This window comes from Sarcophilus harrisii, chromosome 2 (genome assembly GCF_902635505.1).
Source record: "Sarcophilus harrisii chromosome 2, mSarHar1.11, whole genome shotgun sequence".
Taxonomy (NCBI): Eukaryota; Metazoa; Chordata; class Mammalia; order Dasyuromorphia; family Dasyuridae; genus Sarcophilus; species Sarcophilus harrisii.
The window spans coordinates 409,881,120-410,023,453 of record NC_045427.1 but is presented as its reverse complement, the minus strand read 5'-3'; the positions used below and the strand labels follow the sequence as shown (position 1 = coordinate 410,023,453).

The 142,334-nt window shown below is 33.8% G+C and overlaps 1 protein-coding gene across 7 annotated transcripts; it reads right to left on the bottom strand.

Moving 5' to 3' along the window:
• Nucleotides 1-29,729: 29,729 nt before the first annotated feature.
• Nucleotides 29,730-102,167, bottom strand: CPEB4 (cytoplasmic polyadenylation element binding protein 4). 7 transcript variants are annotated; one of them, XM_023506343.2, is made up of 11 exons: nt 101,936-102,167; nt 99,574-101,799; nt 79,928-80,009; nt 61,754-61,804; nt 47,639-47,662; nt 44,880-45,053; nt 40,350-40,439; nt 39,529-39,647; nt 37,062-37,176; nt 36,215-36,396; nt 29,730-34,228 (listed from the first exon to the last, which is right to left on the bottom strand). In XM_023506343.2, exons 2-11 carry the CDS (start codon nt 100,702-100,704, stop codon nt 34,001-34,003), a joined length of 2,196 nt encoding a protein of 731 aa, XP_023362111.1. In that variant the 5' UTR covers nt 100,705-101,799; nt 101,936-102,167; the 3' UTR covers nt 29,730-34,000. The 7 variants fall into 7 exon arrangements, with proteins under 7 accessions (XP_023362111.1, XP_012407976.1, XP_031809535.1 ...); XM_012552522.2 differs by lacking the exon at nt 47,639-47,662; XM_031953675.1 differs by lacking the exon at nt 61,754-61,804.
• Between the last annotated feature and the right edge of the window lie 40,167 nt (nt 102,168-142,334).

Here is a 142,334-nt window from a genome sequence, read left to right as displayed (position 1 = left end):
GAAAGGCCCCTGTTCAGTAGAAACTAAGGCCCAATAAGAAGTGAATTACTGCTTTTGAAATGATAGTGAGTAGCTACTTTGGGCAACTTGCAGCTTTAGAAGCTCAATCAACGCCTTGCCTTATTATACGGGTTCCACTCAGCTGTGTTTTTAAGAACAGAAACCTTCAACAAACAAGGGCCTTCTAGAATCATGGCAGCCCAAAGGAAAAGACTACTAGGCAGCCTACTTTAAATCATCCAGGATTATAAACCTGTTCTGAGCCCCACTTGGAAGAGACAAACTTGCATGTGACAGTGAATAGGGATCATCAGAATACCTAACTGAGGAATATGGGTTCCCCAAAACCTATAGAGTTCAATAAATCTCTTGAGTTTCCTGCTTAGAATATGAGGAAATTATTATCATTATTTTATTCTACATTGTACCTAGAATTCTCTTGATTTCTCCCAATTACTGTATTCTTCAAATTTGACTGAGCAGGCTGGAATTTATATTTTCTTAGGATTAATTTCCTATCCCTTATTCCCAGTATAAACCACCATCTTATAATTTAGGATCTTTGCTATTCAGACTTTATCTGGTCTTGTCCACATTATGTTTTCAATATAATGGTATCCATCAATGCCCTCAGGAATGGAGGTAACTTTAAGGTCTCTGCCCACCATAATATGGTAGTATGAGGGGGATATTCAGATATCCCTGTGGAAGGAGAGTGAAAGTACACTAGATTTCTTCCCCAGTGAAAGCAAAATATCCCTGATTAGTCTCAACCACAGGAATAAAGGAGGATAAAAAGAGTCAAGATCAATAACCCCACACCACTCACACTAGGACTGGGCTACAATGTCAGGAACAAGTCTAGCCATAACTTTATTCAGCTTCCTATTGTCCAATGTTCAATACTAGGTACCAACTCTCCTTCCGATTGGCAATTCAGAATTACTAATATAACAAAGTATTAAATTATCCTTCAACTCCATCACTAAAGAAGAAACATATTTCATCTTCCACAAACCTGATAATATTTAATGTTCACTATGTGAAAACATCTAGGCAACTTTAAGGGTCTTCATTTGAGCCTATCCACAATAAGCTGCTTAGAGATTCTGAAAAGGCCTTGTAAATACTCCCAAGAACCCATAATAACCCTTTCCCTCCATTGTCTGCACTCCATAGATGTCCTTAGTAGATATACTATACCCAGGTGGGACTGAATTTCCTTATAAATCTTTACTAACACCCCCAAGTTCTAACTATCAATTGTTTTCTTATCAACCTGGGGTGTTTCAGGAGCTACAATAAAAACTCACTCTGGGAGAAAGTGTCATCTTTGGCTACTCACCTAAAAAAATGATGGCCTCTGTGACATTTCCTCCCCATTCCTGGAGCATTTATTGATACTGACAGTATTTTCCCAGCCTCAGTGGTCCCAAAACTCCTCAAATTTCATTAATTAATAAGCCCATACTTTCACAGCTGTGTTTTGAGAGATTTAAAAATAAAGTTTATGTGACTCTACACAGAAGACAGGATTTAATTGCCTCCACAACAAGTTGGTCATGAGACATAGAAGGGTGAATTGTACATTACTCCAGTCTATCAGACATTTGCTTTAGGAACTCTTTCTCTTTCCCTTGCAGATCCCCATAGAGAAGCAGCTGCAATAGGAATTCATCTTTATGGGGTCAGAAGTGAATAACTCCCCATCTTAGCCACCTAAGAAAAGGACAAAGGGCAATCCTTGTCTGGAGAATCTAACTGGTTTAGCTGACAGTAGCAGTAAATCCCCAGAAAACTCCCCAAGCCCATGGAACTGAGTTGTTGAAAGTGTCAACATTAAATACATTAAACTACTCCTTCAGGAGTTATTGTTCCAGTGATTCAGCAGATTTCTTTTTGAAGTGTTCATGCAACCTCCCCAGTTCCTTATAAGTGAGACTCTGCCCACCCTTTATTCCCTATCACTCTCCTCCTGAGAGCAATAATAAGTTACATCTGAGGCTTTTATGCCACCAGTGGGAGTTCCCCAGTTTCTTCCTCACCATCAGTCTCATTCTCCATCTAAAGGCTCCAACTCAGCAGGATTTAGCCCAAACTCAAAGTGGAAGACTGTATAGTGGATTCTGGTTATGGTCTCTTGGTCACTACCCCTGTCAGGAGAGAATTTCTTCACTTGCACTGTTACCAGCTCCATCATCCGCCCCTTGGCCATCATTTCTTGATACTTAAAAGCTAAGGGCCTGGTTTCTAGCTGTTGAATATGCAGAACAAGTTCACTTTCAGTGAAATCATGCAATCAGTCCAACTTCTGCCTGACAGATAAACACAACCAGCAATGCTGGCACTTTCTTTATTCTTCCTGGCAGCTCACTCCATGCAAGTGAAAGCCTGTCCTTATCTACGGAGAAGACTCCCCATATATAATCAGAAGGACTCTGGCCACTAGGTTCTACTGGTTGTGTCATCATATATATCTTATAATGATCTGTCTTTGTAACACTCTTCCTACACTTCAATCTTGAAGTGAACCATATGCTAAGGATGGGCCTGGCACCAACTTTCTATTAGTCTAAGTTTGACATTGAGATGAAATAAGGCACTCATATGACATTGAAAAGTTAGCAAAAGTTTTATTTAATCTAACATAGGAAGGATATGCAACAAGGATACAACAATGTGCCCCTACCCCCTTCTCTTTATGGAAATGAATTAATTTAGTATTAACTCCATATAGATGGGACTTATTACACCCCCAGGTGACTAGGCAGCCACACTAATATAGTCAGAGACCATCGGGAATCTTTGTTAAAGAAGGCACAGCTTTAGTTTTTTCCCATATCTAGGCTAATCAAAGCTTAGATTAGAAGGCACATGGTAAATAACAATCCTTTTATAGAAATGAAAGGTAATTGATAGTGGTATGCTTTTTTCCCCCCTAAAGCCAGTCCTACCATATCAAAACAAAACTATAGATAGATAGATAGATAGATAGATAGATAGATGATAGATAGATAGATAATACCAAGGACAGAAAGAACTTGAGAGGTTTGGTACTGAATACTTATCTTAATATTCAGAGTAGGATCATATGCCTTTTGTAGTGCTGGTGAGGTAACAAGGGCCACAGAACCTCAGACCATCCTGCTAAACAGGAATCATCATGTTTAGTCTTTTAGCCCTCATTGTTTCTCTTCTATATCCTCCAAAAATCCCACTTCTGAATTTGAGTTTTCATATCCTTTATCAGAGAAGACCTGACAATTTCTACTTTCTTTTGCCATGTGGATATAAAAAATGCCTACAACTTCTCTTCTCAGGAGTCTTCCTTCCATTACCCTTAGTTCTTGCCCCAGGGGTCAAGCAGAAAAAGTCTAAGTCCCCTTTTGAATGACAACATTTGATGACACCTATCATATCCCTCCTAAGAATTCTCTTCTGCTTCCTAAAATACAGTTTTTAGAACCAAACAATATTATAGATATAGTTTCATGGAACAGGGCACTAACTAACATTTTCCTAATACAAGACATTATTTCTCTCTTAATGTAACTTTATATTGATGTGGTTTTTTTCAAATTAAATTCAAATTGGCATACATTTTTAGGTGCCTACTATGTGCCAAGTGGTGACTAGCTACTGAGGATAGGAATAGGGACTAGACTTGTGATTTTCACTTATATGGAAACCTCCTTCTACTCCCACAGATCTTCACCTTCTCTGCATTTTCAGTCTTGGTTACACAGAACAGGGCTTCTTAAACTTTCCCACTTGAGACTCCTATTCATCCAATAAATTTTTACATAACCCTGGATATATACATGTATATAAAATAGGTACACAAATCAAATATTTATTGATAATAAATCACAAATTCATGACCCCCACAGTCACTTATGTAACTCCATATGGGAATGACATACAGTTTAACATTTTTTGACCTAGAACAATGAAGTATTCAGGGTCACATACCCAGTGTATGTCAGAAGTGGTACTTGAATCCAATCCTGGTTCTAAGGTCAGATCTCTTTCTATTATCCTTTGCGGCCTCTGAGAATACAAACATAAAATTCACAGCAGTGCTTGTCCTCAGGTAACCTACTTTCTACTTGGAAAAAACTATACCCAAATAAGTAAATGCAATATATTTACAAAAAAGCCATTTGGGGGTGAGGGTATCATAGCTAGGAGACCAATCAAAAGACTTATTATAGACCTTTTTGCTTTCCCACTTGACTTACTAAAATACAATTTAATAAAATCTACAAATATTTCTCATATGACCTGTTGTCTAGCAACAGCTCCCAGTATATTTTTGTGAAATTATATGAAAGCAAATAGAGAACTTTACAATGCTTCCTGTTAAAATGCATCATATTTGCTTTGGTCCATCTCTCTAGTCTGTTAAGATTTTAAAATTCCAGCATTCATGTATTAAACTCCTAGGTATCAAATCTAATGATGTTCTTTCAAAGTGACATCAGCCCATTAATGTCTATTTCTTAGGCTCCGTCATTCAATCAATTCCAAATGCTAATTGTATCATCACTTCACTCTTCATTTCATCCAGAAGGATAGCATAAGAGGCTTGTCAAAAATGCTTTGTTAAAATCAAAGTAAAGTATCCCTACCAAAAAAAGTAATTAGATTAGGTTATCAAGACATATTTTCGATAAGACCATGCTTTTAAGTGATAACTATTTCAATTCAAGATCACACTTTAATAGACCCTAGAATTTTGCCAGGAATTGGCATCAAGTTCACAGGCCTATAATTTTAACATTCTACCTTCTTCCCTTAGTACTATAACAATACTTCCCTAACCATCAGTTTTTCTAAATCAGCATTTTTCAAAAATATTTATTAGCAATAGTGCAATCACATATTATTTAACTAAAATGTAATATATTTCATCTGTTCTTGATGGGTTGAACTCATTGAGAGGATTTGGGTCTTTTATTTTCATCTTCTCCTTTATATTGGATTTCAATTTCTTGTTAACCATTTTTGTTCATCCTTCCCAATCCACATATAATTTTCCTTAAGAGAGCAAATGAAAAAACCCACAAGAATTGATTAGTTTTGCTTTCTCTCTGTTGTCTTCGTAGATCAAAAGCCTGTAAATGTAGGGTCCCAAAAGCTACCTCAAATTCAAGGAATTTGGGTCAACATCTAGTCAAACCCTCAATTTAGTACACACAATCAGTGTTTCTTTTTTAGTAGACCAACAAGAAGACATTAGTTTAAAGCAAAATGCATTTAACTGGCATAGCAAGCTAAATAAGGGAACTATCCTTGTATATATGGAGGTACTCCCCTTGTATTCCTACATCTCCATTGAGTCAGGAAACACAGAGTGAATATGCATGATCAGGAAACAATGGGCTTCATGCTAGCTGGAACCCCTTTCTATTCCTGCTGTAGCTACCTGGTACTTTCTCTACTTGGCTGTAAATGATGGTATCATCTTATAGTCATTTTTTTTTTATAACTATGCTGCTATTTTCTGATTCTCCTCTTTTTGACTCTCTGGTGGTTTTCCAATACGTTGAAGCTACATATTTTACAGATGAGACAAACAGAGGTAAAGTGTCACACAAGCATCTGAGGCCACATTTGAACTCAAGTCTTCCTGACTCCAGGCCTGGGCTCCATCTACTGCACCACTTAGCTGCCATTATATTACTGCAATAATGAAAATAAGGCACTAAATGGCAGAACTCATTAAATGTAAAAAAGAAATCTTGGTATTAGAGATGATATAATGCACTACATTTTTCTTCTCTTGGTAGAAAAGTGAAGGACTATGGAAGCAGAGCATTGTATAAACTGTCATTTTTATCAAATGCTTAATTATTATCCTTTATTACAATGAATAGTTTGATATGGTAGGAAAGGAAAAGGGTATATCTAGAAATGTCTCTATTGTGAAAAACATAAAAGTATCAATAACACCTTAACGAAATTTAAAAGAATTTAGTACTAAGAATTTTAGCAGGGAGAAACAACTTTAGTAGCTACTTATATCAGTTAAAAAGTGCTTCATTCCCCAGTTGATAAATGATCAAAAGATATGTGCAATTTTGAGGTAAAGTAATAAAAAATATTTATAGCCATTTGAAAAAAAATACTCTAATTCATAACTGATTGAAGAAATGCAAATTGAAACAATTCTGAGTACTAAGCCAGAAAAGGACAATGACAATGTTAGGGTGAATGTGGGGGAAAATGAGACATTAATGCACTGTTGGTGTAATTGTGAACTGATTCAATCATTCTGTAGAGCAATTTGGAACTATGCCCAAAGGGCTATAAAATCATTCATATTTTTGACCTAATAATACATTACTATACATGTATCCCAAAAGATAATTTTTTTAAAAGGAAAATGACTCATATGTATAAAGTAATTATAATAGTTCTTTTCTCATGAAAAGAATTGGAAATTGAGGGGATACATATCATTTGGGGAATGACTGAATAAAATGTAGAATTGTACTTATGATGGAATACTACTATAAGAAGTGATAAGTAGGATGCTTTCAAAAAAAATCTGGAAAATCCCCCATGAGCTCATGAAAAATAAAATTAATTGTGTACAAACTAATAGCAATGTTGTGGGTTGATCAGTTATGAATGACTTTGCTATTCTCAGCAATACAATGATGGAAGACTAATGAAAAATGCTAAACATACCCAGAGAAAGAACTCATCTGAAAATAGACAGTATACTTTTTAAAAAAACTTTATTTTTAAGGGGTTTTTTGGGGGAGTAGAGATCTATATTTTCTTTCACACCATGACTTTAATGGAAATCTTTTGCATAACTTCACATGTGCCTTCTCAAATATTTGTGAGGGGAGGAAGAGAGAAAGTCTGGAACTCAAAATTTTAAAAATAAATATCTAAAATTGTTTTACATGTAACTGGAAAAAAAATATTAAATTAAATTTTTTAAAAAGAAGCTGGGCTCTGGGTCACTAGTTATCACCCATTCTCTATACCTTTGTATGTAGATTTATGAGCATTGGTTTTTTTTCTAGTTACTGATTCCTCTGAAACTTGTTTTCTCTTTACTTGCTATTCTTTGTAGTACTTAGCATGGCAATCATGTTGTACACCTCTCCTCTCCTACTTCATTTTTTCATTAAACCTTAATTAAGATTTCAAAAGTCAATGAATATATATATATATACATATATAGTGTGTATATATATTTGTTTATATAAACATATATATACACAATGCATACAATTACATATATATGCACACACACATTTGCTAGACTTCATTAGATACACTCTATTCTTGGTAAGGACCAATCATTTCTATAATTTAAGCTGTAGTCTGGAAAATCTCATTTTCAGATATCTCCTTAAACTAACTTTTTAAAAATCAATAAGCATATATCAAGTATTTCCTATGTGCCAGTTATCAGTTGATAGGGATGGTAGTGTCTGCTCTTTCTCAAAACCAAAGTGAAACAAAGGATGTAAAGATAAACATAAAACAGCCCCTGTCTTCAGGAAGTTTGCATTCTAATAGGAAAGACAACATATATACATATAATTACGGACAAAATGAAAATTTAGCCCTAGAGACTAGGTGGAATCAAGAAGGGCTTCAGGTAAATAGTGGTTATTGAGATTAATTTTGAAGGAAACAGGGATTCTAAGATGTAGAGAGATGGAAGGAGGATATTGTACAAGTAGGGCACAGGAGGTTCTGGGAGAAAATGAAAAGGGAAGATAGGGGGTCATTTATAAGACAACAACTATTTGGCTTACTACAAAGTATATGGAGGCAGGTAATTAATGAGATTGGCTGGGAACAGGTTGTAAAAGTTTTTAAGAGCAAAACAACAGTGTTCCTATTTGATCATAAAGGTAATAAAGTATACTAAGTAAAGAAGTAGTATGTGCTTCACCTTTGTAATGGTGTGGAGGATAAACAGGAAAGGAGAGAAACTTGAGAAAGGAAGACAAATTAGGAGACTATTACAGAAAATATGAAAGAGGTAACAAAGGCTGGAACTTCATTGTTGCCCATGTAAGTAGAGAGAGATTATTGTGATGTTGGAAGCTAGAAATGACCAACTTTGGAAACCAAATGGACATATGAGATGAGAAACTATAAATTCAGAATATAGCAAGGTTACAAATCTGAGTGACTGAAAGCATAATGATTGACTCTTTCAAGAGAGAAGTTTGGTAGAGGGTGGATTTTTCGAGAAAAAATAATGAGTTCTATTTTGGACATGATGAATTGAGATGTCTGTGGGCCTCTAGTTTGAAACGTCCAATAGGAAGTTGGTAGTATAAGACTGATCACAAGAGAGAACAGGGCTGGATAAATAAATCTGCTAGCTTTTTGCTTGAAAATGTTAATTAAACCCACAGAAGTCAATGAGGTCACCAAATTTAAAAATATAGGCAGAAGAGAACTCAGGAAAATTGGCAGCAGTGATAAAAAACATCATCTGGATCCCTAAGTTATTTATTTTCTTGCCTAAAATTTCATAATCCCTCTTAAGGTTATGCAAGTTGCTCCTGGCAGAATTATTTATCCTTATATGAATCTTCAAATATACTGTATCCAGGTAGCAGTCATTAGATTTGACAAACCTCGGGAGGATCTCTGTCATATCCTCACTCAGATGCCTTGGAAAGACAGTAGTATCCTCTATCTTTAGAGTCAGATCAATAAGTAGCCACTGTGGTAGCACTCAGCATGGAGCAATCAACCACATCTTTTCATTTTTTCTTCAGCTGATTCTTCCTGGATGAGCTCTCTTAGTATAAGTTTCTGATCCAAATTTTAATTCCTTAAAACATAAAAATCTGTTTACCTCCTCCACAAAGAGAGGTATGCTTCTGTGTGAAAAGCATCCTATCTATGTTTTCAAATATCCAATTTACTTCTATATTGCATCCTTCTATTTTTCACTGATATACAAGTAATTAGTATTATAATGAATTATGTGCACAACTTCCATTCTAGTATACTGTAAGCTCTCTGGGAAATGGTTGTCTGATATTTGATCTTTGTATCTGGGGCCCTTGCTAACCACAATTCAATAAATGTATAGTTCTGATAACTTAGCAATAAAAAGGAGTGTTGTTAATGCTTTTCTGCTATGGTCCACCAGATGGCGGTCAAACCCCTCACATAAATTGGTATTTAAAATTTGAAAGAAAAAATACTATTATTAATACAAAACAATGCATGTACCTCCTTAATATTTTAAATTTTGGCAAATAAGCTATTTACAGAAGCACAATATGAGGCAACTAAATAGCAAAAAATAGCTCAGTGTAAAAGAAAAAGAACAACAGTCCTTTGTGTCAGGAGACTTTGGTGTCCCAAAGCTCTGAATTTAGAGCTTTGTGATCTCAAAATACTCACTTCCTCTCTTTGAGCCTATATTTCTTCCTCTGTAAAAATGAGGATAGCTAATCTCTAAAAGCCCTTTCATCTCCAACTATTCATGAGTCAATGAGCTCTAAAATAATTTAGAGAAGTTGCTGCATAGCATGAGGAAAAATACAGACAAGATATGCGTATGCTGTAATATATAATATTCAAATGAATATAAATCATTGGAGATGCCATTGAAGACTGTAAAGGGGAGCTTCTTTTTCTCTGAACCCCTACAGCTGCAAGAAATGATAAGGCAAAAACTTAAGGCTGAATATTTCTGGTCATGAATTCCATTTGGCACCCAGCAGGCAGTGTGGAACATATGGCTCCCTGAATATGTATATATGGATGGCAGTCATAAAAGGCAGTCCAAACCCTTGCTACCATAAGCATCTGTGCTCCTAATGCTGTTCTTTCACCCTCCACTGGTTCCATCACCCACTTTCTCTGCCATTGGCTCATCTCCTTCTGCCTACTTAACTACTGCCCATGTTATTTGTAAGGTTGGGAAAATGAAACTGATCTCAGTGAGGAACTGGCAAATTTCTGGTTCCTGAGGCACAAGAGCTTGAAAGAAGCTGACCCAGCTCCCAGTTCCATTTTTTTGTACTACTTCCATGAGAAAGAGGAAGTGACAATTTCCTTCATAAGGATGGACAGAGTACTGCCAAATGAAACTGTTCATTACTACCCAGAATTCTCATATTTCAGGGTGTAATGTAGTGGAAATACCCTGGACTAGAAATCGGAATACCTGCATTATAGTAGGTCCCCAGTCATTAATTGAATTTCTTACCTTGAGTACATCACTTAAGTTATTTGGGCTTCAGTTTCCCCAATCTATAAAATGAGGAGGTTGGACAAGATGATCTCATCTGTCTCTTACAATTCTAAATATAATGTCTTGTGATCTCTAAGTTTCCTTCAGGATCCAGATTCTTAAATTTAAATTCGATTGACTAATGAAAAATGAGGGAGCTGGGCTGAGTTCCAGGGTCCCTTCACATTCTAATGGTCTGTGACTCTGCTTCTCATTTACCAACTTGTGTTGGGTAGTATAAAATCTAGCTTTGCAGTTCTCCCTTCTTCCTTCCTTTTTCTGTACTTCCCTATCCCCATGTCCATTGCTGACCTTGATCCCCTGAGTTTAATTACTTATGTCATCATTCCACACCTCTTCTTAACCTACCTTCATCAAAGTAATATTTTATTAGAATGAAAGCCTTGTTCAATGAACCTAAGTATCATTTATTACTTGTTCATCCAGGATCTTCTGCCATTTCAAACTAAAAGGGAATTGCAATGAAAGGCTAAAAATGAGGATAAGGGAATTTGCGCAAATGGACCCTCCAATGCCCCAGATTGCCTTCTCTAGCCACTTTAATTGGAATGCACCATATCAATGCAGGATTATAAATGACAAAGAATTAGAAATGACATGCCCTGGGGTAGGTACAATTTTTGACCATATCAGTAACTTCTAACAAAAGGATAGAAGGGCATCATGGGAAAGAATACATGGTGAATTACATAAGAAGTGGAGCTCAATATCCTGAGTTCAAGTCCTGACTCTGACACATTAGCTATGTGGTTCTAGGCAAGCCCTTTGAGTCTTGGTGCTCCCAAACAATTCCTTAAAACTATTACATTTCAGAAAAATTGCTCATCTGTACTTTAAATTTTAGAATAGTTGCTGGTCTGCACTAGAAGAATTCATCAAATTTCATCAAGGAAATCACAGATCTTCTAAAGTATTGAATTGTGGGTTCTGTTCCTTCTAAATTTAGTGACACACACCTCTAATCTTTATTGAGCTGTACTTTGCACAATTGCTATTGGTGATTATGTGTTCCAAGTCACTATCAAAATGAGGCAGCTATCCTGGCTCAGACACAGTTTAATCCTGGGCAAGTCACTTAATCTCTGTTTGTTTCTGTTTCCTCAGCTATAAAATGGGGATAATAATAACACGTCCTTCACAGGGTTGTTCTGAAAATTAAATGAAATAACATTTGTAAACTGTATGACACAGTACCCAGAACAAAGCAGTTTGTATATAAATGCTAGCTATTATTAATAAATCTTGATTCATCTCATCTTTCTTAAAAAGAGGCAGGACAGATTATTCATGTACCTAAAATAAAATCCAAGAACAGAAGATATGAGCCCTTCAATCCCACCAGACCTATCCTTCTACTTCCTTAGCTATTGGTGTCATATCTACTTTTGTTCCTCCTCATCTACCCACACTTCTCCCCTAAGAATTAAAAATGAATTATTGACTTCTTGCTTGGACAGGATATAGACCAGAAGATTTAGAATTGGAAAAAGATCCCAATGATCTTCTAAGCCAACCTCCTGATTTATTAGATGGATATTCTGCACACAACTTGGCCCTTCTATTCCACTTCCACTATCAATGAAATTATGCCAGGGTTGTATAACTTGTCTTAGTTATTGTGACCTTTGGACATTCCAGTGTTCACATTTCATACACAGTCTGCAAGTGGTTGTCCCTAAGAACCTGTCATAGTCCAATTTTAGGCTGCTCTCATATACGGCAGAGGATTTTTTAAATAGAAAGTTTTGAGACAGCAGGTAGGTTTTAGCAAAGGCCATTATAATTTACATAATGCCTGTGTATATTGCTCTCCTCCCACCTCAGTCAGTAGTTGGTAGTGTTCCAAAGTCCTTTTCTCAGTCCTCATCCTTCTTAATCTCTCTGTAGCACTTGACACTGCTGTTGATTAGGGATTATCTCTTCCTGGATATGCTCTCCTTTCTAGGTTTTCATAACACTACTCTTTGCTGATTCTTCTTTTCTGACTGTTCCTTGTCCTTTGCTCAACCCTTCATCTATATGCCTCCTAACCCTATGGGTATATGCCAAAGTTCTGTCCTGGACTCTCTCCTTTTCCTCTTTTTCCTGGTGATCTTTTCAGCTTGATACATTCAATTATGATTTCTATTCAGAGGATTCCCTTATCTCTATATGCAGACCTATTTTCTACTGATCATTGCTTCCAAATCACCAAATCACCGCCTATTGAATATTTCCCACTGGATACGCCCCATGTGTCTCAAACTTAACTTATTCAAAATAGACTTCACTATCATCAGATCATGGATTTAAAGCTGGAAGGGACCTTAGAAATAAAAGTCAAATATCTTATTTTGCAAATGAGGAAATTAAAATCCAGAGAAGTGAAAAGCTCATTTAACCTATTTGCCCAAGTCAGCAGTAAGTGACAGAACTGTCATTTGAACTCAGATCCAATGACTCAAAAAATCAAATGAGTTTTTTTTTTTTCCTCACTCTATTGTGTTGCTTTTTTTTTTCCCCACAAAGATATCTGCCTTCATAACTTTCCTATTTCTTCTGAGAGCACTTTGGTTCTTTTAACCATCCAGTTTCACAAACTCAAAGTCATCCTTCTCTCTTTATTCCCTCCAATTAAATCCCAGTTTTATCAATTCTATCTTCACATCATCTCTCACATCCATCCTTTAGTTCTCACACTTCCATCCTCTCATCCCCACATGGAACCTTTTGCCTAGATTATTACAGTAGCCTTCTAATTTGCCTCTCACTGGCCCATCTCTCTCCTTTCTGTTTTGTTCTCTATGCAATCTGTCAGTGCAAAAAATTCTAGCAATTCCTTGTTGCTTCTAGATCAAAATATAAATTCCTTTTTTTGACATTTAAGACTTTCTTGTATTTATACATTCTCTAAATATTTTTGAACCATTTCTTTGCCCAGTCTTCATTACAAATATGCTATAGCAAACTTGTGCCCATCATGTATCTCTCCATTGTTCTTTGTGTTAACTATGCCTTTGAATTTTCTGAGATAGATTGTATTTTGAAATTCATAACTAAGTGCATTACCAAGAAAACACATATGTATAAATGTGGGGTTTTGAGATAGTACAAAGTACTACATAATTTCTCAAATGCAGCCAAACCTATTTTCTTATTCAGTTCTGGCCCCACTTACTATCTTTAGTTCTCAGCTCAGCAATATGTATTAATGTACTAACTCAATAGACCTACTATGGAACCACACATGATCATCTAAACAATAGACATTTTTTCATCCATTTAGTTTTTCCAGTGTGGATTGTTAGACAAATCTATTTTGAATAAACATTATATCATAGAGGCCCTATTTTATCCTAAGGTTTATCCCAATATTGATGTAGATTCACAATGGCATTCACAAATCAGAGCATCTATAAAAAATCCTTTTTCCATTTGTGCTTCACACAGAAATGAATGCTCATGAAAGTAGCAGCAAATCTCTTCCCCATTTTATACTTTAGTTGGCAGTAATAATCAGAGATATGTTGAATAGAGTCATTAATATGATTACATTTATCAAGGATTATCATATGTTATTTGGTATTCTACTAATATGCTACTTGTGCCATGAGGATAACCCTGACATGAATAATACTTCTGCTCTCACTAGTAAAACTTTGAGTGCAGAATCAGGGACAGACTGTATATCTGTATGGTTTTACATGACATGAGACATGAGAGGCTTGTGGGGAACAAAGCTTTTAAAATTATATTTTTTTCTATTGATTATAAAAAAAATTGACTCAATAATCACAGCAAGAGTTTGTATTTACTGCATCTCTTAGTGTTTATAACGTAGATATAAAAATGTATTCTAATGCAGAAAATCATTTGCAAAAATTTGCCTAATCCTTTCTCATATTTTGATGAAGTATACTGTCAATATGTAAGTAGATCATTCTCATAAAGATAATACATAATAAAAATGACATAATACAAAGAACATTACATAATTTATGTCATTAGGCACATACATGTAAACAATGTTATCATCACAATCTAATAATGTGGTAATTATACAAGCAATGTAAAATATATTACATGTAATATATACACATACATATATGCATATTGTATATGTGTGTGAAAAGATAGGCATTTTGGTCAATGATTAGTGATATTATCTCTCCCCATTATTTGGAAATAATGGGGAGAAATATTTGCCCCCAAATATCTTATAAAGTAATTTCTGTGTATTTCCAAGATTGTTGCCTACATCATTAATGTCTTTGATTATGTACCAGGTCTTGTCTGCCTGTTCTTTGTGATTTCATCTTCTTAAGTGGTGTTTCTGCTTTCTCATGTAGCACATTGGAGCCTGAGGTATTAGGATCTAAATGTGATATTTCCATTATAATTGATGGTGAAAAGAGATCATTATAGAAATGTTGACAAAGTTGTCCCATTTTCTGTGTATTTTCTGTCTTTCTGCCAATTCCATTTTGAATGCTCTTGGGATAATGCCACTCAGCTGGGTCTTATGCCAAGCTTTCTGTCAACTTGCATTTGCTTCTACTACCTTTTTTTTTTCTTATATATGTAGCTAAAAGGATCAATAATATTCCACTGAAGACAGCATGGTATGAACAGAGAGCCAACTTTGAAGTCAGATGACCTGAGTTCAAATCCTGTTTCTTACACATCTTGGCTGTATGATCCTGGCAAATGACTTTATATCTCAAGACATCCAAACAATTCTCTAAGACTAAGATATGTTCTAGACTCTTTCATTCTTGTTGTAGCAGCTACTTTTCATTGGTTAAATTTTTCAGGAAGAGATAAGAATCTGTCAATAACTTTGTCCTTTTTCCCATTAACCATTTTTTGGCATTGTTGACTTATTGTAATAGGTTGGGATGAAGTTGTATGAGGATCATTTTTCTCATCTGTATCCTTTCTTCTAATTTGATCTTAATTTTGGTTGTTACTCTAACTAGTTGCTGCTCTGACTTCAGAAACTACTGATTCTGACATGACTCATGTCAGGAACTCTCATTTCTTGTGTATTAATATTTAATTTATCTTAGAAATTTTTGTGATGTTATTTGGTACTCTACTAATATTCTACTTGTGCCATGAGGATAACCCTGACATGAATAATACTTCTGCTCTCACTAGCAAAACTTTGAGTGCAGAATCAGTGATGGACTATATATCTGCTTCTTAAAGAGTAGCCCAGCTATATTTGGTTCATAAGAAAGATTGTTATTTGACTAAAGTAAATACTGTTTCCATTTACAGCAATGAAACTACTACCCAAACCAATGAAATTATTGATGAAGTTCAATGTTTATCATATCTAGAACATTTTAATCTTTTCAGAAAGCCAGTCTTTGTAACATATAGTCTATATTCCTTGGCCCAATATGCTTTTCATTCCTGTGCTTATCTTTGTACTGAAGTTACAAAGTATATATTGATTTGGTTTAGAGGATTTTATTAAGTTCTTTATAGAATTTCTCTAATCCCATTCCACAGATATTGCTACATAAGCTGCAATTATCTTTATGATCATTTTTTGTATGTGTTTATCATAAGTACCGAAAATCAAGGTGATCAAATATCCTATGAAATTATATTTCTTGATGGCTTTGGACACATGTTACTTTTCCCATGTGCCTTTCTTCCATTTGGCTTCAACTTTCTATTGTTTTCTAGTCCATTTATCAGGAAAAAAAATCAATATTGAAGTCATTCAGTTCTTCTAGTAGTGAATCTATTGAACAAAGATTTCACATATGGTGTACTAACAGTTAATTTAGTGCTATACCCTGAGATTCTTAGCCTTCTCCACTCCTTATTCCAATACTTTTTCAATGTGGAAACATATCCCTCACGGGATAAAGAGCTATTTATTAATTTCTTTGTTTACTAGATTGTCATAGTTGAATAATTATCTAATTACCTAGGATTAACTAACTCATAATAATCCTTTTCTATACTTATCTAGATTAGTTTCCAGACAGCAAAGTGTCATCAGAATCACCTTGAAACCTTTTAAGGTTATACTCAAACGGTATGATCTTTAAAGCTCTGTGATCACTTCTATTATCAGGATGATGCTTTGAAGTAGGACTTTCTGGCAAAGCTGGTTTCATTGCAAGCTGAAAGTCAATAAGAAATCCCATTTTATGGGATGCTTAGTCATTCATCTCTGCTTGCAGGACTCGTGATAAACACAGTAAAGATAAATGCAGCTTATGTTCAATTACTAGGACCATCTGAAATTATCTCCAATTTGCCCTGTAAATATCTTGTATATAGACTATGATTCGCATATTGCCTTCCCCATTAAACTATGAGTTCCTCTTGCTTTTCTTTGTATCTACAGGGAGAAGCACAGTTCCTGACACATAGTAAACATTTAATGTCTGTTGTTACTGTTGTTTTAATATTATTTAAAGAAAAAAGTAACACACCAAAGTATTTATGGCCAGTAAGGGCAGGAAAACCAAGGTGAATAAAAATCTTGAAAATCTACCCTCCATGACATATGGCCTACCATGGAACAGCAAACTGTCTACTAAAGTATTCATTGGTATAACAGAGGCCAGATTTAGAGACTGGGACTCCTACTCCTACACTCAGAACATATAAATATAAGCTACTGTACTTATTATAATCACTATGGTCACTATCATTCTGATGTTTGTATAAGGTTAAGCTTATAGGTCACAGGCTCTCTTTCCTATGCAGTTTACAGATGGATGGAACATATTTATCAGAAAGACAGGATTTTTTTAATGGTATAACTGTATTGCACTCAGCACTAAGAAGTGTGCTCTGTTCTCTGCGTGGCCATGGCAACAGTTGTAGGAGGTAGGAAGAAGAGGAAACTAATGGAATGGAAGTACACAAAACCAAGGATAGAATTGTGGAATCTGAGAGCTGGAAGGGCCTTGGGGATCAAGTCCAACCCCGTTCTCTGACAGATTAGTCAACTGAGACTCAGAGAGGGGAAGCCACTTTGACCAAAGTCACAGTAGGGCAGGGGTTTTATCCTGGGTCTCCTGATTCTTTATCCAATTCTCTTTTCACCACATATTCTGCCTCCACAGAATCAAATTTGTCCAAATTAGAGATTTTTAATGTGAGGTCTATGAATTTGTTTTATTTCTTTAAAAACTATGAGGTTTTGAGGTCTATGAATTTGTTTTTAAAGAAATAATTTTTATAATTATATTTTTATTTCAACTATAACAATATTGTTGCTATTATTAAGTCATTGCAATCATTTGTCAAAGAGTGGCTTGCTATTTCCTTCTCAAGCTCATTTTCAGAGGTGAAAACTGAGATAAACAAGGTCAAATGACTTGCCCAGGTTCACACAGTTAGGAAATATCTGAATCCAGATGAGTTTTCTATATAACTATAAAGATGAGTTTTCCGATTCCAGGCCTAACATTCTATCTACATAGTGTAATATAGCTTCTTATTTCCTTTCCAATCTCTTATAATTTGTGCATTTACAAAAATGATTCTGAGAATGGGTCCAAAATCTTCATCAGATTGTGAATGGTCCATGACAAAAGAAAAGTTCAGAACTCCCTTCTTCAGGTGGAGAAATATAGAAGCTTCAGAGCTTGTGTCTGCAGTCTGTTTATTTACTCATGAGTTTTCTAAAGAGGGAACTTTTTAAAAAATGGTAAATCACAGAGGTATCTATGAAGCTATTGGTTTTTGTTCTGGAAAGCTTAGTAGATTGGAGGGAGGAGAACAGGGTACCAATTATATCTCTGACATTTACTTGCTGCTTAGCCATAAGCAAATTGCTTCATATTTTTGATCCTCAGTTTCCCCATTAACAAAAGAAAGAATTATTTCTCACCCTGCCTTTCATATATGGCTTTCATGAAGAAATTATTTTGTAAACTTTAGAATGTAGTAAAAAGGTATTCATAATCATTATTCATAATCCCTAATTTATGCTTTTAAAGTGCCTAAAATATATCACCCAGGTCACATATGACTGGAAAAGGAGGTGAGTCGGTAATAGAGCGAGATAAAAGAGATAAGAGAGATACCAGCATTGTGCTGGTATTTGCAAAATATTAAAAAGCCCAGATACATTGGGTATGGAAAATTGAGTCAGCGAACATAATACAAAAAAAAGTATGGATCAACGGCAATCTGCCCTAGTAGAGATAATAGCCACATCCATGAGACCAAGCATCTATAGAAATAAAACACCCAAATCTCAGCATTATAAATTAAGAGTTGGAAGGGATGTTAAAAGGACATCTAGTCCAATCGCCTCATTTTATAGATTTTATTTTTATTATAGTGTCAATATAGTGACCCCTGACAGAAATTTGTTTCAATGTAGTGGTGGAGATTAACATTTGATGGTAAAGGTTTGAGGGAAGGTTTGAAGACATCAGGTAACTTTTAAAAGAAATTTGGCAGTCAAAGAAATGACATGGGGTGATATTTGGATGGGAAAAAAATTACAAAATAAAATCAGGGTTCTTTTAGATTCGGAGAGATTTGTACATATTTGTAAGTAGGGAGAAAACAATTACTGAGGAAGGAAAAATAGAAATTTACTAATACTAAATAGTAATTTACCAAAAAGAATTTATATCATTTATGTTATATATAACAAATTATAGATTGTTAGATAACTTACCCAAGATCACACAGTAGCAAATAATAGAATCATTTGAACCCAGATTTTGTGACCTTAAATTTAGCCTGCCTTTATCCCCCTGTTCAAAATCACCTCTTTTCCAGATATTTCATATTCGAAAGGCGTTTTGTGAGATTTCCACAAATCTCATAAAAAGCCTTTGCTTTTTGAGAAGCCTTATGCAAGATTGCTCATTATGGTGGGGGCACATCTAAAAAGGTTCCAGACCCAGAACAAAGCTTACTAACATTTTTATGGGGCTGGAATCTGGTTAAAAATAAACCTTAAGGGCAGGGTGGGGAGAAGATGGGGATGAGGAAGGCAGGATTGTGCCAGTGCTGTGTTGCCTTAGTGATGGATGAAGGGAAGAAGAGAGCAGGATTGTACATACTGACACTAATTGTATTTGCTAATTGTATTCTACGGTATGTGTGAAGCCTCTTCTGATTCCCCTTTGCTTTTCTAAATCACTAGGCCATTCTAACTACCTAGTTCTCATGAGGGATTAGCGGGGAGAGCCTCCAATTTGCCACACCCTAGGGATAGATGACATTTGGATAGTTTAAGTGTGGTCTGGTAAGGGGATAGATTAGATTATTGTTCAGTGTACTTTAACCTTATCATTTCTGTTAGTTATTTTTAATGTTAAAATTCTTTTATCTTAAAAAAAAAAAAAAGATAAAAAAAACAAATGAAAATGCTGACTACTGTTCTGGGCTCCTGAATTAACTAATCTTAGTCAAAAAACTCCATCCTTCTGAAAACCTACATTCAAACATTCATCCTCGCTATTTATCAAAGAACTAAGTTATTTCTGCCAGCCTATACAGAATAACATCTGTTCAAGAACAGCTGGTCAGGCTGCGGCAAAGATCTGAGCTGTTTGCCAAAGCTTATGATCCTCTAAGGCTCTAAAAACGGCATGACTGTAGCTTTTTTTAAATGTCAGAATCTAAACTCGAACTCACATTAGGGATACAAATTTGCTCTAGAAATCTATTTTAATTCCTCAAACGTACTGTTCTAATCTAGAAGTAAAATGTTCAAGTGCTGTTTTAGGCCTTATCCAAAAAATAGCAGTAAATAAGAAACCCCTTTCTTCTTCCAGTTAAAAGGCCTATTTTGGTGAATAGAAGACCAAAATTGCACAACATAACAGATGATGAGGAGTTATAAGAGAGAAGGTGAAGTCCAGCAGAGTTATCTATATATTCAAAAGGTAATAGAGCCCGCAAATAAATGTCTTTCAATTACTGCTTTACAGAAATCATTCTCCTCTGTGAGGTTTTCCACAAGCCCTGTATTTCCACGGCTTTTTTATATGCATGAGAATCTCATCTCACAGGGGAAATTCAGGGATTTTGCAGGACATGCATCACTGAAGTAACTTGGGCATATCAATGAAAGGTCCCTAGTCTACAAATAGCAGGGATGAATAGCACACAGTAGTTTAAGGTACCATTTAGAGTGAAGAATACAAGGAGAAAGTCTTGAAAAAAGATTCATGAAATGTTAAAACAGGAAGGAGTCTGCTTTAACTAGAGGCCATCAAGTCCAACCTTCTCTTTTGACATTTAAGAAAGATAGTCTGTAAAAGCAGAGTGTAATTGGATACATAGCCTTCAGATGCAGCACTCACAATGCAAGAAAAAGATTTTTTAAGAGAAAACACATTCTTACAAATATATCCTCAGATACATACATACACACATACACATTCCCACATAATGCATATACTCCACACTCACATACTCCTCTATATTCTCACATATAAATACTCACAAATAACATCCACTCCCCAAATACACACTCACCCACATACAAACACATACAAATAATACCCGTACCCCATATCCAACATATACACATAATATCTGCAGCAAGTGTCCTTACCTTACCCTGGTAGCTTCAGACAGAGATCTAAGAAAAGTTTCACTTGCCATTTATCTCTCTGTATCAGCAGGCTTTTTTTATCTTTTTTTTATTTTTTGGTCTGAACTTGAAATTTCATAAGTATAAGACTCTCCCAACGTGAAAACTTTCTCCAACAATACAAATCAGCAACTGGCTGCTGAGACTTGCCAGGAGAGGGTGGCCTAAGGTCTTTAGAAGTTAAGAGACTTGCCCACGATCAGGTCACACTTGTCAGAACTTCAATCAGGTACTCCTGACTCCAAGGTTAGCCTTTTATTCTAAAAATAGAATAAAAGGTCGCCTTTCTTGCAAGAGGAATACTTTATTATGTCATGGAAAATAGGAACTGAAATTATTCCTAACTAACTAAATAAGGCTATACCTACCTGGTACCATGGACTTTGTTTTAGGGATAGAAGTAAGATTACCTAAATTACCTAAAGAGACAGAGAGAAACAGACACAGAGAGACAGAGAGGAGAGAGAGAGAGACAGACACAGAGACACAGAGACAGAGACAGAGATGGGAAAAGGAGCAAGAGCAGGAAGGGGAAGGAGGAAAGCAAGCTATAATCTTCACAAAGGAATAACTCCTCACATTACAACTTAAAAATTAGTGCCAGGCCTTGACTCCTTCTTTGGAAAAGTGGGAGACTATCAGTGTAGGATTTTAATAGGACTATCCATGAAATGTTAGACTTTTAAAATACTTTGGTTAATACAGATAGACTAGTTTTATGTAGTTTAAAAAAAATTCTTTGTTTTGAGGCATGGTAGGGGAGAAGAAAGTGAAATAATTAAGAAATACGGGTATTGTAAAAACTAATGATAGTAACAATTTTTAAAGGGTAAAAAAAGAACAGTACTACTCCCTGGATTCCTACAATATTCTAATTGAGAAGAGGCCTTAGAGGGCATCTGAGCCATCTTATCCTGGGTTCCATGAACTTACATTTTTAATAACTATTTTGATATAATTTATTTCTTTTGTAATCCTTTATATTTGATTTTATAGACTTAAATATATAATTCTGAGGAGTTTATAAGGGTTCCCTAAACTGCCATAAGAGTCCATGGCACATAAAAGTTTAAGAATTGTTGATCTAGTCGCACAGGAACTAGAGTACCAGGCCTGGAGTCAAGATGATCTAAGTTCATATCCAGCCTCAGACTAATAGCTATGTGACCCTATACAAGTCACTTAATCCTTATTTGCTTCAGTTCTGATCTGTAAAATGGAAAATGTGCAGAAGAAAATGGCAAACCACTCTGGTATCTTTGCTAAGACAAAGTTCATGGTGTCACATAGTTAGATAAAATTGAATGACTAAATAACAGCAACAATAATTTGAACCATAACATGTTTAATGGATGAGAAAACTGAAGTTCAAAGAAGGGAAACTAATTTGCTAAGACCATATAAGCCGTAACTACCAGGAACATAATTGAAACAGGTATTTTCATTAAAAATTCAATAGTGCACTTTCCATTACAGAACACTATCTTCTCCAAACTAGAAGAACCAAATACTTATGGAAAGGGGGAATCAAAAGGAAAGAAAGTCAAAGACAGGCACAGCAGGAAAAGGAAGGAAAGAGGGAATTCAATTCAATTTAACAAGTGTTTACAAATATTTACTATGTACCAAGTACTAGGGCTAATCTATAGACATACAAAAACAAAAATGAAATAACCCTTATTCTCAAGGAGTTTATATGGGAGTGGGTGGAGTAGACAACATACAAATAGAAAATTTAGCACAAAATATATCCACAATAATTTTTAGAGGTAGAACACTAAGCATTGATAATAAGAAACTGGAGTTCAAAAGAAAAAAATGGTGCTGATTAGAGCTGGAAATTTTCTACAATGAGTTGATAGTGGGGGCTGATGAGATATCTGAGAAAGCATGATGAGAAAAGAGAAAAACATTCAGGGATAGAGCCTTAAGATACATCCATGAATATGGGATGAGACAAGGATAATGTAAGGATGACAAGTCTATTGTGGAGGAGATTGAGAAGAACCTAGATATCTAGGAGAAGAACCAAGAGAGATTAGTGTCAGAAAAACCCAGGAAATGAAATATGTGTGGAATATGGTGGCCAGTGGTGTCAAATGTTCCAGACAAGGGATTGAGAAATAAAGAATGATTTGTGAAAATAGTAAAGATGTGATCAGGTAACAAAAGAACAAAGATTGATAAAAGGCCACCAGATTTGGCAATTAAGAGATTATTGTAAAATTTGGGGAGAATAATTTTACTTAAGAATGTTGTTGGAAATTACACTGCAAGAGGTAGAAAAGGGATTGAAAGGTTTAAAAAAAAAAAAAGGAGACAAGTAGTATATAGACAGCTTGAGCCAGGTTCTGTTTAAAGACTTTCTTTTTTGTTTGCTTGTTTTTTATAAGACAATTGAGGTTAAGTGATTTGCCCAACTTTAAGTGTTTGAGGCTGGATTTGAATGCAGGACCTTTTGATTCCAAGCCCCATCCTCTATCTACTGTACTATCTAGCTGCCTTATATTTGAAGACTTCCAATGAGAGGGAATTCATCCTCTGAATGTAGCCCATTCCACCTTGATGCGTTGTTGATCAGGCCTGTGCATGGAGATTTCTTGTCAAAAATACTGGAAGTATTTGCCATGTTTTCTCTGATGGGTCCCCATTTTACAGATAAGGAACTGAGGCAAATAGAGGAATAACTTGCCCCAGATCACACAGCCAGTAAATGTCTAGGTTGGATTCAAGCTTCAATCTTCCTGACTGCAGGCCTAATGCTCTATCCACTGTGCTACCTAGAAGCCACTTTGAAAATATGCAGGATTTGGAATAAGTTTATATCATTTATATTCCTGTGATTTTTTTAGGATACCCCATATTCTTCTCAACCATACACTCAATGATCCAGTCAGACTGTACAATTCTTTGCTAATCTCAAGCATGCAATATATTTTTGTTTCCATAGCTTTATTTGGTTGTTCCCTATATTAGAAATGCCCTTCTTCCTTCCATTTTCATGGATGGAACGCTTATTCATTTTTTAAAGGCACATGACATCTTCTCCAAGAAGCATTCCTTGATATCTTGACTTTCCTTCTTGGATCTCATCCCTCCTTCCCACTTCTTCACACACACACACACACACACACACACACAGACATTTTTAAGATTTTCATATTTCTCTGATTCCAGTAAGTTGGATTCATGTTTCCCCATAATATAAGATACAAAGGAAGCTAAGAACTTAACTTACTACTATTCCCTATAAGTGGAATGTTAAAGTTCTATTTAGCTATAATTAGTCCAGAGTCATACGGCTAGTAAGTGACAGAAGCTGGATTTGAATTTGTCTTCCTACTCCAGCTTCTGTCACTTACTAACTGTATGACTCTGGATGAGTCACTTTAACCCTGTTTGCCTCAGTTTTCTCAACAGTAAAACAGATAATAGCACTTATCTGGAAGATTTGTTAAGAGGATCAAATGAGAGAAAATTCCCTTTGTCTAGTTTCTAGTGTCTAGTTTCACTCAAAGCTCAGCTTGAATGCCACCTCCTACATGAAGGACTTTGCTGATTCCTAGATGTTAGTGTCTCTCCCAACCCACTCAAAATTACCTTGTATTCATTTTGTATTTATTCACATGTGTATATCTTTTCTCTCTCACCTCCCTATCATCAACAAAATGTAAAGTCCTTAAAAGTAGGGAATATTTCATTCTTTGTTTTTTGTGTCCTTAATATCCTTTATGTCCACAATGCCTGACACAGAGTAGAAGTTAATAAATAATTGATTAGCTTCAGAATGGTGCTTTACAAATGAGATACTCTGTTCACTGAGCTCTTCTGTAGTTATAAGAAAAAACTCTGACTCTGAGGTAAAGTCTGCTGAAAGTCTGCAGATAAATTCCTACCTTGCAAATGGTTTCAGATACCAGGATTGCTCTCCAAAAATGTCCCATCAGAATACTATATACACAAGAAGTTTTTTAAAGGCTAGAGACAGGATGGTTTTAAGCAGGACAGTTCTATGAAATCTCTGACCATAATGTATGGCCTGTTACTAATAAAAGTCACATAATAAATGAGTCCATAAAAGTGTAGCTCTCGCTTTTGGAAGTAGGGAATATAAGATTCTATTACCTACAAATTCTTGCATTCAAGATCCTTCATAATCTGCCTCCAACCTGCCTTCCCAGCCTTATCTTATACCACTCCCTTTTTGCTCTGTCTACATTCCAGCTATGCCTAATTTCAACCTACTGTCTCTGTGTTTGCACAAGCTGCTCCCTCCCCACTATCTCCTCATATACACACACACCCAATTTCAGTTTCCACAGTCCTTAAGTGAGTAGATCCTACTTCCTCATCTCTGTGAATTGAAATCATTCTGTTCCTTAGAAGCCAGCTCAGGTGCCATCCCTGAATGATTCCTTTTTGTTCAAATTTTTCATAGCACTTTATTAGGCCTACTCTTTTGCCCTTTTCCTATTCTGCCATGAAATTGTTTCTTCTATAAACACGTTTATCTTATCTCCTCTATCAGACTGATCTTGAGGACAGAGCCCAAGAGAACTTTTTCAAATGTATTCCTAATATAGAACATACTGCTTGGCTCATAGAAAGTAATAATAAACGTTTGATAAATTGATTTGTTCAACTATTTCATCTTTTCATATCTATATTTTAGACTTCAAGATATGTGGCATTTATATCATGATTGGAAGCAGGGCAAGGAGGGAAACTAAATTTGTTTGAAAAACAGAACAAAAATGTTTTTCACTCAGATCATCACTTTCTAACATAGGATTTCTTACTTTACTCCACAAACCTGAAGTGCCCATTTACAAAGTCTTAAGTAACTTCCCATTCAAGGGTACAAAAAAGAGAAAATGATACTGTCTCTAACCTTAGGAATTTTAAGATACATGGGGCTCTCTAATTGAACTCTTATTTACAGGTAGGGAAACATTAGTGCTGTGAAGTAAAATAACTACATTGAGATCACGTGTAGAACCAGCAGCAAAGTCTAACCTCTATTAAGGAATGGCTAAACTTCTTTCATTTAGTAAACAATTATATCTATTTTCAGGCTTTGTTAAAACAGATATTTGTCTTGATCTGGCTGGCCTCTTTCTGCCACTGAGAAATCAATTAGGATTGTTATTCCATCATGTGCTTGTCTCCTAAACTAATCTCTTCCACCTTGAAGAGGACCCTTTAGGGGAGAAAGATTCCATTTTTTCCTGCTCTCTCCATCTCTCTCTTGCCTGGACTGCCTGCAGGGGTAGGAGAATTGCCTAATACCCTGAGAGGACACTGGCCAGAGGGTAAATCCCTGGTAATATTAGTTACCATCTTGAGTTCATTTTGCAATAATTAACAAACCACCATCAAATCTGCCTTTTCATCTCAGTGCTGATGAACTCCCCAGAAGTCTTTAAACCTCTTTCTCTACCTCTCATTGCTCACTTCATTATTCCCCATTCTTCTCAAATCAATCCCCAAATACCACACTTGAAAACTACCTGGCCCTTCAACCTTATCCTCTAGAATGCATGCTCTCTAGGTAAAAACTTAATTTCATCTTATATATTTCATTTTCTTGCTCTTTTTATTTTCTGGCTTTAACTGAAACCTAGCTCCCTCCTCATGATACAACTTCTCTTCCTTTCATCACTGGTCACATTTTCACTCACTACCTGACAGGATGGTAAATGTTGAGTTCAATATCTTCTCTTCTTTTGAGATTCATTCTATCCATAAATACTACCCAATCAAAATTCTGATCAGTATAACCTATAGAATTTTCCTCCTTTCCTCAGTGAGCTTATTATCTGGCTTACAGTCTCTCTCTAGTCTTTCCCACTCCTTCCCTCATTACAGGGGAATTCACCATACACATTGATACTCTCATGGATGTCTCCCAAATGTCCTAGGCCTTTTCTCTTTTTATACTGTTTTAGTTATTAGTTCCTATGGATTCAAGGATTCTCAAATCTACTTATCCAGCCTTCTCTACAGACATTTAAACTCATCTCCAGCTGCTCATTAGGTGTGTCAAACTGGACAGATATCCAAAGGTATCTCAAACTCAAAATGAACCCAAAACTATCTTTCCTCCCAAACCTTACCTTTATCCTAACTTATCCTTATGCATATCACTAGCCTCAGTCACCAAGGCTCAGAAATTGTACGTCATCCTTGGCTCCTCACTACCTCACCCCCCACACTAATTGCTACATCAGTTTTACCTTAGCAATCTGTCTCATGTAGGCCTTCTCTCCTCTGACACTAGCATCAGCTTGTTGGAGGCTCTCATATCCATATTGCAATGGCCTGAGGGTTGGCTTCCCTGCCACAAATCTTTCCCATTCTAGTGCATCCTTCCTAACAGATCTAATCTGGTTACCTCCTTCCCCTACTCCATACTCTAGTGGCGCTCTGAACCCTCCAGAATCAAATATAAAATCTGCCTGTGTTCAGTGCCCTTCAAAGCCTGCTAACACTCACCACCACCTCTTCCTCATCTTTTTTACACCCAATACCACCTTATCCTTTGTGATTCAGTGACACTGGTCTCTTTTGCCCAAACAAGACATCCCATCATCCAACTCCATACATTTTCACTGGCTATCTTCCCCTGCCAAGAATTCTCTTATCCTTAATCTCTGCCTCCTAGCTTCTCCGTCTTCCTTAAAGTCTCACTTTCTTTAAGTCTTCCTAATTCCCCTTATCTCCAATTTATTTTTCATGGATCTTGTTTGTATATAGTGTGTAGTAATTTGCACGTTGTCTCCCCAATTAGACAGAAAGCTCCTTGAGAACAGGGAATGTCTTTTTTCTTTGTTAAGGCTAGTGTTTGTTGACTAATGTAGGGGGAAGAAGTTTAAGTAAAGTCAATCTGTCCCCAAGGAACTTAGTCCTTACCAAGTCTTCCCTGACATCCACAAAGTCAAAGTGGTTTTTTATTCCTTAAATTTCTCAATGCATTTTGTGTGCCTTTAGTTCACCTTCATATTTACATCATTCTCCTTTGTTCCACAGCAATTTTTGTACACGTCCTCTCATTGGAGAGGTAGGCTCCCTGTGAATATGCTGTCATATCAGCACAGTTTTCCAGAGAATATTAGATTAGTGGCAGTTGGATTAAATTAAATGAAGATTAAGAATGGATAGTTATATTTTTTGGTTTAATTTAGAAGCAGACCTATTCACAAATTAAAAAAAAAAAACTTGCTTCAGAACTTAGCATAATTATTTTCTGGACCAATATTCCAGAATATTTAAATAGATATTGCATTAATGGATTCTAGTATGAGTATTTCACACTTCATATCCCTGTGATTTTAAAAGGTGGCAATTTCCAAAGTCAGTGAATTCTAAATCTACAGTGCTTTCTAAACCAAAGTTAACATATGCTAGGTATGAAAACCAGGAAGAGATAAGTTTCTATTATTTCCTCAGGTAGCTTATAGCTAACCATAACTTAGAGATTCAGAGCTGAAAATGGAAGTGACTCCTAGTCCAAATCTCTCATTTTACACTTGAGAAAATGAGGCCTCACAGAGATGCAGTGACTTGCTCAGAGTTACCCAGGAATTAGAAAAGTCGGTACTTGAATCCAGATCACCATATTCCAAAGTTATCATTGTTTCCATTATATCATACTGCTGAAGGGAGATGGCAAATGACTTGAACCTTTACTGGCTTTACAATGGCTTCACAATCAATCACAGCAGAGATGTGGCCAGGACCAAATAGCTGGATATCTCTTCCTATCAGAAAGTCATAAGTACTGCATTAAAGGGGAGAAAATGGCAGGGCTTATACTTTTGTATTAGAGTTGTTCAGGTAGACCTAAACATCCTCATGTTTACACCTATACTGTGGACAACCTTCCTTCCCTCTGAAGCAATATGACTCTTAAGGAAAATTGTTCAGATCCAAGTGCAACGAAAGAAAGCGCTGTCCTCTTACCCCACAGGCTATACTATACATTTTGGAAGAGGAAGAATTTTTTTCAATTTTAATCTTTGAGATCAAATTATTGTTAGAAATCTTATTAAGTAACATTCTGAGAGAGTATGCTTTATTATAAAGTTTTGGATGAAATGCCTAACACTCTTGGTTATAACAGAAACTATTGTTATATATAGGATTTAGAACTAAAAATGCCTCAAAAGTATTGAATGTGACACTCTTGGTTTACAGATGAGGAAACTGCAGTCATCTTACTTGCGTAAGACCAAACGTAGTATACTAGATTATATACAGTCCGGAATAGAAAGGTAACAACTTTAAGAAGGTGCTGAAGAGGCCAAATCTCTCTTTAGATCTGATTGATAGCAATATTGTTTTAAGGCAGGGACTTGGGAATATGGAAGCATAATTTCTAATAGAATCAAGGCAAACAGTAATGGCTCTTTAGTGATAGCATACCAAAGCAACTTCTGAGACACTCAGTTCATTCCAGTAACTTTCACTTTAAAATAACACCATACCTCCGATTTTCTGTTTAGCTAACAGAAGCAGGCTGGGCTGCTATACTTAATCTGACTTAAACATTAATGGCCTCTCAAGTAAAAATGATTGCTAGTATGACAAATGTAAATTTGGAGAAAAGGAGGAGATAAGAGGTTCAATCCAAAATCGTGATTTTTTAAAGTCATCAAAAAATAGTTTAATTTTCTTGTATATCAAATTGATACAACATCCTTTGACTATAACACTCATGTACTGTGTGTCTGATGACCATTTGTAATAAGGTGAAAAGTTCCTTTGTGTCAGTGAGGTGATGACAAGTCCACATGGAACCTTTCTAATATCCTACTCTAAAGCCACACTCAGTTTCTACAGGAGTACAATATATTCATGTGTGCAAAATAAACAAGTGTCTAAAAAGACATTTGAGTTAAAAGTTTTATTCATTCAACATCTCACATTACAAATATTTAAAAATTATATGCATACTGGTATAAATAGTCATTTGCAAACTATTTAATAACATTAATTTCCACTAGCACTTCAACAAATGAACTCTTTAAAAAAAGGAACTGTGTTATATAACTTAGAGTAGAACATACAAAAATATGAACTTAACGTGAAAATGACTTTAATAAAAAATGAATTACCCTTATTTAAAATGCTATAATAAATACTACAACCTCCCCATACACAGTAAAAACTATATGGAAATTCAGCCAAGTAGTACAATTAACTGACATACTTAAATAACTTTTCCTTCTGATAATATGAGCAATACATTGGAAAAAAAACATCAGGGATTAGTAAAAACTAGACACCCACTTGCTAAAAGTTTCACTTCCAAAAAATATAACAAAAATCTGATGAAAATTATAAAAACTAATTATACTTTAAAATTTAAAAATATAAAAAATAAAACAGTTGAATACAATATTGTCCCAATTCTTACAATGCTATCAATCACAGTAGCTTGAAAATAAGATAATAAAATAAAGCAAATGACCAAAACCTCTTTTATTCCATTTTTTAAAAATAATCTCAAATTTACATTAGTAGAAAGATTGATTTCTGATTCTTTTCTTTAGAAACACCAGCAAGAAAGAGGATTACTATAACAGTAGAAAATGACATTTTTAAATGTCTGCAATTAAAAACAAAGAAGTACACTGCAAAGATCTTTCAAAAGTCTGAAATAAGTATTGCACATAACAACTTGAAGTTAACTTGCCACAATTCATCACATTCAAGTTTTAAATCACCTTTTAACAGAAGGTTCAACTCTTCAAAACAAAAGGGGTGAATTATCAAGTCTTTCCAACAGCACTCTTATAAAATGCTAAATTCATTCACTGCAAGTTTTATTTTGCATTCTGCAGAGGTCTGTGTATGGAGAAGTATATATACTATACCAAAGCATGGGGCCAGAGGGACAGGGAGAGGGTTCCTTTACATAGAAAATAATCAGAAACACTTTATTTTACATTGCAAAAATAACCATGTAATTACTCTGTAACTACATTGTAAATACATGGCTGGTGCCATGCTAGTGCGCTAGAACTACATGCTTGGGAAATTGAAGTGATACCCTAAGATCTGTAAACTAATTACATGTTAATTACGTTTTGAGTTACATGGTAACTCCCAACTACAATCCCATGTAATCCGAAGGACATGTCACCGCTAAAGTCCAGAGTAATAGATATAATTGTTTATGCCCTGTAAATTGAAGTGTAACCAAATAATCTGCAAACACGCTTGTCACACAATCACCACAAGTGGATATTAGTAGAATAACAATTTCTTACATTAGTCATGCATACTAACATTACATACCTACCACATGGCAGGCTCAGTTTTTCTTAAATATAATTTAAAAGAGCAGACATCTTTGAATCAAACACCGAACATCAATTTGTTAATATTAAAAATGGCTAAACATTCACCAAAAACGTCTGCATTGTGTATAATTTAAAAAACTTAGTAAGAAGCTGTAGACAATTTCGATGTTACTTTAAATTTCTACCCTACACTTATGCATTTAATTTTTGAGGAACTACAGTGTTATCTGTCACTTTCATGCTTTTTTTTTCCTTTAATTCATAACTTTACATATACTATTTCTTAAATTATATGTACACCAAATAGCTGGTGCTGGGCTAGGATGTTTAAGCAACATGCTTTCTCTTCTCTGCAGATTCTAAAATAGCATTGCCAGTGCACAACATCCATAATTCCAAATGTATGCAGAGCACTGAAATGTATAAAAAGCAGAATATAAGAAAATAAAATTTATTAAAATTATTTATATTAAAAAATGAAGTATATGAAGATCTCTCAGTAATAAAAGTACAAAAAGCTACTCTTTGCAATATGAAAAATTGAGGTATTGCATAAAGAGATATCCCGTCAGTGAAAAGTGTGCCTAAAAATGCTCACTGTTGGAAAAACAAGATATACAAAAGTAGTGCATAACAAATATACATTATGTGCATGACAAAATAAGTTAGCTACAAAAACACTGTACCGAAATTCAGCAGGTCATGTACAAAGGGAAAATTATTATTCAAAGCTAGTTCTCAAACAGTGTTATCTCTTGTAATGTTAACTCATCACACCTGTTTACTGAGTAGGAACAGCACAGTAGCACACCCCAAGCCACCTACAAGCATTAAGGAAAAGAAAGAAAAAAAAAAAAAAAAAAGGTAAATGACCAACCTATAATTATGTAGTTCAGGAGAAAAGGAAAAGTCCCTGACAATCTACAACAAGAGCACCCTCTATTTGCATTACAGCTGTCCATATTTTCAGGGATTTCACTAAAAGCAGCTCCCTTTCTATACTTCACTACTTAAGACAGCAAATGTCTCCATTTTGACCTTTGGAAATTAACAGGTATAGTTCATTAAAGCCTGTATTGAAAAAAAAGAAAAAAGAAAAAAAAAAAAAAAAAAAAAAAAAGAAACGACTGCTTCTCAGAAAGATAATTGGGTGAGGTTGGGGGAAGGGCGGGAGGGGGGGGGGGGTCACAGACCAGGTGTTTCCACAGCAGTGCTGAAGCAAGTCTTTGGTTTTAAATGTCTAAGATGGTACTTTTAGGTAGCACAGCTAGCAAGATTGCCGTCCAATTTTTTCTATGTATCACACACTGCTGAATGATCCTTTTAATGATGAACAGGGCATTAGTAAGAGAATGTCAATTCAAATAAAAATTAATCTCACTACCAGAGCTTCAAGAGACTATTTTAAGCATACCTCTTAAAGCATACTGTTCAACATGTTATAATGCCTTTCCAAGCTAGAATTTATTTATAATAAAGCATGCATTACTCAATGAAGTTGGCACTTCAAACATTGTGACTATGTCTCATGCTAAGTTCTGAAATTTTACTGTTATTTATTCTATAGGAAGAGTAAAGATAGACATATGTACCTTTGCACAGATTTACACAGCTATTGTTGAGCTCAACAGTGCAAAACACTTTGCAACTACTTAGCTTTTTCATATTCATCTTCTATGTCACAACTACATTACAGGATATTCAAAGTGACTTTACATCTAAGAGTAAGCCAATCAGCAGCCAATTTTTATGGTGGTTGGTTGGTTTGTCTTTTTTTTTTTTCCTGAGTTTCTGCTATTCAGTGTAATCACTGTAACAGAAAATCAGATTGATATCCTTGAGGTATCTCTAGGTTTTATTTTTTTTTCTTCATGTCAAAATGGAGATCAAAGGCTGGCACCTGATGCATGTTAGTAAATTAGGATATAGAGTTATATATAACATCAAAAATAAAATCTATACATTTGTTCGTCGGGAGAGGAAATGCTAGTCTTTCCACTAGTTGTCCGTGATTCTAGCTTTGGTAGGATTCCTGGGGCTGTAACCAGATAATTTAGCTTAAAAATAAATAAGTGCACTCCCCCCTCAGTAGTAACTTGACCCAATTTTTTTTTTTTTTACATTCGAAGCTTTTTAAAGTGTTTAGATGGAAATATATCTAGCTCTGCCTACTTTACTAATTTTTTTTGTGATGTCGTAGTAACTCAGAGGCAAAACAAAATTATATTCAGCCTCCAAACCCTTAAAACATTAATTATAATGCTGCTTCAACCTTGCTCATGCATTGTATCACTTTACCATGCTCTTTCCTGTTAAAAGGTAATTTTTACCTTCTTCCGTTGCTGTTAAGATTTTTTAAAAAATAAAAGGGGAAAAAAGCATAAAAGGAAAAGGCAAAAAGCACTTCCCTGGGGAAAAAGTGTCAGAATAGACTGATAGTGTTATTGTTGCATGGTTATTTTAATAAAAGTATTCTTATATGTTATATTATTAACAATAATTTAATTAAAAAACCAAAATACTCTATTGTTTCATTTCTCTTTTTAATATTTCTCTCTCTCCTCTAAGAAAATGTTGCACAAGGTTTGGATCCTCTTGGTTTGGCAAAAACAAGAGAACAAAACTTTCGTGCAACATGATATCGATACGAAAAGGAGTTCAATACAGTTTTCAATGACACAAGAATCTACAAAATACCTATATTATAGGTCATTCTTTTTCATTATACTATTGTTAAGTTACAGCCTACTACAAAAGGACATGCTATTTTGAAGGGGAAGGGAAAGGGGTCTGGATCAACAGAAGAGTGCACTTATTTTGAGGCCTGCAAATAAGTACTGCAGTAATCATTTAGTTCCAGCGGAATGAAATATGTCTAGGACGATCTCCCCCTTCCTTTACCAGGGGTTTGTGGAATTCCCTGCCAGCGCGAGAATGGATAGCAGCCCAGCAATATTCACAGTAATACTGTAGACAGGTAACATTAGCACAGAAAAATGGAGCAAATTTCCCCCCACAACGGGCCCCCTGACATTCATCACACAGCTGATCATCCAAGACATATGGCTTAACTTCCACCTGCAATTTAAAAAAAAAAAAAGTTTATTTTTCAGCAGCAGCATAATGCAATAGTTTACCAAACATAACAATTTTTATCACTTGTTCAAAAGAATTTGTCTCAAGATGACTACACACAAAAGGTCAAAGTTCTATCTCCCAAAATAGAGAATGTTGCTGTTCAGTTGTTTCAGGACCCCATCTGGTGTTTTCTTGGCAAACAAAGATACTAGAATGGTTTTGTCATTTCCTTCTCCAGCTCATTTTACAGATGAAGAAACTAAGGCAAATAGGATTAGATGACTTGTCCAAGCCACACAGTTATTAAGTGTGAGGCCAGGTTTCAAATTCAAGAAAATGAGTCTTCTTAATGGCAACCCATCACCTCCATCTCTTTAAGAGCAGCTAGATGGTTCAAGGGAAATTATAATGGACTTGGAATCGCTTAACCCTATTTTTACCTCAGTTCCTTGTCTATAAAATGAGCTAGAGAAGGAAATAACAAACTATTCTAATACTCTGGCCAAGAAAATTCTAAAAGCAGTAGTAGAGCTGGACAGGACTGAAACAACCCAATAACAACAATAAAGTAGAAAATGACAAGCTCCAAAAAACTTTAAAGACTTCTAGATCCATCATGATCACATTTCTCTTGTAAATTATTAAATATTTGTAAAACATGGCATGATTTCATCAGGAATCATAGAGCAAAGTTAGATGTTAAATCAGAAAAATGTCATTAAACCTATTTGAGATAGGTTTGTAAAAAAATAAACATTTGAAACAATACAATGCACTTGGATTTTCATTGTGACTTTTGAAACCACCAAGGAAATAAAATATTATCAGTGGTTTGTGTTTTGTATAAACATTTGGTGAGTAAATCATGAAAAGTATAAGTTTAAAAGAATTTCAGCAAAAGTTTTACTACTTATTTGTTATAAAGTTCAATTCATCTTAATTACATTCGAAAACCCCCCAAAAAGGCATAAAAATGTCCACATAAGTATGAATCAACTTTCCCCATGGACTAACATCTGAGCATAATGATTTTTAGCTCCTACAAGGAATGTCTTTTAGCTTTGAGTCTAAAAGTGAAATGTGGATGACTGAAACGAGGCCCAATACACTTTGCATAGGCCAAATCCATTACCTAAATGTCTCAAGGTTTAGCAATTACTTTATAATTAGAGCTGCCAGAGATATAAAGTTATCTCTAATGGTTAGAAAGGGAAAGAACGAGAGGTGAAAAAGAAGAAAGAATAGAAAAGGGAAGTTGTAGTAAATAGTACATTAAATGCTAATGAGACTCAACAAACATGATATAAGGAGAATCATCAGGAGAAGGGTTCATGTAAAAGGGGGAAAAAATTTATATGTCACATGTGTGACATTAAATTATTATTTCTCCTTTAATTAGAAAACAATATTTATCAAAAAATATAAAAATAAAAAAATGCAATAATGTATGGGTTTCCAAAGATTTCAGTACTGTGAAGTTGAAAGTATGTTACAAAGAAGCTAATGCTTTGTCTCAAGTGAATCAGAAAAGTAGGATTTATTCATTGGAAGAAACCTAACTGCCCTTTCTAATGAAGTTGATGGTCTGATACTTATTTAATAAACAATAGTCACAATCCTAAACCCAACCAGACGTTCACCTTTGTTATAAAAATGACCTTGAAAATGACATACCAAACACATTTAAGTGCTATACATCAGTTAGGATACAAATAGAAAAGAAAATGCCTTTTAAAATATCTTAGAAAAGCATAGCTTGGCTCTTCAGTTAATTTTAATTAGGCCTGGTTAGGCTGCTTGGGAAAGATGGAGGATTAAACATTTTGAGAAATATATAGGACATTCCATGAAATATTAACTATTGAGGAACATGTGTATATATGTATGACACCAATGACAATTTATTAGGATCAAATCTCTACAGTGATGCATTTAAAGAGAACACATTTTTATTACATACAATTCAAAGTGTGCTTTAGATCTTACCCGTTTATCAATCTCCCCATGCTGCAGCTGGACAAAGCGTGCACTGATAGCAGCTATGTAACTCTGTTGATTTGAAAATGCAACCCGCCCAGCTCCTTTTGGATACTTCAGCTCAGGATCAGTGTCAATACCAGCATAGCACACACCTCCATAAAGTCGATCCATTATCATTGCAAGCTCCACTAAATCAGAAAACAGCATAAAGTCATTTAAGAAAACATGTCTCTATCTCACAAAGCCTACTTTGGCCCAAGTAATGTCTTGAAAAATATTTTATATATTTATTTGTATGCTAGCATCTCTTCATTTGTATCAGTATCAGGTACTACCACCATTAAATAAATTTTCTTTAATACTATGGCATAAATCGGGACCAGAGGAGTCTTAAAACAACCCATCAATGATGGAAAACACAAAGACATTCATTGGTTAAAATCCTGTTCGGTATTCCTATAAAGTGAAAGATTTTATGGCTACATTTATTTACCTTGAATACAGCACTATTTTCTAAATTTGCAATACATGTCAGATTAAAAACAATGTACTTTTTCTTCAATTGTATTTTATGATTTTGTATTCAGAATCCTATCTTTATATGCTTCTCTATTAAATTCTAAGGCTCCTGAAAGCAATTTTGCTTATGCTCTAATTAGTAATCCATAAGTCTGGAACACAGCTCTGAACCCTGTCATTCAGAATTCAGTAAAGTAGCTATTGTTTTGATTGGTGAAATGAAGACAAATACTACATATTAAATACAATCTGCTTCATCTTGAAAAAAAATTTTTTTAAATAATTATTTTGTGTTACTGATATCTTCTAAAACATGTTATTCTTCTAAACATACCAGCTCGTAATGGTCGAGGAACACCACCAACAAAAATGGTCTTTCGTGGGTCAAGAGGCTGAGAACCATCCATCACAAAGTCACTATCACTGAGATTCCAAGGCCGTATCTGTACCTGTAGGTTGCCAAAATAAGAATTTATCATATCTAACATAGATCTTTTGACAAGAATTGTATTTTTAAAATTATAAACATCTCATATCTAAAATAGTACCTAATTTGCAAATCTGAAGATTTTTTTTTTTTAAATGGCTATTTATTTGATATGTGCATGAACCAATAATGCCCAGACTCCTCTGGAGAACTTATGATTAGGAATTCATCAGAAGATACTCCAGGGTAGTTTTGAGTTAATGGACAGAATGCAGGACTTGGAATCAGGAAGACATAAGTTTGACTCCTACCTTAGATATTTATTTTTTGTATGAGCTCAACTAAGTCATTATGCTCTCTTAGCCTCAATTACTTTGTAAAATGAGGATAATAATTGTACTTCTTCTTACTGGCTTGTTATGAGGCTCAAAATAGATAAATAAGCATAAAGTACATTAACATTCATAAAAATGTTAGCTCATATTTTATTATCTTTGTGACTGACCTCCTAGCAAATCACTTACCTCCCTCATCAGTAGAATAGAGGAATAGAGTCTAGAATAGACTAGATGGCTTCTGAAGTCCTATCCAGCTCTAGATTGATGATTTATTCATTTATCATTCATGAAATAAACATCTAGAGACATGTAAGCTGAGGGTTAAATGATAATCCTCCCAACTCAGTAGAGGTGGTCAAAATTTAATCACAGATAAAGAGGTTTTTAACATGATAACAAGGTATTTAACTGTAAAATTGTACCCATACCTGATAAACCCTTTATAGACTTTGAAGTTAGTTTTTTGATGAAATCAAAAAGAATCACCTCATTGGAAGAGCAAAAATTGGACATGCCTTTATAAGACTTTAAATACCTAAGCTATGGAGAGCTCAAAAGTGCAAGTAAGAGGCTACCATGGAGTAAATCCCCTGCAAGGAGTTGGAGACAAGGACATTCTCTCTTCTTTTCCCTTAGTCTTGTAACTAATTTGTTTGCTCAGCCAATCAAACTGTTCTCATCTCTGATCTAATCACAGAAATGTTTCCATCTCATAAACATAACAGCAGGTGTTCAGGTATTAACACCTTGTTTAATCCTCATTACTTCTAGCATTCAGGGACTTCTGGAGTTAGGAGAATAGAAATCACAACTTGCTCATCCATAATATTTTTTAATCAAATATGGATTGGAATCACCTGATTTGTCACCGATGAACCAATATATATATACACCCAGGAAATGCAAATTAATTTCAATATTTATCTAAGTAAAAGCAGTAGCAGTGTACACTTATACAAAATCAAATATAAATATCACTTTCATTATCTAATTTTTGGTGATGACTTGACTTGGTAATAAAAAGGACACAGTGGTAGATAATAGATACAAATATCTATTAAGATTTTCCCTTGAATATATCATGACAGGTCAGTGAGATATGTCAGTGTAAACATAGTGATGTCACAGGTTGGGAGAGTATGCATACTCTAGCCAAGATTGTGAAGAACTCTTGAGTTATTAGGCTCCAGAACAACCTTGGATATTGGGAGGATTCTTAGGCTAAGTATTTTCCAGTTACCAGGGCAACCCTCAAAGATTCCAAATCAATACAGGAGATATACAGAGCAATAGATTTAAAACTAACCCTGGGTTCTAATCCCTACTATACCACTCACTTGATGGTGTGACCATAGAGACAAAACTATATCAAAGCCTAAAACAGAGAAGATGGGGAAGAGAAAAATGAATGGAAATTGCATATGGATAGAGAAGAAAAGGTTCTTGGAGCCATTCACAATAAAGGAATATTTTGAAGTCATGGAAGTTGTTTGTAAAAAAGAACTTCTTAAAAAAATTTACTAAAAAGCAGAGCCAGGAAAATAATCCACACACTGGTTACAATAAAGTAAAGGGAAAAGGACAATAGCCACAAAATAATTAGAAAATAGATGTTATGAAATTGTTTAATTTAAAAAAGTTTTGCCCCAAAGAAGAAATAAGACACTTTTGCCTGAGGAGAAGAAGAATACATGGTCATATAATGTCATTTTCCTCCCCACTGGTTTTGATAGATTTTTACAGAATTTTTTTCTCTCTTCTTTTTCTTCCCTAAATTCTTTCTAATAAAAGATAGCTATCTGAGAGGAATAAAAATAGAATTCTAAATACTATAAAAATAAAACAGATCAATGAAATGTATTTTAAAATGTACTGGGATCTACTATGATTTTTGATTTGAGTTCTATCTGAAAATACATCAATCACAGAAGTTATATCAGATTGAATAAAACTTTTCAAAGTTGGCAAATATACAACAAAGAAAGTTTATAACTACTTGGAGCCAGATTCTATAGTTTCAGTAGAATCTGACTTACTGGCTTATCCTTGATAGTAGGACTGGATACACAAAGGTAGAGTTTCCCATCTTCTTCAATACAAGCATCAATCAAAGCCTGAACAGAGCTTTCATCTTGGAATAACAAAAATGCATATCCTGAGGGGGGGGGGGAAAGAAATATTAGAATCATTTTCTTAGGATTCAAATTTATAATACATATTATCAAATCATATCTGTGTGATCAGTGAAAATGAGAATGGCATTTAATCTCTCTGATTGTTTCCTCTTATGTAAAAAGGGAGTATTACTTGTACTACATTCCTTACATAGAGTTGTTGTCAGAAAAGTTCCTTGAAAAATTTTAAACACTATAGAAATACCATCATTAATTTACATTTTTTTAAGAGATTAGGGCTTGAGCATGGGAAGGGAGAGGATAATCCAAAAAGAAACTTAAAATAATATACAAGTTTTTTCAACTGGAAATCAGTTAATACTATGGAACACACTACATTTCCTAATGAATCTTTCTCCAACCCTGCCATAATAAAACACTTAAAAAAGTTATGTTCAAAATCTAAGAGAAAATTTTTTAGGAGACATTTGTAAAAACTGAAGTCTAATCATGAAACATGTAACATTAGGGAAGCAGCAAATATAGTATGGTAAAAAGAGCAATAAATTTAAATCTGGAAAATCTGGGTTCTAGCCTCTGATCTACCACTTGGTTACTAGCATAAGTCTAGGCAAATCACAATCTCTTTGAATTTCAGATTCCTCATCTGTAAAATGAGGCTAAATTAAAAGTTAATTCTTTTAAAAACTAAAAAACAAAAATTTCAAAACTTGGAATAATACCTTTAGGAGGAAAGTAGGATTTGCTTTCTGCTTTATGAGGCCAGTCCACAATCAAAGGGCCAAAACGACGAAAACTGGCTGTGATTTCATCTGAACAAAAGTAAAACAAGAAAATATGAGAAATTTTAAAACTCCTAAAAGAGTTTTCAAATCATTTTTGACAAACATTTTGAGTGGTACATGTTTATACTATGTTATCCATTTGAAGAGCCAGTAAGTTCATGGAAGAACTTCCATGATAAGTCCAGAAAGAATAGGTAGATATATAGAAGAGAAAAAAAGAGTATTTGTGGGGGATAAAAAGGGAGGGGTGCCTAGAAAATGAAGAGATAATATATTCAAAATATAAAGCTTGTGGTTTTATCCCTTTCAAAAGTTAATAAAATAGATTTTTGCTTACTAGATTTCAGAACATTACCTACAGTATGTCTCTATTCTATTTTAAGTGATTCTTTCATTTGTCACAGATTGATAACGAATTGTCAATACACTGAGAAGGCAAAAGATAAAATATCATAATACTCATTTAAGCTTAATTCAAACTCCTACTCTTGTTCATATTATCCAAGCTTGACCCTTATACAAATGTGAAAGCAACAATAAGATTATCTACTTAAGTTCTATAGGGTATAGAACACACAAGTTTAAACAAAACATTATTTAACTCTGAAATCTACTAAAAATTTGCAGTAAATTTTTGAAGACTTCTAATTTTGAAGATGTACTACTTGTTTCACTTCCATTTAAAATTTGCAAAATCAAACCCAAACAACACAATACACATGTCTGACTATGGTATTCCCATTTTCAAAAACCTCCAGTAACTACACACTTGTTATACAATAAATGAAAAACTTTCCACATTTGGATCCAATTTTCCTTTCTTCTATATTTCAACCACACGGAATTATTAGCTTTTCCCTGATTTTGTATGAGACATTCTAACCTCTGTATATTTGCATAGGTTACCATTCCTGGAATGTATTCTTTCCACACAGAAAGTCTTTCAGGTCCCTTCCAGTTCTAGATTTATGATCCTATTATCTCTTTATTGAAGTCCTCTTCTTTCAAGGTTATATGCCATTCTTCTCTATGAAGTCTTCCCAGATTCTCTCAGTTGAAAGTAATTGCTTCTTCCTCCCATTTCACAGAGTAGATAAAATGTTTGCTGACTGATTTAGATTCATATTCATATTCTAGTAGTTATTTATGCATACTTTATGCCCCTATTAAACTTTAAAATACTTAAAGGCAGCAACAGTCATTTTTCATGTTATATATCCTCATGATACAGTGTCTTCCTTGCACAAAGTAGGCTTGTAATAGAGCTTTATTAAATTAAAAAGAATCATGGAAGAAATATGATATCCCATTGAATAAAGTTATGATTAAGAGAGAAGTTTGGAGCAGTGGCCTTTGATGTCTTTCAAATCTAAAGGCTCTTTGATTCTCAGAGGTAAGGCATAATAAATATCCAGTACTCTGTTCCCAGCCATCTCCTTAGCATAGTCAGAATCCTAGTCATCCTCCTCTTCTTCCCCCAAGCATAACCTTGGATTCCATCCACAACTCATCCAGCTGTAAATGGTGAGCTTTTGCCTTATCTTGTCTGGTACCAGATCTTTATGCCACTTTTGAACCATTTTATTACCATTCCATTGTATATTATGTTGTCTTCTCTCATTTGAATGTAAACTCATTTAGAAGAACAATTATTTTGCTCACTAATTATTTTATTCCCAGTACTCAGCATTGTATTTTGGCACACTGTAAATGCTTAACAAATGCTTTAAGATTTTCTAAGTCTAACCTAAATCTAAAGATTTCTTATTTTAAAATTTATTAATTATTCTATTTCAATTTGAAAATTTGAAAACCAACCCTAAATAATAAAGTAAGCTCAATTCAACTAAGACGTTTTCATGCTCAAAAATCTTCAGCAGGTTCACTCTTTCCTTTTTGGACTTAGATTTTCAACTGTTTTAAGATAAAGTACTAAAAACTAGCAGTAAGAAAAAAAAAGATGTAAAACAATCAAATTCAAGGAGCTAACAAAGTTAACCAGGGGAAAAGGAGATATATATGAAAGGAGAACAGTAGTGGAGAGGAAATTTTAAGTGCCAAACAAAGTGGTCTAAGTTTTTTTTTTTTTTTTTTTTTTTTTTTTTGGGGGGGGGGGAGAGGGAAAAGGTGGTGAACCATCTCTATAGTTTGGATTGTCAGGGGAAATTTCAGGAACAGGTAAAATTTCTGTTAGGCTGTCATGAAAAGAGAGAATTTACGTAAACAAAGAAGAGAGAGTAGAACATTATTAGTCAGAGGGAGAATAGCATAAGAAAAATCATAAGGTAAGAATGCTTATGTTGTAAAAAGCCAATTTGATTGTAGCTGAGGATTCACCTAGAAAGTACGTAAAATAAGGCTGGAGAGGTAGATAGTCTGAGTTTATATTTCATCCACCTATATTCCTATCTTCTTCAAAGATAGGAATTTAGGGACATCTTTTCTCTCAGTGACAATGGCAAAGTTCCCTATATTGTTTCTTTAATTTTGTTGCATTTGAGGTAGTCAGTCCGCTGTAACATTGAACAATGGCAAGAAGAAAAGAGGGAAGACAAAAATTCCATGATTAGAAGTACAAAAAAGATAAACGTTGCTTGAGTTGATTTGAAACCTTGGAAAATGTTACCTACTAGGCTTCACTCTTTTCCTTAGAGCAATGCCCCATTTTAGCCAGCACCCATCATCCTGCTCCCAATCATTGTCTGAACTAACCATATAGCATAGGTGTTTCCTTATCAAAATGGAAATGGAAAAGTCACAGGCCAGGAGCTAGGGCTGAGTGCTCAACATAGTCTCATGATCCAAGAAACACAAAAAGGTTAAACTTAGAATCTACAGGTAGACAAAGACTAAGGCCCATATGGAGCAGTCCAATTTAATAAGACCCTTCTTTAATTAACCACTGAGTGTTCCCTCATGTTCATCCACATCAGCCCCATCAATCCTTTTATCCCTTCTCCATTCTACCCTCCTTTTCCATTCTGCCTTCTGGAAGTCCTATTCTATTGTTAACAAAGCTATTGATCCTATGCCCCCCTTTATCCTGTTTCTTTCACAAAAACCTTTGCACCCACCGGCTCCCTCCCCAGCAAAGACTGTATCCCTCTCATACCAGATAGACCTTCTCATACTAACATATGGGAGCAGAAGAAGGCATGTTTTTTATTCTTCACTCATACTAGCTAATTTTTTTTTACTACCATCACCGAGCAAACTTCTTCTATAGTTCAGTCGAATCACATGTTCTCACCCTACAAAATCCTGATGATTATAACTGTTAGTCTCTGAGTAGTGTCTCTTCTCTTTAAAAAAAAGAAAAGAGTATATACAATTGTTGCCTCACAAGATCTGGCTCTCTCTCAACCTCAAATCCTGCTCTTTTATTTAAGGCCTTAAATTTACATGCTGATGTTCAAATATCTTTGCTTCCCAGTTCTATCAAACTCTTTAGTTCCCATGATATACCTAACTTCCTCCTCAGCCATAGAGACCTTTATACACTAAACCTTATGGTCTCAAGTGTTCCGTCTTCACAATTTTTAACTCTGAAATTCCTTTGTTCAGTCTTCTATCATCCCATTTTTCTCTATGCTTCACAATACTAGGCTGATTTTTCAACCTTACTTCAATGTCCAGTTATAGTCTCTCCTATGCTTTTCCAAGGCCATCACTTCTATTATGGTCTTACTTCTCACTTTTCCCCAAACATCTTGATTCCCTAATTAACCAGTTAAAACATCTTCCTTCTGGTTTCCCTGACCCTCTTCAAGTTTCAACTAAAATCTCACCTGCTATCAGAAGACTTTCCCAATCTTTCTTAAAGCTAGTGCTTTTTAGAGGCAGGTAGGTGGAACAATGGATGGAGTGGTAGGTTTGGAGTTAAGGAAGTCTTGAGCTGAAATATGGTCTCAGACACTAACTGTGTGACTCTATAAAACAAGTCACTTACCCTGTCTCAGTTTCTTCAATTGTAAAAGGAGAAGATGATCACCTACCTGGCAGGATTGTTGTAAGGATCAAATGGGATAGTATTTGCAAAAACCCTTAGTATTAGGCACTATATAAAATGCTTATTCCCTTTCTTTTCCCTATATTGATTACTTTCTATATCCTCTACATAGCTTATTTGTATATAATAACTGCATGTTGCTTCATGCATTAGAATGTGAGCTTTGCCAATTCAGGAACTGTCTTTTGCTTTTCTTTGTATTTCTAGCACTTAGTACAGTGCCTGGTACATAGTAGACAATGTTTATTGACTATCTTTTAAAATCTTTTAAAAGCTCTTAATGTAAACGATATCTGTTATATTCCATTTTGAAGGGCATATACACATCTACCAACAATGAGGTAGACCAAAAATAATTTGAAGAGCCACAACTTTTTTATGTGCTAATTTAATATAAAAACAATTATAGGTACTAATTTGGGCAGACCTATGCTAGTGACCACCATTTCTAAACATACCTTCATCAATGTCAGGAGGCAATCCACCCACAAAAACCTTGCGGGAATATCGTTCCACTCTTTCCCCATTTTGATGAGTGAAGCAGTGAGGTGACCCTAAGCCACTATGTAGGGGCTGATCCCCACGTCCATCATCCAAAAACCCATCTTCCATTGGAAACAGTGAAGATTGGCCTGGAAGAGAGAACATGAAAGATGCTAACAGAAAAAGTATCCAGGGCCCCACATATAAACCATATGAAAAGCCCTAATTTGATAAAACTACTGTTCTTAGATTTCTTGAATAGAAAATAAATTTGTTTAAATGTGCTTTTAAATTTCCATCACCTTACATTCCTAATTCTTTGAGACAGGAAATGCAGTTATATAGAAGACTACTCAAATATTCCACTGGAATTTAGAAACTCCAGCTGGATTAAAGCAAAGTAAGAAGGGCACCTTTTTGTGACTGGCTGGCACTAAATGGCTAGTTATTTTGCCAGAACTCCACAGATATTGCCAACACAGATGTTCCTCTGGAATCTATTACTGGACAATTGGAACCTTGATCAGATGACGTTTTTCCAAAGACCCAAGATCACCAAAAAAACCCACCTTCATTATAAAATTATGTTTAAAATAAATAGCAATTCAATTATTTGGATAAGTGAACATTTTTTTTTAAATTTACCTTAATGGGATATAAGCAGAACACTTTGAGAAGGAGCTGCATGTGACTTGGCCTTGCCTCGTCTCATAAAATTAAGATTCTCTATATAACACCAAAGATTTTTCAACTGAATTATTTAACTGTTTTCTTAGTAGGAAATTTAATTCTAAAATGTGAACATTAAATTTATTATCTGAAAATTATTCAGAAGATATATGTAAAATGGCCAAAGAAATGTCTAACATTTGAATATTTGTTCGAAAGCCAAACAAAACATGTTTGAAACCACAAATAAAAATACTAAAATAGAAAAAAACAAACAAGATGCATTACAAGTAGATGTAGGCAAGTTTTGTTTTTGCCACTAGTAACCATGATAGTTTACTGTTAGAGGTCATGTAGTAAAATTTATTAATGGATTGAATTCCTAAGAGTACCATTAAAAGTATATTTTCTTTGTTGAAATAACCCAATGTCCTTTTGCTATAAATGTCTTCCTTTTAATTTTTTCTGTGTAAATTTGTATTCTAACAATCTATCCCATAATATCTGCTTTCTGGCGTTATTTATATGTGTAAAATAACTACACATTTATTTTTAGTTATTCTCATTATCTTTTGATTTTTTTTACATTAGCATAACTAAATAATTATTTAATACTCTATTAAAATTGTAAAACTAGAGATAAATAATATCAAAGTCATTTAAAGTCTTCCAGAAAAAAAAAAAAAAAAAACCTTCAAATATGCTCATTGATTGATATTTCTGGATATTTTTTCTAGTGTTTAATTAGCTGCATTCAAATCTGAGATCTACTCCATAGGATGAGAATAATTTGTTCAGCTCTTAATCTGGAAAACACTGAAAAATTATTTTAAAAAATAAGTAGTTTAAAAATAAGCAGTTAGATGGCACAGTGGATAGAGCACCAACCCTGAAGTCAGGAGGATCTGAGTTCAAATCCGACCTCAGACGTTTAATTCCTCCTAGCTGTGGGACCCTGGGCAAGTCACTTATTCTCAATTGCCTCAGAAAAAAAAAAGTAGTTGGACTAGGTATGGGAATATACACCTTTAATTCCAGCTACCACTTAAAGTAAGGATGGTAGATCACTCTGGTGATGCTCAGGAATTGTGAGCTACAATGAAGTAAAGCTGACTGAGGCATCTCTACCAATCCTGGCACAAAGTCCCCAGAAGAAAGAGGCCATCAGGCTACATAAGAAATAGCTTTAGATCAGAAATGGGTCAAAGGTCCCATACCAATCAGTAGTGGAATGAAGTAAGCATTGGCAGCACTTATGCTAAACAGGGAGACTAAATCTCAAGAAATAAAAATACACAAAGACATACACACACTCACACACACAGAGTTATGAAATTGCATACTGAATCAACTATAAAAGTATTGAATCAACCATAAAGGTACTTTAAGAACCCATTTTTATATATCTCAGATATTGTGACAAGAATGACATTTACATACATTTTATAATTTGCAGATCAACATGGGCACAGGGATAGAGGAAGAGACAGGATTGTACCTTAATTCAGAGCGTGGCCAATAGGGCTGCTTCAAAAGCCTACTGCTAAATTTTCAATGTGAGCATTTTTACACTTTGGAAATAGATAAACATATTACAAATGAGGGCTTAATTTGGTTTTGTTGAATTCTAGACTTGAGAAAGTAATGGGAAAATTTAATAATGTAGAATAAATTTAAATGTGATACACATACAAATTCATATTTTGGAAAGCTGACAGTATTATTGAATATAATTATTTTCTTTGTGAAAATAAATAATTTTGCAGAGTTAAAATGTACTATTATGGAAAAAATTTCTTTTCTCTTAAAATTGCTTTTGAAAATAAAGTAGAAATAAATTAGTAAATATAAGGATGATTAATTATCTTTAAAATTAATAACTTGCCATTCTGTTTTATACAATTAATTTAACTTACAAAAATTTCTCTCTCACATATTGCAGTACACAAACTAAGCTAAAATCAAAGTGAAATTTCCTCTTTTTTATAAGGTTACTAGGAACTAAGCAAATTTAGTGATGTCAGGATACAATTTATACATAAAAAGTTAAAAATAGTAATGTTACCTCGCCTTCTCCCATATGTCCTTGCTGCATGTCAAATGAGAGAAAAAAAACAATCTTTCAAACATTGTTATAAGTATCAAGTGTGCTTTCATCTCATGACTTGTGAAATTGCCATGACATGTTTGACCATATTTCTCACTCCTTAGCTGTAGTATCTCAAAATAATTTTGAACATTATGATTCAAATATGGGCATTAGTTTTAAAAAACACATTTTTGAAAAACAATTTTATATATCCCTCTAACCCACATACCTTAGGTTAAAAAAAATCATTAAGTCCTCATCAGCCATCTCTGCTTAATATAATCAAACATTCACATTAGAATTAAAAGTGTTCTTAATACTGCTCTTACTTTCCAACTTTTTTCACAGTTCCAAGCCCATTAAAAATTCAAGTGATATTACAGTACTTTATTCATATTTTCTGTCATGCAAGGTATCAGCAGTTTTCATTATAACCATAACTAATTCTAAATTGAATAATGAGAAAATACTGATAACTCCGAGGCTCAAATCACCCACCAAAATGTATTTTGTTCAATATTCTGAAATTCTTTGCTCCATCCACCCTACAACTATAATAGATAATAATAAAGTTCTAAATTACAGGGATTTATCTCAAAAAGGCTAATAATCAAGAAAGAAGCAAAGCAAGTTACTGAAAGTGATTAAGCAGCTCCCAAATATTTGAACTGAATGTACCTAACTAAGAGCCATTTATCCTTTTCTTAAAGACCTTAAAAGTGATGGGAGTGGTGAGAATAACCTCTCAAAGCAGCCTATTCCACCACAGGACAGCTCAATTTGATGGGGGAGAAGGGAGAAGGGGAAGTATTGCTTCTCTCTGAGATATCTTATTCTGAACATTGGAAACCATTGGCAAATACCACTACAATTTAATCTATTCCCAACAACCACCAAGAAATTGCAATCCTTTTAATTTATCCACAGAGCACGAGGCAACTTTTACCACTTTTAAAAGCAGCACCTTCAACTCACTTAGGCAACATAGGAAGTTTGGGACTTAGCAGGATTACAGAAGAATGTTTATTAACTACATTCTTAGAGTTTGACTATCCATATAAGCAACAGACAGGCATTTGTTTCCATTTATCTACTGAATAATATCAAATAAAATATATTAAATTGCACTAGGAGGTATTACGTTAAGGCTATTAAAGATTTTTAAAAATCACTTATAATAAAATACATTTTCCTCCATGGATAGATGATGCTGGGTTTTGTTAATAGGGAGGAAGAGAGGAAAATTAGAGAGAGAGGGAAGAAGGAAGGGTGGGAGAGACAAAGACAGAGGGACAGAGGGGAATGGAAGAGAAAAGAAAAAGAAAAAGAGGGGGGTGAGACAGAAAGGAGGGAGAGAGAGAAAGGGAGACAGAGAGAGGGGGGGAGAAAAGGAAGGAGGGAGGGAGAGAATATGAATTGAGCAAATTAAAACAAAATGAAGCTTACTGGTCAATTTTTAAGTCTGAAAATCGTTAACATATTTAATTACATCTTAAATTTAAGGGGAAAACAATTTTCTTTATTCCTCCCCTTTTTTTCTGTCAGGGAAACATAGTTGGAAAGATTTAAAACTCAAAGTATAAGCTAATCCATTCATATTCTAGTTTCAAACTCCAGAGAGTTTATTTAAAGCCAAATCAACTATGAAGTACTTGGATTCACAAATTTTAATTACTTAATCAAATTTTTAAGGGCTATGGAAGCAAACAGAAAGCCTGAATAAAAATAAGCTTTTCTAAACTATTTTACTATTAAGAATTCTTTCAATTTTCAATTATTTTAAAGATAAATACAGACCAGTAAAAGCATTTCCATCAAGAATAAAGACTAAACTAGAAAAATCTCAAAGTTCTGAACTACATAAAATAAAAACAATAAGCAAAATGACATAAAAATCCAGTGCTTAGTATTGTGCCTATTTTGCCTGTTTCAATTTATATTTAACACTAAAAAGTTAAGATATGCTTGTGATGTATTGGTCAACCTGTCATCTGGGGGAGAAGGAGAGGGGAAGGAGGTTAAAAATTGGAACAAAAGGTTGGCAACTGTCAATGCTGTAAAATTACCCATGCATATAACTTGTAAATAAAAAGCTATAATAAATTTTAAATAAAATTTATAATAAAATTTAAATAATTAAAAAAATATGCTTGTGAAATATTTGGCAATATTTTTTCCCAAAAACTAATCATTCCAAACTTACAACTGTCAAGTGCTTCTTTCTTGTCTCTTAACAGAAAATACTGCATATCTAGCAAACAGAAAGGCTGAAGCCATATTTATATTCTATTAAATACTTATTATTTGCTTTGAGGATATCCTTTTTGAGAGAGTGAGAACATTCTAGTTAAATATCAGCTGAAAAACTCTACTCAAGAAATGCAACTACTAAAAAAAAATCATCATCCCAACACCAAGCCTAAAAATCCCACAAATTTCATCAATTAGAACTGGTGATACCTTTTGAATAATAATTAGGCCTTTCTTCCATTATCCATAAATTTTTTTTTAAACTCCTTAACAACTTAACTTTTTATACAAATTTAATTTTGGCAATAATTATGACTGAAATTCAATATAAATTTATATCATATCTAAGAATTTCTGATAAATAACATCACAAAATGGATACAAAACACTTAAATTAAGACTTTATATTATTTTGTAGTCAGTCAATGAACATTTATTTGGTATTTACCATGTGCCTAGCACTATGCTAAGGAACACAAAATAAGGCAAAAGACAGTTTATGCTATCAAAAAGCTCACAGTCTAATGGAGGGGACAAGATGCAAACGATATCATATAACAAGGTACACAAGATAAAACAGAATAAGGCCGCAGAATTAAAGGGGATCAGGAAAAGTTTTCTGTAGAATTTGGGATTCAGCTGGGACATGAACAAGAAAGGGAAAGATGAACACAAAGAGTATTTCAGGTACTGTGGACAACTAAAGCAAATGCCTGGAGTTGGAAGATGAAGTATCTTGTTTGAGGAACAGCAAAGAGGCCAGTGTCACTGAATCACAGAATAGATGATAAATGCATTGTGTAAAAAGGCTGAAAAAGTAGGAGGGGGTCAGGTTATTGAGTCCTGTTTTTTTTTTTTTTTTTTTTTTTTTAAAGAGGATTTTATATTTGATCTGGAGATGAGAGCACTACAAGTTTACTGATGGAGGGAGGGAAGTAGGGAAAAAGTGGTGTGTGTGTACACGTGCACACATGTGCATGCCCATGTGTGGCATGAGAGACATAGTCAGACCCAAATTGGATAATCTTGGGAGTGGGAGGAGGGTTATGAGTATATTCAGGCTATTCTATTATCTAGACCTCATCTCAGCTCCTTCTCCACTATTCATCCCTTCCCTCTTACCAATGTAGACAAAGGCTAGATAGTTTAGTGTAAAGACTCATCTTGAATTTAAAGAGTACAAAGAGATTTCATTAAAATATTTCAAAGAACTCACTCTAAGGATTAAGAAACATTACTGTAGTCAAATAAATATAATCATAGATTGGGAATTGGGAGTTGAGACAGATCACTTGTTACACCCCTTCTTTTTACAGATGAATGAGCTGAAGCACAGAGAAATGAATAGACTTACCTAAAGTCACACTTTGAATTTAATGCTTTTTCCATTATACCATACTATTTTAGGAAGAGAAGGTGACTAACCAGAAAGCCAGAGAGACCAATTAATTACAGAACAAAACTGCATATGTGGAAAGAAAGGACAAACTAGACACAATGTCATTTTTAAAAGGTCACAATACAAAAATGCATTAAATTCCTTGAAAATAAAATCAATTACTTAACAGAAAATGTCCATATGAAACTCATTTTTTAAAGATATCAATGTTGAATCTTTTGTAAAGCAAACAATTAAGGTGATTCATAATGAACCTATACTGTTATGTTTAAAAATTTGGATTTTTACTTCTATGGGCTTGACTTCAAATAAAATGCACGTGCATTAGTTTAGTACTATGATGTTCCATGAGCAAATCATGCCAATCAAATGCCTTCTTGAAGGTAAGATATAAACTAATTAGTAGAGCTCTACTTGTTTGAGAGCATAGGGAATAAAATTTGGAGTAAAAATTATCATTTTGTATACTATATTCTCTCCATACTTTGTCCTAAGATTATATTACAAGATCCTTGAGGATAAAATCATACTTAATTCTTACATTTGACTGAAGGGGTTTGTCAACTTGACTTAAAAAATATTATTTTGAAAATTAAGTTTCAATATTATTTTGTTTGTAACATTATGTACTTCATCTTATATAACTAAAACATCATTTGAAAAGAGGTCCCTAATTTTCACCAAATTGACAAAAAAGTTCCGTAACACAAAATAGGGTTAAGAACCTCTGTTCCAGAACACCAGAAGCACACATACTATATATATATATATAGGTTCAGTGAATTCCTCTTGACCAAAATCATTCTTTTTTTAAAAGCACTTTTCCCAATAAGCTTCTAACCCTCTTACTGCAGACATAAACTATTTCACCTAATGGAATGCTACTTTGTACTTAATCTTATAGTGATGTCTTATTAGTTTCCCCACAAAAATTTTTTACTTAATGATTCAAAATGCTCTAAAATAGAAGCAAAGAAATATAGCGCATGTCTGTCGATTTATCTATCTATCTATCTATCTAACATTTAAGTAATATTTTTGATTTTATAAATTTTAGAATAGCCAATTTTGTAAAGGAAACCTGGTAAAATAAAACAGAGAACAGGAGAACAGGAGAACAACAAAATATACTCCCTTAGCACCCACATGTAAGGACTTTTGCTTTTCCACAGAGGCAGGAAAAATCTTACAGCTCTCTATTGTAGACAATACTACATAAAATATACTACTAAAATATAAAAATAATAAAACTAATAGAAAATGAACATTCAGCTCACCCTGATCCTTCTGGAAGTACCTAGGACTTCAAAAAACATCCCTGACTTCAAAAAGTGATTTAAAAAAGTCATTATATTTCTCTCTTGGGGAAAGATAGGGCCACAGATTCTTAGTGAAGTCTAAAACAGAACTACTGCAGTTAATGTATTCATGTTATAGAATCAGAATTGGAAGAAATCTTAAGTGTTCTTGGTTGAACTTGTATCTCCATAGTATAAAGGCTAGAAACACTTTATGAAGTCTGTTTTTTTAGGTTCTTGAAATCCTTTTCCTTTAAAGTCTGAAGGGGCTACTTACTCTATGATATATTCAATTCAAAGAGATCTGGCTCTTCTTCAGGTTTAACTGGGGAAAGCTTGACTCTGATTTGATGGAATCCTATTTTCCCTTCTACTTCTCCATTAGACTATGAGGATCTTGACAGCAGAGTTTTTTTTTTTTTTTAAATCAGTTTTTTATCTTTGCAATCTTAGTAACCAGCACAGAATTTAAATAACCAGCACTAGAAGATATTTAGTAATAAACATTTGATGACTTTAACCGCATGCAGAATCCCTTTCCAAATTCTAAATAGCACATATTTAGTTGGTTGTACTTTCATAATTTTTCAAATTTTCTTCATCTACTTTTCTCCATCTGTATCCCACTAGTCATCTTTAAAGAATTGCAAATCAACATCTTTAAATATCTGGAAAGTTTTGACTTCTTATATTGCTAAAAGCAAAGAAAAAAACCCAACACAGTGAATCATAGTAAGCTTGTTTTTTCGAGATTTCTATTTTTTCAAAATAACACAGAAATAAATGAATATCAATACTGTAAAGAGCATATTCAACATTGTCTTTAGAAATTTCCGAAGGCATATGGTAGAAATGTTTGGAAGCTAATGATTTAGTATATGAGAAAGAAAAAGAAAAAAGCACTTTGATTACTCTGAAAACAGCTATCTTTTATCTGCTCATCTTTAAACCCAGAATACAATATAAACTGTTGATAACCAAATTAACAATGCAAAAAACATAAATTAAATTATATAATCACAGAATCTCAGAAGCTATCTAGGTTGGTCCATGTATATGTACAGGAACACTATAATATCCCTAACAAGTGATCATTCAGTCTTTCTTTGTTGACTTTTAAGGAAGGAGAATAGAGAAGTAACCTATGCCAATACTGAATAATTAACTATAAGGAAATTTTTCTTTTCTTTATTACGTCAAAATCTAAATCTGCTTCTTGACAACTTAATATCCATTGCTCCTAATTTTTCTGTCCTCTGGGGCCAAGTTGAGCAAATCTAATAAGTCTTTTATATAACAATCTTTCAATTATTTGAGGCTAGCCCACTTTCTTTTTTCTAAGCTAAACATTAAGCAAGATGCATTTCTTTAATGCCTACTTTGTGCCTGGTACTATGCTAAGTCCCTATTCTCCACAGAATTCAGAATATGCTGACTATCCTCAATTCCTTCCTTGAGCCCCTTCTACTTAACTACCCCCAGTTTTTTCAAATGTTAACTTCTCAAAATGGTTACATGTTAATAATACTAACTAGCTACTCTATATTTTCATTAAAAAAAAAAAAAGAATTAAACTTAAATTGAACCATACAAGACTTGGAATATAAGGAAAAATTAGGAGAACAATATCTATAAATTAGAGGGATAGCCTGAAAATCAATTTCTCCAGACCAATTTAGAAACATAGTTTTCCCTAAAAACTCTGGTGACTTCAAAGCCACTTTTGTTTTTATTGTTTTATCAACTATAACATTCATTTTCCCATCTCTTTCCCTACTTCAAAATTCTACTAAAGAATCTTGACACCGTTTGTTCATTGAAGATTCTGTAACTCAAATAATGATAATTTCACGTTTCCTTAGAGTCTACATAACCTCTACTTATACAAGTTCTTTATAATACCTATAAAGTTTTTCTAAACTAAATGAATAGAAATTCTTCTAAGTACAATCTACAGTTTCATTCATAGTATTATACTATTATATGTTAAACTCTGTTGAATATGATTCAGGCAAATCTTATGAAGCATTAAATGGTTTCACAAAAATATGTTAAGTGGAAAAACAGAATCTGGTAAATTCCAAAGGAACAATAATGGATAACCTATCACTAAAGGATGACTTTACAATTTTATATTAAGATTTATCTAATCATGTTTCTTCAGGTCAAGTCATTCATTTAACACTCATTTTATAGACACAGCATAAAGCAATACTCTCAATACTACCCCTTAAAAGCTACCAGCCATATAGTATCTAATGGTTCAATGACTTTAGTTAATTGTGGCAGAGAAGGCAGTTTGGTGATTTGATAAGTTACAAAAATATTGAGTTGATTTGAAATAACATTGGTCAGGACTAATTAGAGAATGCTCAAAAGCTCAACAGTAAACAGAAAGTACTGATCTCCTTCCAGCTTCAAGGGTTCCTGGCTATATTTTAAAAAATAATGAAAACACAGAAAAAGTACATAGCAGTATAAAAACAAAATAACTTTTTACAAGTGGATACATTGAACAAATGATTTTTTTTTACTTTTTGTTTAAGTTATACTAGTAATGTAGTATCTACCTTTTTCTACAGTGTCAGTGTTGATTTTAAAACGAAACTGAAAATGAGGTGGTTGGACTAGATGGTCTCTTTTCCAATTCTGAAATCTCATGAATTCATAACTCTAAAATCCAGGTCAACAGGTTCTTCTCCATGATTGACTCTAGGTATGCTAGTTTGTTTGATTGTTCTGAAATAAATGTCAAGATTAGGAGGAGTAAACTAGCATAAAAAATTTAGAACAGCTCTGTTAGAACAGAACAAGCATTTATTAAGGACCTACATGCTAGATATCGTGCTAAATGTTTTATAAACATTATTTCATCTGAAAAAGTCAAGTGTTTCTAACATAAGACCAAAGGCCTAAAAGGCTAGCAGTACAAAAGGAAAAAATATTTTCTTAATAGAGAATAAGCAAGTGGCTTTTCATTAAGAAAAACACAAAACCCAACTTAGCCTTTGTGAAAAACAGTTAACAAAAGTTAAGCTTCCACTTATCTTACTGTTTCTTAGTGCTAGTTTACAGAATGAAATACTTTTATCTCATATAAGTGCAAGTATTTGTTATCTTGATTTTACAGACAAACAATAGTTAAATACTTATTAAGAAATCTACCATGTGGAAAAACACTGCTAAGAATTAAATGGAATACAAGAAGAGAATATTGTGATTATAATTATATTTCAGAGCCTGGATTCAAACTCAAGACTTCTAATTCAAAGTCCAGTTTCCACAACATAACTACTATCTAATAATAGCTGGCACTTAAATAGCACTTTATGACAGAGATGGGAAACTACAACTGTGATTTTTTTAAAAAACAATTTTAAAAACTCACAAGTGAGGAAATCTCCCTCTACCAATTCAGGTAAGCACTTTTTCTGTACCTTCTATTCTTAGAAGATTGAATGAGTATTCCCACAAACTGAGATCTGAGAAACACCTTAATTAGAAAGGCCAAAGTACTTATTCCATTATAGGCCATCAATTTTTATCATGAACTCTGTCTCCCTACTGAACTCCAATGACTCTGAAGGAGAGAGTGAGCTTAACAAGGCATAGTTCTACCTCACTCAAATCTAATTCAGCAGGAAGTCAAGATATCACTGGTGATAGCATTGGTCCTCTGAGAATCGAAGATAAACTTTAAGTGATAAAGGCCAAAATATGTCAAGTATTGTATGGGATAGACTGAGTCAAGACTTCTCATAAGAATGTGGCTTTGACCTATGTCCCAATTGTGACTTTGCAATAACAAGTTGAGCTGTTCAATTATCTTACATAAATAAACATTTCCCCCCCCCCCCCCCCTTTCATTAGCATTTAAGTACCTAATATGATAAAGTGTGTTCTGGGATCTAGATTTAGTCTCTGGATAAACTAGAACTCTCCAGTCAATGGGAGAAAAGACCAGAGGTTGGGGTGGGGACTTTTGGTTAAATATATAATCCTGTGTTTGCAGATTGCACTTTGCACTCCTGTACTGACACTTTGCTGAGAGCTGCTCTTTCTCTCAGGATCGAAATAAGTTACTTTTTGCTTTTCTTACTCTAAGTCTCAGATTTTAATTTGGGTTCACTGTCCCACATAAGTACGAAGAAAAATGAAGCCTTCCTTATGCTTTGATAATGATACAAACAGTATAATCAGCTTCTAAAAACTAAGAATTGTTAACAATTAGATCCAATTTGATGTTAAAATAAAAATGTGATATTGTATAAAGCCATATATGTGAAACTAGAAATACTACAATAATGATACTACAATTACTTTGATAATTCAGGAATCTTTGATTTCATGAGTATGGTTATCACCTCCAACACAGAGAACAAACCCTCAAATTATCATGAGTGGTTGTAGATGAGAAAATGTATTACTTGGTAGACAATCTTTTAGAGGCAATACCACTGTGTTTTTTAAGGCTTTGCCTTAAAAGTAAGCTAGATAAGAGACAAAAGTCCATACTTTAACTTTTCCAGTGTGTAGGATTTGATCAAGCTTGTGATCTGCCTTTGGGAAAGAAACCACTCTAATACTACCCCCTCCTGAGAATCAGCTCCAGTAAGCTCCAGTAGCTCCTTATCACCTCCAGAATCAAATATAAAATTTCCTTTGCCTTATCCCTCCATAAACTGGTTCTTCTTTTCTTTCCAGGTTTCTTAAAACGTATTCCCCCTCTATGAGTTCTAAGATCCAATAGTACTGGGTTTTTTCTGCTGTTCCTTAAATAAGTTCATTTTCTGATTCTCGTTATTTTTCACCAGTTGTCTTCCAAGCTTGGAATCTCTCCCTCCTCATCTCTGCTTCCTGGCTTCCATTTTCAGTTAAAATTCCAACTTTTTCAAGAAGCTTTTCCTTATCCCCTTAAAGCTTTCTTCTGAGATGACCTACAGTTTATCAGGTATACATCTTTTGTACATAACTGTTTACTGTTATCTCTTCCATATAAAGTGAGCTCCTTAAAGGCAGGGAGTATTGTGGTCTTTTTTTGAATCCCCAAGGCTTTGTTCTGAGCTCTGCACATAAGTAACCTGAACAATGCTTGATCAGCTTGACCTGATTAGTATTATTGGGGGACAGAAGGATGGAGGGAGAAGGGGAAAAGACAGCTTACTTTCTTGTTATTTAATGCTCCATAAGTTAAGAGATCACAAAACCTACATAAAATTTTACTAACAGCAACACTTACATAATGCCTTCAAACTCTGTAAAACTCTTTACATATTTTATTATTTAAGTCTCAAAACAGTCCTATGAGGTTCATACTATAACAATTAATATGCCTATTTTTTACAGATGAGGAAACTGCAACTCTGTAAACCTAAGTTGGACTTGACTTGATAAAGTTATCTATCTAAAACTGTGTGTGACAGGATACAAATCCGGGTGTTCTAGACTTTTGAGATCTGTAATCAAATCATCTATCTACTATATCATGTTGCTTCTCTAGTAGCATTTAGCAATAGCTAGTTATTATACAATGATTCAATAATAAGATTTTCTATACATACATTTCTAATTTTAAGCACAGTGAACTGCAACAAAACTATTTAATCGTGAGACACAAAGAAATTTAGGGCTTCAAGGTACCTTAAAAACGAGCTAGTATTACTTACAGATGAGGAAACTGAAGATGAAATTCAAATCCAACATTTACTTAGCACTTTTTATGTCCAAAAAGCACTAAGAGATACCCCAAGATGACATAGCAAATTTGTAGCAGAGCTAAATATAGAATTCTTTAAACATGTATGTCCATTAGGTCACATTATTTTCTGTTTAATCAAGAGAAAAATAGATCTATAATCAACTAATGGAACTATAAACTCATATTCCATAAAGAAAATGAGAAAAAAGCTATAATTTTACCTACCATCGTTTTTTACTAAATAATAATATTAGGAACTTTACAGAGCAAATAAAAACAGTTCGTCCTCCAAAAGTGAAGATTAGATACTTAAATTTATTTTAAATTGCCTTACTAGGAGCTCTCTATAACAGGGAAATTATAGCTCAAGTCTCCTTTCGGGAAATTATTCAGCTCTAGTCTCCTTTCACTTCTTTCCCCCCAAAAAACTTTTATATTGTGTATAAACAAATGGAATAAGTTCTTTTGGGGGAGGAGAGAATGAAGAAAACAAAGCAATTGTTTGTAGGCTTGGTGGGGATAGCATTTAAATGCCAAAAGAAGAGAGAATTTGGTGAGCAAGGAAATACCCCTGTGCCTTGGCTTCCACTTTTTTTTATGTCTTTAATGTCCTTTCAATACCTAATATTTAACAGCTAATGTTCATGTAGAGTTTTAAGGTTTGCAAAGTGCTTTACATATATTATTTCATTTCCCTATTTAATTCCTAACCATTCTTTAAAATCCAATTTAATAAAACTTACTCCATCATAACCCTTTCAAAGGCATTTAATTATAAAATACTAGACATGTGATTTTATTGGTACAGAGAATGCAAAATGAGGAAATGCCAAAGATCTTACCTGCAACTCTCTAAAACCACAAAAGATTTTCTCCTTATCCTCAATCTATTTCTTAAAATCTACAGTTTTGGATGAGATAAAAAACAACAGTGTTTTTCACTTTTCTAGAATGAAGAATCATACCTACTCTGGAACACCTGTATGCTTTTTTCCACCACTCTTACAAAGAAGAGAAGAAAAAAAAAAAAAAAAAAAAAAAAAAAAGAAGAAGAGGAGGAGCAGGAGGAAGAAGAGAAAGACCAAGAGGAAGATGAAGAGAGAAAGAGAACCTGTTGTCCAGGAGGTAGAATGTATATTCCACTGGTGATTCCCTGAATCATCAGGGTTCTATAAGGGTTTTTTTTTGTTTTTTTCTTTTTTTTTAATCATACTATTTCACTAAGATTTCACTAAGAATTTGTGATACCACCTACATGAAATGGATAGATTCAAAAGAGTGAGTGAGGAGAGGATTTCTCCAGACTTTCCAGCTATTTTAAGACTCTGCTATATCCAAATAGCTTCAATGAAACAAATATAAAGATAAGGGTCTATTTCTGTAGAGAATGGAAGCTGAGGATCAGATGAGGCCTTTTACTCCTCTCTCAAAGGTCTTGTTCGCCATATGTTCTCAGGAGATGACTCATCAAGAAGCCCCCTCTGTTTCACAATAAATAATAGCAAGTCTTCTATGGGACATAGAAAGGCAAGATGTGTTCTTTATTCTTCCTGGTTTTGTTTTGTTTTTTTAACTTATAAATATTCTGTTTCTAAAAGTTGTCGTAGGATTTTGACCAAGTAAAAATGAGTAAATTTATATGGATTTTTACATTGTACTTCCCCCTTTGGAGTCTGTCATAATAATTTTAGGATATACTTCCTTATCATCAAATATTCAAAGCATCATTGCAAAATGAAAGATAACAATTACCTAAGACTCAATATATTAGCTAAATTTTTTTTTAGAATTTAATCAGAATCCTTACAGAAAAAGAAGCCTTGTCTGATTAATGATGCTTAAATACATGATAATTTAACACACCTACAGCAAATAAAGTCACTACCACACTCACTGGAACTTTGTCTTTCTCTTCCCCACATTTGACAGAAATCAAATAACTTGGATATTATAAAAATCCTCTCTAATATTTGTGATGTTGATATTAAGTATGCCTAATCTAGTTTTAAATGCTTGATTATAGATTTAGTCATTATGCAAATAGAGTCAATCAACAATTATCAAGTGCTTACTATTATAATCTAGAATATCAGATACAGGGCTAAACAGAGAGAAAGATCTGGGGTTCCAACCTTTCTGATAAAGTAAATCACTTATGCATTCTGAGTCTCAGTTCCCACGTACAAAAAATAGGAATAGTAATACTTATAGAATTACTATCTACTACCCACATAAGGTTATTATGAAACATGTGGAAAGTGCTTTGGAAACTTTAAAGCACTATATAAATGCCTGATACTGTTATTATATATAATGCACACTGATAGAGGTAAGGACATGAAACAAGGTAACTACTGTCTTCAAGGATCAACTATCACACCACACTTCTTTATAAAAATGCTAATCTAGCAAACATTCTTGAGATTACAATTACAGAATTCATGAGGAAAGTGAGGTAAATATAATGGTGGTTGTTTGTCCTTCATTCTGGGAAGACCAAGGACATCAAAAGGATGATCTTTTGACTTGCAAAGTGAATTGAATTTAAATGAAGCAAAGCTGTGCAAAATCATCAGCCTCATTCTCTCTTTCAGAGACATCTGAGTCCAGTGATAAGACAAAGGTTAGGACTACTGTAGATGAGCCCAGATGCAGGGATAGGCTTCTAAGCCTTTTAAAGATGAGGTCTTCCCCAGGTTTCAGTTTGTCTGAGGCAGCACCTATTCAATGAGCTATCATCTAGAGAAATAACATGGTAAAATAGAACTGAACAGTGTATTTAAAGTTAGACTTCAGTTCTGGTCACAAGTGTTAACATCAATTTGCTTTGTATCCTAAGCAACTTGAAAGAGCTTTCTAAATGACAGTTATTATTCTTATGTTGGGGCAATTAAATGAAGTGAACAGAGAGGTAGGTCTGGAGTCAGGAAAACTTATCTTTCAGAATTCAAATTCAGCCTCATACACCTCCTAGTTGTTGTGATCCTGGGCAAATCACTTAACCCTGTTTGCCTCAGTTTCCTCATCTGTAAAGTGAGTCAGAGAAGAAAATGGCAAACCTCCAGTATCTCTGACAAGAAAACCCTTAAGTGGGGTCACAAAAAGTTGTATGTGAGTCAACAATTCTCACATTCCTAAATAAACATAAAGTCTATGAACTAGAGTGGTAGAGAACTTGATAATTTTGTTTAGCTATGATTCTATAGACTATTAAGGGATTTTCATGTCTTTTTATGCTTACATATTCTAGCAATTCAGTCTTCTCAAAACCTTATGACAATTTTTTCTGTGACAACTTAAAAGTAAATTATTTTAAATCTACAATAATCAAGTTATTGTCATAAAACTTATTTTCTGATTCAACTTCAAGAACTACTGTCTCCTCACGAGCTACTAATTTTCTCTAATTCATTGAACTTCACTAACTTAAGACAATTAGCACTTACCATTAATAAGCAGAGAACTATCAGATCCTGGATATGAATAGTTTAGACGACCTGAAGGTAAAAGAAGGCCATTACTAAATTCATTTTTTGTAAAATTGATGCTCAAATAGTTTAGATATATATTAGATTGAAAACTGATAGCTCTTCAGGTAGTAAGATATAAATAAATTATATTTGGAAAGGAATTTTTGTAACTAATGATAATTTTAAAACCCATTACGAGATGGTTAACAAGTTTTCTCATATTATATAGCAATCATAACAAATGTGTATCAGTGGGCATATCCAGTAGCTTTTTTATATATGATTTTAAAATAGGATAGTTAGACAAATTCTAAAATATATCTAAGAAAAAATAAGATCAGTCTTTATTTCCAAATCTCTTTATATTTTTCCACAAACTATTTCTAGCATTATTACAAATTACAAAATCATGCCCCAAATTAACATATAAAATTACATTTTTTCTCATGAGTTTACTTTTTTAATATGTGTGTATATATATAAATATTTTTTTGCCTTAAAGCCTATCACTTATGAGTATGATTGTGGCACATACAAAAAAGAAGTGAAACTAACAATCCTGGCATTCTTTAAGTTTTAAATATGCACAAGGAGAGAACAATATTAATTTTTGTTTAATTAAAGCCTTTGAAAAAAATTAGTACTTCTCTAAAACAATATAAAAAATTCCTTTTCTCTGATAACTCTAAATCTACTGCCTCAGACAATGGATTTTATACACACACACACACACACACACATATATATATATATATATATATATATATATGTGTGTATATATATATAAAAGGTTCTTCTAGAACTAATAATTTTGCTCAATTACATCTATATTTTGGCAAAATAGCTAATTGCTGAGTCTTATAAGTGTAAATTAAATAACCTATGAAGATTATTCATAACTATACACAGAGAACTATATTAAACTTTGTAATATCACAATGATCACAGTTTCAAATTACCATATAATTGTTTTCTACCACTTGCATTTAGGAAACCTCAATCAACAAGTATCCCTGATGTTCAAATCTGTTTTGGCAGGGGAATCAATACATTTTAACCCTATCATCTTGTAACTTCCAAGGCACCAAAGAAAATTTGAAAATATTTTAGGTAGTTCTAAGCCACACTAGGGAATCCCAATTATAGAATTCACATCCAGAGCCCTACCAGACTCCCTAAGGGTATAGGGGTAAAAAAAAAAAAAAAAACTTACACTCTACTGCAGAGAAGATACTCTTATTGTCAACAACATCTTTACATGCTAACAATCTGCAAAGTAATCAACTTCAGTGAATTAAATCATTTTTTTGTTTGTTTGTTTTTAACCTTAGGGGAAAGAGATATTTTGAGAACAAAATTGATGACTTTCAATCCAACTAAAAAGAGATTCTGAAATTATTTTATACAAGCTACAGCAAACTCTCTGGATACAAACACAGAGAAAACACCTTAGGCAACATATATGGCTTTAAAATCCTCCTCCTAATTAAATATTAGATAAAATGTTTACTATTGACAACATATTGTTCTAAAAATTTTTTGATCCATAAGTTAAAAATAAAAACTGAGAAGATATTGCAATTAAATCAATGAACTGAGCATGCAATTAGAAAAAAGAATAAATTAAAAACCCCCAATTAAATACCAAATTTGAAATTCTGAAAATAAGAGATTAATAAAATTGGAAACTACTGAACTAATGAACAAAACTGAGTTGGTTTTATAAAAAAACAAACAAACAAACAATAACATACATAAACCTTTAGTTAATTTGATAAGAAAAAGGAAAGAAGAAAATCAAATTATTAGTATCAAGAATGAAAAGGGTGAACTAGAACCATTTCAAAATCATAGATAAAACAAAGTTGTCCACTATCACCACTACTATTCAATATTGTATTAGAAATGTTACCTTTAGCAATGAGAAGAAAAAGAAATTAAAGGAATTAGAGTAGATAATGAGGAAACCAAATTATCACTCTGAAGATGATATGATGGCATTCTTAGAAAATCCTAGAGAATCAACTAAAAAACTACTAGAAAGAATTAACAACTTTAGCAAAGCTGCGGGATACAAAATAAATCCACATAAATCATCAGCATTTCTATGTTACTAACAAAGTCCAGCAGCAAGTGATACAAAAAGAAATTTCATTTAATATAACTGTAGATAAAAGAAATATTTGGAAGTCTGTCAAGACAAACTCAGGAACTATATGAACATAATTATAAAATACTTTTCACACAAATAAAGTCTGATGTAACTAATTATAAAAATATCAAGTGCTCATGGGTAAGCAAGCCAAGCTAATATAATAAAAATACTACAATATTACCTAAATTAATCTACTTATTTAGTGCCATACTAATCAAATTCCCAAGAACTTATTTTACAGAGCTAGAAAAAATAACAAATTTCATCTAGAAGAACAAAAGGTCCAAAATTTCAAGGGAATTAATTTTAAAAATGCAAATGAAGGCAGTCTAGCTGTACCAGACCTAAAACTATATTATAAAGCAACGGTCATCAAAACCATTTGATACTGGATAAGAAGACAACAGTCAATGATGATAGTAATCTAGTGTTTGATAAACCCAAAAATCCCAGCTTCTGAGTAAGCAATCACTACTTGACAAAAAGCTCTGGGAAAACTAGAAAATAGCATGGCAGAAACTAGCCACTGACTTATATCTAATACCCTATAGCAAGATAAGGTCAAAATGGATTCATGATTTAGATATTAAGAGTGATCCTATAAGCAAGTTAAAAGATCAAAGGATAGTCTACTTTTCAGATATGTAGAGAAGGAGGAATTTGTGGCCAAAGAACTATATATGATACATTATGGAATACAAAATGGATAACTTTGATTACGTTAAATTAAAAAGGCTTTGTACAAAGATAATGCAGACAAGATTAGAAGGGAAGAAATAAACTGGAAAAAAAAATTTATATCCAATGGTTCTGATAAAAAGGCTTCTTTCCAAAATATATAGAAATTGACTCAAATTTATAAGAATTCAAGCCATTCTCCAATTGACAAAAGGTCAAAGATTATGAACAATTTTCAGATAAAGAAATTAAAGATCATTTATAGTCATATGGAAAACTGCTCTAAGTCATTATTGATTAGAGAAATGCAAATTAAAACAACTCTGAGGTACTACCACATACCTCTCAGATTAGCTAAAATGACTGGAAAAGGTAATGATGAATGTTGGAGGGGATGTGGGAAAACTGGGACCATTATTGGTGGAGCTGTGAACTGATCCAACCATTTTGGAGAGCAATTTGGAATCATGCCCAAATTGTTATCAAATTGTGCATGCTCTTTGATCCAGCAGTGTCTGTACGTGACCTGTATCCCAAAGAGAGCATAAAAAAGGGGGAAAAGGATCTATGTGTGCAAAAAATGTTTGTAGCTATAAGAAGTGATCAGCAGGATGATTTTAGAAAGGAAGAAAAGGAGAGAGGGAGGGAAAGAGAGAGGGAGAAAGGGAGAAGGAAGGAGGAGAGGGAGGGAGCCAAGGAGAAGAGGGAGGCAGGGAAGGAGGTAAAGAGAGAAAGGGAGAAAGCGATTTGATTTTAATCTAGAAAAGGCACATGATTTCAAACTTTGTAAGATAGGAGGACAAAGAACAGAAATCAACAGGAATATGGCCCAATTAAGCATTCCTAAACATAGACTGCCAGTAAACGCCAACATGAGCCAATGTGCATGAATGCCATTTTAAATTATTTCACAAAAGTCAGCAGAACTATGGATATTAAGTTTCCAAGACTATTAATGCAGCATCTAAATGAGACTTTACAGCAGCAATTAATGTGAATTTAAAGATAATTAATAAGGATGCAGAGTAGTTAACAGTCAAATGAGACCTGTCAAAACTGAGAAACCATCACCTGATGGAAAGGTGTCACATTAAATATGTAGAATTTAACATACAATTTTGGATATGGCCAGTGTAGGAAATTGTTTTGTTTGATTCTGCATAGTTAATTACCAAATTTCCCCCTACTCTCTTTCTCATGAATGTGAAGGGGACAGAAGGAGAAGAGAGTAGGAAAAAATAAACAGTTATTGATTCTTTAATGAAATGTAATGCACAAAAAATTAAGGAGAAGCTAGATAAGTGTCACAAATAAGTTATGTGAAAAACAGTTAAATGATTTATGAAAAAGGGCTAGCCATAAGCTTATCAAATTCTTATATATAAAGCATGTCACTTTTAAAAGAGTAAGAATTTCAGAGATAAAACATATTGGTAAATTCTTTAAATGAATCCAGAGACAAAATTCCAGATTTTGTCCTGGTTTATCATAAAAACCATAAAGAACAAATGGTTACTTCCTTGGTAACCATTATTTTCCAAAAACAGAGCACTATCCCACACAGAGAAAAAAACATTCCAATTCCATACCAAATGACTCTTACCAAAAAATGAGATGTGATCCTGATGTTAACATTGAATTCTGCTATTGATGTTTGCTTATATGGCAAATTTTATCTGCATGTCTTATTTTTATTATCCTGCTTAGTGATTATATTTCAATTTTATCTGAATCTATGAGGTAGGTATTATTATACCCATTTTACAGTTGAGGAAACTGAGGCAAATCGAGATTAAGTGATCACACAGCTAGTCAAGTTCTGGAGTTACATTTGAATACAGATCTTCATGACTCCAGTCCTAGTGCTCCAATAACTGTCATTAGCTACTTATTAGGCTCAACAAATACTTAGAGTAACTGCCTTCATCTCAACCTAAACCATGTGATGTTATGCCAGGAAGATACTAGAACTTGTGGAGTTATTGGATAATAGGAGCACCTATATGATATAGTGTAAATTTATTGACAGAAATGTGAAGATATAATTGTTTTCTATACAAAATATTTCTGAGCATTCCTCAAAAAATTTTTTTTTCTAAAACTAAACTATGAATAATCTAACTTAAAAGCTTCAATGTAGATTATCTTTTTACATCTCTTCCAACACAAATTATCCCACAGCAACACACCCAGGCTCATGTGATAGATTCACAATTCATAAGGCTGAAGCCAAAACAATAATTTGGTCATGCTGCTGTTCTTCTGCTCTAAGAATTCCAGAGGCTTCCAACTGAGCAAAGTTCAAGCTCCCTAACTTGGCAATGTCCTTCCTTCTCAGTCTTTCTCACATTTACTGCCCTTTATAAACAATAGACTCAACTATTACCCCAAACATGGCATGTACTTCTATGACTATGTGTAGCTCATGTTTTCTAAGACTGAAGTATCCTCATTAAACCTGCTAAAATTTGATGCCACTTAACATTCAACTTAAATATTACCATCTCCTCCACAAAACTTTTCCCAATTCCCACCTTGATAATAACCTCTCCACCCCAAATCCACATTGAACTTAGTTTTTAACTTCTAACATGCTCCTGCATTATTGTGAATTATAATCATGTGTTTTTGTCTTAGGTCTCTTTCTCACTATCACATCCACATAGACAATAAGTGTTGCTTTTTTTTTTTTTTTTAAACAGTAATTCATTTCACATAATGCTTTAGGCTTTACAGTGGGCTTCATTCATAACAGTCCTATTAGGATGACTATCAAAATGTTATCCCTATTTTGGACATTAGTTCCTGAGATGTATGGAAGATATGTGACTTAAACAGAAGAGGATTTCACCCCATTGTGATTCTAAACTCAGTAACCATCCTTTTATACTAGCTCTTCACTTGTTTTTATTTCAACTTAATACTTCCCCATTAATAACTGCTATGATGCATCATTTATCATACACATTTAATGTTTGTTAACAGAAAAGGCAAATAAAAATAAGGTGATAGAGCTATAACTAGCAACTTAGCAACTAGAACAAATTCAATGTGAGGTGAGTGCAGGAGGAAGGGAGGGAAGTAGTGGTTTTAAAGTATAATCAATCCTGTGTATGGTCCAGTGCCCTATCCACTGTACCCCTTAGCTACAGATAGAGGGATAACACCATATGCACCCATAAGACATATTATGTTACAGGCTAAAACTTGGTAATGATCATATAGATCACTTGGTGCTCTTTTTTAATAAGCAAGCAAATTAAAACCTAGAGCAGAGCAATTAATTGTGACTTGCCTAAGAGTATGGTATAAAATTTTATGTTAGAAGAATTTGCAATAGGATTAGGACAAAACTCTTTTCACCTTAGATTTATCATACAGAACAAAATGCAAATTGAAATAGATCATCTTGTAAAGTAGGTAATGTCTAGTTTTAACTTTTGATGAATTAATGATTAGTTGATAGCAGAGCAAATATTAGCACATAATTCCCAAGTCAAAGGCTCTTTTTATAGCACTGTACTACTTCTTCCTCTTCGATTTCTTGATATGTGGGAAAGTTTACAAACTAACAAACTTTAATCATGGTTTTCCCAAGTACTTCCATTGGCAATTAATCGGCCACAAGTCATTTCTTGGCGCACATAACCATAATTGTAGAGATGTTAGGTAGTTAAATCAGAATATAAAACTCAATAGCAAATATTTTTCTTCAACTAGGGTTTTTCTCCAGAATTAGTTATTTGCATTTGCTTTTGGCATCTCAGGAACTAAAAAAAAAAATCTCTCTAATTAGTTGACTTTTCCTTTCCTTTCCCTATCTGCAGCAACTGGCATCATCACAGCTCCCTTTTTAAGAGGCTAGGGAGCCAAGTTCCCTTCAGAGTATCACTAATGTTTTTAATAGGCTGGTTACCAGGGTATCAACCTGGAACTAAGCAAGCATTGTTTTTAGCAAGAAACGTAACATGTAACTAAATAAAATCAATCTTCAGTTCTATATAAAACCAGATATAGCACAGATCTCAACTCAAAGAGCACATTTTAATTTTGTTGTCACAGATTCTTCCTTCATCAAACAACTTACTATTAGTAGGTAACAATTTCACTGATCTGAGTCTTATAAATCATAATAGGAGAAGGAATAGTAGGTAACAATTTCACTGATCTGAGTCTTATAAATCATAATAGGAAAAGGAAGAGGATGGAGAATAAGAAGATAGAATTCATAAACTTGGCATACAGACTCTGAATAATAAAAACAAGCTGTGGAGAGATTTTTAGATAGAAAACTATCACCAAGTAACAATTTGGTAGCCATGGTTATTCAACTGATCCCTCTTTCATATTCCCCCAAAAAATGCAAAAAAAAAAAAAAAAAAGAAACATAAATATAAGAACTATATGCCTACTGTCTATGTATTACAAGCTTTCCTTCCAATGAAAGGTAGCAAATAACATTTGCCAAGATTACATGAAAGAATCAATGAAATACTTAAATGACTTCATGCAATTCCCTGTTGGATTAATTCCACAACAAAAAGCTTTTATTTGGCCCTTATTAATATCCGATTCTGTCCTAGGAGAAGTACATCAATTTTGATAGAATGACAAAATCTGACAAAATAAAAATTACAGATAGTATTGGTAAACAAACAATTACACAGAAGAATTATCAAGGATGCCATTAGAGATATTATAACTCAAATGTAGGGAGGAGGGAGATAGACTAGCATGTAGCAACTTAGAGGAACTAAGTGGATATTCTGTATGGCTCATAAGTATTCAGGTGATGTCAATATATCTAGAAAAAGACCCTCGGGTATACTGTGTGAACATGGACAAAAGTCACAAAAGTTGGAAAAACATCCACTGTGATCTGCATACACTGAAGATAGGTATCCCCACATCAATGAAGTCACACAGATTCACTGAAGTACTGAAGTAATCAAGATATGAGGGAAACTGAATATGTTGTCATTTTTATACATTAAAAATTCTCTTAAATCTTTTTATATAACAAATTTTTAGAAACTAAACATGCAGGATCCAAATTTTACACCTTAGGAAAATTATTGTCCATTGTACATATGATAAGATGTGTACAAAGATATTAAAGAAAGAATGCATAGTATTAATTTCAAATAGAACACAAAAAATTTTTCACTAATATTTCTCTGAAAATTACCATTATCTAATAATTTTCTTACTTTGAGATAATATATGGTATCTTAGAATCCTGCTAGGTTTCCAGACAAAAATCATTCAGTCACAATAGCCATGAAATCCTACATTTAATTCTTATTGAAGGCCCTACTGTATTCCACAAAATAGTTTAATTAAGAAATGAATTGTCAAAAAAAAAAAAAAAAAAAAAGGTGAGGTACTTGTGTGATGTTCATAATATTCTAAATTTATCAGCTATATTTTACTCCTCTTACAAACTCACTAAGGGCAACAATGAAATAAGATTTTGGGAATGCAAATCAATTATTCATTGAAAAAAAAAGAAATTCTTCAGTTTTAAAATTAAGTGGCACTGAACCTGTACTATCAAGTAATTATTATTTTTATACTGTGTTCTTTACCGATTTAGCATTATAATCAAGCAGTATTTGCTGATATATAAATGTCTATATCTATCTATCTAGAGTGCATATTTTATGTTATATATAATTACTACATGTATATTTTAGCATGCCTGTTATATATGTTGATTAAGCATGATGGGCACGAGCGTGTTTATAAAACATTGTACAATAATACATTATACATAATTGCAACAGTATACATATTATATTACATAAACATGTATATAATATACAATATATGTAACATTATGTAATGTTCATGCTATAAATAGAGACATATGTATATGCATATATACTGTGTGTATGGATTAAGACAGATATAAAATAGAAATAGATATATCAGGAGTCAAGCACATTTACCTATAAGTTCACAAAATTTGTGAATAGGGTAAATTACCAGGATTCTTCCAGATGTTAGGTCAGATCAGCATCTAGAAATATACATGAAGTACTGAACCAATATTAAACTCAGTGTTTGGATGTCAAAAGACATTTCTGAGGAGCTCTTTAATTTAATTAAAAAAATACAACAAAGTTCCCAAACAACTCTTGAATCCTCCCTGAGATTTTAACCAAAATAACCCTGAAAATACAATCTAGAAAAGTATTATCAGCTTTAGCAATCAACAATTACAATATAACCCCTGCCTGCACAGAACACAGCCTCTCTGAAAATTCTTCTCAGAAAGGCTTCTGAAAAGCCTTCTTAAAAAGTAAACGATATAGCAGATGATAACTAGTTTCAATTGATTAAAAGTTAACCAAAATTCTCACTCAAGTAATAAAAACAAAGCATGCACTACACCTTATTTTATACTTTTTTTTTTTTCCCCACTCACAAGGTTACCTCAAAAAGAAATCCCAGATCTCATCAGGCAGGCGGATACAGCAACACTAATCAAAGGCCCAAAGAAAAGGAAATTTTAGGATGTTCCATTATCGCAGCAACATGTGGGGGCATGAAGGAAGAAAGAAACAAAAACGGACTTCTTCCCTAAACATCTACTTTAAAAGTTAATTACTACTTTGATATGTACTTTATGCTTTTATTTATGAGGAACCTAAGTACTGAGTGAATTTCTATTTTTGAGCAGTTTTTGAGAACTCCCCTACTATGGTCTGCATCACTTGGTATCATCCAAACCGTTCAAGAAAGAGCCAGATGAGTCCAGGAAGTTTAGCCACATGAAGCTCATGTTAACAGCTTTTAATTTCTCTTTTGGCTTTAAAATATACAGGCGGGTAGGAGGTTAAAAAAGTTAGAACTAAAACAAAAGGCACATGTCATCTACTCTAACCTTCTTTTATATTAATCAACTAACAAACATTTAATAGGTGTCTAATATTGCCATACATTATGCTAAGCAGATAGTAAAGAAAAAGATGTCAGAGAAAGAAAGTTTCTTGCCTATAAGTGACAGAGTCTAGTTTAGGGAAGAGCTAAAATCAGAATCCAGGTAACCTTACTTCCAATCTAGTCTTTACCAGTTGTTCCCCAATTAAACTACTTATTTCCTTCACACACTTTTTTTTTTTTTTTTAAATCTCAACAAGATGTTAATTAAAAAGTGACCTAAAATTATCCTGGCAAAATAAAAACACAGCTTTTGGGTCTGGATGAGAGTTTGTATCTTTCCTGGTCTGAATGTGAGTAAATTATTTAACCTTAGAACTTGTATGTCTATCTGTTAAACAGGGATAATGGCACTCATTAACTACTTTTCAAAATCCCAAGGAAAGTGCTATGCAGACATGAGCTCTTTATTATTAGGTCTACTTATTAATTAAAAAAAAAAAAAAAGGCTGGATCACAAACAAAGCTTGATGAACACAAAACACCTGATCAAAAGAATAAATTAAATAGGTAGCTGAAATGAAAAATAAATTAAGATTGAGAGTTTGAAGGGACTTAGAGAACAGAGTCCAGACTCCCCTTATTTAAAGAAAATGAGACCAAGAAACGAGTAAAGTGCTTTGCCAAGGTCAAGCAGATATTCAGTAGCAGCAAAAATGAAAAAATCTCCTGCTCTTGAGAAGCTTGGAGGAGACAACTTGTATGTGTGTGTGTAAATATATAATATAGTGTATATATATGTGTACATATGCACATTGTATATATTGTATAGATACATACAATATACTCCATGTGCATATATATGTATGCATATGCACATACATATACATATCACAAATACAATCATGATGGCAAGGGCATTAGCAGCAGGGAAGGTCTTATGTAAATGATGGTGTTAGATTGTAATATGTTAGTAGGGGAATAAAGCATAACAAGGTTGGAAAGAAAGACTGGGGACAGGGTTTAAAGGCCTTTAAAAGTCAAATAGGAAGTTATAAAAAGAGGGGACTATTAGAGTTTGGGTGAAAGAGAAACAGTCAAATTTTAGGAAAACCTCTTCAGTAACTGTGAATGATGGATTAGAACAGGGAGAAATTTGAGATAGGGAGAACAATTATAAAGCCATTACAACTGTCCAAGCAAGTGGTCATTAGGGCTTACACTAGAGTACTGATTATGTGAGCCAAAAGGGACAGATATAAAGGATGTTGTGGTGACAGCTTGTATTATGGAGAGAAAAGAATTGAAGATAATGCAGAAGTTGCACATCTGGAGATTGATGTCTTTGAGAAAAATGGCAGTATTTCAAAGAAGGATAGCTTTTGGGAAAAGGTAAAGGGTTCTGGGGATGTTTTGGCCACATTAAATTTAAGATATTATCTGGAGTATCCAGTTTAACATGTCCAATAGGAAGCTGAAGATAGACACCTGGGGTTCAGTAAGGACTAAATAGTCATTCATATCTAGAAGTCATTTGTGTAATAGAAATAACTGAATCCATACGGAAAGAGAAGAGAAGCAGGCCTAGGACATAACCTTGGAGTGAACCTCCAATTAGAGGTCATGATATGCCTAAAGAACCATCAAAGGAGACTGAAGAGTGATCAGACAGGTAAAACGAGAATGAATAGAGAGCTGTGTCATTAAAACCCAGGGAGAAGAGGAAAAAGTGGTCAATGGTGTTAAATGAATATTGAGAAAAAAAAATTAGAGTTGACAAGTGAAAAGGGGAAGGTGGAAAGAGAGAGAAAGAGATAGAGGGAGAAGAAAGGAAATAAGAGAAGAGAGGAGAGAAAGGAGGAGGGAAGAAAAGGGAGAAAAGAGGGAAGGAGACTGAGGGACAGAAGGAGAGGAAAGATTTCATAGGAAATTCTGGAAATAGCTGAAGATAGATTTAGGCCAGTAGCCAGATTACAAATTTGAGTCCAAGTGAGAGGAGAAGTTCCAGCAAAATATTGGGGCAACAAGGTTAGACAAGAATGCTCTGCACCTGGAGACAAGGAAAAAGTGAATTCAAATCATGCATCAGTTTCTAGTTATACAAGTCTAGGAAATCACCTGACCTCTCTAAGCCTTAGTTTCCTCAGCTCTTAAGGGGGAAGAATCACAACAGCTACTTCACAGGAATTTTGTTAAGTTCATTCTGAATATATATACCTATATACACATACGCATATGCATGTGTGATACAAGCATATACACATATATCACAAACACAATCATTGTGGTGGCAAGTGTAGGTCTCATGTAGAAGATGGTGATATTAACCACATTTTAAATGAGGAAAATGATCACAAACACATAGTTGTTCTTTGCAAACCTTACAGTGCTACCTTTTATTAATGTTTTTCTTAGGTATCTGGCTATGAAAGAGAGAACTAATTAGAACAATAATTTGAGAGAACGGTATATTCTAAGTGAGGGATTTTTAACAATAAGGGGCCACTGATCATCTTTATAGACATCAAGAAAAGGACCAATACACAGAGCAAGACTGAAGATTATACAATAGGAGGATGATTGTAGAGGCTAATATATTAAAAGCACATAACTACCCAAAGTTGGGAGGGATAGCCAACCTACTGGAAGAGAAGATTCAAAAGGTTCAACAAAAATGGACAAAGACTATGAACCCCCAAAAACAGATAACTTTGACAGATACTACAATATAGCTAGAAGAAATTTTCTTTAAATCAGTTTTTAGATAATTTCATGTAGGAAAGTGAATAATTGCAAGGAGAAAAGCCTTATAAATAACTCTCAAAGTTTCATAAATCTTAAGAGCATAAAAATGTTATTTTTAAGTCATTTTAGTAATGTATAATTCTTTATAACACCATTTAGGGTGTTCTAAACAAAGAGAACTGCAGTGGTTTGTAATATCCTTCTCCAGGTCATTTTACAGATGAGGGAAATGGGGCAAACAAGGTTAAGTGACTGGCCCAGGATCACTCAGCTAGTAAATGTCTAAGGTCACATTTTAATTCAGGTTTTCTTTACTCCAGGTCTGGCATTTTGTCCACAGTGCCACCTAGCTGCTCCCTTATAAAAATATAAGCTAGAATTGTTGAGATCACTGTGCTGTTAATTCCATACTTTCTTGTCTTTAAAAAAGAAAAAGGAAAAGAAAGAAAACTAACCATTTCAAGTTAAACATAGAAAGTTAAGTTGTCCCTGGTCTTCATGAAACATTTTCCTGATTTTTAGAGATTCTCACAATTCCTACATTTAGCTAGAAGACAGTTACTGTCATGTATATATATATAATTTTTTGAAGGAGTTGTTTAATTACAATTGTAGGGATAAATTAACTAGTTTACCTTATCTACTTTTTGATCATGCTACATGTCCTATTAAATTTCCCTTAAATGAAAAGGTCCATTTGAGCGGTTTTTGTCAAGTGGTTCCCTTTTCAAATAACCTATGGAAAAAGAATTAAATAGAGGGAAATCAGTTCTGTCACAATGAGAACGTATATTTTTTCCATCATTTGTGCTAATTTCAAATATGAAATATTCTTATTGTATGCAAAGAAAACTAAAAATCACCCATTTTATCATTGGTTCTACTGAGGTTTCCTAATTATATTTATTCATGGAATGGTTCAAATATATTACAAAATGATAAAGTCAATTCAATTCAGTTATCAACTCTTATAGGTGACCAAAAATATCTGTAAATGAAAAAGCAGTATTATCCTTGACTACAGTTAAATCAGTCTCTGTATTTTGATAAGAACTCTCTTATCTATCATAGTGAGTTTTAAGTAATTACATCCAGAAATACAGGTGGCATAAAAAAATCTTCAGTGTTTTAATTGCATCAGTGGACTACATTAAACAGACTGAAACCTTGATATATTTATATAATGTGGTAGTTGTACATGCATGATACTTCTTGGAAAATTAAAGATTAAGCAGAATTGAAGAATGGCAGTTTGTACTAATAAGATTTTGTACAAAAGATAATACAATTTCAGGTCATCTGGTGGCTTAAGGTATAAGTACGTCAAATTCTTCCTAGGCATAGTTAGAAAATTTAAGTAACCACAATTGTCTTTCTCCTTTTTATCATCCAAAAGAAAACAGTTGGGGTGAGAATATTAATCTGAGTAAATGAAAAGGGTTTTGGTTTATTAAATTTAAGCTAAAGCTCATTTTCTTTGAGGTGCTTTTTCTAAATTTTTGTGCTTAGCAACAAAGAGATACAGATGGATCATCTGTTGCCCACTCACATATGCATTTATTTCAAACCAATTCACAGCCGTTATAAATAGGAGTTCCAAAAATTACTGCATAAGGTAAGAAAAGGGAAAAAATACCTAAGGCAGTCAATAATGAAAGGTTTAAACCTATTCAGTTACCAGAAGTAACATACAATGTCTTTGGAACACATCCATCTCTCTTGAAAAAACACCAAAAGAGCAGAGGTGAACAAGAGATAACAAAGGTGTGGAGGTGGCAATGTGCTTAACCATGCATTAACACACACCCACAATATAATATCATACATATATCAAGTTTGGAGTCAGCTCCCCGGATTTCACTGACAAATGCAAAACCTGAAGCTTTGTCACTTGATTGTATCACTTGAATTTCTGGATGTATTATAATAATGTATTTTAATAGAAAAATTCTGAAATTACAACTCAGGAAAACAAAAAAGTCCCCCTTAAGAACATGAAAGTATTATTTCCGTATATATTATAAAAAGCAGGAAATATTCCTTAATATTTGGGATAAAAATATACATACTATAGTTATCATTTCCCATCATTAATTCAATTACTCTCTAAATAACTACTATAGTATTTCATAAGTTACTTTTCTTGGATTTTACTTTATAGGTTTCTAGTGAATCATTGAAGAACACATTATAAATTATCAAAACACTACATAATAATCATTTAATTCAGTTTGGTCTCTAATTAAATTTATGTACATTCTTCTATTTCCTTTTTCAAATACTTAATCTTCTGTCTCTTTTTCATCCATATAATAAATTGTTTCACCTGACCTCTTTCTTTAATCATCAAGCCTAGTTTCTTATCTATGTCCTATTCCTAAATACTACTTAATTTATAAAGACAGTCCTTAGTATATGCAATATAATAGGTTTTTATGAATCTTTAGCAGTTTATAATCTATGTTTTAAAGCACTAAAAACAGATGTATGCACATGTGGCTTTAATCTATTTCATGCTGCTGTATCTAAGTAGTAACTAACTTCTCCGCCTACAACAACTGTAAGAGATATAAAAACCATAACACTCACTAACTAATCATCTCAGCTTCTACAGTGGTAGAATAAGATTTCTTTTCAGGTGAAGAAAATACTTGATAAACCTAATAGGACTGCAACAGGGTAAAAACTACCATCTGGAGCATCCAAATTCAGAATTAGTCTCTCTCTCAGGCTCTTAGCTTCTGAAGGCCGAGTATGCTGTAAAGAAGATGAAATTAGTCTCCAGGGAAGGGCTTCTGCAGATCATCACTGGCATTGGTTATGCAGAAGGCAACACAAAATCTCCTGGATAAAAATAACATAAAGTGGCAGCTGCCCAGAGGAAGGATATAGAGATAAGATATGGGGAGGACAAAAAGAAAAGAAGGAAAAAAAGAAAGAGACACAAGAGACAGAGAGGGAGGGAGGAAGGAAAGGAGAGAAAAAGAAAAAAGGAAGGATGGAGGAAGGAAGAGGGAGGGAGGCAGGGAGGGAAAGTAAGAAAGAAGGGAGGAAGGGAAGAAAGAAGAAAGAGAGAGGGAAGGAGGAAAGAAGGAAGGGAAGGAGGGAGGGAAGAAAAGAAGGAATTGATAAGAGAAGAAGACAAAACCTCACAGAGAGAAAGGGAAAATATCCTTCAAGTTTTTAGATAGCTTAAAAATAAATTTTATCATGTTACCAGACAGAAAATCTTATAAAAAAAAAATCCCCAACATCTTAAAACCACAATATTACAATCAATTGTCATTTAACTTTGAATTTTCTTGTTTGGCACAGGCTTTACTAAGGAATCATATGCATATGAATTGCCAAAGAGTAAAGAGGAAAAATAAACAGAGTAACTTTAATTACTACTTGCAGAATATGCTCAAGTTATTTTTGGAAAGATCAGAATAGCAAGGCCAAAAAGCTAAACACAAACTTGCCTTCAGACTTCATATTTTAAAACCTCTGAAATTTATTTTAATTAAGTTTTCAGGCCTTAAAAATACAAGATCTAAAGGATGTATGTATTTCATTGCTCACCTCAGAGAAGCAATGCTCACAATGTTCATGGTGAAATAGGGCACATAAAAAGGAATTGGATACCTCTTGTAGTAAGAAGTGAGCTGTGGCTATTCAATTTTTAAAATATCCCCAAGCTGATTCTTGAAATAAAAACACTATCATTTTAGGTACATTTTCATGACTACTGCAAGGCCCTATTCTTTATAAGAGTAACTTAAGCATTATCTACCGTAGCTCTATACAACTAAATCTAAGTGGAAACTATAAAAAGAATAGGGCAGACTTATTAGACCAGTAACAAAGTATTATAAAGGGAACTATTTTAGATAGTAATATCAACCCAAATCAACATTTTTAATTCCATGTTAAATCTTAGATTTTTTTTTTAACCCTAAACACAACGCAGAAAATATCATTTGACATGCACCGGAAATTTTAGGGCAGTTAACATAACACAATGTTGTACTGAAATCACATTTATGTGATAAGCATGAGAACACAAGTATTCAGTGACAATCTGAGGAGACATTGATGTTAATTATATTTTAGACAACTCTTTTTCAGAATTAATTTTAATAATAGTAGGAAAGGAGAGAAAATATATAGTAATGACAGAACTATATAGACAAAAGAAAAAGGAACAGACTAAAATAGCAGCATGAGCTAATTGCTTAATCTGATCATATTGATAAATCTATAACACTAACCACAGCTAAACAGTAGCTAGAACAGTGGACCTAGAATCAGGAAAACTTAAATTCAAATACAGCTTCAGATCTTACTAGCTATATAACACCCAGGGCAAGTCATTCAACTCTCATTTGCCTTAGTTTTTTTGTCTATAAGGTGAGTTAACAGTAGGCCATGGGTGGTTGTGAAAATAAAATGAGATATTATAAAGCACCTTACAATCCTATATAAGTGCTATATAAATGCTAGCTATTAATTGTTATTATTATTAGCTATTATTATTTACTATTGACTCACAATTATTGTTAAGTACTAGTTAGTGGTGCCCTATTTTGAAGTTGAAGCTGATTTAGGATCATAAGACTTAGACCCACAGGAGACTACATAGTCATTTAGTTCAAAACCCTAATGTTAACAAGTAGGGAGGAAAATGGTGAGGCAGGAAGGGAACTGAAGCTCAAAACAGATAGTATTTACTTGCTTCTAAAAACCAATTTATTATTCTGCCTGCAACTTTATCTTTTAAAAGTTTGATTATTAAATCATAAAAAGTGATTGTTGGTTAAAATTAATGTACATTTACTGAGTAACTTTATTTGCATGTTATATTGAAGTAGTTTTCCAATGAGTTTCATTTTGAATTACTAAATTATTAAAAAGAAAATAGATCTGTGAAGTATTCTGTAAAAACCCTCTTCAAAGTCCATAATCACAACATTTTTATGACATTCGTATTTTTAGCACCATATATTTTCCATATATATATATATTTTTTTAAACTTTTAAGATGACTCTTTTGAAAAATTACTTTTATATAATAAAGTCCAAAGACAAATGAAAATGACCAAATATCTAGATGTTTAATTTATTAAGATTTATTCGTTTGGATCAAAGATGGCTTTTCTGAAAGGAAATGATTTGTTTCAGACTGTTTCACAGTCACAGACTTTCAGAGATCTTCAGAGATCAGCTAGTCAAACCCCCTACTTTTAAGAGAGAAAAAAAAAAAAAAAAAAAAAGTAAAGAAACTAAGGTCCAGAGGGATTAAATGAGTTGTCCAAGGTCACAAAACTTGGTTGTCAGGACTAAAATAACCTAGATCTCTTCACTCTCAGGTTTCAGTGCTCTTTCAAAAAACTGTATTTAAAAAACTTTCATTTCAAATTATGACATGCTATCCATTTAAACAAAATCAGAAAGGGAAAAAAACCACCCTAACTATAGACATTTAAACTATACCTGGATTATGTTCAATATCTCAGATAAACATATCATGTGCACTGAGCATGTTTTACCTCAGATAAGGAAAAAAAAAAGCCTCATGTGTCAAACTGATAAAACTGAAAAGCTGCAGTACATTTATCTATCATATTTGCCACAGTAGGGCATTAGTTTTATACCATAGACATACTATTATTTTTAGCTTTTTATTAAAGAAAAGTTATATTTACCTTTAAGTGAATCATTTTCAGCTCTCATTATATCAATGAGTGAGCTCTCTAATGAGTGCATGTCAAATGTCCTTGGGCGCTCCTGAAAACAAAAACATTAACAAACTGCTTTTAAATATATATATATATATATATTACTTGAATAAAAAAGTATGGCATAGACTTAAATAACAACTTCACTCTTGTCCAAGTAGAATCAAAGGTAAGTTTTTTGGTAGGTAAGTCAAAATCAAATTGTTTGTATTAATACTTCAAAACTTCAATTAACTACAATGAGTCAGCAAGGAATAGAATAAATTCTTATCAATGATTTCATCAACAACAGTATTATATATTCTACAGAAATAGAAATTAAAAAAAAAACTTAAATTCTTCCTTAAGGTTAAAGTTGGAATTGTTAAAAGTAAAATTCCCACCATAAGGTTTTTCCTACTATCAATCGTTATTGTTCATTTAGCAATGTTAAATAGATACACTCCAGATTTGTGTACTGGATAGGGACCCAAAACTCAAAATCAGGAAAACTTATATTCAAATACTATCTCTAACACTTAATGGTTTGTAGGACAGTGGGAAAACCCACTTAGCTTCAATGCCCCAAGGTACTCTCTCACACTCCACGTGGCACAAAGCTACAGGTAATTCATCTGCACATCTTACAAAAGATCAATTGGTCCAGTAATAGTCACAACAGCTTGATATATGGCACTTTAAAATGTATAAAGTGCTTTACATTATCTGATGTGTTTGTTATCAGACCCAAAATAACTCTGATGTAGATATTAAAGGCATTATTATCCCTATTTTATAGATGAAATTAAGTCTCAAAGAAGAGAAATAATGGCTTGTCTGTGGACATTCAGCTAGTATCAGAAAAGGGATTTAATGCTAAAATTTCCAGACTTTAAGCCCATAATTCTACCTAATGCAAGCTACATTGCCTCCTTGAAGGTATTTTTCACAATGAGAATTTTCCAACTCATATATTTAAATTGGAAAGTCATTAAATGCTTACTGGAATAAGAAAAATAAAAATTAAGAAATTGTTTCCTCTTTCCTTATACTTAAGGCTGTTTTTAAATATAATTATCATTTTCTAAAAAAAGAGGTGGCAGAGATTAGTAGAATTGTTTTATCTCTTTTGCCTTACTCAATGTAAACATATAAATATCAAAAACTACTTATTACCTACTGTAACACCCCTTATACTGCTTATGATTTAAAGCAAATTGCTGCAATTGTTTTAAAGGAACATTCTCATAAGCATATTTTCCTATTACTGACCAGCTGCTACTGTTTAATAGAACTAGGTAAACACATTCACAGCATCTGTTCAAAAACTCATCCTTTGTATATTTTCAAATATATGATAAGAATTCATAGTATACATGCAGCATACCTAGTTCTATTTTTCTCATTCTGTTGCATTTCCTTTAAATCATTCCATATTTGCATATCTTTTTTATTTTTCATGTAACACTCAATTTTAAAGCTATTACAGAAGTTTGCTTTGATATTCCCCAACTAGGAATTTAAGTTACTTTCAATATTTTTACCATCAAAAGCAATACTCCAACAAACATCTTTGTCTAAGGAGTTTTTTTTCCCCCAAGTGCTTGGTTTGTCCTGTTGAGAACTGCCTATTCTTATCTTAGTCTATAACTTGTAATACAAATTCTGATATAACATTAGTCACTATGACATATTCATCAAGAAAATCTTATTAAGTATTTTTAATTTTATTTTGAATAGAATTCACCTTGAAAAGTTTTGTTATATAACCACATCTACTAATCTTGTCTCCAATAATTTCAATACTCCTCAATATGTGAAATTAAGGCATTTTTCTACATTCTTTGATCTTTAACTTATCAATTTGCCTGTTATTTATTGTAGCACTTTCCTCTATCTTGGTACCTAATTTTTATAATAAGATTTACTGAATGATTTCTCTCTGTCATTTAACATCAATAGCTTTGTTATATATCAACTATTTACAACAATTTGCATTTTTATGGGATTCCTATTTGCTTTCATTACTCTAGCTTCCTACTTTTTACCAAATATCAGATAGGTTGACTGTCACTTTATAATATTGTTGATTTATTTTCAAAGTCAGTAACTTAAATGGGAGGACAATAAAAACACATGCTACCCCCACTACAAAAAATAAATTTGGTATAATGAGTTCTCAATGCTTTGGGACATGATTTCAATATTTTAATCCAGGCAGGGGTTAGTCTCATTATTCTGATGAAACTACCTCCAAGGAAAAACAGAGAGAGGCTGTAAGACAGAATGCTTAAGATTTGTTAGGCAGTTGTTCCCTTTAAGCTTTGACAAATAAAGATCTTCCTAAAGAGTAGATGAATCTACTAAAACAGCTTTCAAATTAAATGAGCAAGTTGTCATAACCTAAAAGTTCCCCCCAAAAAAGTTTTGTGTATAAAGGTTTGACACAATTAAAAATTTAGTTAGATACCTTCCTTTTTTTCCTCAAGCAGCAAAATATTTATTTTTACTTTCCTTTATTTAAAAATGGGCGGGGGTGGGGGGAGAAACACCTGCTGAACTATATTCCTGCCATAAGGAAGATTCATTCAATAGTGGGCGAGGAATCCTAAAATACACAGTGCACAAATTATTTTTTTCTTTTCTAGATGAAGGGGTTCAGAAAAACTAAAGCTTGCTAGGTTTGGAGGAGGAGATGAAAATATTTCAACATCACGTTTTAAAAATAAACAGCAGAAAAACTTGCATCTACAAAACACAAACACATACACACGCACACTGTACACCCAGCACAACTCCAATACAACCTTAAAAAAACCAAATTTTTATCCCTTAAGATTTTCTGAAGTCAATTCTTTCCCCTTTCATTTAATTCTGTTTTTCTTTATATTTCTCTTAAAAACAAAACTTTCTACTGATCAATCATGCATTTTATCTACTTGAGTTATGTGTATTCACTTTCAGATTTGATGTTAATGGCACTATCATACCTCCTTTCAATTTTTAATTTTTACTGAGTTCAAAAGAACCCTGAAGTTTGTTGTTTGAACATAAATTTATTTCCCCCATATTAGTTCTCAATCTATTCATTCCTAGCCACAAAAATCATTTTCTTTAAGACCAGGTCTAATCATTTTCTTCCCCTACTCAATAAACAATAGTGGTATACAATTGTTGAGGATCAAATACAAACCTTTTTGGATTTTAAAGGTATTTATTCCTGGCCTTAATCTACTTTTTCATCTTTATAATAAAGATTACCTTTCCCCTACTCTTTGCTGTTCTTTGCAAATAGCGCCCCTTCATTGCCCATATGGGATCCTTTGAATTGTATAATATCCCATGGCTGGAGTATCATACCATTATATACTTATACCATTATGTGAACTTTACAACCTCAAAGAACCCTTCTTCCCTCAAGATTCAATTTAAGACTGCCTTCTTCACAAAATTTTTTCAGCTCCCCTCAGCTTGCCTCTCCTTCCCTAAAACCACCTTGTACTTATTTTGCATTAATTTTCTATGTACATGCTCTCACAATAGCATATAAACTCCCAGAAGAATTATTATTTTTTTTTTTTGACTTTGTATCAACAGCATCTAGAATAGTGCCTGGCACATAGCAAGCTCATAATAAAATTCTTACTGACTGGCTCTCTTCATCTTTAGATGGGTAGGAGGACGTAATCCAGATTAGAAAGGGCTATTGTCAGCGTGGGCAGAAAAGGATGTTTTTATTTGCCTTCCTTTTAACTAACATTTCCAGCGGTTTTTCTGAAGTAAACAAAATTTCAGTCACACAATTAGAAAGACAAGAGGATTAAATCTGCACCAATCTTTCATTTACAGGACCATAGAACATGGGAGGAGTAACATCTACTGTAACATTGTGACCTTTTCTGCATACTACCCTACATCCTTTGAAATTTCCATATCCTATGTAGGCCAAACAAGTCTAAAAATGGAAATATAATTTAAATTCAAGTATTTTTTAATTGTTCGAACTTTTCTTTTTTGTATATCTCCTACCCAATTCTTGTATACATATTTCTCCCTCCTCCCCCTCCCCCGCCACCTTCTATATCTTACTATCCCTTTGGCCAAAACTACTAAAACAAATAAATGTGAAATGTAGAACTTGGATGATTCCGTTCTCAAAATGACACAAGAAATTTGGACAAATGGTAGCAAAGAATTGGAAAATGGGGAATTTTCCATCAATTGGAGAATGGCTGAACAAGTTGTTGTATATGAAGGTAATGGAATATTGTTCTACAAAAAATGATGAACAAGATGATTTTATAAAGGCCTGGAAAGATTTACATGAACTGATGCTGAGCAAAACAAGCAGAACCAGGAATACACTGTACACAATAACAGCAATAATGTGCAATGATCAACCATGAAAGATTTGATTCTGAATCCAGAAAAAAACTTAGGAGACTGAATGTAAATCAACATATGCTATGTTCACTTCTTTTTTTGTTTTTTTGTTTTTTCTCCTGTGGTTTTTCCCTTTTGTTCTGATTTTTCTCTCCCAAAATGATTCATAAAGCAATGTGTTAAAAATAAATAAAAAATAAAACTAGTAAAGAAAGAAATTTGGACAATTATAATGAGATATCTTGTGGAAATTAGCATTTATTAAATTATACCAATATTTCCATTTTGTTTCATAAGCTACGCTGCCAGTAAGATGAGAAGCCAATTCCAAAAACTCACCAGCAAATTTCCCAAGTATATCAGTATTTTCCAATAAAACAGGTAAAACTCTAAATTAATTAAACAAAAATTTATTGAACACCTAATCTATGTAAGGTCCTGTGAAGAATATAAAGAAAAGTCAGACAGGATTGAAGGGAGAGGGGAGGTAAGACTTGAAGTGAGTACACCAGATGGTACTGGTGATCAGAACAAGAAGGGGCTGAATTAGTGAGAGAGAGAGAAAGGGAGAGAGAGGGGGAGAGAGAGAGAGAGAGAGAGAGAGAGAGAGAGAGAGAGAGAGAGAGAGAGAAATTCAGGGATAGAAGTAAGTGTTAACTAGTTATATACAGGATCAAGGAAAAGGAAAAAGTTAAAGATAATATATGAGCATGAGTGATTAGAAGGATAATGATGCCATTAATAGGCATACTAAAGTCACAAGGAAGAATGAGTGTTTTTGTTTGCTGTGGTGGGGAGGAGCAGGTTGGGAGGTAAGATGATGTTTAGATACCTATGGGATATCCAAGTGTAGTCATCAGGGAGACAACTGAAAACTCGGGTCTACCTAGGAAGTTAAGAGATACAGTTTCGAAAATCATATGCATAGAGGCAAAAATGAAAGGTATGAATAGTAGTAGTTGAGATTGACAGAAAAGTGTGGTACATGAGGAAAAACCCAAAGAATACAAACAATGAGTAGAGATGCTAAAAGAGAATTTCATAAGGTCAACAATGACAAAGTCAAATGCTTGAAGAAAGGTTAAAAAGTGAGACCTGACAAAAGACCATGAAATTTAGTGATTAAACTAGTGATTTTTATGAGAGCTATTTCTACAATGTAGTAGGTATTGAAGATTGTAAGGAAGGAGTAAATAGTTGGAAAAAAGAATTTAGATGGCTAATTTTCTAAGAGGAGTGACAAAATTAAAACCTTGAAAAATCTAAAACTATGTTCACTGGCTTTCAAATTTTAACATTTTTTCACAGTATTAAAATGTCTTGCAATTACTTTATATTGTAACTCACTTTTTCTTTGAATTTTTTAGTAGTGTGAGAATTTTTCCTCTCCCTCACCAAACTCATTTACTTAGCATACATGATAAACAGCTTACATATGTATAGCATTTTAAAACAACACTGTGCTTTAATATAATATAAACAGTAGAGCTAAAGTTCCCTGTTATCTTCAGGAACAAAGCAATTTATAATTGGTGTAGAAAAGTTTATCTGGTTACTCAATAATGCATCTTTTGAATGTAATTTCTCAGAGACTTTTTTTTTATGATCTAAAGTTCTAGCATTTTGGTAATTTTAGGGTTTGCTAAAAGGAGGCAATAGATAAGCCAGGAAAACAAGAACACTACAAATGATGTGATTTTTATTTTGGATCCATGTTTATACAGAGACCTTTTAGGATATATAATAGTTCCATTTCCACAAGTCATTCCTTTGACCAACATCATTATCAACAAGCATGAATTACATACTTGCTTTGTGTCAGGGTGGAGATAAAAAGAAAAGGAAAAAAATTATAAACACTACATGTGTACAATGTAAATTATAGAAAATAACCTTGAGGCAGCGTTGTTGGTAAATAATAAAGCTATGACACTTTACTCAATAATTAGGAGTTATTGTCTAAAAAAAAAAAGCTAACTATAAAATCTTACTTATAACTCTCACTTATAATGACTTTGAATGAAATTCAATTATTCACTTAAAAGATGGGACAGCAGAACTATAAATAGAATTGAAAAGTACTGAATTGGAATTCAAAAGATGCAAATTCTAATTTCTGTTCAAATCAGACTACATTGATTCTGCAGCTTTATAATTTCATAATTTTAAATTCATTTGGCTCTTTCTCCTAAATTCAATTTTATCATCTGCAAAATGGGGGAATTTGGAGAAGAAAATTTCTAACGTTTTCTGTAGTTCTAATTTCCTAATTAGGTAATCACATTATCAGTTCCTTAAAAATTCTAGTCCTTACTTGCCATCCAGGGGAGGGCATGGAGGAAAGGAGGGAAAATTGGAACACAAGGTTTTGCAAGGGTTAATGTTGAAGAATTGTCCACGTGTGTGTTTTGAAAAATAAAAAGTTTTAATAAAAAATAAATAAAAATTTAAAAATCAGCTATACACACACACAAAGAATTCTAGTCCTTGTACTTTTAAGAATAACCTGATCATTATATTTATGACATATAAAGTACCAAAACACAATTGAGGTAGACACAACAAGGTTCACTACTTAACATTAAATAGAAGAAAAAATTATGGTACATATCAGTACAGCTACTAATGCATTGTCCAAAAATATTGTCATACTGTTTTCATTCAGTCATACTTTAGCTATTTGAAGGATTATTTTTAAATGACGTTGATAAGGAGAGAGGAAAGAAACAATGTTTTGTATAAAGCAGGATCTCAATTGTTTATTTTAAAAAATGAAAATAATATACTAGTTTTAATCCACTTTTCCCCACTTTTGTCAATAACCTCAAAGCTAAATATGTGTCCCACGGCAGCCAAGATTCATACCACAAATTCCCTACAGAGGAAGAAACACAATATAAAAAGTCATGTTAAGCAGGACAACACAGGAGAAAATAAAAGACACATAGGAGAAGACAGGAAGACGTTAAAGAAGGGAAAAGGAACATTTCATTTTCTTCCTTCCTTTAAATACTATGCTACATTCCTTCAATATGACAGTTATGTGGGCTGCCTAAAATTTTAAAATTAGCTTACATTTGTCTCAGACATATTTGGGAATCACCAATCTAGTGTTTAGCTAGATACATGGAATTTACCCCTAATCATTAAAGAAATTTTATTTCACTGCCTATGTCACTTCTACATACGTAAACTGAATATTTAATAACGTTTCTCTGTAACCTAACTGGTTTGTTTCTTATATCATTACTAAATATTCCCTCATAGCAACTGATAAATTATTCAGTATTCTATCTATCTATAAGAGTAAAAGTAAAATGCAACTAAACATCTTCAGATACAAAGAAAGAGTTATTGTATTTTTAATCCCTTGATCTGTCTTTGGTCACAGGTTTGGTTATAGATGTAAATTAGAATATTAGTACTGCTAAATCTTAATATATGCTTGCCTTAAACTAATGGCCAACTTTAGGCAAAAATGATAGTTATTTTGAACTTTACTGAACAGCCTTTGCTTTTTTATTCTTTCATTTACTGTTTCACTACATAGTTCTTATACATTGATAGCTGAGAGTCCTATAACCTTTGTACTTAAAATGTATTTTATTTTTAGAATCATGGAATTATAAAGCCAACATTAGAGATAATCTTGTCCATTTTACAGATGAGATTCTGTAGACCAGAGAGATGAAATGTATTTGTGCACAGTCAGTTAGCTGGGGACAAAGCTATAACTAGAAATTAGGTTTCCTGATCACTAAGTCTAATTGTTTAGGCACTAAGGCATGTTATGTTGCCTTATATCTAATTTCACTAAGTAGCTGATCACTCGCTGTGATCCTCAAAAATGCACGGGAGTTTGAGCACTTCTCTTAGTGCTTATCTAAGTAGAGAAAATTAGCATTCAAGGGCAGTTTCATAATTCAATTCAACATTTATTAAATAGCTAACATAAGCAAGAGACAAAAGTAAAGCTATCCTTGTCTTTCAAGTGCATAATTAAAATAAATACAAAAATTTGAGGAGAGAGAGAATATTAATAATTGGGTGTAGGGGAGTGGGAAATCAAGAAAATTTTTGGAGAAGCTGTACTTAGGGGAAGCTTTGAAGGAAGACAAAGATTTTGAGAAATCTGAGATGAGTATTTCAGGCTGAGAGATGGTTTCTGCAAATGCACAAAGTCACAATGTCTAAGCAGTGAGCAACGAAGTTTTTTTTTTTTTTTTTTTTTTTTTTCCTGTTGTGACACAATCTTCAGAATCTATCACTTTATCTCAACACCGCTAATTATTTTCCTAATCCAGGCTATAACCTGAATAATGCTGAGGAAAGTGACAAACAAAAGAAAAAGCAGTTTTTCAGTCATTTTATAGCTGAATAAATACAATAAGCAAATGCACTAGAGAAGTATCCCATTTTCAGTATCAATTTTCCTGAACCTTTAGAACTTGAGGTACAAGGGGAAAAAAAAAAATCAACAATTGGCATATTAATTTTCCAGCTCTGTTAAGAGGCATCAGGACTATCTCACTTTGCTACCACCATTAAATATGTCTATCTACACAAGAAAACCAAAAGGATATCTTTCTATTGCCAGATGTGAACAACTTCTAAAACTTGCTCATCAGTATTCATTCTAAAACACAGAGTATATGGATAAATATATTATAACCCAAAATTGAAAAAGAAGGTAATGGACTAGCTAACTTTCAGGAAAATGAAAAGCTCTTTTTACTGATTGCAAACTTTCCATTAAAGCCAAGATCCATTCTTTTTACTACTGTCTACTTGTAGAGGCGTAAATCTATGAAAAATTAAAAATTAATATCACAAGAAGGGTAATGCAGAGGTTTCTGTAGTATATAATAGGCTAAAACACATAATCAATGAGTAACTCCAAAAAACAGGAATTAAAAAATGATATCTGGGAGTTATAAAATGGAAAGAGAAGGTGGGTTGATCATGTGCTTCAGAAAGATGACAGATCAACAAAGTACTCCTCTGTACCCTTGACAAGGTCAAAAGGAAGCTAGAAAGTCTCCAGCCTACTGGAAGGACACTTCTTGTGTTAAATTAATGCAATATAGGTAAGAGCTGCCCAGGATAGGCAAAGATATATCATCACTGGTGGGAATTTACAAATCTATTAGATCACTGGTAGTCCATGATGACTTCATTATATGACAATAAAACAATACATAAATGCTCACAAATGGTAATTTTTCCTGTCAGTACATCCTCCATATAGTAGTTTGTATGTCATAACTATTTGCCTGTGCCAATCAGAAGTGACATTTTATTAATCTTTTAGTGACTTCATATTTCTATTTGTTTCCTTACTTTCTTAGTAGCCAAATTCACTACTAAGAAAAAGAAAAGTGTGCTTAAAATGAAGACATGTGGATATTAAAGATTAAATTAAATCAATAGCTGATATATTTTAAAATTCACTGAGGAACAAATTTAGCTTCAATAAATATCAATTATAGTCTATTATGGTTTGAGAAAAATGAAACTGAAAAATGATGAACATATATAAAAATACGTAAGTTAGACATAGATACAAGGACTATGGGACCATTTCACTTGCGATTGAAACCTTCCGTGTCTTGTCTCCTCCTATTAGATATGCTCCTTGGAAACAATGATTGTCTTACTTTTCTTATTTGTATCTCCACTGCTCAACAGAGTTTATATAAAAGGTTAGAATTATTAAACTCCATTTAATTTCCTTTTGTGAATGACCCACCCCAAACATAGGACATACTGATTATATAAATCCCTATATTTACCATGTAAAGCAAATACAAGTTTTTGTATTTGTACCTGTAATTTTCTTGCATTAAAGTAGCACTATTAAAATATCTCATAGTTTTATTAAGGTGACTGTGGGCTTTTGGAAGCTATATTAGAAATGTAAAAACATGTCTAAGGCTTTACACAAAGCTAAAAATGGATTCGAGTAAAGACAAGGCAACAGTGAGAATCTCTGCTTTGTGTAGCATTGAGTTTTTCTAAAGCAGGAGTATGATTTAAACTTCCAAACAAATAAATGCTACTTATTAAAGACAACTTTAATTGTTTTCCTCAACCAATATGTATTTCAATTCTGCTAGCCAGAATATCATTTGTCTTCTTATTTACTATATACTTTTCAATACCAAATCTCAAAATATATTGTATGAGGCAGTTGTTTTAAACATTTATTTCTAAGAGTTTACAGAATGTTTCTATAATCCAAGTTATTGACAACTTAAAATGTATTCAGATTTTATGGTGAATTCTCTATAGTTGGAGTTGACATTTAACCAACTCACAATTAAAAGAAAATGAACCAACATGTGTCTTCTTTTGTGATTTTTTTTGGCAAGGGATAATGGGGAGTGAAAGATGGAGAGGAGAGGATTATTTAGGACAAATTTAGTAGCTATAAATTAAATACCACAGCTTGTCTCTGAATCAAAAAAGACCTGAATTCAAGTTAATGCATTGTTCCATAGTGGCCTTATAACATTTGTCAAGTATAAATAGAATAATGACTACATAAATAGAATTCCTTTTATCAATCCAATCATAGATCAGGTTATACTATCTCTCTCCCCTCTTATTGCACTACCCCCCCAAAAAAAGATTTGTTAAGACTGTTCAGGGAAATAGTATAACTTTCTTAGAAGATTTAAATTTGATTAAATTTGAAAAAACAGCAAATTTTAGTTCAGAGTAAGTTTTTCTGATTAAGTTCCTAAATTTCCTTCTTTATGAAAGCTGGACTAGATGGTGTTTAAGATGCTAGATGGCACCGTAAGTAGAGTTGTGGGCCTGGAGTTAGGACCTAAGTTCAAATTCAGTTTCAGACATGTATTAGCCACATGATTCTGTTTTGCCTTAGTCTCCTTATTTATAAAATTAGCTGGAGAAGGAAATGGCAAACTACTCCAGTATCTTTGCCAAGAAAACTTCAAATGGGGTCATGAAGAGTCAGAAACATCTGAACAACAACAAAGTCTTATTTAGTTCTAAAGCCAATGATGTTAAATTTCCAAAGACTATATTGTCCTCTAAATTGAAATTACATAAAATCTACATGAAAGTACATAATTCTTTATTTTATAGCTATATCACTTATATGGCTCAAAATAAAATCCTATATAATAATAGCAAGCACCACAAAACAATTTAATATAAGATGACTAACTTGTGAGCTAAGAACTTAAAAACTGACAAAGGATGACAAATGTTGTACAACTATAAAACTGGTTGGGCAATTAGGTGGCAAAAGGGACAGAGCATGGGCCATGGAGTCAAAAAGACTCATCTTTTGGGTCTAACTTACTAACTTACTAGCTGTATGAACCCGAGAAAATCACTTAATCCAATTTGTCTCAGTTTCCTCATCTGTAAAATGAACTGGAGAAGGAAAGGAAAAGGACTCCATTATCTTTGTTTGCCAAGAAAACTCCAAATGGAGTGACAAACAGCTGGACACAACTTGAACAAAGATAAACTGGTTACATGCCTGAATATGATACTTTGATTAACAGCAAAGCTAAAAACTCATATTCTCAAAAAAAAAGTTTTTGAGAAATGAAACCATAAGTTATTTTTTAAACTAATATGCATGGGAAAATTCTAAAATATTTTAATGAAGTTCATTTCAGATTTTATTATTCTAATATAGAGTATTATTGTAAATAAATTACCTTTTCCTACTAATTATTGGAAAAAGGCTATTAAAAAATACAATTCACCTCTATTTTTCTTACCACTATCTTATTCTTACCATTTTTTAACATTAAAAATATTAAATTTTGGTTTTAGTTCTACTAAGACATTAATTTATACATAAAGACAATTTAATATTCTTTTAGTTTACAAATGATAAAATATTTTTAAATATCACGTGTCAGTAGAAGCCCTCTACATACATAGTATTTGAAGGTCAAAAATAGTTTCTAAAATTGATAAGTAAAATTCTTTCCAATGATATTATTATAGCATATATTACTATTTACAAAAGGTACAAGATTTTACCTACAGGCAAACTATGGAACTTTACTGTGCAATTCTACAGTCTTTTTATTATGGTGAAGCAAGTGAAAAATTTGACAAAGTAAATTTTGGATATCTAAATTCAGTAAAGTCATGCATTAATAACAAATCACTTTAATAAATCTTATTTTAAATAGTTAAATCTGACTTTAACTTAACTTTAAATCATAGTTAAATCTGACTTTAACTTAAATTTAAATCTAAATAAATCTTATGAACAAAAACAAGTAATTTTCCTGAAAGATTAATTAATAAAGTAACATCATCTTAGTTAAAACTAGTTAATAATAGTAACAAAAAAATTTTTTTTTCCCTTGAAAGATGTTGCAGCAGATGTCATGTTCATTCTCTGTGGCTTTACTAAAGAGAACATTTTTTTCTTAAATGTCCCTTCTCCTGATCCCCAGCATACAATTTATCAAGGGAAAAATAACATGATTTTACCTTCATTTAGAGTTCATTAGTATAACTAATGCAAAGAAAAACATCTTATTTGCTGAGAAGTACCCTTTTACCAGTTTTCTCCACATTTTTCTCAAACTATTGCTACAGCATCTAATTGATTTGTTGTAACATTAATTTTTTTTCTAATGAATAGGAAATTTTTTTCTACAAGCTTTCTTTTCATAAAGATTTCAATATTCACATTTTAAAATGTTTAAAATACAGTAACACTAACCAAAGCATTAGAAAAATTTGTTCATAAGTACATTACAAACTGAAGTAATGAAAAATTTCTCAGAAACGTATAAATGTGATACCATAGGTATCAATGAACTGTTAGTCATTGAAATGTCGTTAAAGTGCCTGTTTCAAAGAATAATAGTTACAAGGGATCTCTGATATCTGTTCCAGGCAATACCTATAAAACAAGAATACTCTCTACATCAAAATTCCAGAAAACAGCACAAAAAATTATTTTTAGTTTATATTATTAATTAGTCCCTGAAAGATAAGAACTAAATATATCCTGTCATCTTTCTACTTCCAACAATTACATTAGTCATTTTTTTTTCTATAGCAAATTTTTAATCCTAGGCCAACTGGCTTCCCAAACAGCCAGCACATTAGTTAGGCTTTCCCCAAAGTCAGCTAGAGTGCACTTAAAATAAGGATTTTTCTTTACATAGTCATATTTTAGGGATGCAATTTAAATGATTAAAAAGTAAACTCCTTGAAGGGAGAGTATTTTCTTTTTTGTCTTTTTTATTTCCCATCTTTGCATATAATAATAGGTGGCTTAAAAATATTTGTTAAATTGCATCCATGTTAAAATGAACTCTATTAGAATGGCCTCAATCAGAATAAAAGATGCTTAGTTTGGAAAATATATATAGGATATTAAGAATTCCACTAAATATTCATTCCCAATGTCAAGTAGCTATATTTTGGAGAGTATTCATTCTTTTGGACTGGTACTGCTCCTTACCCCATTAGTATCAGCTAACATATATACAAATATACTACTTTTCTCTAACCCTGGTTATAAAGATGCATATATAGAAATTATCCAAATTAAATTAAATCTGTATTTTCACTAGCAATAGAAAATATCCAGCAATGTTAGAACAAATTAATATAGTACTATAAGCTTTTCAAAATACTTTACAAATATCTCATTTGGTTCTCTGGGAGTAGGTACTATTATCCTCCATTTTATAGATGAAGAAATTGATGCAGAGAAATTAATTTGCTTGCCCAGTGACACACAGCTAACAAACATTTCAGGCTGAATTTGAACTCAGGACTTTGAGTCCTGTACTCTTTCAAGTCCAGTATTCTAGCCCCTGTACTGTGTAGCTATTAAATTCTACCTGATTAATTCCAAGTCCAAAATAAGTACTGAAAGGTTATTAATAAAAGTTCCACAGATTTCCCCTCAGGATTAAATACTATGATATTCTTTGTAATGCCACCACAATAATGCATTTATGTCATAAAGCTGTATTACTTTTAAATATTTTATTGTTGTTTGAAGTTCTTTCTGTAGAATATAAGAAATCTAATGCTAACCTGAATTACATATGTATCTGCCCATTTCTTATGATATACTATGAAATAGGTTTCCTGTCAAAGTCAGCATCTCCAAAACAATACTTAAGTAGTAATTAGAAGGACTGAATTGATGGTTGCAGCATTTCAACTAGGCCTGTGAAAGCAGGAACACCACTAAGGCTCCATTTGACCCAGTATGTTCTTCTGTCTCTGCAATATTAACTGCCCAACACCCAAACCAGCAAAAAAACCAGACCTTAACCAAGACTGCCTTACAGCAATAATTATCCTGTGATGATTACAAGTATTATAATTCATCTGTCACCAAATATTACTCCTATGACTAGCAAATTCCCATCACCTGTTATTTTCCCTGTCCTTGTATTACTTAATTATAGGCTATGTAAAAATAAAGTATTGTCAACCATCCCTTTTCATCCTCTATTTGTACCATGTACACAAGTCCCACTCCAATTCTGCCCAAACTTTCCACCCTGCCTTTTAGAATCCTGTTCCCTAATGAAGGTTTGTGTTATTCAGTCATTTTAGTCATGTGCAACTCTTTGTGACTACATTTAAGATTTTCTTGCCAAGATACTAGACCGGTTTGCTAGTTCCTTCTATAATTCATTTTATAGATGAGGAAACTGAGGCAAACAGGGTAAAATGACTTGGTGACACAGATAGCAAACGTCTGAGGTCACATTTGAACTCCGGAAGATGAGTCATCCTGACTCCAGGTCTGATATTCTAGTCACTGTGCCACCTAGCTGTTGATTAAGCATTTGTGCTAAGTGTTTTAAGAAACTGAGGCTGAGAGAGGATAAATGACTAAGCCAGAAATTACCCAATGAATAAGTAGCTGAGGCCACATTTGAACTCAGATCTTCCTGACTTCAGGCCCAGCATTCTATTTCTACAAGCTTTCTTTTCATAAAGATTTCAATATTCACATTTTAAAATGTTTAAAATACAGTAACACTAACCAAACTTGAAATCTAGCTGCCCAAATCTATCATAAAATTTCTATTTACTTTCATTCAGACCAAGCAATACTGCATCCTTGGGCATCCTCTTCATTACTGACTACACCTTCACTCATTCTCCTTTTCAACTCAAACGCCAGCCTTGTACAGCTGTTTCCAAAATTCCTCCTTTCCACCATCTCTCAAGCATCCTTTCTTTTTTTAAAGTTCACTCTGTTAAAAATGTTTCACCTTATGTAGAACATGGTAGCTGACAACCAAACACAGCGATCATTCTCTGTTTTTTCAAATTTAATACCTGGAACATCATTGTCTTCTCTTCCAATATTATAGCCTTTCAACATTTTATTGATGCTCCTTCAAATTTTCAAAGCTTTCAATTCCTCAATTTCCTTAGATCCTAACACCTAACTTTCCACTCCACTTAACCATACACAGGGATGATCATACCATAGCTTCCACCATTACCCATAAACATTCTGTTTCTTTGATCACTAATTGACATTACTCAACCTGACAATAACCATCTGTCATCTCAACTCCTTTCATGCTACATCTCTATTAAGTCTCCATGAGGTCTTTAATCTTTCAATCCCTATAAAGTACACTCTGACTTAACTTTCTCCCCTCCCCAATTCTGATACAACTAAGCAATTGGGTTCTACATTGTCCTGTACTTTATCCATGCCAAGCACCAGTACTGGATTACTCCCACCATTTATCTACTCTACTCCTATGCATGATGTAAAACATAACTGGACTAAAACTCATTACAAATTTGTGTTCTCCAATTTCAATTGGGACTTTCCTGCAGCAAGGTAATTCTCCAATTCCTCCCTAATTGATTCCCCATCCCACACCCCACAGAAACTATTCCAAACTTCTTTTCAAGTCTCCCATGCCAGTCTAAGAAAATTAGGACCATTTGATCTGAACATACAGTTCACTTCTCTTCTCAAAATTCTTAGACAACATTCCAGTCTCTCCTTTCCTCTAGTTTCTGATAAGATATTCCTTATCTTTGCCAAATCCAGGCCCTGTGAATATAGCTCAATCCTGTTGCCTCTAGTCTTCTTAAGTAGTACCTTCTGTCTTTCCTTCTCTCTAATCACTCCCCTTCACACATGCTCAAGTTTCCTCATTCCTAAAAACAAACAAACAAAACCCTTCCCTTGGTCCTATTTCTCCCTCAAGTTATCATCCTAGAGCTTTCTCTTCCCTTTCTAAGGCAAATTCCTATTAAAAGCCCTCTATGTAGTTGCCTCTACTTTTTTATCAAACCCTCTATGAAGCTATCTAAAACTCAGACCCATTCTCTCTCTCAGCTCTCTTGGTTACTTCACCAACTTCCATGAGTTTTATCATCATCTCTATGATTTTACATATTTGAGTATTTGGTCTCTCCCCTATGCTTCAGTCCTGAATTGTTGTTTAGTCATCCAGTCGTTCCTACTCTTCCTGACCCTGTGGACCACAACAAAGCAATACGTTCATAAGGTTTGTTGACAATGATTCTGGAGTGGTTTGCTATTTCCTTCTCCAACAGACGAGGTTAAATGACTTGCCCAGGGTCACACTAGAGTCTGAGGCCTTATTTGAACTCAGCTCCTGACTTCAGGCCTACTCTTCTTCCCAACCATTGAACATTTCAGACTAGATGTCTGAACTCATCTCAACATATATACAACAAGCCCCACCCTTCTTCCAAATTTCTTCCTTCCAGAGAATGTCACCATTCTTCCCATCTCTTGACTCATAATTTGGTGTTGTCCTTAACTACCCATTCTCCTTCAATACATTTATTCAATAAGTTCTAAAAACTGCCATTTTTATTTCCACAACATCTCATACAATTATCTCCTTTCTATTCACACAATTACAAAGTAATCAACATAAAACAAATGAACAAAAACCCAACTCTAATCTCTTCAAGTAGGAAACTAGTGGGCTACTCAGGGTATTAATCTCCAAAGGACTTCATTCCCAAAATTTTGATAAGCACAAGACACAACCAATTCAAACATAAAAATTTAAATCTCTCCCCCACAAATTGCACCCATTGAATTCTGAATTTGTAGTTAGCTCCAATTATTTGTGATTTTCAAAACCATTAAGAACTTAGTCAAAAGTTTTCTGTTTGTTTTTTAAATCTCTCATCCTATAAAAGCCATTTGAAATTTGAGTGTTCTTTTTGAAACTGCAATAGCTAAGTGGTACGCAATAGCCTCCATTTTTCTCCTTTCAGAATAACACGTAGCTGATTCTAACAGAGGAATCAGTTTATATCAGCTCTTTTTAGCCCTAAAATTCAATGGATGTAGAATTCTAGATCTCTCTTAGTCATTTTTTTTTTTTATCCACCTACAATGACATTTGGGTTGAGAAAAATTTTAAACATTTCATTAGCTACATATACAAACAAACAAAAATCTTGTGAACATATTATTTGCTTTCTTCTTTTCTCAAACTGTTTTTCTCCCCAAACTTTTTTTTTTAATCAAAGCCAAATTACCTGGGTATAAAAACAAACCACAAGGTCAAACAAGTACACTTTATGATATGAAAACATTTATAAGGAATCAAATTAATGACCTAATTAAAAGACCAAAATCTTAGTGAAGTTAAAATGTAAAGTGTCACCTTATATTTTTTAAAAATTTCAATAAAATGATTAATATTTCATAAACCTTTGTATTACATTTTACATTGCATTACCTTTATATTACTTTTTCCTTTAAAATATTCAACAGCCAGGCACAAAAAGATTTTTCATTTCAATAACTTTCACACCCTTTTTCAGTGTCTAAAATATTGGTACTAATCCATTAGAATTCTAGGATTATTGTGTAATTCAAGTATCAAAAACTCTTCCTAAAATCTATAAGCAGGTCTCCTGACAAGGACAGCTAAGATGATTAGGCCTCTCACGAAAAAAAATGAAATAAATTTTAAAGTAATCATTTAAGACCAGATACTCCAAAACTAGTGCTTACTAAAGATTTTTCATCTTAGGATACATTGAGTAGATGATTACTGACGGTAAAAAAAAAAAAAAGATAGGACTCCTTTTATCTAATGATCTCTTACCCCTAAATTACTTATTAAAATAGGTCATCCAACTTATGCTGACACTGGATCTAGGAACTGCAATTATTTTGCAATCTGTTTTTATCCTTGCTCAAAGATCCTGAAAAACTACACACACACACACACACACACACACACACTTATTTATATATCTGCTGTTGAATTGACTTTCTCATCTGTATCATCTATGCCAATACTTCTGTGATGAAACAGCTTTAAACTTCCATAAATTCTATCTATTGCTCATTAGTTCAAAATGTCAAACAACCTGCACTCCTGACAGTATAAGGATATATTGGCACAGAGAAAGCCAACAAGCGATATTAGTTAGACCAGGTCTATTTTTAGTAATGGCTTCTTTTTCTACAACCTAATATTGCTATGAAAACATAACTAAATGAGTTAAAAGTCATCACAAAATATGTATTCTGCTTTCAACTGTTTCAAAGTACACAGAACTAAACATGGCTAAAGAAAACATTTAGATTATTTTCTACTCTGAGTCCTTGCTAGCTCAAGGTAGAGAATGGATTTTGCAACACAGATTTGTTTTTTGTTTTTTTTTTGTTTTTGTTTTTTATTTAGGGTTGTTCAAATAAATTGCTTCATGGATTTTATATTTAAAACTTTAAATAATAAGAAAATTGATGCAAATCACTTTTAGTCTTATTTAACACTACAGTAAACCATGCAATTGGTTTGGATTATTTACTGCATGTTCAGAAAATGTTAGTTTTAAAATGAAATATATTTTATATGAATACATATATAAATTTAACATTGTACTGATTACCTAATACATAGGGGAAAAAAATCTATCATTCTTAATTCAATTTAGGAAGGCATTATAATTCACAATTATAATGTATGTAAAACTACTTGATATTCATGCCAATTTCAAAAAATTATCTTCAGGAATATAATCAGAAAAAGCTGATTACAATTACAAAATATCAATGAATTAGCTGAATTTTTGTTTTGAAAAATTATCTCTATTATAAAAATGTATGCCATATAAATTGCCAAAATAAAATTAAAAGATCTGATGAGAACATACATAAAGACCTCTTATTCAAAAGGTATATATACATATATTTTTCCTAATTCTAATTTATTAATGGGGTAGAATCTCACCGGAAAAGGAAAAATGTTGTCAGCTCTGTTCAAACTATCTTCCATCCAAGATTTGGGAGCAAAAGCTGAGCTGGGCCGAGCATATTTCTGTAGCTGAATGTGATTGCTTGCAAAATTTTTCTTCAGAGGCGAAATGGAGTTGAGAGGTGTTATTCCTCCATTGAGTCCTCTGCGATGATCTCGGCCTTGGGAGCCTCCCCAGCCACCATATCCACCACCACCGGGGCTCCATGAAGAAGATGGTGTAGGTGAAGGACTTTGGTAGCTGCTCCATGGAGAGGGTGGCTTATTGAGATTATTAGCCAAATGAGGCAGCTGATTAAAAGCAGCATTTCTGTGTGTAAATGGAGGTGGATGAGGACTAGCAGGAGACCTCCTCTGCTGCTGATGCTGATTGTGATGATGTTGAAAATGAGGATGATGAGGGTGGTGCTGAGAAAGGGGTCCTATCTGAGGGGAAAAGCTGCCACCAAAGCCAGGGCTGACGTGATGCGGAAAATTTTGAAACAGCAGAGCACCATTATTAGCTGAAGCAGCAGGGACACCTCCCTGGTGAAAAAAACTTGCATCTTCATTGATTATTGTAGAGGAAGAAGGAGCAATAGCTGCTGACCAGTTACTGAAACCAGTAAGAGAGGATGCACTGGACGTTAAGGGCTGAGTTGAAGTACCTAACCCTGTAGCCTCTTGGTAGTCAAATCCTGTCAACACTGGTGATTCTATTCTTATTTTTTCCTTCCCATTGCCATTTTCTGAAGAGCTATCTCCTTGATTTTCTTCAGATTTAGCTTTCTCGGGTTCAGGGAGTATCCCTGCTTCCTGACCTTGACTGGGGGAAAGCTGCTGCTTTTCTAGAGAATCTTGTTGTTCCTGTTGCTGTTGCTGAGTTTTAGATTTTTCTGACCCCAGAATCTCATCCTGAATGTTATGGGCAGCTGGAGCAGGAAAGAGCCAAGCTGACCCAGCATTACTGCCATTGGCAGCTGTGTTATTATTTATAAAAGCAGCAGGACTGGGGGTTGCATTTTGATGATGGTGAGGAGGCTGCAGATGTGGATGAAATCTGACTGGAAAAGCTGATTTATTCCCAGTATTGTTTTGCACCAGCACTCCAAACCCGTAATCCCCCATTTATTATTTTTATGATCTGAATTCTTATAACAAAAATGACAACCTATGCTTAAGTCTGCCTCCTTTCCTCCAACCCAAATTGAGTGTTTTAGAAATGTCTTATTATAGCTCAGTGATCCCAGCTTATCCCCACCCTAAATATTTCTGATTTGGAATTCTGGTATCTGAAAACCTAAAAAATCTCTCTTAAGATATGGACATGGGTCAAACTGTGTTTATTTCTAAGGGAGAGGGTAGGAAGGGGGGAAAAAAATCAAGTCTTTGGTTAGTAAAATAGGTGGTTTCTTTTTCCAAAGGAAAATGCACATGAATGACAAAAACAGAGCTTCTTAAGCATTTATGGATGTAGAAGAATAAGCATTGCGCAGAGTAAAAAATATATCTATAATTTAACAATCATATGTTCTTCCTCAGCAGTTTTGACTCACCCACATATGAAATCTTTTAAGGGTTAGGGGAGAAGACGTCTTTTCTTGGCAGCTCAAAATTTTTTTTTAAAATCAGGAATAATTTAAGAACATTATATATTATATATTTATGTATAAAGATATTATGTTATGTGGAGAGAAAGAAAGAAATGGGGTGAATTCCTGGTTCCGGGAAATAAAATTTCAGTCGAGGAAATCAGCATTGAATAGGAATGGGAGGGTTGCAGGAAGGTTTCTGCTGTTCCTGGTACTGTTTTTGCTCTTTCTGCTGCTCCTGGTGCAGTTTTTGCTCCTGGGGCTGTTTTTGTTGCTGCTGCTCTTCCTGCTCCTGGTGCAGTTCTTGCTGTTGCTGCTCCTGTTTTTCCTGCTTCTGGTCTCCCCCCCACCTCCTCTCCCCCATGAAATGGGCTGAAAACACCCGTTTCTCTCTAGGGGGGATAGAGATTAAAAAAGGATTAAAGCGATTCACTGTGGAGGGGAGGGGGGCAAAACAATACGGGGGGCCTCAGCAGCCGCCGGCCGGGGTGTGCGGGGGAAATTGGGGAGCTCTGGAAGGAAGGTCCTGCCACTGCTGCTGCGGTTTCTGCCTCGTCCCCTCTCTGCGGCTCCGGGGTTTTTTTTCCCTCATGGGACCCGGGGGCGGTTTGTTCGGTTTCTCAGTTCGATTCTCCGCAGGAAGAAAAAAACAAACAAACAAAAAAACAAAAACAAAAACAAAAAAACCAACACTGCGATTATTCTAATGGAGAAATGCCCCCCTTTCTTTCTATTCTGCCCCCCGAAAAATTTAAATAATTATTTACAGTTTTTCTCCTCACGGTTCCTGGGCCGCCGCAGCCGCCGTCTCCCCTGGCCCCGTAGTCAGTGCCGTCTTTGCCGCGGCCTTCTCCTTCCACGTCGGTTTCTCTTCTTCCTCCTCCTCCTCCTCTGCTGTCTCCACCGCCACCGCCTCCCGGTGCCCGGTCTCCCCGCAGCCGCCGCCGACTCCTCCTCAGGACCGAGCCGAGTGAAATGACAACCAGCTGGAAAGACCAAGAGACACTTCCGGTTCGGGGAGGGAGGGGCGGGGCGCCTCGAGAACCTCCGCCCACCCACCAAAAGACCAATCTGTGAGCGGGTTCGGTGGTGACCACACCCCATGCCCATTTGGACCCCTCCCAGGAAGGTCGAAAAGATACAGCCGGTGACTCCCCAGCTAACTGGACCCGCCCATTAAGGTCGATAGCTTGGATTCCCTTCCCCCCCACCCTCTCGGTAAACTCGACCCGTCGCCATCTTAGGTGAGGGCAAAGGAATTCTTTGCGGATTCCTCTCTCTAACAGAGAAGCGACTGAAGAAGAACAAGCCAAGTAGGAGAGACTTAAACTCCTCCGTGACCTGAGGCGGGAAGGCGGGGTATTAAGAAAGTGAACGGACCACTTGGGAAAAGCCGGGGAGCGGCGTTGCCCATAGTCAAGGTGGCGCCTCGAACGTCACGTGCGCCAACCCCGGCTCCGCCCCAGAGGACTCTGGAAGGCGAGGCGGTGCCTGCCCTGCCTGCCCTGCCTGCCCTGCCTGCGCAGCTGGAAAGGTCAGAGCTACTCCCCAGCTGTGCTGAGAACTGCTTTTCTTCTGGCTTCGGTTGTAAGCCGGTGACAGGGCAGGCCTGGCTGGGCGTGCGGCCTCCTCCACTGCGGTTGACCCCGAGGCCCGGCACCTTGCGCTACAGACCCCGCCTCCTTGGCTGAAAGAGCTAGGATGACTTGCACTGTGGCGTTGGAGGGTGGGCTGCCAGGGAAATGCCAGGCTAAATGGGCCCGGACCGCACCTTTGAAATAGATCTGGGTTGTCTACGAACCCGGACCCTCTATCTTACCGAAAACGTGACTTATCCTGGAAATAGGATCGCAGATTTAGAGCTGTTAGTGACCCTCCCCGTGAACTAGAGCAACCCCCCGCCCCTCCCACTCCCCACCCGAAAACCTTAAGAAATGTGCCCAAGGTCGCAGGAACAATAAAGGTCACAGCTGAAGTTCAAAACCGTTGTCGAACCCCAAACCTCTTTGACAAGTTCAGAAACAGGCCGGGGGAGAGTGGCCCTGCTCAAGGTCACAGAAGTAGCAAGCCTTGCCCTCTCCTGCTCCTTCCTGATGGCTTGCGGCACCTCTTTGTCAGGCTTTCAAAACGTTGGTTTATGTTCTTAGGATAATACCGTGTTAGAGATGAAAGGGACGGGAAAGATGTTGTGGGGGGGGGGGGGGGAGAGAGCAGAGAGGGAGGTGGAGATCTGATGGAGAAAAAACCTCTGCGTCATGCCCTCGTCTCCATAGAGGCACAAAACAGCAGGCTGGGAATTCAAACTCATGTTCTGCTGGCACCCTCTGCCCTGCTTTAGTACCATACCCACATACGGAAGCAAGTGCAAGCATGAAGCCAGTTTTAAGATTATAGGGACATAATGGTACCCTTACCCCAGGGATCATTTATCAAAAGGGAAGTAACTTGCATGAAATTTTGCAGCAAACCTTGTTCTAGGAGCCAGTTCTGGTGGCTCCTACTCCTTCTGCTATTCTTTTATATGATAACCCTAAACAAAAGTACAAATATACATTTGAGGTCTATTGTGTCGGAGACAAATGAACCAAGGATGATACTAGAAATTAAAGATACAATCCAGGTGTACAAGGCATGTGAAAGTTTTTTTTTTTTTTTTTTTTTTTTAAAGAGGGTGGGAAGTGCTTATTAGATCAATTTACAAATCCAATCTATTTAACTCAGTGCGAAGCCTAACTTCTGTTTACCAATCCCATCATTGCATACAGTGTCTGTTCCAGATCTTCGGTTCTCTTTTAAGCTTCTCAAGTCTCATTTTATTAGCATATGATCCTATAACCCTATTTTACTAAGGTTCCCAGAACATTGGAAATGACAAGAAAAGCATTAGTGTCTTGTCTTGCAGCTAGGTGGAGCAGTGGATGGAGCACCAGCCCTGAAGTCAGGAGGACCTGAGTTCAAATTTGATCTCAAGACACTTAATACTTCTTAGCAAATGTTTGACTCTGGGCAAGTCACTTAACCCAGATTGCCTCGGCAAAAACAAATCAAAACAAAACAACATGCTTATCTCCTGGAAAACTTCCTGCCCAGAAAATGGAGGATCATGGTCAGTGAATCCATATACAGTTACTACCATGCCATGGTGACCTTCTAAATCTCCTTAACTGGAGATGGAGTGTCCTTTTCCAAAGGATTTCCAAAGAATCACATCCTACTTTTTCAGTGTCTGCCAGATCCCCTTAAATGTTCCTTAGCCCATTCCCAACAGATACTGGGTTACATTGTGCTAATTAAGATTTTGCCCAAAAAGCAACAGTCATTTTAGATTATATGAAACTAATTATATGTAAAATATTCAAATAAGAATATTGCTTTGGAGTTGGTAGGTCAGGCACTTTCTGTAATAGAATTATAGGACTTGGTGTTCTTGGAGTGAGTCTTAACTGGAATGCAGAAGACAGGTCTGGGCAGGTATTCAGTCCAGCCCCCCTAAAGAGTAATACTAGCCAATGTCCTCTGGAAATGCAAATAAGTGATCTGATGCTGTAAGGCATATTTTAAAGCAACAGTTCTTAAACTTTTTTTGTATCTTGGACCTCTTTCTCTGTCTGGTAAAGCCTAAGGACCCCTTTATAGAATGATGTTTTAGAATGAATAAAAGAAAATACATAGAATTACAAAAGAAACCAAGGATTGGTGAAAATAAAGATGTAATTTATTTTCCTCTCCAAGTTCATATCCCTGTCCTTTGAAATACATCATCAAGTCCAGAACCATAAATAAAGATTGTTGTTGTTATGCATTTCAGTCCTATCTGACTCTTTGTGACTCCATTTGGTGTTTTCTTGGCAAACTTATTGGAATGGTTTGTTATTTCCTTCTCCAGCTCATTTTGCAGATGAAGAAATTGAGACAAGGTGTGTTAAGTGACTTGCCCAGTTAAGTGACTTATTTCAAAAGAACTAGGAACATTATCAATTCTTCCAACAGTCACTTATTAGCTTTTGAGATGAGGAAGAAAGATGCTAAAAGAAGGATTCAGTAACTTTTCAGGTATCATCCATTCCAAAGATATTGGGAAGTTTTAAGCCATAATACAATATCCTAGGAAATTAATGAACAGGATGCAGGCATTTTGAAATCAAGTACAGATAATATATTTTATTAAACTACTGCTCTGGTATACATCCTGTGTAGGTTTTTTAAAGTACACATGTTTATTTAGGAAGTGCCATTGTTTTCTAGCACATAATATTACTAAGTTACATTTTCCCCCTTTTGTTTGCCATTTTGCTATCTATGACAAGCTCTCTGATTTTTAAACATTATTTTCCTCCATCCCCTTCCACTTTCTAAGTTACTTATATTATTATTAACATAGGTTTACATTTAACAAGCCCTTTCGTTGAGTGCCGAACCCATCTCCTCTGCTATATTGTTTATGAATAAATGATCTGGAAGAGACCAAAACTTAGGCATGCTTCATTTAAATTCAAGCACACCTTGGTAAAGTATTAGTGTAAGTGAAGGCTTAGATCAGCTAAAATACTAGGAGCATAACTTCCAAAACAATGACGTTAATATCCCAAGATGATTTATCCTTGACTGGTTCCAGTCACCTGATGGGGACTATACTGTTGACACAGATTACTCCTTTTTGTTTGGCTTGGATACACTTTACTTCCTGTCTTAAAAATATGGCAAAGGGATATGACTAAATAGCTACTTGTTAAAGTACAATCCATAGGCAATCAGACCAAATGATTTCCACCTTTAACACATATAAAATCTATGACAACAATAAAAGGTATAAAATTATCTGGGTTGTTATGTAGGTAGTATTGAACATTAGTGGAAGAAGTCATAAAACAATTCTGACAGGGTCTACTACAAACTGATGTTATCTTCACTTATGCCTTTATTGCATCACATGGGTTATCTTTCAATAACTATCACACTATATTCAGAAGCTGTTTCAAATCCTCCCTTCTCTTCTCAAGTCACAGTAATTTGGTCACATATACTGCCTTCTCACCTGAGAAAGGATCTTGACTCATACTTTATGATAAAAATAAGCTCCTCATTTGGTAGCTCTTTCCCTTCCACAGTTCCACATTTCAAGTAACCTTCAAAGTCATCTTTTATTTATTCTTTTATTGAAGATATTAAAGATGAAGTGGTCCTTTCAAGAACTTAGACTATTGATTCCATTTCTTCCTCTATTTTTCCACACCTTTGGAGTAGACTCTTGTTCTCCCTAACTTTTTAAACCTTTACTTATCTATTATCATTTCTATTGCATTCAAATATTCTTATCCATTCTTTAAAATAAAAAACAAACAAACAAAAAAACCCTTTCATTTGGCCTTATCGTGTCCTTTTAAAGCTATAGTTAGCACTCTATATATTTTTTCTTTCCAACCAAACTTTTGAGAAAAATAGTCTATCCTCATTGCCTCATTGTTCACCTTTCATGTAGTTCTCAAACCTTTGCAAGCTAAGCTAAAACTATTTTCCTCAAGGTCATCAACGATTCCTTATTGCTAAATCCAATGACCTTTCTTCAATTATCTTTCTTGCATTACTGTGATATTACATATCATAGTAGCTTAATAAGTGCTCATGAAATTCAACAATTAATTGATCTTAGAAAGAACAGAACCATAACTATTCTATGGTTCATTTGTAAATTTTCTAAATTTGTAAATAAGAGATTTGAACTAGATATTCTCTGAGATCATCTGAGCTCTAAAATCCTGTCATTTTATTGAAATAATTGAAAGTAAAGTAATAGCTTTTTAAAAAATTAATAAAATAGGTAGAACAATATATTTAGAATATTGAGATAATATTGCCATTGTTCATCTCTTCTTCATAGATAAATTACTGAATTTTTCTCCACTACATTTTCTCCTAACTGATCCTCTTAATCAAGCCAAAAACTTTTCATAAGAACACCTTGTAAATGAATTTAATCCATTTTAATACGAGGAAACAGTACATATTTCCTCAAAAGATTTCTAGCAGGGCAATGTTATTTAAGAGACAAACTGTTAAATTTATCTTCAAGAACACCTGAGTTTGGATACTACTTCAGATGCTAGTTTTGTGAGCCTGGTTAAGTCACTTTGCTTCTATAAGTTTTAGGTTTATCATCTGTAAAATGGAATAATAATATTTGCCTCAAAGGGTTGTTGGAAGGACCAAAGGCAATAATGGATATAAAGTGCTTTGCAAACTTGAATGGGATATATGACTGCCAGTTATTATAACACATCACATTTAATCATAGTGATGGCATAAATTTAAGTTCTATTTCCTTAAGTAAAAATTTCAGAAAGGGTGCCTTTTGTTTCTAAGCTGCAAAGTATACTAATCATTACACAAGCATTTCTACCTTTTACATTCCCCTTTCACATGCTCTACTGATGAACAGAGTCCTTTTATGTTATCAGTATTGTAGAAAACATTAGAGCAACATATCCTGAAATCTAAAATACCAGAGAGTAACTTCTGTTGCCAGATTCCAGCATCCTTATGTCTGATTTCCTTTGTTTCTTGGCTCCTCCATAGACATTTTTCCCTCTTCCTTTATGCTACTATCCCCAGGATTAAATCCTGGAGTGAACACTAGAAAGACATCTCTAATCCTATGCCACAGTATTTCATATTTAACCATTTCCCAAAGACAATGTAGTGTAATAGAAAGAGCATTGGAAGTAAAATTTGTAATTTAGCACTAGGAAGTTGTGATAGAAATACAAATAACTATTGGACAAAATAGAATCTAAGAATCAAATAGAACACAAAGTGATGGCAGAAGCCTTCTGGTCAAACACTTATTGTTTGTTTGTATTGTTTGTAGTTAAGGAAATTGGGGCCTGAGAAAGTTAAGTGAGTGTCCGAAGTCACACCCATAGTTAAGAGATTAGAGATAAACTCTAATCACAAAATGATTAGAACAACCATTCTATCAATAAATATTTGCTAAATGCTTACTGTATGCTTGGCACTGTGCTAAAACACAGTAGATACAAGTAAAAAGCAAAAGTAATTTGTACTTCAAAAAACTTTTATTGAAATGTTTGGAATTTTAAACTGGAGTCTGTGAATTTGTTTTTTTGGTTGTTCTGTTTGTTTTTGTTGAGGCAATTGGAGTTAAGTGACCCTGGGATCACACAGCTAGGAAGTGTTAAGTGTCTGAGACCAAATTTGAACTCAGGTCTTCCTGACTTCAGGGCTGGTGCTCTATCTACTGCACCACCTATGTGAATTTGTTTTTATATGAGATTTGTTTATAACTATTTCAGTAAGATTGTTTCCTTTGTATTTTATTTTATGCATTTAAAAACTTTTTCACAGAAAGGTCAATAGCTTCACCAAGTTACCAAAAGGGCTCATAACACACACACACACACACACACACACACACACACACAACATTAAAAAATCCTAAATTAGAGCTTTTCCAAAGTAGAATTAGATTCTGTTTCACAAAGGTTGGAGGTAAAGGATACAGTCTAGACTAGATATCTTTCAATATCTCTTGATACTAAGATTATATATATATATATATTTTTTTCATATTTCTAGAGTAATGGAGACCCCAAGCCTTTGATTTGGTATCATATTTATTTTATACTCTAAAGACACCATGATACTTATATATGTATATATGTGTGTGATACATATAAAGTTAGAGGAAAATATTTATCCCCTGAAGAGGATTGTATTAAAGATTAGCAAAATATAACATTGGCTTAAGTCTTATGGTTAGCACTTACATTTAAAGTGCTACTTACATTCCATGAATAGCTAAATATGCATTTAATACTACCTTTTCATTTTATAGATGAAGAAACAGTTCCAGAAATTTTCCTTAGATCACACTATGAATTAATAGTAGACTTAAGTCTATGATCTAAGTCTCCATATTGTTGGTCCATCCTACTATTGTATAGCTAATTTTCAGTAATTCAAACTATTATTTTTTAAACTTGGAGATTTATAATTTTTACAAGGTACTTTGCTATTAACTCATGAGGTGATTTGTTTGAAAAGATAACAGAATGAAATAGTTCACACAATGACCTCGATAATGTCAAGGAAAACAACATTGAAAGACCTCAAGACTTGCAATGGTGTTGTGTGAACCCACCATTGGGTACTTTACATGGAGAGTTGAGAATAAAAACACATTTCCCAGTTCCTGGAAGAGGGATCCTAGTTACTATGGGTATGTCCTATAGGCATGCTACACATTGTCAAACATAGCTAATGTGAAATTTTCTTTGAAGGTAGGAATTGCCTTTAGAAGTCTATTCCTCAGAGTTCAAGCTATTGGTAATTGAATTATAGTACTTATTTGTTACAAAGGATAGCTTTTTTTAAGGGGAGAGAATCCTTTGGAAGTGACAGTGATATGACATGAACAATATCAATAAAACATTTTTTGAAAGTCCAAAGCAATAAATTTCCCTTAGCAAAATGCTTTAAAACTTACAAAGCATTTACATTTTAATATTCTGTGAAATGTAATTGCTGTCACTTCATGGATTTCATTCAACCTACATAATTTAATTTATTCAGAGCCTACTGTGTACAAAGCACTATACCAAACTTTGGGGATAGCCAAAGTCTGAATAGTAGAATATAAACTCCTTCAAGATGAGAACAGTTTCCTCTTTATCTTTGAATTTCAATGGCTGAAAATTGAGGTAGTTAGAAGACTTCTAAGAAGTCTTTAAGTTCTGGGCAAAAACAGGACTGGGTAACAACTGAGTGGGGGCACAGCCTGAGGAGCAGCAGTAATCTCAGAGACCAACCATGATCCATTCTTTAAAAAAACGATAATACAAAATAAGTATGGCATAGTCCAACAGGGTCGCCAAATTTTGATGTACTTCATCAGCAAGAAATTTTTGAGCATGCAACACTTGTACATGTGAATATATACACACATAATAGATGTTTTTATTAAATGTTTTGGTTATGTCTGATTCTTTGTGACCCCATTTGGAGTTTTCTAGGCAAAAATGCTAACATAATTTGCCATTTCTTTCTCCAGCTCATTTTATAGATAAGGAAACTAAGGCAAACAAGCGACTTGCTCAGGGCACAGGGCACAGGGTCACAGTGTCTGAGGCCACATTTGAACTTGAGTCTTCCTAACTCCAGGCCAAGTTCTTTATCCACTACACCACTTAGCTGTCCCATTATATGATGTATATTTGTACGGTCTATACACACATAAACATATTTTTCTTATAAAATTTGTACATATGTGACTGTACTAATAATTGTATATACCATGGAAAATAGAAATAATAGAATTTTTAAAAGGCTGATATAAAGATGAAATAAAATTTGATTCAAGAGTCAACAGGAAATCAGGGAAATTTATTGAGTAGAGGAATAATGTGGTTAGATCCTGGATTTTAAGAAAATCACTGGCATCTAAGCTGAATATGGATTGGAGAAGGGAGAAACTTGAGGCAAGATAACCAATTAGTAGCCATTTTAGAAGTCCAGGAGAGAGATGAATTAGAATGGTGTATGTATGAATAGTGAAAAGGGTATGTTGTGAGATATTCAAATTATTAGAAATTACAAGATTTGCCAACTTCCTAGATTTGTGGGGAGAAGGAAAATAAAGAATTGTGAATCCAACTGACTGGAAACATGTCAGTGTATTTAATAATAATAGGGAAGTTTGGGAGAGGTGTGGGTTTGGGGAAAAAGACAATGAAATGAGATCTGAAATTAGTCACAATCTTTCCATTCTTACTTATGCTCTAAAATACAGAGGCCACTCTCAAAATGGTAACTGTCACAATTATTAAGTAATTTTGGTTCAAGGGGATAGGTTTGCTGAGAGTTTTCCCAATGGCATCTGCACAGCTACTGCTATATGTTCATGAGTTACAGAATGATTAGGTTATAACTTCCTTGAGGGGTTCACCTATCTTGGAGAGGGAAATATTACACATGGAAGGAGCTTTCCCAATTAGAAAGTGGAGATGTAGTGGAGGAGCTTGTGGGATAAAGAAAGTACTGTAATATTGAAGATAAGCCCCATTTTTAGTTATGACAAAGAATGTAGAATGCTGCAATCCATAGTCTTAATTGATCCTACGCTCCTCAAGGTCATTTCACTGCCCTCCACCCCCATGAGTCCTAATTCCAACTACAGGGATCCCGGACATAATGGGTAGAGAGCACTGAATTTGAAAGGGGGAGATATGGGTTCAGATCTGCCAGTGGACATTTATTCACTATGTAAATCACTTTACCTCATAAAGTTGTAAGGTTTTTCATGTATGAAATGTGCATAATACTTGTATTATCTAGGTATTTCACTGGGTTCTGGCCAGGAAAACAGTTTGTAAACCTTAAAGTACTATTGAAATGTTACTTGCTATTATCACATTAGTAATTTGGGGAAATACAAAGTATATATGAGGTTTAGGAGAAGGGGTTATCCCCTGGAGGGGTCAGATGGACTTTATGAAGGTGTCAGTTTAAAAGAACTTAAAATATGGCTGAAAAAGAGGAGGAAGATCATTCCATGCACAGGTAAGAGTACAAGTAAAAGCGGAAAAGTTGGCATATAAGGCACTTTCAGGGAAACAAAAGTAGTGCAGTTTTGTATAAAGTATGGAATGTATGGAGGAGATGGGCCTAAAATGCCAGGCAAAGAGGCAGAAACTTAGGTTGGTTGGCATTGGTAAGTTGTTAGCTAGTGATAATTTTGGAACAGAGGAATAATATGATTAGATCTACATGAAACATGAATTTGGCAACTTTATGAAAGACTAGTTGAAGAGAAAGAGTGAAGGTAGGAATTGCTGTTAGAAGTCTATTGCTCGTAATGAACTGAACCAGCTACACCCAGTGAAAGAACTCTGGGAGATGACTAAGAATCATTACATTGAATTCCCAATCCCCATATTTTTGCCCACCTGCATTTTTGATTTCCTTCACAGGCTAATTGTACAATATTTCAGAGTCTGATTCTTTTTGTACAGCAAAATAACAGTTTGGTCATGTATACTTATTGTATATCTAATTTATATTTTAATATATTTAACATCTACTGGTCATCTTGCCATCTAGGGGAGGGGGTGGGGGAAAGAGGGGAAAAATTGGAACAAGAGGTTTGGCAATTGTCAATGCTGTAAAGTTGCCCATACATATAACCTGTAAATAAAAGGCTATTAAATAAAAATAAAAAAAATATATATAAAAAAAAGAAGTCTATTGCTCAAGAGTTCAAGCTATTGGTAATTGTTAGGTTCTGAATTATAGTATTGACACAGAGGCATTTTTCTTTGTAAAAAGAACTAAAATATTTGTGGAAAAAGAGACTGAAAAGTAGTTGGTCCATCTTGGTTGAGATGACTTTACTCCTTATTTTTTCCAAAATTAACCCCTTTACTTGCCCAAGTGATCCAACTCTATCCTATTTCCTCTATTTTCATCCTTATTTTCATCCTGTTGTCATCCCTTATTTTCAATCTCTCTCTCTACTGATTGCTTCCCTATTGACTACAAATGTATCCATGTCTTTCCTATTCTCAAAAAAATCATTTGATCCTTCCATTTTCATTAAGGATTGTCCTAAATTTCTTGTCCTGTATCTATCTACTTGAAAAGGTAGTTCCAATAGAAATCTCTACTTTCTCTCCTCCAATTCTCTTCTTAACTTCTTACAATCCAGCTTCAAAATTCATCATTCCACTGAAGCTATTGTATCCAAAGTTAGCAATGATCTCTTTTTTTGCCAAATTCAAAGGCTTTTTCTCAATCTTTGTTCTCTTTCGCCATTAATAGTGTTGATCACCTTTTTTAACCTTGACAACCTCTTCTTTCTACTACTCTCTCTTGGTTCTCCTCCTACTTATTTGACCATTCCTTCCCAGTCTTTTTTTCTGGATTCTATTCCAGATCATGCCCTTTATCTCTAGGTGTCCCTCAAAGTTCTGTCCAGGGCCCTATTATGTTTTTCCTCTATACTAATTCTTTTAGTGATCTCATCAGCTCCCATGACTTTAATTATCATCTCTATGCTGACAATTCTTAGATTTGTCTATCTTGCCCTAAGCTTTCTGCTAACTTCTACTGTCACATTCCTAACTACCTTCCAAACATCTTGAACAGGATGACCATTGGATATCTTAAATTCAATATATACAAAATACAACTCCTGATCTTTCACATTAAACCATTCCTCTCTGACCTTCCTTATTACTGTTGAGAGCACTACTATCCTTGTCTCTTAGGCTTACTACCTAGGAGTTAGCCTGGATTCCTCACTACCTCTCACCTCCTATATTTAAATTGTTGCCATGGCCATCACCTTTGCAACATCTCTAGATTACCTCCCTTTCTCTCCTCTAATACTATGACCAATCAGGTTCAAGCCCTCATCCCCTCATACCTTATTTATTGCAATAGCTTGCTGGTAGGTCTGTTTGCCTCAAGGCATTCTCCTTTGTAGTCCATTCTCTAGTCAGTCATCAAGTTTATTTTCTTCAAATACAAATCCACTACTTAGCATTAGTAGAATAGTTAGTGCCCACTAATAAATTTCACATAACTAGTCAATATCAATATCAAACATAGTTTTTAGTTCTCAGAGGTAGAAAACCCAAATCTTTTTCACTCTAAATCCAGCACTCTTTACATTACATGATGCTATCTTATGTAAGTCCTGAGTAATAAATATTAAATTGAATTTAGCAAAAAGTATTTCTTGTAAAAGTTTTTTTTTTAAGCACCAAAAGTTTTGTTAGGTGTTAGGAGGGATGCATGGAATTACCCAATAGTTTATGTGAAGTTAATACTTTGCTGCAAATCTGGAGAGTGATTTTATAAACTCAGTAAAGCATTTAAATCTTCTGTAAAACATATTATACATGCTAATAGCTTCATTTGGCAAAGTCATTTTAGGTATGATTCCACTATTTCATCAAGGTACTATTTATTGATATACCCTTAATGTTAAACAATCTCTTAATGAAGTGTATTGCCTTGAAGCCTCAGGACTGCACACAAAAAAAGGTATCACTACCTAAAGAACTATTTCGAATGCAGTAATTATGTAATATTAATGAGCAATATCACATACAACTGTGTTTGCCAGCCCATAATAAAGTTGAGCTGATTCTTTATAATGTGTTTCTGGAGATGACCTAGTCCTGCAGAAGTGCCTCCAGGTTCAACAGCCCATGTAAAATATAATAAATGCATAAATAATTTAGCAATGGAAATAGGTAGCATTATGGCCATGTTTTTGTGCTGCTGTTATTTAAAAGCTTGGCAGCTTGGTAGTTAGAAACAGTGATGTGCAGACGTGTTGTAATTCAGCTGTTACTCTGAGTTGGAATTAAGCAGAGGAACTCTCCAGGTCTTAATTTTTTTTTTTTTATTCAGGATCAAGTTAATAATTTTAGTTAGTCATCAAATTAGTCATTAAAAATTTGAGAAATACAAAAAATCTCTCTAAAATTTAGTGATTTTATAAATTGTTTTTATCTCTTAGATTGAATCTGTTACAACTTTTAAATGGTATTATAGAAACAACTCAGAATGTGGAATTAATACTTTGCTTTTAATTGATATTAATATTCTATTATATTTATATATTGTTGTTGTTCAATTGTTCACTTGCATCTATAATCCTGTGGACAATAGCATACTGGTATTGTTTATGCGGTTTTCTTGGCATGTCGTTTTCCATTTCCTTCACTAGTAAACAGAGGTTAAATGACTTGCCCAGAAAGACATGGCTACTAAATGTTTTCCTGATCATAGGCTCTGTAACTCTCATCAACTGAGCCATCTAGCTACTTTCACCCATGTATGTGTGTGTATGTGTATTGTAACTTTATATGCTTTATCTCAGAATCCACAAAAAATTTTGTGAGCTAAAAATAATAAATAATGCAGACAAATGTCGATGTAATAGAGAAAAATCAATCACATACTGCCTTGTTAGTTAATTATTTTTAGTTTGTGATCCATACTTCATAATGACAAATATTAGTAATTTAAGTTTTCTGAGAAAGACTGCATCCTATATAGTCTTTGTGGTCCCCTCAGAGCTTAGAACAAAGTTTTATAGACAGCAGATTAAAAAAAAAAGTTTATTGAACTAAATAAAAAAAAATACAAAAGTGATAACTGAGCCTAGGTTTTTACTATAATATGTTATATGTATAAAATTCACACAAATTTATGGAATTATGGAAACTTAGCCAATTAACTTCAAATACTCACATTTTATTTAATTGTGTTTCTTTTCAATTAACAAAAATCTATTTTTTCCCTGGCCTACTTTTCTCACCTTGAAGCAAAAAAAAAAAAAAAAGTAATGAATATGAATATATTCATTATATATCTGAATAGATAAGCAAAGTAAATTCCCTACATTGTTCTTAAAATATGAGTCAATACATATCTTGATTCCATTACTTCTCTGTGAAAAGATGCATACAATATTTCTTTGCAGACAGGTGTGTTCTGGAGCCGGCTCAAACCTGCTCCCCAGAGCAAATTTTCAGCATAAGCATTTATACTTTGGAAATTGCCAAATATTATAATAAGAGATTGATGTATTGATGTGATTGTTTAGATTTCAGAAAGTAAAGGGGAAAATGTTAATACAGCATATTAAAATTAAAACTGTATTAAGAGGTTGTTATTTTTTTCAGAGAGCTGGTGGTTAAACATTTATTATCATATTCTGTATTTATACTGGAATCATGGCTGGTGTTTGTATTGCTCAAAGTTGGTCTATGGCTAATTTTTGCCAGAAATCTCAGTTTTTATAGTATTTTCCCCAAATAGTGAATTCTTGCCTGTGAGTGAACAAGATCTTTAAGTTTATTAAATATGAAGTTATTATGTTTATTAATTTCTGCATGTTATATACATGGTATGTTTTACTGACCAATCTTTCTTTATCTTAACAAATAACAAATTGTTTTGTTAATTTCTGCTTTGTAGCATAGTTTGAGACCTGGTACAGAAAAGTCCCCTTAGTTTCCATTTTATACATTATTCCCTTGAGATTCCTTTAGAGTAATTTTATTATTTTTTCTAGTTTAGTGAAGCTTTATTAGTATGGCACTAAAACAATTAAGTTAGTATTGTCATTTTATTCTATTGGTTTACCCTACCTGTGATCACTTAATATTTCTCTAATGATTTAGATCTGTAGTTGTATAAAGATTGTTTTGATAAAGTTGTATCTTTGTGGTTCTTCTGGATATCATGCAGGTAGACTTCCAACTAATTTGTGGATTCTATAGTTACTTTAGGTGGAAATTTCTCTGTCCTTTAGGCAGAAATTCTGATGGTATGTGGATTTATTTAATATTCTATAATTTTGCTGAACTTACTGTTTCAGTTATATTTTAATAAACTCTCTCTTTCTCTAATCAAAATATCATGTCATATAAAAAAAGTGTTTTAGTTTGCTTCTTTTCTGACTATTTATGTGATCCTGGGCAAGTCACTTAACCCCAATTGCCTCAGGAAAAAAAAGTTAATGGTAATAAGGAATATTTGATGTATTCTTGATCTTATTGAAAAGTCCTCTAGATTAATCCTATTAATTATAACACTGGCTTTTGATTTCAGATAGATAGTATTTATGCCATTAAGGAAAGGTTTTTTTTTTAAAATTACTTTGTCTTCTAGTATTTAATAGGAATATTGTATCATATCAAAAGCTTTTTTGTTTGTTTGTTTCCATTGATTTCTCACAGTTTTTCCCAGTCTTTTGGCTTTGTTTCATTGATTTTTATTGTTTCAGAGTTTTTCAATTTCATTTGAGCCATTCAAATAAGGTTTTGTACACTTTGTGCTAAAATATTAATTCTCCTAAGTTTTTCCTTTACAACTCTCATTTCTTTTCTCTAGCAATCTTCATTTATAAATATTTCTTTCTGAACTTGTATTCATCACCTCTCTATTAGGAGAGGTGGGTTACTTGCTTCATAGGTCCTCTAGAGATGTGATTGCTCATTGTGTTAATCAGAGATTTTGTCATTAAAAATTATTATTTTACTTTATTTTTTGCAGTGTCATTCATCTCATATACATTATTCTCCTCATTCTATTCAATTCATTCTGCATTCATTTATGTTGTGCAGAATTCTATGAAATTTTCTTACAAACAAAACTAATGCAGACAAGATTAGAAGGGAAACAAACTGGGAAAACATGTTTACATTTACATTCAAATATGTAATGTAAATTTAGAAATGAGGCTTCTAAATATTTAGAGAATTGACTCAAAATTATAAGAATTCAAGCCATTCTCCGACTGATAAATGGTCAAAGCATATGAACAGACAATTTTCACATGAAGAATTTGAAGCTATTTCTAGTCATATGAAAAGGTGCTCTCTCTAAATCACTATTGATCAGAGAAATGCAAATTAAGACAACTCTGAGATACCACTATACACCTCTCAGACTAAGAGGACAGGAAAAGATAATGATGAATGTTGGAGGGGATGTGGGAAAACTGGGACACTGATACATTGTTGGTGGAACTATGAACAAATCCAATCTTTCTGGAGAGCAATCTGGAACTATGCTCAAAAAGTTATCAAACTGTGCATACCCTTTGATCCAGATGTGGTACTACTGGGCTTCTATCCCAAAGAGATCTTAAAGGGGGAAAGGGACCCATATGTGCAACAATGTTTGTGGCAATTCTTTTTATAGTGGCAAGATACTGGAAACTGAGTGGATGCCCATCAATTGGAGAATGGCTAAATAAATAAATTATGGTTTATGAGTATTATGGAATATTATTGTTCTGTAAGAAATGACCAACAGGATGATTTCAGAGAGGCCTGGAGAGACTTACATGAACTGATGATGAGTGAAATAAACAGAACCAGGAGATCATTATATATGGCAACAAGAAGACTATATAATGATCACCTCTGATAGACATGGCTCTTTTCAACAATGAGATGATTCAAACTTGTTTTCCTTCTCAGGTTATTTTCTCTTTCTAGATCTGATTTTTCTTGTACAGCAAGATAACTCTATGGATATGGATACATATATTGAATTTAACATATATTTTAATATATATGGGAATTACCTGCCATTTAGGGGAGGGGGTAGGAAAAAGGAGGGGAAAATTTGGAACAGAAGGTTTTGCAAGAGTCAGTGTTGAAAAATTACCCATGCATATGTTTGTTTGTTTGTTTGTTTTGCTAAGGCAAATAGGGTTAAGTGACTTGCCCAGGGTCACACAGCTAGGAAGTGTTAAGTGTCTGAGGCCACATTTGAACTCAGGTCCTCCTGACTTCAGGGCTGGTGCTCTATCCACTGCACCACCTAGATGAATATGTTTTGTAAATAAAAAGCTATAATTAAAAAAAATCTTTTACTTAACTTAAAAAAAAGTCTTGCTTTATTTATATTAGGTATTCATGTAGTTCTTGTGCCTCTGAAGGCATAAATACCGATTCCAGAAGAAAAGCCCTCCATCAGAAAAAGGACTTAAGAGAAATAAAAGTAGCAAGCTCCACCTTTGTACCAGTATAGTGTTCTGTATCCTCTTTCTGATCAGAAGAAATATAGGAAAGTATAAATTCTTTGTGCTATACAAGCTATGATATAGTTATACCATAGCTGGTCCATCCATTGCCCAATCAAGAGGCACCTGTTTTGTTTCTATCTCTACAACCACAAATAGAACTGCTACAAATATTCTGGTATAAATAGAATAGTTATTTCAGGCTTTGACTTTTTGGGGATATAAACCTACAGGTGGGATTTGTGAGTCAAAGTATATGAATTTATATTACATAAGCTATGTGAAATGCTTTGCAAACTTCAAAATATTTCATTAAGGGGCAACTAGGGATGAAGTGGAGTGTGGGCCTGGATTCCAAAGTCTCTTTTTCCTGAGTTCAAATCTGACTTCAGACCCAGATCTGCTTAGAACAATAGCTGATGCCAATCAGTGCCAGCTGTGCCCAAGGCCAGCAAAGGGTCCCCTATAATCTCTTTCTGACCAGTTGTCTGACCCTCTTACACTCTCTGTTATGAGAGCTCCACAAGCTGCTGCTACTACAGCCACTGTTACAAGTGCCTACAAGTCTGGTATTGTGGCCGAACTCTGAGCCGATTCCCATCCTGGTGACACAGAGTTCTCCTGTCCAGCTTCTAAAAGGTTTTAGCCTGGAAAATTTCTCACTCTGACCTTTTGCTGACTCTGATGCTCCAAAATTCTACCTGAGGCATTATTTGTAAAGTTGTTTGAAGGAGAATGTTGAGGAAATTCAGCTGGGTTGCTGCTTGTATTCCACCATCTTAGCTCTACTCCTTGTCTATTTGATATTTTGTTCTATATATATATATATATATACATCTGTATATATATATATATATATATATATATATATATATATATATGTCTAATATACATCTTAATCTAAATGTGTCCACAGCTGAGCTCATTATTTTCCTTCCTAACTCTTCCCCACCCTCCACCCACAACTTCCCTATTACTCTTTACATTACCATCATCCTCCCAGTTACACAAGTTTGAAATTTAAGTGTCATCCTTGACTTCTCATTCTCATTCACTCACCCATGTCCTTTTCTTGCCAAGTCCTTTTGATTTTATCTTTGCAAAACTCTTTTATATACCCTTTCTCTTCCTGATACTGCACTACCTTTGTGTAGGCATTCATTACCTCATGATTGGACTGTTGTAATAGCTTTCTAATTGGTGTCTTTGCTACATCTCTAGCCATAACAATTTATCATCCATTCAATTGTCAAAATGTTTTTTTCCTAAAGCACAGATCTGATCATATCATCTCCTACCTCTATTTACTAAACTTCAGTGACTCCCTATCACCCCTAGTATCAAATAGAAAAATCCCATTTTAGCATTAAAAGCCATTTATAAGCTGTCCTTCTCATACCTAACCATTCTTCTTACACTTTACTTAATCCCATATACTGTGCAATCCAGTTGTTGTTGATCATATAAACTATTCCTCCATATGCTGAGCATTTTCACTGGCTATCCTCCATGTCTGAAACTCTCCCTCCAAAGCAAACCTTCTGGCTTCCTTGGATTTCTTCAAATAACACCTAAAATCCTACCTTCTACAAGAAGGCGTGAAGACCTGCCTAAATAAGTATGGAGAAGGTCATAGCTAGAAGGCTGGCCACTGAACAATGGCTTCTTTTTCTAGCTTTAGTAGAGTCTCAGGTAAAGAGGGGTTGTAATAATGTTGCTAGAGGTAGAACCAAAGCAATGAAATAATATGTCTTTGAAGTAATTACATCCTCAACACTGTGCCAGGTGTTGTGGAATCAAAAATAAATAAAATATTACCATGGATACCTTTATTTATGGATATTAGAAAGATGTCAGTCTTGATCCCCATGTCACTCCCCTTCCTTCCTCAATGAGTTTGGTACCTGGTTTGTTATTTTTTTTCCTCTCTAACACCTGCATCCTACTAGGGGACTTCAGTAAACATAATGATTCTCCTTCAAATATCCTAACCACTCAGTTCTTAATCTACTCACCTCCCACGAGTTATTCCCTTACTCCACCTCAGCTAAAAATAAATATGATCATTCTTTTGATCTTGTCATCACTCACAAATGTTCCACCTCCATGTTCAAGAATTTTGTAACTCCCTTATCTGTCCATAATCTATTGGGTTATTTCCTCTCCTTTTTCCTTCTCTTAAATAATCTTGCTCTTCATCCACACTGTGACTTCTAAGATCTTGATTTCTAAATTCTTTCCTAGGCTATTTCCCTTGTACTAGCCACTCTCCTCTTTTCCCCATATTGATCCTTTGGTGAATCAATTCAGCTTCTCTTTAAATCCCTTATATCATTGATTACACTCAGCCAAGTATATTGGATCATTTCCATCATTCATTGCCCTTTTTCCTACACAAACACTAAAGAACAAAGATGGAGAAAATCAGTTATTCTGAGTTCACTGAAAATTTATGTCACACACCTTCAAATGGACCCTCAGTTTTACCTAGGCAATCTTTCTATATCTTCCTTATCTACTTGTTATCCCAAAGGGGCTCTTCCAAACCTTTTCAAAACTTACCCTGTGCCAATACTCTCAACTGAATATCTTTCTTTATATTTTACAGAAAAAAAAACATTTAAAGCCATTTATTATTCTCCCCTTTTCCTCATCTCCCATCACTCAGGTTCCTTCTGCCACTATCTCCTCCTTCACTTCTGTCTCACTGATGAAATAATCTGACTCTTTACCAAAGCTAACATCTCTACTTATTCAAGTGATCCTATTTTATGAAATTACTTCCAGCTGCATACAAATATGACCAGCATCTCCCATATCCTCTTTTGATCCTTTCATTCCTGCTAAGTATTTTTTTAAATCTCTTCTGTCCTTTGTAACTAAACTCTCTAAAAAGGTCTTTTACAAAAGAGACCTCTACTTTCTTTCTTTTTCTCTTCTTGACCTCTTACAATCTGGCATCCAACCATATCATTTCATTGAAACTGCTTTTTCCAACATTACTAGTAATTTCTTAGTTAACAAATCCAATGGCCTTTTCTCAATCCTCATTCTCCTTGACCTCTCTATAAGCTTTATTGCTTCACTGATCACTTTATTTTCCCTGATATTTTCTTTTCTCTAGAATTTCAGGACAATACTCTTGTTTTCTTCTTGCCTATCTGAATGATCCTTCTCTGTCACTTTTGCTAGATCTTTATACATATCATGCCCTTTAACGATAATTATCCATCAAGGCTTTATCTTGGACTCTCTTTTCTTTTCTCTGAATATATTTCACTTGGTAATCTCATCAGTTTCTATGAATTTAATTACAATGTCTATGTTGATGATTCTCAAGTCTATCTTTCCTGCCCTAATCTTTCTGCTGAAATGCAAACCTGTAAACTAAAACTAGCTTTCAGAAATCTCAAATTGCAAATCTAGATATTTTAAACTAAATATATCCAAAACAGAAATCATTGTCTTTTCCCCTAAATCTTCCTTTCATTCTACCTTCCCTATTACAGTAGAGAGCAAGAGCTGGGTCATCACCAATTGTTTTGACATATGTCTTGCCAATGGACCACAATGACTCTGGAGGATAGAATATAGCTGATGACTTTGCACAGTTCTGCCTCATTTAAATACAATTCACTTGGAAGACTTCACTTTTTGGATGTCATCAGTCCTCTTCAAGACACATAACACTCTGTGAGTACTGGTTACTTGCCCCTCCATTTCCCCAGTAAGCCATTTCCAGGGGGTAATGCTGCTATTTCCTCTTCCTCTTCCTCTAAGTGGGGAGTCATATTCTTATATGTGGATGCTTTGTCCAAAGGAATATAAATTTTAATTACTTATACTTCTCAAGGTATTGAAAAGTCTATTTATTCTATCATTAAAAAAATGGGACAATAAATATTTTTGTCTCGTAGTTTTCATTTATGATTTCTTGAAATATAACCTTACAAAATCAGATTTTGATAAAATCTATTGAGATTCAAATGGAACTTCTTGTAGATCATTGAGTTTTGATGACTTGGAGTGAATATAAATAAAAATTGTTTCTGTTTTGACCAGAAACTGTGAGGGTCTTCCCCTTCCTGATTGATTCTTTTGTGAAAGCAAAGTATGCCATTTTTGCTTCAACTATTAGCCAGCCTTTAATTACTGAATGTGCTGCATCACCCAAACTGAAACCTGGGGAAAAGATCAAGGTCTCCCACTGCCATCTGGGCTATTGCCAGTCATCCTGACCTTTGTCTTGCGATGACTCCACTAACTCTGGAGGAGATAGTAGGGCTGATGACTTCACAAAGCTTTACCTCGCCTAAATCCAATTCACTTGTCCTTGGTCTTCTTCAAGAAGGATGAGCAACAGTAACAAGAAAAGGGCAATACTGTCTTCCCAGTCTTTTAGGCTTACAACCTAGGAGTCATTTGTACTCCTCACTATCTCTCACCCCACTCCTTTCTCCAACTCTCCAATATCCAAGTTGTTTCCAAGGCCTATGGATTGGTACACTCATGCCTAGACTTTTTAATAACCTGCTTGTGGGTCTGCTCCCTTAAGTCTCTCTTCATTCTAATCCATTCTTCATTCAGACACTAAAATAATTTTTTTTAAAAAATTTGATCTTATCACCCTCCCCAATGTCAATAAACTTCAATGGCTTTCTATTATTGCCCCAAGGAATAAATGCAAAAAAAATGCTCTATTTGGCTTTCAAAGCCCTTGACAACCAAACCCCCTTCTATATTTCCAGTCCTCTTAGACCTTACCCTACAACATGTATTCTTTGATTGAATTACATTAGTCTCCTGGCTGTTTGTTTTTGTTTTTTTAACAGGGCACTCTGTTTCTTAACTCTGGGCATTTTCTTTGTCTGGTCTTTATAACTAGAGCACTTTCCCACCTTTGCTCCAACGACTGAACTCCCTGGCTTCTTTTAAATCCTGACTAGGATCATCACCATCTCTAGGAAGACTTCCCCAACTCATTTTAATGCCAGTGCCTTCTCTCTGTTGATTATTTTCTACTAGTCCTGTATATAGCTCATGTTACATATTTTTTGTTGTTTCTTCATTACAGTTATGCTTTCTTTTCATAGCTTTTGAGAAGATAGGGCCACCTTGGTACCACAATGAAACACTAAATAGTCTTTTTCTGTCATTTAACATAACTAAGGGAATACTGGTGTTAAAATGTGAATTTTGGAAGAGGAAGCAATTTGAAATCATTAAAAATATTATGTAACTTTTTGAAAGGAATATAGACTCTGAATTATTGGGGGGGAAACTTCCAAATAATTTCAAATAGTTAAAATAATAGTTCAAAGAATTTGAACTGGTCAAAAAGTCAAATAAACTTTATCTAGAGGTGGTGGTTCCCATTCCTTAGAAGTTTTAAGTAGAGAATGGACAAAAACTTGTCAGATTGTTGCATTGAGAATTTCTTTTGTGTTCAGGTTTGCTTGGAAGGTTTCTTCCAGTGCCCAAATTCTGTGATCTGTGAGTCTTTCTCTTATTAAAATCTAGCCCTAGTTTGTCGTCCATGTACAATTCCTATTCAAAATATTAGGACTCATGAGCTAATTCAACAAACTACCCATCTAAATAAATGTCATATTTTAGGTTATATATATTTTTTACCCATTTGGTTTTTCAAATATAGATGGTTATACCAATCTCTCAAGTGAATACATAACCCACTGAATAGACCTTATAATATTCTGGTACTTGATATGATCAGCACAACATTATCTTTAGTAAGGAACATCTGGAAGATCCAACCACCTTCAAGGAATCCCTCCTCTAATTGTATTCTGTTTATTCTTAATGACAGTAGCAAATGTCTTTAATAAGAATATATCTTCCCATTTTATGCCTTGATTAACACTGATATTTAGAGGATTATCAAATAGCTATATATATATTTATATGTATATACACATATATTTATGTGATTAAAGGAATTTTATATGACTTTATATGTACATGAGGGATATCACATAAGAGAAAAGGTTTTGTTTTCCTTTTTTTAAATCAACAACAGTAAAGGCAGTGGGATCTTATATTCTCTATACTTTTCAGCCAATTGTGTCAACAAGTCAAACATTTATTAAGAGCTTATTACATGTCAAGCATCATGTTAAGCACCAAAGGCACACAGAAAGGCAAAAAAAAAAAAAAAATTCCTATTCTCAAGGAACTATGTCTAGGAGGAGACAACCCACAAACAACTATCTAATTTTCCTCTTTATCCCCTTAAATTAGTAGTATCTTCTCCCAACTCTGAGATATATTTAAAATCAATTCTGTAATAATTTCAATATTGTATCATTTCCAATACATGGATTTCTTCATAATATAATTGTTCTTGTCAAGCTTCTGCCAGTTTTTTACCATTTATAATTCTTTACCTAGCACAATTACTATTAAGGTATTAGGGGCCAAATTTGATGGTTCTATTTTATCAGTAATAAGATTCTATTATTAAAGGGATTTGGACATCTACTTTTTTTTCATCTATGTAGTCATCCTATTTTCACCTGTAAAGGCTTTTAGCTTAATTGAGTCTTCTGTCAAAATTTAAAGATTTTTTTTCCTGTTTCCTGCTAGTAATCTATCATCCTTCTATGTAATATCTTACATAAGATTTTGTATTTTAAACTGGTGTTGTTTTTGGCTGCCATGTTTTTCTAGTTGGCAAAGCAATCATGTATTTTTTGGTTGAGGTGGTGTCTTGGCTTATTTACATCAGTTAAACTTTTCCAAGAAATGGTGAAAATAAAAGCATAACTGAGGATGTGGTAGGGTTGAGTGAGAGAAAATATAGTTAAAAAATTCAAAATTAAATAATAAGCACTTCAGATGTTCAAGTTCTGTGTGGGGCCTTGAAGATAGAGATATTTTAAAAAACATAACAAACTTCTTGGCCTCTGAAAGCTTATAGACTAGTAGTAGGTAGGGTAAAATAAGTGTGCAAATAATCAACAAGACAAGTAAAAAAATATGATATTTCGAGTTGGAAGATGTGCATTTGAATCCCTTCTCGGATACTTATTACCCTTGGAATAATGAGAAAATGACTTGAACTTGCAGGGCTCCTATTTCTGTCTATAAATTGGTGATATTACTTGTAACATCAGTGTTGCATAGTTGTGAGGAAAGTACTTTGAGACCTTTAATATGCTATGTAAATATGAGTAATTATGATAAAAATTAAAATACTTAAGTACATAAGAACAGTCAGTCAGAATGACCTGAGAAATTAAGGAGATATACAAGTTATATGTTTGATAATTCACATTTATATAGAACTTCAAAGACAAAAGGCCTTGCCTGACAATCTGGAGAAGCAGGTAGTTCAGGTGTCATTATTCCCATTTCACAAAAAGGCAATAGGCCCTAAGAGAGATAAAGGTATTTGGCTATAGTCAAGGTTTTTTGACTCAAACTGCAAAGTGCTTTTACAAACACATCATACTGCCTACATATATGCTACATCTTCCCATTTGGTTGAATTTAGGACCCTGTTTTCAATCAGTCTAAATCATACAAAACAAATACAATTCAAAATTAAGAATTTCTCATCTGTTCTTGTTAATGTTCACATTTGAAGAATAAATCCCTTTATCAAGACATCCCAGAATGGTGTATTTATTTGCATAGCAAATAAACTGCATTTGGGATAGACAGTGAGGGGGAAGGGAGAAAATTTATATTATTAGTTCCAATGGAGTCTCTTATTTATGGTTTTAATCCTTACCTTTAACATAAGTTGAGGAGTTCTGTAGGGTACTTTTAAAACCAATAAAAACATATATCACCAGTGCAGCCACAATCATATACAGACATTGCAGTGAAAAAGGGGTGTAACTGTTAGATTAGCAGAATGAACACATGCTCTTCAATTTTTCCCCATGTTAGGAAATAGGTCCTGTCTCATTACTGGTGAGCACACACATTGATAGGTCATAGAGCAAAGAGAGTGCCTTGTGCAGAACAGCTGGGGCCCAGAGCCAGAAATCTCATTAAAGTAAAGCTGCTGCTATTTCCAGCCTGTAATAGAGCTTTGCAGCTTGATCATATTCAGTGAAAGCAGGTCATTACAAACACAGTGCTTTTTGCATATTATCTAAATTGAAATAATAATATGTTCTTTCTTTTCATGTGCTATATTGATAAATCCCAACTTATGAATGAAACATGTTGATTAGTTAGTTAAGAAATAATTAGTTCCATAATATGCTTCCAAGTTTAAATCTTGATTAGGACACACAAATACATTTTTATAAGTCCTTTCCAGATTATTCTTTTATAGGAATACATTCACAAAACAATCTTATAAGAAAAATTATTAAACAGTCGGACTTTTTCCCTCTTTCTCCCCACTTTTTGAGATGAAAATCATATTATCTTTAGTATTTAACAGAATGAGTAATTTTATCTGCATGGATTCAGATAGTTTTAGTTTCATTCTGTTGAATTTGGCTCCCTAATCCCAAAGAGAAAGTATCATAATTTCTTTCTTTGATACATAAGCTGGTAATAGTTCTTTATCCCAATGTCTCTCTTCCAAGTCCATTATTTAACTTTCATTTCATCATGCCCTGATATAGTTTGTGAACTGGCCAAAGAGTCATTTCTGCTAGTGCTCTCAACACCTCTTACTACTTTTCCATGTGATAAAGAGACCACATGAGGTCAGAGCTTGGACAGTAAGTCCATGCTTTCTAAGCTTTCCTTGGTCCTCTGATGCTCATATATATTTTTTCTGAGGCATCTGAGGTATCCAACATTGTGTCTGAGGCAAAATCTGGTCATTCCTGTAGAAACAATGAAGTTGATATACTCCAAAGAAAGGTGATACAAAGATTTTTATGTCTTTGTTTTTCTTATATTTTAGGCCCAGTGCTTTTTGCAAAAAAAGAAACTAGAATGTGGGATGGACATGGGGATGGTATTTTCCAACATAGTTGGGGAGCTGCAGAGCTTAAGATGGGTAGAAACAGAATAAAAGCACAGCTTCGTCTTTCCTTACTATAGTGAAGACAGACTCCAAAAGTCTAGTCCAAGCAGTTACCTCTTCTATGTTAATATAACATCAATCTTAGACATAACATCTAATTTTCATTGAGGGAAATGGAAAGGGAAATAGAAGTAATGGTATAAAGGAAAAGGCATTGGACTTGTAGTCAGAGGATCTGGCTTGGAGCCCAGCTCTCACACATAGTAGATTATGGGCAAATAACCAGACCTTTCTGAGTCTGAGTTTCCTTTTTTGCAAAATTGGGATATTATAGATACCATACTACCTCACTATTGCCCTACTTAGTGTTTTGAAAAAAAAAGTGTTCTGTCAAACTTAAAGTTCTATAGAAATCTGAATTAACCACTGTGATAAAAAGGTTATTCTAATACATTTCAAATAAGTTTTATTATGTGTTTCTTCTGTTTTTGAAAATAATGTTAACTTTTCATCTTCCTCAAATAACGGTGACTTGAACCGAATAATAATGGCTTTCATTACACCATCCTGAGTCATGTATTTCAAGAGAATATATAAATTGTCTTTAATTCAAGTACAGACCTAGAGCTAGAATATACCTTAGAGGCCATCTAGTCCACTCTTCTAATTTTACAGATGAGGAAACTGAGGGGATTTAGTGACTGCCCAAATTTTCACAATGGTAGTAAAGGTGTGGTTAAACCATGGCCTTCTGCATCAAAGTCAGGGTTCTTCCTTTTGAATTATACTGCCTCAATCAGTATGAATCTATATTCAATAAACTGCTTAAACTGTAGATAATATAAAAATATTTGGGAGTTTACCAGCCAAGACAAAGTCAGAACTATATGTATACAATTACAAGACACTTTCCACACAAATAAAGTCAGATCTAAAGAATTGGAGAAATATCAAGTGCTCATGGGTAGGATGAGCTAATATAATAAAAATGACAATTCTACCTAAGTTAATCTATTTATTTAGTGTCATACCATTCAAACTGCTAATAAATTATAGAGCTAGAAAAAATAAAATAAAGTTCATCTGGAAGAACAAAAGATCAAGAATTTCAATGGAATTGATGAAAAAAATGCAAATGAGAATGGCCTAGCTGTACCAGACCTAAAACTCTATTAAAAGCAGCTGTCATCAAAACCATTTGGGACTGGCTAAGAAATAGACTAGTTGATCAGTGGGATAGGTTAGGTTTACAGGACAAAATAGTCAATGGCTATAGTAATCTAGTGATTTTGATAAACCCCAAAATGCCAGCTTCAGGGATAAGAACTCAGTATTTGACAAAAATGGCTGAGAAAATTGGAAAATAGTATGGCAGAAACTAGGCATTGACCAATACCTAACGCCCTATCCCAAGATAAGGTCAAAATGGATTTATGATTAGGCATAAGGAATGATAACTATAAGCAAATTAGAAGATCAAAGGATAGACTACCTCTCATATCTGTGGAGAAGGGAGGAATTTATAGCCAAAGAAGAACTAAAGTGCATTATAAAATGGAAAATTAATAATTTTCATTATATTAAGCTAAAATGTTTTATACAAACAAAACCAATACAGCTAAGATTAGAAGGGAAGCAGAAAAACTAGGGAATTTTTTTTCCATCCAAAGATTATGATAAAGGCCTCATTTCTAAAGTATATAGAGAATTGACTCAACTTTATAAGAATACAAGCCATTTTCCAATTGATAAATGTTCAAAGGATATGAACAGACAATTTTCAGATGAAGAAACTAAAACCATTTGTAGTCATACGAAAAAATGTTCTAAATCACTAGTGATCAAAGAAATGCAAATTAAGACGAATCTGAGGTACCACTACCCACCTCTCATATTGACTAAGATGGCAGGAAAAGATAATGATAAATTTGTAGGGAATGTGGGAAATCTGAGACATTAATACATTGTTGGTGGAGTTGTAAACTGATCCAACCATTCTAGAGAGCAATTTGAAACTATGCCCAAAGGGCTATTAAATTGTGCATACCCTTTGATCCAGCAGTATCCCTACTGGGTCTGTTTCCCATAAACATCATAAAAAAGGAAAGGCACCCCTGTGCAAAAATGTTCATGGCAGCCCTTTTTGTAGTGGCAAGAAACTGGAAATTGAGTGGATGATCATCAATTGGAGAATGGCTCCATAACTCCAAAGTTATGGTATGTGAATGTTATGGAATATTATTGTTCTGTAAGAGATGACCAGCAGGATGATTTCAGAGAGGTTACATGAACTGATGCTGAAATGAGCAGGACCAGGAGATCATTGTACACAGAAACAACAATATTATACGATGATCAATTCTGATGGACGTGACTCCAACAATGAGATTATTGAAATAAATATGAAGAATTGTACATATTTAACATATATTGAATCACTTGCTATCTAGAGAAGGGGGGTGGGAGAAAAATTTTGGAATACAAGATTTTGCAAGGATGAATGTTGGAATTTACCTTTGCATATATGTTGAAAATAAAAAGCTATTATTTTTTTAAAAAGAAGAAATTGCTATAAATTCTGGGGATATGAAAAATAAATGAAATAGTATCTGCCCTCAAGAAGTTTTATGTGTGTATGCATGGGTGTACCATGTGTATGTGTGTGTGTGTGTGTCTCTCTCTCTCTGTGTTATATGTGTGTCCTAGTGTAGGAGGGATAGTGTTGGATTCCAGCATATTACACAAATCAATAATTACAGTGTAATTTAAGGAAGGAGAGACAACAATTCAGGTAGAATGGTTTGGGGAAGCCTTCATGAAGGAAATGACATTTGAGCTTAATCTTGAGAAAAGCTAAGGATTCTGGGAGATAGAAAGGTATTTTAAGACATGTTGTAGAAGTGGAGTGTGCTAAAAAAGATAGAAAATAGTTTCTAAGTGGCATGAAGACAGGAAATGGAATTTTGAATCCAGGGAATAGCTAAACTGTAGTGTAAGATAAGACTGGAAACTTAGGTAAGAATTAGATTTTAGAGGGCCTTATGGCAATAAAAATGACTTTATATTGTTTATTATATATATGTAAATATAAAAGAAGGATTCACTGAAGGCAATTATATCAACTGACTTTACCTATGTAGGGAATAAAGAAGAGGGAAAAGTCACAAATGACTTCAAGATTACAGCCATGGCTACTTGGAGAATGGTCATACTCTAAATAGAAATAGAGAAGTTTGGAAAGGTGGGAAAGTTTAGTGGATAAGACAGTCATTCTGGTTTGTACATGATGAGTTTGAAATGCTGATAGGAAATACAGGTGAAGATCGTCAACAAAGAGTTGTTAATGAATACCAGGAACTCATGAGAAAAACTAGCACTGGGTATGAATGAATGAAAAAAAATTACTAAGTGGTTACTAATATGTGCTAAGAATGTTTTAAGTATTAGGGATACGAAAGTGAAAACAGTGCCTACCCTCAATTTGTTTACATTCTAAAGGAAGAAATAATAAATTTAGGGGAATTTTGTCAGTGGAGGGATGTTTTGGCTCGGAAAGTTATAAGAATGATGACTGGAACCAAGAAGTAGACTGACATGCACTTTCTAGAAGCAATTGGCTATTAAGAACTTGGATGTGGAATGAAGCAAAAAAGTGGCTGGAGCCTAGCTTAGAAGTATATAACCACTAATCAGGACAGTGGGGTGCCAGGTGGGAATTTCTGGGGATAAAACTGCTCAGATCCACCAGAAATGGTTTTGTGGTGAGAAGATGGCCATGTAATGAAATACATATTTGGGTACATAGATTTAGAAGTCATATGGGATGAATTTATAATTGAACACATATGAGTAGTTGATAACACACACACACACACACACACACACACACACAAGAATAGAATGAGAAGAGAAGATGGGCTAGAATAAAAGACAAATATGTCTTTAGGGAAAGGATTAATGGAAATACTTCCTCAAGCTATGGCAGAATATCTGGTACATGCTTAACTACAAGTAGGGAAAATAGGTGTTCCATGAACCTCACTTTAATCTGAATAAGATAAGGGAAGATTGAGAATAATTACAGTCATCCTTTCCACATCTCAGGGATTATGGGTGCAGAACTCCCATAATCTGGAAAACATGTTTAATTATTTTGGCCCTTCAGAAGAAGTTTGCATTTTTTTTCTTTTATGGGGATATTTATAGTACCTTATTATAAAATTTGATTATATTTATGGTATTAAAAGATAAAATATATTGATATACAATACTATGTATATCTTATGCATTTCTGAGTTTTTAAACATTTTCTGTGTTATCTGCTGGCCTTTATATGTCATCTGTAGCTTCCATAATACTCACCCAAAATTTCCATTTAAATTTTATGCTGACCTGTAATATGTTAAAACTGAAAAGGGAAAAGTCATGATTTGGAGGAATAACTACATACACAAAGGTTTCAACAGAGGATTACATTTAAACTCAAGAGGGAACTAGAAGAGAAAATGACAAAGAACAAAGGAGAGTTAGACAGGGGTTTAAGACAGGGGTTTACCATAGGTAAGGAGATAGTCATAGGTAAAGAAGTCTTGAATGTTGGAGGGAATTTTAAAAGTAAAGGAAGAAAGAGTAAAACACTGGGAAGGGTGAGAAAAGAAAAGAGCTACAAGAGAAATAAAACAGTCTGTTTAACTTATAAGATTCCAAGTAACAGGCAAATTTTTTCTTGTGTCTCCTTATTTGTGGGGGGAAAGGGTACAAGAGAACAGGATTGAGGGAAGTGCACAATTAACAGTCAAAATTGTGGAAGGTACATGAAATGATTTCATAAAACAGAAGCAAAGAAGAATGAATTTGGAAACAGAATGTGAAAATATGTTGGTTATAAGAAATTCATTTGAAACAAACATACAAAAATTAAAATGAGGGGCTGAAGAAAGATTTACTATGCTTCAACTGAATTAAAAAATATAGCAATCATGAATTCAGATACTACTATAGCAAACCGAGAAAAGATGAAAAAATAAACAAGAAAAGTATATTATGCTAAAAGGCAATGGGGTAATGAACTAATATATGCACTGATAAATAGCATCTAAATACTTAAAGGAAAAGCAATGAAGTAGAGGAAGAAATAGAGAGTAAAATTATAATAGTAAGTGATCTTATTGTTTCCTTTCAGACCTAGACTGCTATAGCCACATGATAAACAATCAAAAAGTAAAGGATCTAGAACTTTAGAAAAATTAGAAATCATTGATTCCTAACAATTACTAAATGGAATAGAAACAAATTTATACACTTCTCAACTGTACATAGTATCTTTAAAAAAATTCACCACATATTATTAGGGCATAAAGATCTCATAAAAAAAGGCAGAAGTACTTAATACACCATTTACTAATCATGAGATGATATATTCAGTGAAAGAACATTAAAGAAAGAATGTGAAGTTAACTGGAGATTAATGACATAATTCTAAAGAATTAATATATCAAAGAACAAATTATAGAAGTAATAGAAAATTTTGTCAAATGAAATACTAATAATTGAACAATATACCAAAGCTCATGGGATGCAGCTATAAAAATTTATAAGGGAAATTTTATGTCTCTAAACATTTTCATTAATAAAAGAAAGAACAAATAAATGAATTGGGCATCTAATTGAAAAAATTCTCATAACAACAAATAAAAAAATCCCCAACTAAATAATAAAGTAGAAATTCTGAAAACTAAAGGAGAGATTAATAAAAATAAGAGCAAGTAGATTTTAAAAAATGAACATTTGAAAAGCTAATAAAAAAATAATTAATTAAACTGATTTTTTTAAAAAAAAGGAAGACCAAGTTGTATATACTAAAAAATGGAAAAAAGAACTTAAAGCAATTGAAGAGGAAATGAAGGAAATTATTAGGAATTATTTTGCACAATAACATGTTAACAAAACTGATAACTTAAATAGATGAACATCTAGAAAAAATATGAAAAACTAAGGATAACAAAAGAAGAAAAAATCTATTTAAATAATTCAATATCAGATTTCTTGTACAAACAAACAGATTTCTTGACAAATATAGAAATATGTTTAAAAGCATTGGACATTTTAATCTATATCAGATTGCTTGCTGTTTTAGGGAGAGGGGGAGGTAAACAAGGGAGGGAGAAAAATTTGGAACACAAAATCTTACAAAAAGGATTTTTGGAAACTATCTTTATGTGTATTTGAAAAAAAAATAAAATACTACTGAGGAATTCTTTTTTAAATGCAATGTCAGAAAAAAAGAAGTAAATCAAATCAAAAGTGAATTTTCAAAGGAAAAAGAAAACTTCATTTATAAGTGAACACTATTACATATTTAGAGGAATAATTGATTCTAATATATAAAATATTTGCAAAAATAAGAAAAGAGGTAGTCTTCTAATTTCTTTTTATGATACAAATATGTTCTTGCTAACTAAATGAGGGAGAAACAAGAGAAAGAAAACTATAGACCAATACCTTTAATGAATATTGGTGCAAGCATTTTAAAAAGATGTTAGCAAATAGTACAAAACAACATATTAAAAAAGATTATGCACTATATTTAAATTGTGTATATACTTGGAATGCAAAGTTCGTTTTATATAAGGAAAATATAACTATATTAAATGATTATTGATAATATAAATAATAAAAATTATGTCAGTAGATACCCAAAATGCTTTTGACAAAATCCAACCTTAATTTCTATTAAAATCTCTAGAAATCATAGAAATAAGTGAATATTCCTCAATACAGTAAATAATATTTAGATCTAAGAACTAACATATGCAATAAAAAAAATGTTGAGTTATTCTAGTAAGGACAGGAATAAAGCAAGGATATTCATTGTTATCATAGTATTTTACAAAGAGCTAGCAATAAAACAATAAAAAATAAGTTGAAGCAATAAACAAAGGTAAAGAGGAAAGACAGGTTTAGCTTTTTTTGCAGGCAGTAATTGACAGAATTTAAAAACCCCTGGGGAGTCTCAACTGAAATTAATTAAAATAACAACTTCAGCAAATTTGCAGGATATAAGATAAATCCATATACATCATCAACATTCCAATGTATATACTTTAACATATTTAACATGTATTGGTCAAACTGCCATCTGGGGGAGAGAATGGAGGAAAGGAGGGGAAAAATTGGAACAAAAGGTTTGGCAATTGTCAATGCTGTAAAATTACTCATGCATATAACCTATAAATAAAAGCTATATAAAAAAGCTTAAAAAATAAAATAAATTACTAGTCCAAACATAAAAAAAAACATTCCAATGTATAACAAACAAAATTCAATAATAAAAACTGGAAAGATAAATCCCATTTTTAAAAATTCAAAATAACTATCATAGCAAAGAAATACTAGGAAATGTATCTTCAAAGAGTCACCCAGCAATTATACAAATCTAAATATAAGACACTCTTTGCTTGAGAGAAATTTAAATAAATAGAAAAATATATGGAATGAACCAATATAATATAAATGATGCTACCAAAATGAGTGCTTATTCATGGTTGCATCAATTAAACTTTCCTGATAATATTTTATAACGATGGAAAAATAGTAACAAAATTTATGTGGAGGAACAAAACTTCAAGAATAATAAAGAAAAAAAGAATGAAAGGAGTCAGCTAGTACTAGATCTCAAATTCTACTATGAAGTAGGAACTGATTTAAAAAAGAGATTAATCACTTGAACAGTTTAGTTATACAACAGGCAGAAATAAAATAGCAGATTTTTAAAATAGCTCTAAAGATCCAAGTTACTAGGGGAAAACAAAAACTGCTAAGAAGGCTAGATAATAGTCTGGCAGATTTTAGGATTGAACCAATACCTTGCACCATTACAAAGATAAATTCAAAATGATACATGATAGATATAAAAGGTCATATCATAAACATATTGAATAAACAAGGAAGAAATTACTTTTCTGATCTGTAGATATGGAAAGGGTTCATGACTAAATAAGTGACAGACAAAATCACCCAAAATAACATGGATAATATTGATTATATGAAATTTAAAAGGTTTTCCACAAACAAATCCAAAGTAGTAAAGATTATAAGGAAAACTAGTAAGTGAGAGAAAAAAATTTGCAATGAGTTTCTTTGAGTCAGTGGTATCAAATAGAAATGGATCACTGCCATTACATATTGACTTAGAAAAACACAAATTAACACCTTTGTTTTATGGCATTTTGTGCATTTTAACATTTCTCAAATACATTTTAATCTGATTCAGATTGCACTTGAGAGTGCTGGGGCTATCCGCTGTACATAGGCCGTGACCAATATCTTTGCTCTAAAGTTCTTATTTCCAAGATGTATAAAGAACCAATTCAAATATATAAGATTAAGATACATTGTGCAATGCCTAAATGATCAAAGGATATGAAGAGAAAGTTTTCCAAAGATTGAATCCAAGCTATGAATGATCATATGAAAAAAATATTCTATATCATTAGTAAACTAGAGAAATGTAAATTGATCAAGTTTTTCTTGCTGCTCCATACTTATCAGACTGACAAAGTTGACAAAAGAAGAAAAGTAATAAATATTGGAGAGATTGTGGGAATCAGATATACTAGTTCACTATTGGTGGAACTTTGAATTAGCCTGCTATTCTGAAAAACAATTTGGAACTTTTCCCAGAAAGTAAGTAGAACTAAGATAACAACTTATACAATAATAAAATTATAAAAAGAAACAATATTGAAAGATTTTTTAACTCTCTGATAAGTATACTGATAACTCCCAAATTCAAGAGTATAAGTCATGTCATGGCAGGTAGAAGAGTAATGAATTTAAAATGCAGAAAGAACATAGATTTTCAAACAAAGCTAAGATAGGAATTTGTTTTGTCAGACTATATAGATATATATTAAAGAATTGGTTTTGGTTTTTGAATTTGCTCAATGGGAGGAGAACAGTGAAATGTAAAGATTAATTTTTAAAATACCTATTACTGAAGAAAAATAAAAAGGAAAAAAGTTTATAAATAATAGTGAGGACAAGTAGTATCTAGATAAAAATCATTAGCAAGTATTATCTGTAATAGGGATAAATTAGATGCCTCTACATTAAGAGAACGGGTAAAATAAGGAAACCACTATTTTTCAATATTGGAACCCTAATACATTGTTGGTGGAGTTGTGAAATGAACCAGCCATTCTGGAGAGCAATTTTGAACTATGCCCAAAGAGCTATAAAACTACATACACTTTGATTCAGTCATAACACGGTTAGGTCTGTATTCCACAGAGTTTTAAAGACAAAATGAAGGATCTCTATTTACAAAAATATTTATAGTAGCTCTTTTTGTGGTAGCAAAGAATTGAAAATTGAGAGGGATGCCCATAAATTGAGGAATGACTGAACAAGTTGTGGTATATGATTATTACAAACTACTGATGTGATGTAAGAAATGATGAGCAATATAGTTTCCAGGAAAAAAATGGAAAAACTTACATGAACTGATGCTAATTGAACTGAACAGAACCAGAACATTGTACACAGTTACAGCAACATTTTATGATTATCAGCTGTGAATGACAGATATTTTCAGCAGTACAACAATCTAAAACAATTAAAAAAAACTTAAGATAAAAATGCTTTACTCCAAAGAAAAAACTGATGGAATCTGAATACAGATTGAGGCATACTTTTTAAAAAACTTTATTTTTCTTGTATTTTTTCTGTTTTTTTTAACTACATGATCAATATCCTGGATATGTATAATCTATATCAAATTGTTTACCTTTTCAAAAAAAGAAAGGGAAGAGAGGAAGGCAGGATGGGAAAAAATTTGAAACTCAAAATTTAAAAATTGTTTTACATGAAATTGGAAGATTTTATTTTTAAGAATAGCAAGCTTCTGGTATATAATGAATTCTAGCATCTTAATCCTGTTTTTCTAGTTAGATTTAAAGATTTAAGTAATATAGTTTTAACATTTATATATTTTATATATGTATTTCCAGATATGTAATAGAAATACCTAGGTACTCACTAACCTCAGTCCTTAGCTACTGCACACTGCAATCTAACTCTGGTTTTAATTATCAGGCATTAATAGCACATCACCTGACTCCCTTCCTATGGTCAGGAATCTATGTTCACTTCAGCAATGCTTCAGTGCTTAATACAATTGTCTATTAAAAACTCCAGTAGGAGAGTCTCTGTGCAGTTAAGTGTCCTTGTTAGAGAGAAGACATTAATTTTTCCTCCCCCCCCGCTTCACTTTTATATTTTATCTGGAGTGTAGTTTCTTGAAGCAGTATTCTGTTAGAGAAAAAATGGGGAAAATTCTCCTCATAATTCTCTGAAAAGAGAGCAAATAATTAAAGCTACTTACCATATTTCTTTTTATTATTCTTGTCTTTTTTTCCAAATAGGAAAACGTTACTCTGACTATCATACTTGTATGCCATTCTAATGCACTTTCCCCTCTCTTTTTTTTCTGTTTCAATTAAACTGGAAGATGTTTCTTTGCCAAGTAGGGTCCCAGAAGTTTTTACAAGCTGCTATGGCATTGACTCCTTCATTGAAGTAGCCAAACCTTTAAAATGAACAAATACTCCCTGCCCTAAATAATAATTACATATTTGAATAAAACTGTTAAAAAAACCCAGAATCTTACAATGCTTTTCTCAACCTTTGTTTCTCTATTAATATAAACTTAATTATTATTAAATTCCTAAAACAAGAAAGTAAAAACTCAGTGGCAGAACATACTTCCTTGTAGCCCCCATATCATGATCACAGATGCCATGGAGCATAAATAAGTGAAAAGGATTGGAGAATGACCAAGAAGCAGAACCAAGGCCAATATGGAGCTAAATTCGAGCAGTGCTCTAGTGCAGCCAGTTATCTGACACTGATGGGAAAGAAGTAAATTTTCAAGATAAATGAACTTGAACCCATTCATAACCTAAAACTTTTATGCTTTTTATTTTTAATAACTTTCAATTAAATTTAATAATTATTGATTGAATGCCTACTCTGAAATGAGCACTGTTCTAGGCACTAGAGATAGAAAGGCAATTTTAAAAGTTCTTGTCTTCAATTAATTCGAAGTCCATTACTTAGAAATTTTTAAAGCATATATTACTTATTTTTCTTCCTTCCTGAAACAGACTTGTCTTTCCTTAATCATCAATGGTTACCATTTGCTCAATAATTTTTCCTCTACAAACCTCAGCATCTTCATCTATAAAATGGAGATAATATTACTCATATTACCCATCTGTAGGTAGATTTGCAAACTTCAAAGTTCTCTAGAAATGTGGTATAACTGTCATTAGCGTTATGAACATTACTTTCTATCAAATTCCTTCCTATTCTAAAATGATTTAGCATTTGTTTCAGTTGTACTATGATGAAGCCTGAGATGACTTCAATGTTTACTGAAATAAGTTCCATTTGTTCCTATAGTAAATGGCTCTAGAATATTGGGATTTCTAAAGCTCATAGAAATATAGACTTAGAGTTGGAAGGAATCTTAGACACCATCAAGTCATTATATAGAGAAAGACACTGAAGCTCTCATAATACTAGCAAAGCTGAGATTCAAATCTAAGTCCTCTGACTTTAAATCCAGCACTCTTTCAAAAAGTTGTTTTTTAATTTTTTAAATCATTTTGTTTCTCTGATTTTTTTCACTTTCTTTCTTTGTTTCTTTTTTCTCTTTCCTTTCTTCCTTCCTCACTCCCTCCTTCTCTCTTCCCTCTCTCCTTCCTCCTCTCTTCCCTCTCTCCTCCCTCCCTCCTTCTTTCCTTCCTCCCTCTCTCCCTCCCTCCCTCCCTCCTTCTTTCCTTTCTCCCTCCCTCCCTTCCTTCTTTCCTTCCTTCCTTCTTTCCTTCCTTCCTTCCTTCCTTCCTTCCTTCCTTCCTTCCTTCCTTCCTTCCTTTCTTTCTTTCTTCCTTCCTTCCTTCCTTCCTTCCTTCCTTCCTTCCTTTTTTCTTACCTCAGGATATCCTTACTTGATGCTTCATGTATACTTTGCCATCCCTTACCTTTTCTAGTTGGTTTTTCCTATCTGTTGTGTCTGAGTAGTTGACAATGTTTTATGTGTAATATAGATTTTAGAACTGGAAAGGACTTTAGACAACATCTTGTCCATCTTCATTTTATAGGACAGTGAACTGAAGCTTAGTGGGGGGATGTTATTTGACCAAGATCATGCTAGTAATATCCAGTTTTCTTTATCCTATGTCATACTGCCCCAGAATGAGAAATTAGTATAAGAAAAATTGTTATTTTGGGCCATATCTGCTACTCCCCATAAGAAAGTTTCTCTGATTCCATTTCACTTTGAACTGCAGAAGTTGGATGAAAGAATCTGATTGACTTAATGGGATTTTAGGAGTTCACCAGACTTTTCCAGAAAAGCTAAAGTTCAAGAATTCCCAGTGACTAGCCTATTTAGTCCCCACTCCTAATGACATACAAATACAACTGTGATGTTGTTCCTGTCTTTCCATGATTGGGTCCAAGGACTCTTGTTTTTCTAGTAGGGCTATTCCTCCCCCACCCTATAATGCTGCTATCTCTTGTGTCCAGAAGCTCTGCCATTGGTGGTTCCTGAGGAGAGGCAATCTAGATTACTTGGGCTTCTGCAACTCCACCCTTTGCAATCAAGGTGTACACACAGCTTTCTGATCTAGCCTCTGCTGGCTCAAGAGCTTTCCAAAAAGAGAGCTCACTCAGTAACTGAACAAATCATTGTTATAGACCCCACTACAAAAGTGACTTAAATTCCCCCAAACCCGAGCCAATCAATTCATACCAGACTGATGAGACTTAAGGATATGTCCTCAGTCCATTCAAAAGAGTTCTAAGGGAATGCCCACAATCCTCCAAAGGAAAATACAGTCAAAGTCCCAGGATTTATCTCATCAAGTTGATCAGATTCTCCTGATCATCTCATTCATTTATGATGATTGAGCACGGTGGGCATGAACTCTTTTTTAACTTTCACTTTAGTCCTTGGATTTGATAACCTCATAAATTCCATTCTGAACAGACCCGACAATTGCATTTGCTCCCTTAACAAAACTGACCCTCTCCTCCTTTCCTAAGAGAGTCTACTCCCTCAGGTCCTATTAATCCCTCTAATTACTGGCACATATCCAACTCATCTCATTTTGTCAGAGGGGAACTTATGCTTTGGCTTTGACAATTAAATCACCAAACTCAGAATTATGTATAAGTAAATAGTAAATAGGCTCTGAGTGGGGTCCTGATTAATTTTACTAATAAGTAAAGTATCTCAACTTAAGTGACACTTATTTTGTCTTTTTTGTTTGTTTCCTTCTAAATTCTTAGCTGTTTTCTGGATGACATTCAAAGAAGTGAGATGTTGCAGTAACATACTTAAAGAAAGGTACATCTATGACTTCTGAATTTAAGAAACTCCATACAACTACTTATAGGTACAAAAGTATCTGTTCTAAGCCATGTTCTTATGTGGTGTTTGTTTTTTGAGAAAAGGTCAAAGTCTTTATGATGAAATGCACATTACACTGATTGCTTTCTCATAATCTGTCAGCGATGTCCCCATTGCTGAGGAAAATAGATTACTTTGACAAGATATTCTTTTGTGATGTGATTTTTGAAATTATGTATTCAAGTTAAACCATATACTTTCTAGTTTCCTTTATATAATGTCTTCTATGATATTTGTGCTTTTCAAAGTTATACTTTATGTTTCTAAAATATTTTATTATGTATTTTTATCATTTGATCCTCATAATATTCCTAGAAAGTAAATAGGGCAGATGTTATCATTGTTTTTACAAGGAAAGTGAGGCTCAGAAAGATGGAGTGATCTGTGAACTATCTTTTTGAAATCAAATGCCATCTTCACTAGGAAAAACCTTGTCACTTCCCCTATGGCAATATAACAATATAACTGGCTTGCTAAATGAAGAAACTCCAGGAGAGCTTAAAAAGACTCCTGCCAGGGGACCTGAGTCACCCTGTCAGAGTAAGACCAGGAGTAATAGCTCAAAGCTCCTTTTTTCTGTTTCCACTCTGTTTTCCCACTGTGGGGGAAGGGGCAGAGTTTGAAATCATCTAGCCTCTGATTCTCCAAGAGTGTTCCCTCCACAGCAACATGAATCAGCATCAGTCCCTAGGTGCAGATCCGGCTAGACTCAGACAAGTATCTTAAAGTAAATGTTAACTGGTTTGGGAGAATGGTTACCTGATTCTTCCTGGAATTCAGTTTACTTTACCCATTTCTATCATTCTTCCTGACTGCTTTTCATTTTGTCTCTCCCTTCAATAAAGTTGGCTTACTTTACTGTCTTGTTGTGAACTCTATGTTTCCTTGTAGTGGGCCTTAGTCATTCCAAATTTTCCTGTGTCTGGACTAGAACCATTACACTTCTTTAATGGCTCACAAGGTTGTTATTAGGAAGGCACTTATTCTCAAAACGCTACAGAAATATGAGTTATTTATACCTAGGGTAAAAGTGGTCAAGTTCTGTGTATTTGAGCATCTCCAATCCTTGTTCTAGCTTGACATTGTAGTTTATTTTGGTTGTCATATCATGATGACGTTCTTTGTGAGAAATAGCAATTTCTCACATTTACAAAATGTTTTACA

Bases quoted from the DNA above. Each gene is read 5' to 3' on its own strand.
- CPEB4 (XM_023506343.2), bottom strand. From the start codon at position 100,704: ATGGGGGATTACGGGTTTGGAGTGCTGGTGCAAAACAATACTGGGAAT. The intron at 40,440-44,879 runs GTATGTTTAGAA...ACTTTTGTTCAG, and splicing joins GCCTCCTGACATTGATGAAG to ATGAAATCACAGCCAGTTTT. The intron at 34,229-36,214 runs GTAAGATCTAAA...TTTAAATTGCAG, and splicing joins ATGGGGAGATTGATAAACGG to GTGGAAGTTAAGCCATATGT.